Here is a 141,440-nt window from a genome sequence, read left to right on the forward strand (position 1 = left end):
TGCAGCTTTAGTAGATTTTGAATTCAGGTAAATTTTTCAATTTGTTCTTTTTTAAAAGGAAAAGGTATATATGCCCATTTATTTGTGTTTCCTTAACTTCTCTCAGCAGTGTTTAATACTTTTAGTGTGGAGGTCATTTATATTTGTGTTTAATTTATTTCTGAGAATGTTGATTTTTCTAATTGCTCTTGAAATGTTTTTTTTATTTTTTAATTATGCTTATTGCGGTAACATTAGTTTATAACACTTTTGGATATAACACTTTTGCATACTTTTGGAATATAGGCTCACACCTCTACAAATGCATACCAAACAACCAATACTCTTCCACCTAACCCTGTAAATGGTTTTCTAAGATTTCATTATAAGCAGTTGTTTTGCAGCTAGTACATAAAAGACCAACTGATCTTAGCATATGGTCATAATCCTGCAAATTTTCAAATATCTATATTATCTCTAGTAATTGCTTGTGAATTCCTTAGAATTTTCTATGCAGGTAATTATTATCCTCTTTACTTCATTTTCTTGCTCTATTCCATTGGTGAGGGACGCCACTTTAAGAGAGGTTATCTTGGCCCTGTACTCAATTTTAGAGGGAAAACTCTACTGTATCCTTGAGCATTATATCAACTGTAAGATTTTTATTAATACCCTTTATCAGATAGAGGAAATTCCTCTTTGATTCCTAGTTTTCTTAGAGGATTTTTTTTTTTGTCATGAATGGATTTTTACTTTTTTTTTTTTTAAAGATTTATTTATTTATACAAGCACTGGGTACAGTCAGAAGCACGGGAAGGTGAGAGAATTCATCAGAGCCAGAGTGGGGAACAGAACAGGCAGGCTGACGAAATAATGCTGAGGGGAGCAGTGGGCGAGATAGGTCTGTCACACCATGTGGGACCCTCCTTAGCGGCCAGGGATCGAACCGGTGTTCAACCGCAGCGCCACCAGGGGAGGCCCTGGATTTTTAATTTTGTGGTGTGCTTTTTTATTTATATTCTGAAAAGACCCTATGATTTTGTTTCTTTATTCTGTTAATATAATCACAAATATTGTTCAACTGCTGAATGCAAAACCAACCTTGCATTTCTGGGATAAACTCTGTTTTATCATGATATATCAGTCTGCAAATAAATTTTTGCATTGAATTTGCCTATATTTAACTAAGGATTTTTGTATCTATGATTATGAATAGTTATTTGTAATTTTCTTTTTAAAAAATTAAATTCACATTTTACTAGAGGAAATTAATTTTTCTCACCAAAATAACAGCTATAACTACCATAGTATTGCTATATAAACAGCAAAGTTCCTATCTTTCCCAGATAATTCTTATAAATCAAAACAAGGCAATAGATATAGATTCATTCAAATAGATGGTCAGTAGCCTTGGCTTCTGATTCTGTTTTGACCATGAAATATAAGTGTTCAATACACACCTGCTAGACGTGTATGGTTGGGTTAGGTGTGAATTCAGCAAGTGAATGTAAATAATAATCAGATATGGAACACTCGTGAATTGCTTTCTATTCAAACTTCAATTTTCTTTCTATATTTACTTAATGGAGACAAAATCGATACTGAAATCTCTTTTGTGAACTCACAGTTTCACAACATACAGAAACACCTTCTAGTCGGTGGTCTGTCCTGAACTTTATTGTAATATTTTAGAAGATATATTTATTCTCCCACACCTCCCCAACATTTACTTCTTCAAAGAACTAGTAATACCTGATAATTAGAATATTATGCAATAAGAATATTATGCTCAAAATGATATCTAAAAATCTCCAGAGTGCCACCCACAAAAATCCCATGGAAATGAAATGTTCTTTCAATACTGTCTTCAGAAAGGTAATGTCTTCAAAGAGAAAAATTCAGTGACCTTATAGTAGGTAGGTAAATCAAACATTTAATAGGTAGATTTTTCAATGTTAAATATATTAACTAGAATGAGCTAGTATTTGATGATTAGGTGGCCTATATCCATAGATATCTACAGTTTTCCCTCCAAATATCCAATAGAAGCATAAAAACTATTCCCAAACCTTCTCCTAAGTATTTTGGTTGTTTCTGAAGTACTTTTAAAAAATTCTGGCTTCAATGTATAGTTTGATATATGTATCAACCATTAAATTAAGATCATCTTTTTCATATATATTTATTTATATATATATATTGCATCAATGCTCTTTTTTGTACAATGTGTGCTTTCTCCTCTCAGGTGCAATCCCCGTAAAAATTCCCACCAATTCACCTGAGCACCATAGTCCCTGGTGTTAGTCCCTCCCTGTTTTGATCCTCTTCCTCCTGCACCCCTGCAGAATGTCTGTCATCTTTTATATCAAGATTTGTGTTAAGCAAAGTTATTTGACCTTTGGTCTCTTGAAATATTTCATAATTATACTTAAGATATTTTAATGCAATTTCAGAGCTTTCATCTGAAACAAGGAAGAACAAAACCTTTACTTGAAATGAAACAATCGAGCTGTGTTGGGAGGGGGGTCTTCTACATGCTGGAAGGGAACTCTATGTCTATTCCTTTGCATTCTGGCTTAAATTTCCAATAGCAAAGATTAGCAAAGAGTGTGTTGTGATTGGATAATTCTCTTTGGTCGATGTTAGCATGGTTTTACATGTCAGCTGTTCTATGACAGGGTACCAGAGATGAGCATTTCATTTTTTATTGCATATTTCAGAAACTTACTTTATTTAAGCATATTTAAATATTGTACATAAAAATTCAAAGTTAAACTAAAAATGATGCTCAGAAACATTTGAAAGGAATAAATTAATATTTTTAATTTAAATTTTATTTTTTATATTCCCCATACAATTGCAACCCCCTTATTTTGACCCCAAGTCCTCCTTTCCCCTCCCCCCTCCCCCCATTAGAGTGTCTCTGGTTCATAGTTGTTTGTTTATTTTGATTTTTTCTTTCTTATAGTTATTCTTTTTCCTGGTCCCTTATTTAAGTTTTCTAGATTCCTGCTATGAGTGAGACCATCTGGTATTTTTCTTTTTCTTTCTGGCTTATTTTGCTGAGCATGATCCCTTCCAGTGCCATCCATGTTGCTGCAAATTGCATGTGTTTATCTTTTTTGAATGCTGAGTAATATTCCATGGTACATATGTACCACATCTTCTTGATCCAGTCATCTATTTTTGGGCATTTGGGTTGTTTCCAAAGCTTAGCTATTGCAAATAGTGCTGCTATAAACGTAGGCGTGCATGTGCTCTTTGGAATTGATGTTTCTGTGTCCCTTGGGTAAATACCTAGGAGTAGAATTGCTGGATCATATGGTAGCTCTATGTTTAGTAGGTCAAGAAATCTCCACACAGCTCTCCACAATGGTTGGACCAGTTTGCACTCCCACCAACAGTGCAGGAGAGTTCCTTTTTCTCCACAACCTCGCCAACATTTGTTGTTGCTAGTTTTTTTAATATGTGCCGTTCTCACTGGTGTAAGATGGTATCTCATGGTGGTTTTGATTTGCATTTCCCTGATTACAAGTGATGTTGAACATTTTTTCATATGCCTGTTGGCCATTTGCATTTCCTCTTCAGTGAAGTTTCTTTTTAGCTCTTCTGCCCATTTTTGGACTGGATTATTTTCTTTGTTTTTGTTGAGTCTCATCAGCTCTTTGTAGATTTTTGTCATCAGTCCTTTATCATTAGTGTTGGGTGCAAAAATGTTCTCCCAGTCGGTGGGGTTTCTCTTTGTTTTTGTGATTGTCTCTTTTGCTGTGCAGAAGCTCTTTAATTTGATGTAGTCCCAGCTGTTGATCTTTGCCTTCACTATCACTGCTTTGGGTGATGTGTCTGTAAATATGTCTTTGATGTGCATATCATGGAGTGTTTCACCTATATTTCCTTCTATGTATTCTATGGTTTCAGGTCTTATGTCTAGTTCTTTAATCCATTTTGAGTTGGTTTTTGTGCGTGGTGTTAAGTAGTAGTCAAGCTTCATTCTTTTGCATGTAGCAACCCAGTTTTCTCAGCACCATTTATCTAACAAACTTTCTTTGCTCCAATGCATATTCTTTGCTCCTTTGTCGAAGATTAGTTGACCATAAATCTGTGGGTTTATTTCTGGATTTTCTATTTGATTCCATTGGTCTGTGTGTCTGTTCTTGTTCCAATACCATGCAGTTTTGATGATTATGGCTTTGTAGTATAGTTTGAAGTCTGGGAGTGTGATGCCTTCATTCCCTTCTTTTTTTTTTCAGTAGAGCTTTGGCTATTTGGGGTTTTTGGTGATTCCATATGAATTTCATCAATAATTGATCTATTTCTTTTAAGAATGACATTGCAATTTTGATTGGGATAGCATTGAATCTGTATATTGCTTTTGGTAGGATGGCCATTTTAATAATGTCTATTCTTCCAATCCATGAGCAGGGAATGTCTTTCCATTTCTTTGTGTCTTCTTCTATTTCTTTAACAGTGTTTTTAAGTTTTCTTTGTATAGGTCCTTTACCTCTTTTGTTAGATTTATTCCCAAGTATTTGATTTTTTTGTTTCAATAATAAAAGGGATTTTTTTTAAAAATTTCTTCTTCTTCAGATTTATTGTTTGTGTATAGGAAGGCTACTGACTTTTGCATGTTGATTTTGTATCCTGCCACGTTACTGAACTGATTGATTAGTTGAATTAGTTTTTCTGTGGTGTTTTTGGGGTTCTCTATGTATATTAAGAGATGAGCATTTTAGAACTGTGTGGTACTGTTCTGAGAAAATAGCCTTCAAGTCCTAAATAATGTGCTTCATCGCTGGAACACTAAGTATTCCTTTTTTTTTTTTTATTTATTTGTTTTTTTTTTTTTTTTTGTTTATACAAGCACTGGGTACAGTCAGAAGCGCGGGAGGGTGAGAGAATTCACCAGAGCCAGAGCGGGGAGCAGAGCAGGCAGAAGGACCGAAGTACACTGCTGAGGGGAGCAGCGGGCGGCAGGAGAGGTCTGCGCGCCATGTGGGACCCGCCTCCGGTGGCCGGGGAGCAGCTGGGGATCGAACCGGCGCCGTAGAGGCCGCGGGCAGCTTTGCAACCCAGCGCTCTACCGCTGCGCCACTGGGGAGGCCCACACTAAGTATTTCTTGATAGCAATTTGCAATGGTTAATTGAGTTTCTAGATTATCTATTGAGCCCTTGTGGAATGCCACAGGAAATGTCATTTAAATATCAAGTTTGCTTGCCAAATTCCTTGCTTCCTCAAGTAAATATTTATAATAAACATAAAATATTTTCCATCTTTTTATGTAACACAACTCTGCAGTTGTTAGCCTGTGATCAAGGGGCACCAGAGATCTGAACCCACAAGGGTGCACTCTCTAAAACAGGGTACTGCCATCCACCACCTAAAAAAGAAAGCAGATTCTTAGTGTGAAAGATCTTTAGTTAGTGTGCATAGAGAAAGAAGAGAGAAAAGGATATTGCTAATAAAAGTTTCCCAATTAAATACCCTGAAGTACCTATTTCCTCATGGGCAAATGCCCAACCAATAGGGTGGGCCTAAGTGGGGCTGCTGAAAGCTTGCCACAAGTCTATGGTACCTTTTGGCAAGGAATAGTAAGAAGGGGCAAATCGGCCAGGCCAGTCTGGGACAAAAGGAGAGGTATAAAAATATGAATCAAGGGCCTGCCTGGTGGCACAGCGGTTGAGCGCTAGGTTGCGAAGCTGCCCGCAGCCTCTGCAGCGCCTGTTCGATCCCCGGCTGCTCCCCGGCCACCAGAGGAGGGTCCCACATGGCGCGCAGTCCTCTCCTGCCGCCCGCTGCTCCCCTCAGCAGTGTGCTTCAGTCCTTCTGCCTGCTCTGCTCCCCGCTCTGGGTCTGGTGAATTCTCTCACCCTCCCGTGCCTCTGACTGTACCCAGTGCATGTATAAACAAAAAACAAACAAACAAACAAATAAATAAATAAAACATGCCTCTATAAAAAAAAAAATGAATCAAGATAATGGCTGCTATTGTCAACATACCCATGTTCTGTCATCCCTTTGTCTCTTCCAAGTGTCTCTAACATGTCTCTCCTCCACGCATCTTCCCCAAGTCACCCCAAGTCCTGGGTGCAAGTCAAAGCTGGAGAAGAAAGTATTCAACTTCCCTCTTCCCCCTGGTTGTCCGGGTTACATAGCTTCACATGACCTCAGCAACATACCTCGTTCCAGGTCCCTAGTCCAAGGTGGTATGTAAATGGGGCAGGGAATATACCTCCCCTAACACAGTCAGCTGACAGCTGCAAACATGCTGGAGATATTTTTTAAAGATTTATTTTTATATATTTATACATATAATTTATACATACAAGAGGATTCATCAGAGACAGAGTGGGGAGCAGAACAGGCAGATCTACTAAAACACTGTTGAGGGGAGCAGAGGGTAAGACAGAAGAGGTCTGCAGTGTGGGTTAGCTCCTTGGCTGGGGATCAAATGCAGGCCACAGTGGCTGGCAATAGCTTGAGAATGCTGAGACTTAACCCCTGCATCACCAGGGAGGCCCTGATGCTAGAGACTTTTTATAGAGTTTCTTTTTATAAAATGGACATCTTTATGAACAACGATGATAATAACGAAACAAAAATCTGTTAATGCACTACAGAGTACTAAAGCTCACCAAGTTAAAAGTGATTCCATCTAACATATCATTCTATCTAAACATTTTATAATGATATCTAAACATAAAGCAAATATTTGCAGGAATTCCACAAAAATTCTAGAAGCATCACATTTGCCTGCACATTGAGAAGCACACATGCTGGGCCAGCCAGAGGTTTCTAGCCAGCACATCTACAGAATGCCCCTCTCCCCACTCTGCCCAAAACTTTCCCTTCTCAGAATTTCCCTGTTCACATTGCAGCTGCGTGGTCTCCCTACACTGTATCCTATGACTCTCTGAACTAATAAGACTATATTCTATATAAAATTATATTCCATTAGAATTTTAATCACCAACAAATCTATGACTAGGGCCTAGAAGACTTTCAAACAGAAGACTTTATCAAAACAGGAAAACTACCTGGTGCCATTTACTTCTTTCAGATGTAAATTTATCTCCAGTTTCTTTTAATTCCTTTAGTGTGTGTAGGGTAAGGAAATGATATCAGGTTTTTCTGCCCTCCCGCCATTGGGATTGATGATGGATCCCTGAGGTCCTGAATGCATGTCTAATGGTGGGTACCTGGAGTGGGGTGCGGGCATACATAATTGGGTACACCTAGGCTGAGAGACTGAGCTTATAAGGGCGGTGTCATGGGGACGCCAGCAGAACTACGATGTAGTGGCAGGACAGGGCCACTGAGTGTCCGGAGCCGCATGGAGCATGCGCCGTGTTGCGCATGCTCCGAAGTTAGGTTTCGGTTTCGTTTTAGCCTTCGGAGAAACCACTGCGCTTCGAAAAAATCACGTGGGACTGAGAGGTACGAGAGAGGAGCGAGGGGGGATAAGAAGGGAACCTCGGGAGAGACTGTGTGGAGGAGAAGGAGGGAGACTGTGTGGAGGAGAAGGAGGGAGACTGCATGGAGGATGAGGCGAGGAGACCTGGAGAGGGAGACTGTGGAAAGGATACTGTGTAGAGACTTTGAGAGAGGAGACTGAGAAACGTACTGAGAGAGGAGCATAGAGAAGGCCAGGGAAGGTAGTAGGACAGGGAAAGGAAAAAACATGTAAAAGTGAAGGAAAAGGAAAAATAAAGAAGCAAACGCTAGCGTCAAGTTGTCAAGCCCCTCATTTCAATCCTCAGCCCTTCTCTTTTCGTGCCTCCGAATCCCGCGGGTCGGGACAACTGAGCAGGTTTCCTATGATCCGGCAGACAGGTAAAGGAGAGTCCTGGAGCCCTCAGTGGCTTTCTCAGGCTTTTATTGAGCTTCACATGCATCTCAGCAACCAGGTACATTGGCAGGCAGGAGTGCCAGGGGGCTAGGAGGCCGACAGGCTTCACTCTGGGTTTCTCTGGCCTCCTTTTCTCCCCTTATCTCTCCTGCCTCTCTTTTGCTTCTCCTTCTCTTGGTGACTCTCTCAATACCCCTCCCATTGCCCACAGAAGTAAACAACACAACAATGAAATAACTGCGGGTGCTCCATCAGGCTGGGCAATCCTAATGGTTGGAGGGGAGAAAAGTCTGAAAAACCATTTACCCTACAATGCACCCCCTCAGGGTTTTCTGCCATACAATCTACATATATACAATTTTCACTTAACAAATATATACACTGCAGCCATGGCCCACAATAGAAAATAAAAAATACAACAGAACACAAATAATTCCAGACAGGGTACCAACCTAGTGGCAAAAGACAATTGTTGGCACCAGCAGATGATCCACCATGTCTGCTGTGAAGGCACTGCTCATGCAAGGGAGGGACTATCTGGCTGTGGTCTCTGCCACAAGCCTCACACCGCATCTACCCCCAGGATGTACTCACTCTTGGATTGGCAATTCTGTACTTTGGGGGTAACTGCCCAATCCTCAGGGTTTTCTGTCTGCAGTCGCTCCAACACTCGGCTTTCATAGCCACCAATGTGACACGCAGGCCCTGCACTCAGATCAACCCATTGCACAAGCACATGGGTCGGGGATTCGTGGACACAAGCTCCACATGCCGACTCTCTTGGGTCCCCTCTTTGGCTGTGGGCTCCACCACAAGCCATGTTCCCCACCGTCCCCCAAGGACGGGCTGCTCAGCTCCTCACCCTCACGTAACAATGAGCAAGGCATCACCCACAGGTGATTTTAGGAGACTTACTGGCCTTTTTCAAAATACTTAGGCTGCTTAGCAGCCGCTCAGGGCTTCCCAATATCAGCACCAGCTTTTATCTTTCTAAATTGACTTTTTCCCTCTGCTTAGCTGCTGGGCAGTACACAGGCTGCTTTTTGCCATCAAGACCCACTGGCCTTGATGTACACCCCAGATTGGGGTGTACAAACCATACCATCCTCCCCCAGGGTGTCCCAAACAGATCATTACCCTGCCAAAGTTCCTCCACCTTCTGGAGGGATTGTCAGTCCAAGTCCATCAGTATTCTCCTGCATGAGCACTGGGCAAGCTTCTTCCCCGACGATTCTGCTGCCGCAGAGGTCGTGGGCTGATCCTTGCAGGCCGTCTCCTCTTCCACTTGAGGTCTTTGGGAGGACCTGACCCAGGACAAGGAGCTGATGGAGACCAGGCCTGGGGGATGGAACCTTCCAGAAGTGGGCGGCTGTGGAGGTGCGTTCTGGAGAGGAGCAGAGATACACATGCCATGTGCAGCATGAGGGGCTGCTGGAGCCCCAAGTCCTGACTTGGGGTAAGGAGGGAATGTGGGCACAGATCTGCCCATTCTGTTCCCCACTCTGTCTCCGGTGAATCCTCTCACTGGCCCCACCCCACACACACCTTTGTCCTATAACCCAGTTCTTATATGCATACATAAATAAAATTTTTTAAAAAAGTCAACTGATACTTGATAAATGATAATAATTAACTTCCTTGATAAAGTACAAGCGCCAAGTGAAAAGCAGACAATGACAAATTGTGTCCCATCGCTATAAACTTGACAATTTCCAGTAGCCATTTACTTTTCTTTGGGGATCTTTGGAATGTGAAACATGTATGATTTTCAAAATTTGATTGTAGAATAATTAACATAAAGATCATATAACCTGGTAAAACAATGCATCACTTTTTAAAATCATATATTAGTAAAAAAAAAATCATGTATTAGTTCAAGATTAATAATCAATAGAGGCCTATGGAATTAATGTAACAGAATAAAGAACATTCAATGATATTGTTCTACCACTCACTTTGCAAATAACATTTGAGAAACCACCACTTGTATAATTTCAATTTATTGTAGAAGTGGAACAAAGTTCAATATTCACAGTTATCTGAAAGGTACTTAAAATGCTATTCTCACATATTTCAGAGAGGCTGTATAGCTTTTCATTGACCAACCAAAACGAAGAGTAGATGCAGGAGAAAATATGACTATCCAACATTCCTCTAGTGAGACAGAGAAGAAAAATAATTGTAAAAATGTAAGCTGTAAAATATCCACGCATGACCCTGATTATTTTCATTAAATATCCATGTTTGTTTAAGACACTTTGAACGCACATTGGGTTATTAATATTATTCTAAATGAAACAAAAATATCTTTAAAGTGTTTTTATTCCTCATGTAGTAAATATTGAGAGCTATAACCTCCTAAAATTATACTGGGGTCCTCACTAATTTGTAAAAGTGTGCGGAGATCCTGAACGAAACGACAAAGTTTGAAAATCGCTGACCCAGTCCCTGGGCCTGTGTAAGGGACACAGTGTGACAAAGGTCTTGGAGCAGGAGAGGAGGGGGCGGGCGGCAAAGTCCCAGGTGTCGGGTGTGGGTCTCAGGGTCTCAGCACCCGGGGCTGTGTCTGGGGCAGGGAAGGTCACTGTTGGGGATTCCCCATCCCGCCAGCGTTTCTCTTCTCTCTCTCACAAGCTGTGTCGGGTCCTCCTGCCTGGATACTGGTGACTCACCCCAGTTCTCACTCCTCATTGCCTGGAGGTTTCCTGAGCAGCCAATCAGCATCACCCTGGCTCCCAGTTAAGAAAGTCTCCACTAGACCCGCGAAGATTCAAATGCTCAGCTCCCTCTAGGGCACAGGTGACGCCCCCAACTCTCCTGCTGCTGCTTTTACTGGCCCGGGCCCTGGCAGAGCCCTGGGCAGGTAAGTGCTGGCTTGGAAGGGAAAAGGCCACTGAGGAGGGGGGAACTAGAGGAACCCTGACGGGGGGCCCCAGGAATGGCGAGTCTCCCCCACTGCTGACCCTGCTGTCCCCCGTGACCCCCCCTGCCCTGACCCCTTTCTGTCCCTCCCCGCCTCCCTCCTCCTCTTGCCCCTCTGAGTCTCCAGCCTTCTCCTCCGATGCCCCATTTCAATCTCAGGAGCCCCCTCGCCCCCTCCCCTCCCGCCCCGTCTCCCCAGCCCGGGTCTCCCGCCCGCCCCCAGGCTCCCACTCCCTGAGGCTTTTCTCCACCGCGATGTCCCGGCCCGGCCCCGGGGAGCCCCGCTTCATCGCCGTGGGGTACGTGGACGACACGCAGTTCGTGCGGTTCGACAGCGACTCCCCGGGCCAGAGGATGGAGCCGCGGGCGCCCTGGATGGAGCAGGAGGGGCCGGAGTACTGGGAGGGGGAGATGCCGAGCGCGAAGGCCACCGCACAGACGTTCCGAGAGAACCTGCGCGCCCTGCGCCGCTACTACAACCAGAGCGCGGCGGGTGAGCGGGGCGGGCCCGGGGCGCTCACGACCCCACCCCCGCGGGCGGGCGGGGACCCCAGACCCCGGGCCCGAGCGTCCCCCGAGGCAGGGGGACCCGCCGGACCCTCGACCCGGGACGCGCCCCGGGACGTTCCCCGCGAGTTTCCCGCGTCAGTTTCGGTTGATTACCGGCGGGGGCGGGCGGGGTGACCGCGGGGTGACCGCGGGGTGACGGGGCGGGGAGCGGCTCTCACACCCTCCAGAACATGTACGGCTGCGACGTGGGGCCCGACGGGCGCCTCCTCAGCGCGTACCGTCAGTTCGCCTACGACGGCGCCAATTACCTGGCCCTGAACGGGGACCTGCGCTCCTGGACCGCGGCGGACACGGCCGCTCAGATCACCCGGCGCGAGTGGGAGGCGGCCGGAGTGACTGAGCACCATAGGAACTACCTGGAGGGCAGGTGTGTGCAGTGGCTGCGCAGGTACCTGGAGCGCGGGAAGGAGAAGCTGCAGCGCTCAGGTAAGAGGGCCGCGAGGTCTCCCCACCTCCTCAGGCAGGCGCCCACGGGGAGGGTGGAGTCAGGGTCACAGCAACGCCCCCTCTCTGGTCAGGGGAGGAGGAGGAGCCCCCTGGGTTTCCTGACTCCCCAGAGGACCCCACTTTTCCTCAGAGCAGTTAAGGAATCTAGTGTCTCCTGAGCCTGAGGGGAGACCAGCCCTGAAATCTCCCTTCACCAGATCCTTTTGACCTGGGACCCATCCTGGGAACCATCAGTTTCTCTTTCAAGGTCTAGTTTTTGGTCTCAGAACATTTTTGGAGACCTGACTCCTGCCTTTCTGTGTCATTCACCCTCCACCCAGGTCAGGAGCAAAAGTCTGTGTTCTCCTTAGAGACCTGCATCCTCCTACCCTGGACTCTCACCTGATTATCCCAGATTCTCCAGACAAGGCTGGTTTCTGGGTTTTGTGCTTCTTCCCTCCAAACCAATTGTCGTGTCCATTCTGGGGATGGTGAGTGAGGCTTCTTCAGTGTCCAGGAAGGAAAATCCCAAAGTGTGAATTTTTTGTCTCTTCTCTTCAGATCCCCAAAAACAAACATGACCCTCCACCTCACCTCTGACCATGAGGTCACCCTGAGGTGCTGGGCCCTGGACTTCTACCCTGCGGACATTACTCTGACCTGGCAGCGAGATGGGGAGAACCTGACCCAGGGCACAGAGCTGGTGGAGACCAGGCCTGGGGGGGACGGAACCTTCCAGAAGTGGGCAGCTGTGGAGGTACCTTCTGGAGAGGAGCAGAGATACACATGCCACGTGCAACATGAAGGGCTGCTGGAGCCCCAAGTTCTGAGATTGGGTGAGGAGGGGACATGGGGCACTGCGCTTCTGCTCAGAGCAATCAGGAGCCCTTCTGGAGATCTTCAGAGGGTCAGGATGAGGCCTGAGGCTCAGCATCTCCTCTTCCCTTCCAGTGCCCCCTCCTCATTCCTCCATTCCCACTGCGGGCATCATTGCTGGCCTGGTTCTCCTTGGAGCTGTGCTCACTGGAGCTGCGGTGGCTGCAGCTGTGATGTGGAGGAGGAAGTGCTCAGGTGGGGAAGGGAGTGGGGGATCTTGTCCACTGGGGGTTTTCATGTCCCAGGGAGAACTTGCCCTACCTGGTTAATGGGAAGTACCATCCACACACGTGTGTTGCCCAGAGGGCATTAGGCCCAGTTCCCCCTCATGTCCTTTCTTCATTTTCCCCAGTTCTGACCTGGGTCTTTACTCACAGTTCTGGAAACTTCCCTGTGCTATTGGATTAAAACATTCCTTTAGGTCTTCTGACCTGACTGCTCCCTGGCCTTACATGATGTGTCTTCCCACAGGTGGACAAGGACAAGCTACACTCTGGCTCCAGGTAAGTGTGGATCCCAAATTGGATCCCTGAGCCCCTGGGGACAGTGTAGCTGGAGCCCATCGGGGAGTCACCCTCATCAATTCCTCCTGTGGCCTCATCTCTGACCAAATTTTGTTGTGTTCGCCCCTGGGCAGCGGCAGTGCCCAGGGCTCTGAAGTGTAAGTAAGACCGTAAAGGTGAGACCCTGGAGGATGCAGTGGTTGCTGGGGTTTGAGGCAGAGAGGCTGGGACTAGGTGATGGAGATGCTTTCAGGAGGACATCTTGAGAATGCAGTGGACCATTGATAATGTTAACACTCAGGTAATTCACCTGAATTTCTTCATGATTATTTTCTTTCATGGTGTGAGATAGCCTTGTATTTGCCTGAGTGTTACAGGATTTCCTTTTGCCCACATTTTGTGGCTTTATGATGCTGATATAAATCATTTCACACCTGCGAGAATGGCCCATATCCAAAAGACCAGAAACTCAAGTGCTGGCAAGGATATGGAAAAAAGGGGACAGTCCTGCATTGCTTTTGGATATAGACTGAATTGGCCCTTATGGAAACAGTATTGAGGTTTCTTAAAAGAGTAAATGTGGAGCCTCCCCGGTGGTGCAGCAGGTTGAGCGCAGTGCTGTGAAGCTGTCAGCAGCCTCTGCAGTGCGGGTTTGATTCCTGGCCAGCCAGGGAGATACCCACATGGTACGACAGCCCTCTTCTCAGCAGTGCTTTCCATACATCTGCCTGTTCTGCTCCCTGCTCTGTCTCTGGTGAATCCTCTCACCCTCCCTCACCTCTGGCCTATACCCCAATCTTGTATAAATAAATAAATTTTTTTTAATAAAAGAGTAAATGTGGTTCTGCCATTGGACCCAGCAATTCCACAATGCGGTATCTACTCATGGGAAAAATACTGTACTTTGAATGGAAACCTGCACTCCCGTCACCACTGCAGCACTATTTACAGTAGCCAAGCTATGGAAACCACCTAAATGCCACAGACAGGTGACAAATCAAGTGGAAGCTGGGATTACATGTATACATATATGTACATATACAGGTGATGTATGTCCCTGTATAATGAAATAGCATCCACGGTCAGAAAACATAACTCATGCCACTGTGGCAACATGGATGGAAGAGGGATAAGTCAAAAGGAAAAAGAGAAATACTTATATATGCATGTACAGAAAGTAGATGAAGGGCCAGATTAAGCCAAACTTCAAAACTAAACCCTGAGCCCTAACAGGCTGTGCCTATTGCTGACCAGGGCTGCGAGCAGCCCAGGCTTCCTAGCCTGGCAGCAATGGATGGTGGGCTGACCCTCTCTAGTTTGGCATCAAACTCGTTTGATGACAAGGCCTGACTCTGCGGATTTCTGACCTGATTTCTCAGAGAGTCCCCCATTGTGTCTTCTGCACCTCCACCACCATTGGGTCCCCAACCTCTGCTGTTTGCTGGGTCTGAGATGGATCTTGTACTCGATGCTGCAGATTATTTTTTTACACCACTTATATATCCACCACATCCAAACTGTTATTCTCCTGATAGTAACAAATCTTGGTGCTTTTATCCTTTATTTTCTCTTTGCAACACTGAGTTGTTATTTATAACTCACTAATGAAATATCCACAATTTTTTAAAAGATTTTTTAAAAATTTTTGTGTAGAAGAACTGGGGTGAAAGCCAGAGGAGTGGGCCGGGGAGGGGGTGAGAGGATTCACCAGAGACAGTGGGGAGCAGAACAGGTGGATCTACTGAAATACAGTGCTAAAGGGAGTAGTAGGCGAGAAACAGGAATGGTCTGCTGCACCATGTGGGCTAGCTCCCTTGCTGGGGATCCACTCAGGCTTTGCAGCGGGTGTTCTCGGTGATAGTGCTGAGACTTAACCTCTAGGTCACCAGAGAGGCCCAAGACCCACGATTTTTATTTTTTTTATTTTATTTTTAAAAAGATTTATTTATTTATACAAGAACTGGGGTATAGGCTAGATGTGTCGGAGGGTGAGAGGACTCACCAGAGACAGAGCAGGGAACAGAACAGGCAGACTGATGAAATACACCGCTGAGGGGAGCAGCAGGCGAGACAGGAGAGGTCTCTGGCAATATGTGGGACCCTTGCTGGCAGGCCAGGATGGAATAGGTGCTGTGGAGGCTGAGGACAGCCTCACAGAGCTGCGCTTAACCGCCTGCGCCACCAGGGGAGGCCCTCCACAATTTTTAAAGAATCAAGCTTGCAAGAAATTGTTTACTGTTACGTCATTACCATGGATTAAGTATTCTTAACATTTCACTGTGCCTACTCGAGCTGGATCCAGCAAATTATATGACAACATGCGAGAATTTCCAAATGGCTGGATTCAACTCATTATTAGTGTATGGTCCACACACTGGCTTATTTAGGTTGTACGTCTTGGTCAATATCTGGACAGTTTCCATTCATGGTGGTGATTTTTGTATCTTTAAATCTTAAGGCCATTTATTAATGGCTCAGCTCACCATACACACCTTCACCTCTTTGACTACAACTGTGGACAATATTTTACATTGTGGAATAGAATTGGAGGCGCATTCAAAAATCCTTCTTCTAAGGGAAAGGTCCACAGTTATGTGAAGAAGGTGACAGAAGAAAGTGGTAAAAAATGAAATGTTATTCCATGGAGAGGCTACAAAGGCTGAGCAGATTGTTGCCCAATTATTAAATATTTTTAATGAGGGAAAATAAACTATATCCAGCAGGGAGACATAGCAATGGCAGCAATATAAACTCCCCATTGAGGGCCCTGCTGAGTGATGGTCATGGTGAGAGACCAAGACAAACCAATCTCCTGTGTAAATACCAGGGGTTGACCTATGAGGCAACTGTGTCTTTCCAGTCAGTGAACCTGTAACTTATATTGTCTCAACAATAATTTTTAAAAAGGTGGAGAGAAAGGAAATGATTGAGGGGACCAGGTTATATCCTTTTGCTTTAACCCACCACGTTCATTAAGAAAAACTTATTGTGGGCCTCCCCGGTGGTGCAGTGGTTGAGCACAGCACTGTGAGGCTGTCCTCAGCCTCTGCGGTGCCGATTTGATCCCCGACCGGTGAGAGAGGGTCCAACACGGTGCACAGACCTCTCCTGCTGCGTCTGCTGCTCCCCTCAGCAGTGTACTTCGTCAGTCTGCCTGTTCTGTTCCCCACTCTGTCTCTGGTGAATTCTCTCACCCTCCTGCACTTCTGACTGTACCCAGTGCTTGTATAAATAAATAAATAAATCTAAAAAAAAAAAAAAGAAAACTCATTGTGTTTAATAATACCAAGGCTCAGCACCATAACAAGGAAACACAAATACAGGATTCAGGTGGTGCCTGCTGTCAGGCGTGAGCTCCGTCTTCTGTACTGGTCTGGCAATGACCACTTCTCGTACTTTGTTCATGGGGAAGCCTCAGTATGACAGCAGGTCTGATATACTCTAGTAGTGACTATGCAAGTGACCCACTTCATAAAAGGTGTGATGACACTGTCATCTCCCTACACCCAGGAAGGTTATTCCCTGGGGACATTGTCAAATGTTACATGTTACAAATCAATAAATAAGCTGGAATTTCTTTTTTTTAAGTATTTATTAATTTATTGTAACTTATTTTTTAATAATAAATTTTATTTTTATATTCCCCATACAATTTCTTTTTTTTAAATAATAAATTTTATTTTTTATATTCCCCCATACAATTGCAAACCCCCCATTCTGACCCCAATCCCTCCCCTCCCCCCCCCACCCCACAAAAAGAATCTCTGGTTCATAGTTTTTTGTTGATTTTGATTTTCACTTTCTTATATTCACTTTCCTGGTCCCTTATTTAAGTTTTCTAGATTCCTGCTATGAGTGAGACCATCCGGTATTTTTCTTTTTCTTTTTGGCTTATTTCGCTGAGCATGATCCCTTCCAGCGTCATCCATGTTGCTGCAAATTGCATGTGTTTATCTTTTTTGAATGCTGAGTAATATTCCATGGTATTTATGTACCACATCTTCTTGATCCATTCATCTATTTTTGGGCATTTGGGCTGTTTCCAAAGCTTAGCTATTGTAAATAGTGCTGCTATAAACATAGGCGTGCAGGTGTTCTTTGGAATTGATGTTTCTGTGTCCTTTGGGTAAATACCTAGGAGTGGAATTGCTGGATCATATGGAAGCTCTATGTTTAGTAGGTCCAGAAATCTCCACACAGCTCTCCACAGTGGTTGTACCAGTTTGCACTCCCACCAACAGTGCAGAAGAGTTCCTTTTTCTCCACACCCTCGCCAACATTTGTTGTTGCTAGTTTTTTTAATATGTGCCATTCTCACTGGTGTAAGATGGTATCTCATGGTAGTTTTGATTTGCATTTCCCTGATTACAAGTGATGTTGAACATTTTTTCATATGTCTGTTGGCCATTTGCATTTCCTCTTCAAAGAAGTTTCTTTTTAGCTCTTCTGCCCATTTTTTGACTGGATTATTTTCATCAGCTCTTTGCAGATTTTTGTGATCAGTCCTTTATTATTAGTGTTGGGTGCAAAAATGTTCTCCCAGTTGGTGGGGTTTCTCTTTGTTTTTGTGATTGTCTCTTTTGCTGTGCAGAAGCTCTTTAATTTGATGTAGTCCCAGCTGTTTATCTTTGCCTTCACTATCACTGCTTTGGGTAGTGTGTCTGTAAAGATGTCTTTAATGTGCAAGTCCCGTAGTGTTTCGCCTATATTTCCTTCTATGTATTTTATGGTTTCAGGTCTTATGTCTAGTTCTTTAATCCATTTTGAGTTGATTTTTGTGTATGGTGTGAGGTAGTGGTCAAGCTTCATTCTTTTGCATGTAGCGACCCAGTTTTCCCAGCACCATTTATTGAACAAACTTTCTTTGCTCCAATGCATAGTCTTTGCTCCTTTGTCAAAGATTAGTTGACCATAAATCTGTGGGTTTATTTCTGGATTTTCTATTCGATTCCATTGGTCTGTATGTCTGTTCTTGTTCCAATACCATGCAGTTTTGATGATTAAGGCTTTGTAGTAGAGTTTGAAGTCTGGGAGTGTGATGCCTCCATTCCCTTCTTTTTTTTTCAGTAGAGCTTTGGCTATTCGGGGTTTTTTGTGATTCCATATGAATTTCATCAATAATTGTTCTATTTCTTTGAAGAATGACATTGCAATTTTGATAGGAATAGCATTGAATCTGTATATTCCTTTTGGTAGGATGGCCATTTTAATAATGTTTATTCTTCCAATCCATGAGGAGGGGATGTCTTTCCATTTCTTTGTGTCTTCTTCTATTTCTTTTAACAGTGTTTTATAGTTTTCTTTGTATAGGTCCTTTACCTCTTTTGTTAGATTTATTCCCAAATATTTGATTTTTTTGTTTCAATAAAAAAAGGGATGGTTTTTTTTGATTCTTCTTCTTCAGATTTATTGTTTGTGTATAGGAAGGCTACTGACTTTTGCGTGTTGATTTTGTATCCTGCCACTTTACTGAACTGATTGATGAGTTGAATTAGTTTTTCTGCGGACTTTTTGGGGTTCTCTATGTATATTATCATATCATCTGCAAATAGTGATAGTTTGACTTCTTCTTTTCTTTTCTTTTTTTTTTTATAAATTTTATTGTTATATTCCCCATACAATTGCAGCCTCCCCATTCTGACCCCAATCCCTCCCCTCCCGCCCCCGCCCCCTAAAAGTGTCTCTGGTTCATAGTTTTTTGTTGATTTTGATTTTCACTTTCTTATAGTTATTCATTTTCCTGGTCCCTTATTTAAGTTTTCTAGATTCCTGCTATGAGTGAGACCATCCGGTATTTTTCTTTTTCTTTTTGGCTTATTTCGCTGAGCATGATCCCTTCCAGCGCCATCCATGTTGCTGCAAATTGCATGTGTTTATCTTTTTTTTTTTGAATGCTGAGTAATATTCCATGGTATATATGTACCACATCTTCTTGATCCAGTCATCTATTTTTGGGCATTTGGGTTGTTTCCAAAGCTTAGCTATTGTAAACAGTGCTGCTATAAACATAGGGGTGCAGGTGTTCTTTGGAATTGATGTTTCTGTGTCCTTTGGGTAAATACCTAGGAGTGGAATTGCTGGATCATATGGAAGCTCTATGTTTAGTAGGTCCAGAAATCTCCACACAGCTCTCCACAGTGGTTGTACCAGTTTGCACTCCCACCAACAGTGCAGAAGAGTTCCTTTTTCTCCACACCCTCGCCAACATTTGTTGTTGCTAGTTTTTTAATATGTGCCATTCTCACTGGTGTAAGATGGTATCTCATGGTAGTTTTGATTTGCATTTCCCTGATGACAAGTGATGTTGAACATTTTTTCATATGCCTGTTGGCCATTTGCATTTCCTCTTCAGAGAAGTTTCTTTTTAGCTCTTCTGCCCATTTTTTGACTGGATTATTTTCTTTGTTGTTGTTGAGTCTCATCAGCTCTTTGCAGATTTTTGTGATCAGTCCTTTATCATTAGTGTTGGGTGCAAAAATGTTCTCCCAGTTGGTGGGGTTTCTCTTTGTTTTTGTTATTGTCTCTTTTGCTGTGCAGAAGCTCTTTAATTTGATGTAGTCCCAGCTGTTTATCTTTGCCTTCACTATCACTGCTTTGGGTGATGTGTCTGTAAAGATGTCTTTGATGTGCAGATCACGTAGTGTTTCGCCTATATTTCCTTCTATATATTTTATGGTTTCAGGTCTTATGTCTAGTTCTTTAATCCATTTTGAGTTGACTTTTGTGTATGGTGTGAGGTAGTGGTCAAGCTTCATTCTTTTGCATGTAGCAACCCAGTTTTCCCAGCACCATTTATTGAACAAACTTTCTTTGCTCCAATGCATAGTCTTTGCTCCTTTGTCAAAGATTAGTTGACCATAAATCTGTGGGTTTATTTCTGGATTTTCTATTCGATTCCATTGGTCTGTATGTCTGTTCTTGTTCCAATACCATGCAGTTTTGATGATTATGGCTTTATAGTATAGTTTGAAGTCTGGGAGTGTAATGCCTCCATTCCTTTCTTTCTTTTTCAGGAGAGCTTTGGCTATTCGGGGTTTTTTGTGATTCCATATGAATTTCATCAATAATTGTTCTATTTCTTTGAAGAATGACATTGCAATTTTGCTTGGAATAGCATTAAATCTGTATATTCCTTTTGGTAGGATGGCCATTTTAATAATGTTTATTCTTCCAATCCATGAGCAGGGGATGTCTTTCCATTTCTTTGTGTCTTCTTCTATTTCTTTTAACAGTGTTTTATAGTTTTCTTTGTATAGGTCCTTTACCTCTTTTGTTAGATTTATTCCCAAATATTTGATTTTTTTTGTTTCAATAAAAAAGGGATGGTTTTTTTGATTTCTTCTTCAGATTTATTGTTTGTGTATAGGAAGGCTACTGACTTTTGCGTGTTGATTTTGTATCCTGCCACTTTACTGAACTGATTGATGAGTTGAATTAGTTTTTCTGTGGACTTTTTGGGGTTCTCTATGTATATTATCATATCATCTGCAAATAGTGATAGTTTGACTTCTTCTTTTCCTATTTGGATTCCTTGTATGTCTTTCTCTTGTCTTATTGCTCTGGCTAGGACTTCCAGTATTATATTGAAAAGCAGTGGTGAGAGTGGACATCCTTGTCTTGTTCCAGATCTTAATGGAATTGCTTCAGCTTTTCACCATTGAGAATGATACTGGCTGTTGGCTTGTCATAGATGGCCTTTATGATGTTGAGGTATGTTCCTTGTATCCCAAGAATTTCAAGGGCTTTTATCATGAATGGGTGTTGCACTTTGTCGAAAGCTTTCTCAGCATCTATTGATATTATCATATGGTTTTTATATTTCTTTTTGTTGATGTGTTGGATAACGTTGATTGATTTTCGGATGTTAAACCATCCTTGTGTCCCTGGAATGAATCAACTTGGTTGTGGTGAATTATCTTATGGATACATTGTTGGATTCTGATAGCTAAAATTTTATTGAGGATTTTTGCATCAGTGTTCATTAGGGAGATTGGCCTGTAGTTTTCCTTTTTTGTGTTGTCCTTATTCGGTTTTGGTATTAGTGTAATGTTGGCTTCATAGAATGTGTTTGGTATTGTCCCTTCCTTCCCATTTTTTTGGAAGAGTTTGTGAAGGATAGGCACTAATTCGTCTCTGAATGTTTGGTAGAATTCATTTGTAAATCCATCAGGTCCTGGGCTTTTGTTTTTGGGGAGGTTTTTGATTACCATTTCAATTTCACTGCTTGTAATTGGTCTGTTTAGGTGTTCTATTTCTTCTTTATCTAGCTTTGGGTGATTGTAGAGTTGTAGGAATTTGTCCATCTCCTCTAGATTGTTGAACTTGTTTCCATATAACTGTTCATAGTAGTTATTAATAATTCTTTTGATTTCTGCTGTGTCCGTTGTGATTTCTCCTCGTTCATTGATAATCCTGTTTATTTGTGCTTTCTCCCTTTTTTCCTTTGTGAGCCTGGCCAGGGGTTTGTCTATTTTATTTATTTTTTCAAAGAACCAGCTCTTGGTTTCATTGATCTTTTGGATTGTTTTTTTAGTTTCAATTTCATTTATTTCTGCTTTGGTTTTTATTATTTCTTTTCTTCTACTGGTTTTGGGGTTTTTGTTGTTCTTTTTCTAGATCTTTGAGCTTCGAGATTAGGTTGTTTCTTTGAGTTCTTTCTTGTTTTTTGATGTGAGCTTCTATTGCTATATATTTTCATCTTATTACTGCTTTTGCTGCATCCCATACATTTAGGATATTGGTGTCCTCCTTGTCATTCAATTCAAAGAATTTTTTAATTTCTTCTTTGATCTCCTCGTTAGTCCAGTGGTCTTCCAGTAGTGTGGTTTTTAGTCTCCATGAGGTAGGATAGTTCCTTGCCTTCTTTTTATGGTTTATTTCTAGTTTGATGCCTTTGTGGTCAGAAAAGATGGTTGGTATGATTTCAATCTTGGTGTATCTGTTGATGTTTGTCTTGTGCCCCAGTATGTGATCGATCCTGGAGAATGATCCGTGTGCGCTTGAGAAAAATGTGTACTCTGTTTTTTTGGGTTTAGTGTTCTATAGATGTCTGTTAAGCCCAAATGCTCTAGGTCCTTATTTAGAGCTTTAGTTTCTTTACTTATTTTTTGTCTTGTTGATCTATCCATTGTTGATAGTGGTGTGTTGAAGTCTCCCACTACGTATGTGTTTTCTCTGATGTCTGTTTTCAGAGAGGACAACAGTTGTCTGATATATTTTGGTGCTCCTTCGTTTGGTGAGTATATGTTAATGAGTGTTATTTCTTCTTGAAGTATTGTCCCCTTGATCATAATGTAGTGACCATTGGGGTCTCTTTTTATTTTTTTGAGTTTGAAGTCTGTTTTATCTGATATAAGTATAGCTGTTCCTGCTTTCTTTTTTGGTCCATTTGTTGTAGGATTGTTTTCCATCCTTTAACTTTGAGCCTATTTTTATCTTTTGTAGCTAAATGTGTTTCCTGGAGACAGCAAAAGGTTGGGTTTTGTTTCTTAATCCAGGCTGCAACTCTGTGTCTTTTTATTGAAGAGTTTAGTCCATTTACATTTAGAGTTAATATTGATATGTTAGCATCTGTATTTGCCATTGTGTTTGTCTTTCCTTTGATTTTATTTATTTATTCTTTTAATAACTTTTTTTTGGTCTTCTTTCGTTGTTATTCGTCCCTCTGAGGTTCTGGCTTTAGGATTCCTTGTAGTATTTTTTGGAGTGGGGGTTTAGTCGTAATGAAATTCCGGAGTTTCTGTTTGTCTGGGAAGATCCTTATTCTTTCTTCATAGAGGAAGGAGAGCTTTGCGGGATAGAGTATTCTTGGTTGGCATCTGTTTTCTTGGAGTCTGTTGACTATGTCCCTCCACTCTCTCCTTGCCCGTAGTGTTTCTTCAGAGAAGTCTGATGTCAGCCTGATTGGTTTTCCTTTGAATGTTATCTGTTTCTTCCCTCTTGTCAGCTTCATTATTTTTTCCTTGTCCTGGATTCTTGGGAGTTTTACTATTATGTGTCTTGCTGTATTTTTCCTTTCGTCGTGGAAGTTTGGTGTTCTTCTTGCTTCTTGTATATCAATTTTCAGCTCCTTCTTCGCATTTGGGAAGTTCTCTTCAATTATCTCCTGGAATATTTTCTCTGTTCCTACATCTCTCTCCTCTCCTTCTGGAATTCCTATAACTCTTATATTTCCTTTCCTCATGGAGTCAGATAGTTCCTGAAGTCTTTCTTCATTCTTTTTCCTTCGTACTTCTCTTTCCTTTTCTGTTTTGGTTCTTTTTATTTCTGTGTCTTCAAGAGTACTTATTCGTTCTTCCATTTCATCTATTCTGCTTTAATTGCTTTTCCCAGAATTCTTTAGTTCCTCCATTAATTCTTTGATCTCCTGCATTTCTTTTACTTCCCTCTTTAGGGACTCAATTTCATTCTTCTGACCATTGTTTTCCCTCTTTAGGGACTCAATTTCCTTCTTCTGATCATTGTTTTCCTTTATGACTTCTGTCAGTTTTTTAATCATGGCAATTTTAAATTCTCTTTCTGGAAGGCTCAGAAGTTCTTCCAAGTTGCTGTCGTTGCAATCTGGGGAGTGGTTTTCTTTTTATGGTGTGCTTCTTTCCTGAGGAGTTGTTAGGTTGCGTGTGGTTCTTCTACTCCCTACTGTCTGTTTTCTAATTTGTCGTATGCATTGGGACACTGTGTTGCTCGGACTGGCCGGCATCTTGGGTGAACTTCTCCGCTCCCCTCTGGCTCCTCTAGGAGCCATCTCTGGCTTCTGGGGGAGCTTTCTGCTGGTTTTAGGCAGTCTTTACTGAAGAAATGTCCCTGTTCTAAAATGGCGAAGCGGGATGCAGTCCCTGCGCCTCCGGTTTCAGGCACACTCTTCTGCGCGCCCGGTCTGCCCCAGACGTGGGTGCCTGCTCCCTCTGTGGGCTCAGACTGCTGGTCGGGAGGGGCCTGGCATGGGCTAACTTCCCAGCTGGCCACTGGGTCCTCCAGAAGCCTTCTGCCCTTTTCAAGTCTTTTCTTAAGAAGTTTCCCTGTTCTATGGGGTGTTAGTGACTTTTTTTCTGGTCACTAGGTGGCGCCAGAGATCTCTCCTATTGTCCTTGGGGGGCTGTTTTTCGACCCCCCCCCGTGGGACAGGGAGCAGAGCGAGAATGGTAGGGTAAACCTCAACGGCTTTGGGGTGCTGTGTCTGCCTTGTGTCCCACCCGCGTGGAGAACCCACGCCCTGAATTTCGTGCCCCGTGTCTCAGTTCAAAGCCCTCAGTTCCAGGAGGCGGGCTGTAGCCCAGTTCAGTGGCGCGGGAATGGTGCCTTTTGCTCCCGCTCCTGTGCCTGGGCGCCTGGTTCCTGCTCACTCAGTGAGGGCCTCCGCGCGTCTCCCCGCAAGCCTAGGTCGCTGGCGCGGGGACCTGGGCAGCAGCGATCCCGATCCACGTTTGCTTTTCAAGCGCGCCAAGCGCGCCGCTTTTCCGCGCAAGCTTACCGGCAGCCTGGGCTGTGTGTGGGTCTCCCGGGGTCTTTGTTCTTCTCTCTAAGCTGGAATTTCTAAAAAACATCCATACTGCCATGATTTAATCCAGATGTGGAATTATTTAACTAAAGATTTTGATGGGTTTTATTTAAAACCATTATGAAATAAGCATAGAATTAGGTGAATGTAAATGTATTTACAAAGGGAAACTTTATGGCCAAGTAGCATATTTTGGGGGTGAATTTTTAACTAAACTGATACACTGGGCTTTTGCTGTTTCAAAGTGAAAAACCTATACTTTTCTATGAAAGGAAATAATTGCCATATATTTAGGTTTGTCACTGAAGATGGTTTGGAATTCATAATCTTTTCTCTGAGTAAGATGTGGGACTAACAGACCTTTCTGGACAGAGATTGACATGGTGCAACTTCTCTTTAGAAGCCTCAATCTGGCTGCTGTGAAGAATCAAGAGGTAATAGTGAGAGGTGGGAAGATACATGTAGGAAACTATCACAGATTCTAGAATGGAAAACTTGGTAGCTTTATGGGGTGTGATCAAGAAAATAGTAGGAAGTCATTGGAGCTGGATATATTTAGAAATGGACTTTACAGCATTTCCTAAATTGACATCTGGGTTGTGAGAAAGAAGGGTCATGATGCCACCCAACATTTCAGACTGTAAAGTAGCAATTTGGAGGGCCTGTCACTATCCCTGGATGGGTTTCTCATTCATTTGATACAAATTTACAATACAAATTTTTCAAGTAAAATTTACTAAAGGCATTAATAGATAACATGTGAATGTGTGTATGTTTGTATATAATAATATAGTGTTTAACACTGACTCAAGATCCCTGTGGCTTGCCCAGCTCTTTCCTGCCCCCTGAGTGGTGGGACACACGTTGGTGTGTTGGTGTGGCTGCCTCAGTGGGCACAGCCAGAGGCCAGTGGGAGCAGGAGTCTGAAAGCGCTGGCAGCAGCAGTGGTGGTTTCCTGCTCTGGCACTCTGCATGTGCAGGTGGGAGCTGGTGGGCATAGCTCTAGAGGTGTTGGCAGAGGAGGGTTTCCTGCCTAGTGGCAGACAGGCTTCAGAGGGCCCCTCTCCCAGAGCAAGCCAGATTTAAGCAAAGGAACCCCTAGGGCTTAGGCTCCCCATCCCCTGCCCCCCCCCAGAGGAGCTGCTTCTGGGTAGCACCAAGGTTGCCCTGCAGTGGGTGCCACAGGTCAGTTTCCTGAGGCCACCTCGTGGGCTAGGGATGATAGCTGTGGGGACCCAGCTGGGTTTGAATGGACCCCACCCACCCTGGTAGGCTCCAGGAGGCTGCTGCTTGAGGACAGGGTCCAGGCCACCCTGACAGCTGTACCCACTGCACCCAGCAGCGGGAGTAGCAGTGGGTGACAGTAGGTGGACACTTTACCACCAGTTACCGTCAGTGTCATCGACAAAGGCTGCAGCCAAACTGTAGCAGAGGCTCTCTGTACCCCCCACACCACCCCAGGGCATGCAGCCCACTGGGGCTACAGCAGCAAGGTCACCTTTGAGACCTGTCATGCTGCTGTCTGTCCGGCACTACCTGCCAATGCTGTTGCCTCCTTTCTGTCCAGCCTGGCATTCAGGCTGTGGCTGTGCCTGCTAGGGTGTCTCCTCAGAGGGGAGCACCCCCTGGGAGCATCTCCTGCTGCCACTGTGAGTTGGATCCTGGCCCAGTGTTTGCGGCTGTGCCACCAGCTCCAGGCCTTCCCTGATGGGACTGTACCACTTTACACAGGCAGCCTTTATTTGGCACTGTTGGACACTGTGGACACTATCTGGGGTGACACGGTTGGCTGCGGAGGCCTTAGAAACTCTTTATTTCCCTGCTCTCCTGTTTGTTAGAGAAACCTCATTGCTGTTCCCTGAGCCTGACTGGTTGCAACTGAGCACATGGTTGAGAAACACAGACAGTGCCCTGTCCTCTACCTCTGTCCTTTTGATAGGAGGCAAAGGAGGAAGGGCCCATACCTAGGACAGGAATCTGCACACACACAGGCTGCACGCACACGCTACATGACTATTGATCTGTTTTCTTTGAACTAAAGCTCCTGTTTTAACCTGAGATTCCTGCCCTGCTGATGCCCCAAAGAGTGCCGGACACTGACACCCTCTGATGTACCAGGGGCAGGATACCCGGGAGGCTGACGGCAAGTTCTGGGGCTGATCATGATGGACACCAGGAGTGTCAGCTGTGATGGGCTGTTTGATGGACAATTTGCTCAGAACATAAAGGTTTGTCAGCACAGAGAGCCCCGGGTGACACACACAAAAGAGAGACGTGTGGAGAAGCTGCCTTGCCTCTTGGCTTTGGCCTTGAACCAAGAACGTAGAGACAGGGAAGGAGACACCTGGAAGAGAGCCAGGGGGAGACCGACCTTTCCCTTGCCTTGCACTTTAATTTTGCTCCTTTTGGCCCAGACTTGCTGGCTCCTTTCATCCACTTCCCAGGTCCCCACCTGAAGGCGCCTTAGACTCCGGGTGGGGGTGGGGGGGCCTTTCAGGCCGCAGTGGCCTGCTTTGGGCCAGGGTTGTGTGGTTGGGTCTTCACCCACGAGGGGATGGGGAACTTTGGGTGTTTTATTTCCAGTGATCTTTCTTCTCTCTCTAATGTGCATATGCACATTAGTTCTTTTAAAGTTCTTTCACACCACGAATAAAGAAATATAGGTTTGTCATGAAACTAAAGGAAACTGTAAAACTTGACTATAAATCTTCCATCTTTTTAGTGTGCTGGAGCCCCTGCTTCACATTCCCTTTTGTTCTCCTGGCTGCAGGGGACGGGGCCACACAGATATCTCTGACGTGTGTCATGGAGCATTCTGTCCTTGTTTTCTTCCATGAATTTTATAGTTTCTTGACCTGTGGCCCAGTCTGTTATCCATTTTGAGTTGATTTGTGTGTGAGGCGTGAGACAGTGGTCTAGTTTCGTTCTTTTGCACAGTCCCCAGCACTGTTTTCCAAAGAGGCTTTCCTTGTGAACCCCTCATCTTAACTTTGCCTACACAAACTTTACTGGAAAGCAAGTGGGAGAAAGGGGTTTCTTCTTCCCGTCAGTAGTTGTATCTTAAATTCACAATTCATTTTACTTTCTCCTCTGTCTTTTGGCAACCTTAGGTATTTACCTGAAACTATTTCAAAAGCACTTGAAACGATTTAAAAAATTAGAGGTATATGTCCATTAAAGAGGAAAGGAAATGATTAACCCACCAGGATCAGGACAATTTGTATCTGACAAGACAGAACAGGGAACAGTGTGTGTTGACAAAGCAGCAAAAACAGACCCTGAAGAGATGGAGAGGCAGAGAGTGGGGTGAGTGTCCTTCCTGCAGGGTGTCCAGTGTCCCCCAGGGTTGTCCAGGGATACCTGCCCTGTGCTCTGTACCCTCCCTCTTTCTCCTCCCCACATGGACCCAAGGGTAGCATTGGGGGAGATGAGGTTTCTGGGTAAGTCCTCCTGAGGCATATTTGAGTCCAAATTTCCCCTTGGCTCCCCTCCCCCTGGGGTGGGTAGAGCTGGCTGTTGAGCTGGGTTGAGGTGAGGGTGGAGCTTGTCCTGCAGCTGCAGCCTCTCCCCCCACGAAGTCTGGTCATCTACTCTGGAGGGGGGGAGGGATTAACTTTCACTGATTTTTTTTGGGAAACTGTGATCCCATCTTCCCTTCTGCTCTGTGGACGCTACTCTGCTGTGGTCTTTCACACTCAGAGTGTGCTCTTTTATGCGGCAGATGGCAGAAGCCATTTAAAGCTTATAGGTTTTGGGGTTCTGGGATACCCCTCATTCTGCCTGCTCTCTGATTGAGGGTGTTTTCTCTGATCAGGACTCATTTCCCTTCTCTGCTGCTCTGTCTCCACTGGGTACCTCAGCCTGAGGCAGGAATCCCCCCCAGAGTTAGAGAAGAGGAGGATGAAGACCTCTGTGGGGATCTGACCCAGCACCTGCTGTGTTTGGGGCAGGACCTTGTCCTTGTCCCTGGCAGGTCAGGGCTGGAGAGTGACTGACCTTCAGGTGAGCTGAACAAGCAGATAGAGCAGGACAGGGGTCTGTGGGGGGACCCCTACACCATGTGTTAAAATGAAAGGATGTCCTGAGAAAACTTCATACAGGCTTTGTGGACTCCACCCCTACTCCTTCAAGACACTGGGAACTACAAATCCCATGATCACCAAAGGGAGGGTTGCAAGATCCTGAGGGAAAAGGTAAGCAGCCATGTTCTCTGTTTGAGAATATAACCAGCCATGTGAGTGGGGTGCGTGCGCTCGCTCTCTCTCTCTCTCTCTCTCTCTCTCTCTCTCTCTCTCTCTCTCTCAGCGCTTGGTCTCAGTGGGTCATTTGGAATTCCAGGTCAGTAAAACAGGATGCATTTAAGAATTTATCTCCCTCTTTTTTTCCCTGAGTTATTCATTTCCCCTTCCCTTGGAAATAAACCTTTGATTAACCTTTTTTGCATGCCTGCAGTTGAAGTCCCCTGAGAGCGCATGGGTAAGGACCCACAGTCAGGCAACCCATTTAGTATCGGGATTGCACTGTAACACTTGGGGACAATGTCCTGTGTCATGATGCTTTTCCGTGACACCTGCTCACACTGAGGGGCACAGTACCACAGCAGGCACTGGCCTGTCCTTCATGGGGGCTTGGATCCTGGGCCTCTGTCCTGGGGAGTCACTGGTGTGATATGGGGAGGGGTGGGAATTTGCATCCCAGGACCAGGGACTGGGAATGGAGGGGCCTGGTACTCTGAGCAGAGTGGGTCCAGGGTGTGGGTTCCACAGTGTGGGAATGGAAGGGAAGATGTTTTTCTCCAATAAACCTCATGGTCTCCAGCAGCACAGAGGCTCAGCAGCCCTGAGAGGAGCCAGATCTGTCCTTCTCTGCTTTTGGTATCAAGGGAATGTTGGCCTCGTGAGATGTGATGGCAGCATTCCCTCATCCTCTGTTTGCTTTTTTTTTTTTTTTGAAGAGTTGACAAGTCAGGTGTTAGTTCATCTTTAAAGATTTTGTAGAAGTCACTCAAAATGTCTGGTCCTGGGCTTTGTTGTTTGGGAAAGTTTTGATTACTGTCTTAGTGACTTTGCTTGTAGTTGCTTTGTTCTGGATCTTCCTGATTCAGTCTCAGAAGCTTGTATACTTCTGAGAAATTGTCAGTTTCTTCTAGGTTATTTGAGGTTATTCAATTTATCAACATATAGATATTTAGTATTGTCTTATGATCTCCTGTATTCCTAAAGTGTCGGTTGTAACTTCTCCACTTTTGATTTTTATTCTATTTATTAGGCATTTCCCCCCTTTTTACCTTCTTGAAAGTGTAGCAGACAAAAAGATTTGTCTTTTTTTTTTTCAGGAATCAGCTTTTGGTTTCATTGATTTTTTTGGTCTGTCTTTGATTTTGGTGTCATTCATTTCTGCTTTAATATTTTCCTTCTACTGTCTTTTGGTTCTTTTGTTCTTTCTAGCTATTTTAGGTGTAAGATTAGATTCTTTACTTGAGCTCTGTCTTGACTCTAGGTGTGGCCTGTATTGCTCTATAGTCCCCTCTTAGTGCTGCTTGTGCTGTGCCCACTGATAGGCTGTCATTTGTCTCAAGGTATTTTTAAATTTCTTGGTTGCTTTCTTCCTTAACCCAATAACCATTTGGTAGTGTGTTGTTCAATCTCCACATGTTATAGCCCCCCACCCCGGTTTCTTTTTATGGTTGATTCTAGTTTGATACCATTCTAATCAGAGAGATACTTACATGATTTCAGTCATCATGAATTTATGACACTTGTTATGTGACCCAACAAGTGGTGTATTCTGGAGACTGTTCCATCTGTACCTGACAAGAATATATATTCAGCTTTTTTGGAGTGTAGTGCCCTATAAATATCTATTCATCCCACTTGGTCTAATTCCTCACTTAAAGCTATAGTTTCCCTGTTTTCTGTCACATAGATATATCCTTGATGAAAGTGGGGTGTTAAATTTCTTTACCACTATTGTGTTGCCACCAATATCTGTTTTCAGATTTGTTAATAATTGCCATATATATTTTGCTCCTTTGTTTGGTGCATGTATATTGATGAATGTTATATCTTCCTGATGTTGAATTCCTTAATCCTATGATGTTCATCCCTGTCTCTTGTTACCTTTTTTAGCTGGAAGTTTATCTTATAGGACAGCCACTGTAATTTTTGGGGTGCCACAATTACTTGTGTTTTTTCCCAAGAACTTTTTCAATCCTGTTTGTTTATCTTAATAGCTCCAATGGGTCTCTGGGAGACAGCATAAAGTTGGGTTTTATTTTTTGGTGCAACCAGGCACTGTGCCTTTTTGTTTGATAAGTTCAATTCATTTCCATAAAGAGTGATGACATGATGAGTTACCACCACCCTTTTGTCTTTAGTCAAATCCAGCTAAGAAATGTGTGGTATCTGGAGAGGGTGGTGAGGGATCCAGGGTCACTGCCTCCTAGGTCCCCTGGTCAGTTTTCAGGATGCAGTTGGGCAGGAGTCCCAGACATTAGCCAGGTGGCTGGGGTTCATCCCTGAGCACTACCATAACCCCTCAGTTTCCATGTCCTTGTTTCTGAAAGGGAATGCGGGGGTATCAGGACAGTATCAAGTCCCAATTCACAGAATGCGGGGGAGGAATCTTTGAGGTCACACAGAGAAAGCAGCTGCTGAGGTCATGTAGTCGGCCTTCTATCAGCTCCCTGAGTCACTTCTGTTCCTGTGCCCACATCTGGCTTTCAAGACCCAGCTCCCATGACCCCTTCCTGCTGAGGGAGGACACTCCTCAGCTCCGCCCTTGGCTGCATCTGAGGCAGGTTACTGCAGCCCTTCTCTCCTCACACGCCCCAGGCTGCATGTCATCCAGGGTGGGGTCATGTGGTTCTCTGTGACCCCCAACACCCAGTGGAGTATGTTCCTAGGCAACAGCTTGCATTGGGCTAGGGACCCCAAATGCCCGGCTGTAGGTCTGTGTCAGCAGTCTCCTGGGGTGTGTTAGGGAGAAGTCCCCAGGCCTGTCCCCAGAGGCAGAGAGTGGGCTCCTGCTGCCCAGGGCTGGGGAGAGGAAGGTGGGGGTGGTGCCCATGGGCCCAGGCTCAGGAAACAAGCTTGTTGTGATGGAGATGTTCTCAAGATAACAGTATGGGATGGTTGCCCTGCTCTGTACTTACCAAAAGGACATGAGAGATGAGCCTTCAACAATTGACTTAATTAAGTTATATGTCAATAAATTTGCTTTCAAATTGCTTTATAGGGCCTCCCCGGTGGCGCAGCGGTTGAGCGCTGGGTTGCGAGGCTGCCCGCGGCTTCTGCAGCGCCGGTTCGATCCCCAGCTGCTCCCCGGCCACCGGAGGAGGGTCCCACATGGCGCGCAGACCTCTCCTGCCGCCTGCTGCTCCCCTCAGCAGTGTACTTCGATCCTTCTGCCTGCTCTGCTCCCCGCTCTGGCTCTGGTGAATTCTCTCACCCTCCCGCGCTTCTGACTGTACCCAGTGCATGTGTAAACAGAACAAACAAACAAATAAATAAATAAACATGCCTCTATTTAAAAAAAAAAAAAACTAGAGAATAAAAAAAAAATTGCTTTATATATTTAATATATTCTATATTAAAAAAATGGGTGTACAAGTTACCCTGTGTCTGTCCTCCACTGTATCCACATCCAGGGCTTGTGGGGCAGGAAACTGCCTGAGCCCACAAGGAGCTGAGCACAGACAGCTTCACTGCACAGATGCTCTCAAGGCGCCTCCTCTGCGTGGCCCTGAGTCACATGATGAGATGCTAACATCGCGCTGCTTCTGTGATGGAAGAGACTTTTAGGGGCCTTGGTGGGAGGGAGTTTATTTTGTTTATGGGAGGAATGGAAATAATTAGTATCCAGAAGGTGGACTGTGTTGATTTTCAATTTTCCACCAGTTCTGTGATACACAGGAGGGGAGACAGTTCCCCCTGTGAGTGTGTCTGACTTGCTGGCTCTTCCTCGTGAGGAGAATGAAGCAGAAGGGACGCGTCACGTCACAGAGTCAGGCTCACAGGGGCTGAGACTTCCGCCCAGGTTCCCCTCCTGGTACCTCTCTGGGGTGACTCCCTGCACATGGTGGACCCTCAGCTAAGGGGACGCCCACAGGACAAGAACCTGAGGGTTTTCTCCAGGAGCCACATGCATGAGCTCTGAGGCAGGTCCTTCCACGCTGATCACGGCCGTTCAGATCCGCCAACATCTCGTCCCCATCGCAGCCTCGTGGGACCCGGAGCTGGAGCCTCTGAGTGAAGCCCCTCCTCATCCCCTCCCCACCATGCCTCCCCCTCAGAGACTGTGCCAGATGCCAGATCTTTGATTTAGGTGCATAGTAGGAAGTTATTTGGTACAAACCAGTAAAAAATTAAGGCGATTGGGTATCAGTGGCTGTTTTCTCACAAAAAACATTGGAGGCCAGAGTAACTCACATGACAGTTAAGTCCTGATAGCAATGAGCTGTCAGACGAGAATTTACGTCCCCTGAAAGTATCCTTCAAAGTAAATGTGTTTTTAAAAAAATATTTCTACTGCTTTTAGATTCCATTTAATTTTGTTGTTCATTTATTTTTCACACTGTCTCCAGAGTGGTGTCTGCAGGGTCACGGCACAGAGGGGCTGTCAGCAGCCTGGAGCTGTGAGCAGGGCTGACTCTGACCCACCTGCAGGGAGTGGAGCCCTGGGGCCCCAGAATCAGCCCCCAGGGCTGGTCTTCCAGGGCGGCCCAGGCCTTGCTCTGCCCGTCTCTTGGCTCCCTGAATCTCCCTGAAACCCCAGCATTGGGGAACTGAGTTAAGGGGGGATGTTCTGGAACAGGAGGGGGACTCCCCTTAGCCGTCTGTCTCCCCTATCTCGCTGCCATCTGCCGCATCAAGACAAAACATGTAAGACCTTCAATGGAAAGGAACTTTAATACAGTTAGTGTGCAACAAAGAAGAGCAAAGAATAAAGTTTCCAAATCAAGCACCAAGTCACCATCCCCTTGTGGGTAAATGTTCAGCCAAACAGGGTTGGCCCAAGCAGGGCCTGAAAGCCTGTCACATTCTAAAGCGCCTCCTGGAGGGGACCCATAGAAAAGGGGGGACGGGGCTGACAAGTCTGGAAGGAAAAGAGCAAAATCACTACAGAAGCTGCCATTGTCACCTCCGCATGGATTTCTCACCCACGTCTGTGTCACCCAGTCCAAGGCCAAGAAGCAAGCGCAGTTTCTTCACGTATGTCGCTCCATGTGCCTCCCCCAGGTCTACTTCTGGCTCCATCCTGCTTCCTTCTTCCTCAGCCTTCTCTCCCTGCTCAGCTCTACCCTCCTTGGGTGGAGCAGGGAACCCGGACCCTCCCCTGGGGACCCCCCTGTTACAGTCCTCTCCATCAACAGCATGTGCGTGTGTGTGTGGGTGACACCAGCCCCGCAAGGATGGGCAAGGCCCTGGATGTGCGCAGTTCCCTGGGCAGTTACCGGCCAGCACTGCTGCATCCCCCAAGGTGAGACAGATGCTCCAGCCCCCCAGTGAGAGCTCGTGTCACCCACACAGACCTTCCCCCTCAGTGTCCCCTTTGCTGCCCCTTCCCTGCCCGGTCCTCTCTGGCTCCCCACTGCACCCCTTCCCACCTCTGTCCCTTAATGTCCCCATTTCCATCCTCTGCTCTATTTTCCAGGAGCCTCCCCATCTTCCTAGCCAGTGCCCTGGGGCTCTCCTAGGCCCCTCCCCTCCTCCAAGGATGGAGAATGTAAGGTGATTCCCAGGAGGAGGGGCTTTCGTCCTTGGAAGCAAAAGCAGAAACAAATTCAGGGACCCTGGAATCTAAGTTTCCATCCCAAGAGACTGAGGCAACCTATAAATTTGGGGATTTGCCCAGAACCTAAGGGCCAGTTGTTATGTCGTAGAGTCCTCCACAGGAGACTAAAAATTAAGGACACTTAAACTGAAGCAGGACTTGGGCGCCCCCTTGTGGGCAGATCCCTGTCCTGCCGCTGGGGGCGCAGGGAGCCTGGGGAGGGCCTGGCTGAGCAGGAGAAAGGGCGGCTCTGGTCGCCTGTGCTCAGCCCTGTGGCCACACGGGGGCGCTGCCGCGCTGCTCCGGATTCTGGTGGAGCCGCCAGGACGGGGCGGGGGCTGAGGTGGGCAGAGTTGGGGGTCCTGGAGGGCGGCGTCCTGGGGGTGAGATGCTCTGTGAGGAGTCAGAGAAGCAGGGCTCAGAGGAGAGGAGACTCCGGAGCCTGCCCTGGGTGTGAGGTTTCCAGCTTTTCTCCTCAGAACCCCTCTCTCCAGTCCCTGGATAACAAAACCTGGGGAAACAGGGAAGTAGATAATTTTTTCCTTCTACAACCTATATAGTATTGAGGACATTAAAAAAAATAACATTTTGGTCCTCCCCTGGTGGCGCAGCGGTTGAGCGCTGGGCTGCGAAGCTGCCCGCAGCCTCTGCAGCGCAGGTTAGATGCCCAGCCACCGGCAAGGGTCCCACATGGTGTGTAGACCCCTCCTGCCGCGCCCGCTGCTCCCCTCAGCAGTGTACTTTGGTCCTTCTGCCTGTTCTATTCCCTGCTCTGGCTCTGGTGAATTCTCTCACCCTCCCGTGCTTCTGACTGTACCCAGTGCTTGCATAAATAAATAAATAAATAAATTTTTTTTTAAAAATCACATTTTAAGAATACAGTTAAATTTACAGAAAAGTTGCAAAGGTAATACAGTTCTTGTTTATCCCACACTATTTCCACTTTGTTAACATCTTACATGACTAAAGTTGTCATTATTTTTTTCACAGCTAATGAAGCAATGTTGCAATCATTTATGTTTAATAACAGTTTAATAATATAATATAATAATATAATATAATAATAATATAATATAATATAATATAATATATAATAATATAATATAATAATATAATAATAATAACAGTTTAATAACAGTTTAATGAAGCAATCATCAAACTCCATGCTTAATTTCATTAGTTTTTCCTCGTGTCCATTTTATGTTCCATGATCCCATCTAGTTTGCCTCATTCAGTTCCAATCTGGTTTCCTTGATGTGCCTCTGGCTGAACGTTTCTCTGACTTTCCTTGTGTTTATAACATTGACATTGGTGAGGAGTGATGTTTTGGGTAGGTGCTGTTCACACCTGAGGGTTCACAGATTGGGGTTCCTGGATCACCTCTGAGAAAAGTTTCGCCACAGTCCCCCTTTTGCATACACAGTGAGTTTCCCCACAAGACAGAGACTTTTAGTCTCTGCAAAAGAGAAGGTTATTATATTTTTAAAAAAGCAGGGGTGGGGGAGAAGAAGGAGCTGCTTGCACAGACACCAACAGGCAGGAAGAGCTGCCCCTGGAGAGGGCGGGTGTGTGAAGAGAAGCCTGCAGGCCCCAGGCCGAGCTTTGGGAGCAGAGCTGTGTCTTCCCAGGGGGCAGAAAGGGCGCTGAGGTAGTGTTCTAGTTGGGAGGGCTCATTCCTTTGTGGAATTGTATCTATTGCTAAATTAATTACTTCTTCAATTGTAAGGTTCATTTGTAAGGATGGGTGATTCTCTGCAGTGGCTCCATCCCCATATTCCACCTCTGGGCTGTGCCTCTGGGTTCTTTCCAGAGCAGTTGGTGCTCCCTAGAGCAGCTGCTCTAAGCATCATTCATTTCTATAGCAGGTTTAATAACTATGATAATCACTTCTACCCCCACCTCCACTTTCTGGTCTTGTGACCCCTCCATACTCAATTTTCTACTCTTAGCCTCTATCAAGGAGTCCTGCTTTGAGTGGGACTGTGGCTCGGGAAAGCAGACCACAGAGATGCAGGCCATGTCCACTCAACGTCAGTCATGTCAGTCACCATGCAGTCACGCCCCCCAACTGATCACTGAGGGTGTTAACCTTCAGCACCAGGCTAAGGTAGAGTCTCCCAGCTTTCTTCCTGCAAGGGTGCTTTTTCTTTCATTTCTTTAGTTACTATTGTCTTTTGAGATTAGTCACTATGGGCAGCTCACACTTATGGGTGTTCTGCTATAAACATATACATGCATGCAGGGTTTTGTGCAAATATAAGTTTAAAATTAGTTGGGTAACTAGCGGGGCAGTGATCACTGGGTGTGTGGTCAGGATTTTTGGTTTTCAAAGAAACTGTCAAGTATCTTCCACAGTGACCAGTTGTTTTGCATTCCTGCCGGCAGTCATGAGGCTGCTGTTGCCCACATCCTGGGCAGCACCTGGTATTATGCAGGGTTTGCGTTTTCATCCTCTCTTCGGTGTGATAGCATCACTGTTGTTCTTAACTGTCTTTCCCTGGTGCCCTGTGATGCTGAGCATCTGCTCCTGTTCTTCCTTGTTGTCTGTGTCTCTTTTTGGTGACATGTCTGTTAAGGCCTTTTGTCCACATTTTTTACTGAGGAACCATTAATTACTGCACTGATTTTTCTTTTTTAAAATTGGCTTATTTCTTTCTGATATTGGGTTTTAAGTGTTATTTTGTAAATTCTACATATAGTCCTTTCTGAGATTCATGATTTGCAATGTTTTCTCCCACTTTGTGTCCTGAACTCTGGTAGTGATAGGAAAACAAACACTATTGCCTAGACAGAAGCATGGATATATATATATTTTTTTAAGAAGAGAAATAATAAATTGTGAACTGGTTTTGAGCAGATACTGGCTGATCGGGGTGCTGGGGAGTGAGGGGGAGTAACTCATCTCTGTGTATCCTTGAGTGTTACTTAAATGTTCTTGCATGCACTAGAAATAATGTTTTCAAAAGTAAATTACACTAAATTCCTCAACTTATAAAACACTTCAAAGATGATGCCCAAACCATGTGTTAACACCAGAGCAGCGCGTGTGTTACAAGTTAGGGGCCTGCATGTCATCTCCTCTCAGAGTCCATGGTTTCCCTTTGGGTTCACTCTGGTGTTGTCTGTTTTCAGGGTGTTGGGCAAACGTATAATGACCTGTGTCCATCATGAGAGCATCATGTGGAGTATTTTCACTGCCCATAATGTCTTCTGTGCTCCAAGGAAACAAAAGCCAAAAATAAAAATAAATTTAAAAATCACCAATGGAATCACATCAGACTAAAAAGCTTCTATATAGTGAAGGAAACTATCATTAAAATCAAAAGACAGTATCGAGGGGGTGAAAATATTTGTGCATCCTATATCCAATAAGGGGTTAATATCCGAGATCTACAAATGACTCCAAAACAAGAAAATAAACAAACCAATCAAAACAAGAGCTAAACAGGCACTTCTCTAAAGAAGACACACACTGTGGCCAATACGTACATGGATAAATGTTTGTCATCGTGTGCTGTCAGGAGAATGCCAATTAAAACAATAGTGAGTTACCACCTTACACCTGTGACAATGACCCATTGTAGGGTGGGGAGGAAAAGGAGCTCTGGCACATGGTGGGTGGGGATGGAGGCTGCTCCTGTTAGCGGGCAGAACAAGGGGTTCCCCAGATCCTCAAGCCTGATCAGTCTAAGGGGGTACTGTCATCAGTTGCATAAAGATAAAACAATCCGTAGTGTTTAAGAACTTTAATAGAAAAGTGATAATATAATCAGCGTGCAATAGAGAATTTGTGTGCAATAGAGAAAGAGAAGAGAAAGAATGTAGTTAAAATAGTTCCCAATGAAACACCCAGAGTTACCCGTCCCTTCGTGGGTAATGCCCAGCCAAACAGGGTTCGCCCAAAGCAGGAGTGCTGAGGCCCAAAAGCCTGCCACAGTCTAAGGCACCTCTGGTGGAGACTCCCAGGAAAGGGGCAGGAGGGGCCAGGCAAGTCTGGCAGGACAAGAGCAAAATCAAAGTCCACATCAAGATAAAGGCTGCCATTGTCACCCTCCCCTTGGATCTCTCACCCACATCTTTGTCTCTTTCACGTGTCTCTTTCCCTTTTTTATGAATTATTTTATTTTATATAATTTTTACATCATTTTTCATTTTTGCATGATGTATACATTTTCATTTTGGTTATATTCCCCACACAATTCCCACCCCCTTTTTCTGACCCTAATTCCTCTTCTCCTCCCCTCGCCCCCCACTGTAGTGTGTCTCTGGTCTATAGTTGCTTGTTGATTTTGATTTTTACTTTATTACAATTAGTCTTTTTCCTGGTCCCTTATTTAGGTTTTCTAAATTCCTGCTATGAAACCATCCGGTATTTTTCTTTTTCTTTCTGGCTTATTTCGCTGAGCATGATCCCTTCCAGCTCCATCCATGTTGCTGCAAATTGCATGAGTTTATCGTTTTTTATTGCTGAGTAATATTCCATTGTATATATATACCATGTCCCCCATGTCCCCAGCACCAGCCCAAAGCTGAGAAGCAAGCGTGGTTTCTTCTTTACATGTCTCTCTGCTCCATGCACCTCCTCCAGTCTCCTTTCCCCACCTTGTTATGTCTGCCTCCTCTTTAGCTTCTCATCCCTGGTGGGCTCAACCCTTGCTGGGATGGGGCAGGAAAACTGGAACCTTCCTTTTCTATGGATGCCACTCTGTTACAGGCCTGCACCTGTGGAGAACAGAATGAAGGTTCCTCAAAATATTCAAAATGCACCTTCCGCGTGGTCAAGCTTCCATCCCTTGGTATTTATCCAAAGGAGGTAAAAGCATTAATTCCAAAGGATATGTGCCTGCTATGTTCACTGTGCACAATAACCAACTGTGGAAACCACCTAAGTGCCCAACGACAGATGAATGGACAAAGAAGAGGCAGTAGATAGACACAATGGAATACTACTCAGCTGTGAAAAAGTTAAATCCTTGAATTTGCAAAACATGGCTAGATGTGGAGGGGATGATGCTAAGTGAAATACATTTGAAGGAGAAAGTCAAATACTAGATGATTTCATTCATATGTGGAATATGAAGAAACAAACATCTGGGACAGATGAAACTAAAGAAAAACAAACTCTAGAACTATGACTGGGGAATTGACCCTATGGGTGAGGGAGGGTGAGAGCAGGACACAAAGAGGGAAGCGGGCCTCATGGACCATGGTGGAGGACTGTGGTGCCGTAGGTGGGTGTGATGTGGGAACAAACATCTGAAGAGGGTGACCCTGTGCCTCTGAACACAACTGATGTTGCCTCAATAGAAATAATACTGTGACGAGGGGGAGGCAAATTGTCTCCTCCATCCATCACTGACCTCAGGACTTTGCTTTCGCCTCCTCACTGTCATGGAGGGTGAGGGGCTGGTTTGCGACCAGGTCAGAGGCAGGAGGTGCAGGGACTCCTGGGGCTGCTCAGACACCGCTGAGTAGAGACACTGCAGAGAAGGTGGCTCTGAGGGGAACCAGAGACAGAAGGTCAGAGTAACCCCAGTGCCGAGTAAGGATCTGGTTCCCAAGGAAAGGGGAGTGTGTGTGTGTGTGTGTGTGTGTGTGTGTGTGTGTGTGTGAGAGAGAGAGAGAGAGAGAGAGAGAGAGAGAGAGAGAGAGAGAGAGAGAGAGGAGAGACAGGGCACACAGCATAGACAATGGGAGAACAATTACACATCAAGCCCAGCATAAATGAATTCAAATCCCATACAGAGCAAAAAATGTCAGTTCAACGCCCCATAGGTACAGTTCAAAAAGAAGTAATTTTTGAGCAGCACTTGGAAAAGCAGGACTGGCGAAAAGGAGCAAGTTTATAACTGTTCTCTTGGTTAGAATGTAAGGAGGGACCCCTCTCAAGTCCTCCTGCTGGGTTGTGGTGGTGGCACCCCCACTCCTCATATCTCCCTCCCCCAGTCCCCAACATTCACTTCAAGCTCATCTCCTTTGGGATGAGAAAACCAGCCTGGCAGCCCCTCTGTTTCCCAGGGGTCACTTCTTCCATGGGCTGCAGCTACTTTCTCTCTAGACCAGAGCTGGAGGGAGTCCCACAGGGGGAGGAGGGAGTGTGTGCCCTGCTGACCTGGCCCAGGGTCAGGATTAGCCCAGGTCACCCCAGTTACTGAGCTGAGCCTTTGTCCACAGGCCAGGAAGGGAGGGAGAGATGGAGGAGGGGTTACCTCAGCTCCTGGAGGAAGGTGTAACATTAGAGGGGGTGAAATTATTGTTTCTTTCTCATTTCTGATCATCACAATCCTCTGGACAACATCCAGAGTGAAGGTTCGGTTCTCTTAGTGACGGGCGCCCACTACCTGCCCAGGCAGCCATATGTTATTAAGTTGAATTTAAAAATTCCTCCTGATGTTGCTTTTGTGGTGGGGAGAGATTCGTGGGAAGAGATGGGAGGTGATGACAGAGGCTGGGCCCCAAAACTTCTACAGAATGACCAATTTCTGACCTCTGCTCAAACAGAATAAGGACACTTTTTCACATTATAGACTTGAAATGTCTGAAATCTCTGTGTGCATAAGCAGGGAAAATCCCAACATAATACATGGTTGTTTTCAGTATGTTGGTTGGTGTGAAAGTCCTAACCCACCATTACCAGAAACAAGAGTCCTCCTGAGCTGCTTTTTGCATAACAGTATTAATTTCTTAGCTCACGTGACATATTGGGGTGCCACCCTCCAGGTACTGGGGTACAGAGTGAACTGTCCTGGGACTCTGTGTGTCTGTAACTCAGGATCCAGCTGGAGACGGGCCTGGGGAGCACAGAGCGAGGGGCCCCTGACCTGGGAGCCGCTGTGCCTCCTCCCTGAGGAGATGACAGGTGACCTGAACACCACAGGGAACAGGAGGTGACAGGGAGGTGAGTCACCCTGAGGAGACAAGGTGAGGGTCATAGGTGTTGGGGATGGGGCGGGTCCAGGGTGGGGCACAGGCTGGAGCAGCTGCAGTGAATGTAAGCTGTCCCTCTAAGAATATCAACAGAAATTGACAACTGATAGTAATTAACTGCCTTGATAAAGTACAAGCTCCAAGTGAAAACCAGATAGTGAAAAATTGTGTCCCATTGCTATAAACTTGACAACTTGCAGCAGCCATTTACTTTTCTTTGGGGATCTTTGGAACATAAAACATGTATGATTTTCAAAATTTGATTCTAGAATAATTAACATAAAGATCATATAACCTAGTAAAACAATGCATCATTATTTATTTATTTTTTTAAAAAACATTGATTAGAATTTTTGTTTTTTTAAGTTATTTATTTATTTATACAAGCACTGGGTACAGTCAGAAGCATGGGAGGGTGAGAGAATTCACCAGAGCCAGAGAGGGGAGCAGAACAGGCAGACTGACAAAACACACTGCTGAGGGGAGCAGCGGGCGCGGCAGGAGAGGTCTGTGTGCCATTTGGGACCCTCGCCTGGGGGTCAGGGATCCAACCAGCGCTGCGGAGGCTGCGGGCAGCTTCGCAACCCAGCCCTCAGCCGCTGCACCACCGGGGAGGCCCATGCATCACTTTTTAAAATCATGTATCAGTTCAAGAGTAATAATCAATAGAGGCCTATGGAATTAATGTAACAGGGTAGAAAACATTCAGTGACATTGTTCTACCACTCACTTTGCAAATAACATTTGAGAAACCACCACTTGTATAATTTCAATTTATTGTAGAAGTGGAACAAAGTTGCATATTCACAATTATCTGAAAGGTAGTTAAAATGCTATTTTCGCCTATTTCAGAGAGGCTGTATAGTCTTCCATTGGCCAACCAAAGCAAAAAGTAAATGCAGGAGAAAACATGACAACCCAACATTCCTCTAGTGAGACAGAGAAGAAAAAAAATTACACAAATGGAAGCTGTAAAAGATCCACTCATGACCCTGATTATTTTCATTAAATATCGGGCTGGAGACTAGGACAGCTAAGGCCAAAGCGCAGAAGTTCCGAGAGAACCTGAGTGCCCTGCGCGGCTCCTACAACCAGAGCGCGGCCGGTGAGCGGGGCGGGCCCGGGGCGCTCACGACCCCACCCCCGCGGGCGGGCGGGGACCCCAGACCCCGGCCCGAGCGTCCCCCGAGACAGGGGGACCCGCCGGACCCTCGACGCGGGACGAGCCCCGGGACGTTCCCCGCGAGGTTCCCGCGTCAGTTTCGGTTGATTACCGGCGGGGGCGGGCGGGGTGACCGCGGGGTGACCGCGGGGTGACGGGGCGGGGACAGGCTCTCACACCCTCCAGGAGATGTACGGCTGCGACGTGGGGCCCGACGGGCGCCTCCTCCGCGGGTACAGTCAGTGGGCCTATGATGGCGCCGATTACCTGGCCCTGAACGGGGACCTGCGCTCCTGGACTGCGGCGGACACGGCCGCTCAGATCTCCTGGCGCCAGTGGGAGGCGGCTGGAGCCACCAAGCGCTGGAGGATCTACCTGGAGGGCAGGTGCGTGGAGTGGCTGCACAGGTACCTGGAGCACGGGAAGGAGACGCTGCAGCGCTCAGGTAAGAGGGGCCGCGGGTCTCCCAACCCCCTCAGGCCAGCACCGCGGGGAGGGTGGCGTCAGGGTCACAGCAGCGCCCCCTCTCTGGTCAGGGGAGGAGGAGCCCCCGGGTTTCCTGACTCCCCACAGGACCCCACGTTTCCTCAGAGCAATTACGGAATCCAGTGTCTCCTGAGACTGAGGGGAGACCAGCCCTGACATCACCCTTCACTGGATCCTTGTGACCAGCAGCCCTCTTGGGAACCATCAGTTTTTCCCTCATCAGTTTTTCCATCAGTAATTGGTCTGAGGACATTTTTCTGATCTGACTCCTGCTTTTCTGAGTCCCCAGGTCAGGAGCAAAAGTCTGTGCTCTCCTCCTTAGAGAACTGTGCCCTCCTATCCGGAGTTTTCTCCCTGATTCTAGAACTTTCTAAGGAATGAGATTTTCCCAGAATCCCCAGACCAGGCTGGTTTCTAGATTTTGTGCTTCCTCTTTCCAAACCCATTGCCCTGTCCATTCTGAGGATGCGACATGAGGGTTTTCAGGGTCCATGAGAGAAAAACCCAGAGTGTGAAAGTCCTCACCCTTCATCTCAGAGGCCCCAAAGATGCACATGACCCACCACCACACCTCTGACCAGAAGGTCACCCTGAGGTGCTGGGCCCTGGGCTTCTACCCTGCGGACATCACCCTGACCTGGCAGCGAGATGGGGAGGACCTGACCCAGGAGATGGAGCTGGTGGACATCAGGCCTGAGGTGGACAGAACCTTCCAGAAGTGGGTGGCTGTGGAGGTGCTTTCTGGAAAGGAGTAGAGATACAGATGCCACATGCAGCATGAGGGGCTGTTGGAGCCCCAAGTCCTGACTTGGGGTAAGGAGGGAACGTGGGCACAGATCTTCTCAGGGGCATCAGGATCCCTTCTGCAGAGCTTCAGAGCATCAGATGGAGGCCTGGGCCTTAGGGTCTCCCCTTCCCTTCCCTTTCAGTGCCACCTCCTCAGCCCACCATCCCTACCGACTCCACCGACCCCTCCACGGGCATCACTGCTGTCCTGGTTCTCCTTGGAGCTGTGCTCACTGGAGCTGCAGTGGTGCAGCTGTGATGTGGAGGAAGAAGTGCTCAGGTAGGGAAGGAAGTGGGGGTATCATGTCCACTGAGGGCTTTCAGGCCACAGGTAGAACTTGCCCTACAATGGGAAATACCATTGTAAGGGCAGGATGAGCACAGGGCAGGATCTCTATGACCCGAGCAGACAGGTGAAGGAGGAGTCCTGATCCCTTAGTGGCTTTTTCAGGCTTTTATTGAGTTTACCAGGTACACAGCAGGCAGGGGCTTTGGGGGGCGGGAGGCTAGCAGGCCTCCCAGCCCCCAGCAAGCCTTCACTCTTTTTGGGCTGTCCGGCATTCTCTTGTGTTCTCTGCTTCTCTGCTGGTGCTCTTTCTTGTTTGTTCTCCTTCTGTTGGTTCTGCTGGTCCACTGGCATCTCCGTGACGCTGCCCTTATAAGCCCACTCTCAGCCCAGGTGAATCCCACCTACGCATGCCCACACCCTACTCTTGGTGCCCACTATCAGGCATGCATTTTATCAAATGGCGGGAGGTCAAAAAGCCTGACAGTTTTTACTTACCCTACAACCATCCACACACTTGTGTTGCCCAGTCTGGAGCTGATTGCTAACCCTCTTTTGTAAAGCATTTTTGAAAATGAATCACATTGTCCCCCTTGATAATTCTGGTGATGGGCCCTGCTTCCAGCAAATGGCAGAGGAGAAGGTCCCTGCTGAGGGCAGGCCCAGTTGGCTGGTGGTACAGTCTCCTCTCATCTCCTTTCTTCATATTTCCTGGGCTTGCCTAAGTGTCCAGTCACAGATCTGGAAACTTCCCTGTGGTCCAGACTTGGGGATTCCTTTAGGACTTCATAGTGTGACTTTTCCCTGGTCTCACATGAGGCTTCTTCCCACAGGAGGACAAGGAGGAAGCTACATTCAGGCTGCAGGTAAGTGTGTGTAGGGTAAATGATTGTCAGGCTTTTCTGCCCTCCTGCCATTAGGGTTGATGATCCTTATGGTCCTGAATGCATGCCTGATGGCAGGCATCTGGAGTAGGGTGTAGGCATGCGTAGGTGGGATTCACTTGGGCTGAGAAGGGGCTTATAGGACTGCATCTGGGAACAGAAGCACCAGAAGGAGAACAAGCAAGAGACTGGAATAGAACACCAGAGAGAGCCCAGTAAAGAGTGAATATTCTCCAGGGGCTGGGAGACCTGCCAGCCTCCTGCCCCCAGCACCCCTGCCTGCCATGTACCTGGTAAAATCCCGAATAAAGCCTGAAAAAGTCACCTGGACTCCAGGACTCCTCTCCTTTCCAGTTATGCTCGGGTCATAGAGATCCTGCACTGTGCCTTCCTGCAGCTACAGTGTGGATCAGGAGTTTCATCCCTGAGACCCTGGGGACAGTGTAGATGGAACCCATGGGGGAGTCACCCACATCAGTCCCTCCTGCGGTCTCATCTCTCTGTGGCTCTGACCAGGTTTTGTTTTGTTCTCCCTCAGGCTGCGACAGTGCCCAGGGCTCTGATGTGTCTCTCAGCTGCTAAAGGTGAGACCCTGGGGGCCTGTGGTGGGAAGGGCTGGGACAGAGAGGATGGGACCAAGTTGTGGGGAACCTGTAAGGGGGGCATTCTGAGGATGCAGTGGACTATGGAGAATGTGGGCACTTACATGTTTCTGTGAAATTTTTTATGATCCTTTTCCTTCACAGTGTGAGCCAGCTGCCTTGTGGGGGCTGAGTGATGCAGCATTTCTTCTCACCCCTTTGTAACTTCAAGATCCTCTGGTTTCCTTTGCTGCAAAAGACATCAGGATGTGTCTCTGTTCTTAGGAGGTGGGGAAACTGGCCCAGCCCTGCCCACCAGGCCCCTCCCCACACTGACCTGTCTCTCCGTGAAGACTTTCCTGTTCCTGCAGAGGCAGCTTAGTCTGCGTCTACCCCGTCTCTGTGTTTTCCTCAGGAATAGTAAATACTTCCCTCTTAAAATAATAATTGAATTCTGAAATTCTTTTTTTTTTTTTTAATGTTCTGTGTTGGGAGAGACCCTGTGCAGCGAGCAGAAAGGCCTTAACCTGAGTCCCAAAGGCATGTGAAAACACATGCATCTTGGAGGAAAACCTCTGAGTGACCAGACCTGGTGTTCAGTGCCCGGAATGTGACCTGCGTGGACTCAGGCCTTTCTGTCTCCACAATCTTAGAATAACAAGAAATAATGAGTGAAATTCCCATGCTCTAGCTAGGAGGTGATAAGATTATGTGCGTGAGAACTAACCACCTGGCACCCTACTGTCTGAAATAGATAATAGTAAGAAAGCAGAATAATCAGTCATATCTACTGTCATTACATGGTATGCTTTGATGTTACACTTGCTGCACTTAAAGTAGTATATGAAAGAGCACTAAGGAAATAAAGATTCACTGCTTGCTGGACATGACAGTCCCCCATGTCTGATTTCCTTCATGGTTGCGTCCCAGGTCCAGGACTCACTAGACGTCCACAGTTGTGGATTTATTTTTTTTAAGATTTATTTATTTATGCATACAAGAGCTGGGGTACAGGCCAGTGATGCAGGAGGTGAGAGGATTCACCAGAGACAGAGTGGGGAACAGAACAGGCAGACTGACTGAAATACACTGCTGAGGGGAGCAAGGGGTGAGACAGGAGAGGTCTGCTGTGCTATGTGGGTTTCTCCCTGGCTGGCCGGGCATCGAATTCATGCTGCAGAGGCCATGGATTGCTTCATAGTGTGGTACTTAACCCCTTGCACCACCAGGGAGGCCCTGAGTTCTGAAATTAATTTTTGTAAGCTTGCCTGATGGGTTTGGTGGGCTAATAAAAACGATTCCTAAAATTTGAGATGAAATAAATGGGAAACCTTCCAGAATCATATGTGTGCTGTGCTGAGTCTGTGCAGGTGGGGGTGGGAGAGGCTGTGAGGGGCTTAGGGGGACAGGCCTGTGTCCAGTCGGTGCTCAGTGTGTCATGGGCTTTGACGTAGTAACTCCTCAGGGTCATCTCTCTGCTCCTTTGTCCTTGTCCTTCAGGAGCACCTGTCACAGCAGGGCCTGTGATCACAGGGCCTCAGACCCCACCTGGGCCTGTCCTGTCTCCAGGATGTCAGTGGAGGCTGCATGTGGCTGGATCAGGGTTTGCTAAGGTCTTGTTGAGGATTTTGCATCTGTGTTCATCAGGGATTTTGGTCTGTAGCTTTCTTTTTTGTGCGAGATGTCCTTCTCTGCTTTTGGTGTCAAGGGAATGTTGGCATCATGAGATGTGATGGCAGCATTCCCTCTTCCTCTATATTTTTGAAGACTTGAGAAGTCAGGTGTTACTTCATCTTTAAAGATTTTGCAGAAGTCACTGAAAATGTCTGGTCTGGGGCTTTGTTGTTTGGGAAACTTTTGATTTGTGTTTCAATGTCTTTGCTTTTAGTTGCTTTGTTCTGAATCTTTCTGACTCAGTCTCAGAAGGTTGTACACTTCTAAGAATTTCTCAGTTTCTTCTAGGTTGAGGTTATTCAATTTATTGACATATAGGTATTTAGTATTGTCTTATGATCCTCTCTATTACTGAGATGTCTGTTGTGACGTCTCCCTTTCGTTTCTTATTCTCTTTGAGGTTTTTTTTTTTTCTTCCTTTTTTCCTCCTTGAAAGCCTATCAAGAGATTTGTCTATTTTGTTTATTTTTTTTTCCCAGATAACCAGTTTTTGGTTTCATTGCTTTTTTGGTCTGTCTTCAATTTCTGTGTCATCTATTTCTGCTTTTATTTCCTTCTACTGTCTCTTGGTATCATTTCTTTCTAACTCTTTTAGGTGTAAGGTTAGATTCTTTCCTTGAGCTCTGTCTTGACTATAGGTGTGGCCTGTATTGCTCTATATTCCCCTCTTAGTGCTGCTTGTGCTGTGCCCACTGATAGGTTGTCATTTGTCTCAAGGTATTTTTAAATTTCTTGGTTGTTTTTCTCCTTAACCCAATAGTCATTTGGTAGGGTGTTGTTCAATCTCCACATACTACTTTTTCCCTCTGGTTTCTTTTTATGGTTGATTCTAGTTTGATACCATTGTGATCAGAGAGATACTTATATGATTTCAATCATGATGAATTTAGGGACACTTGTGTGACCCAACAAGTGGTGTATTCTGGAGACTATTCCATGTGTACCTGACAAGAATATGCATTCAGCTTTTTTGGAATGTAGCACCCTATGAATATCTATTCAGCCCACATGGTCTAATTCATCACTTAAAGCTAGAGTTTCCCTGAGTTCTGTTAGGTGGGTGTGTCCTTGATGAAAGTGGGGTCTTGAATTTCTTTACCACTGTTGTGTTGCTGCCAATATCTGTTTTCAGATGTGATCATAGTTGCCTTATATATATTGCTGCTCCTTTGTTTGGTGCATGTGTATTGATGAGTGTTATGTCTTCCTGATGCAGGATCCTTAATCAGATGATGGTAATCCCTGTCTCTTGTTACCTTTATTAGCTGGAAGTTTATTTTATCTTTTATGACATTTTGGGGGTGACCCATTTTCTTGTGTTTTTTCCCAAGAACTGTTTTGATCCTCTCTCCTGGTGGCTGCATAAATTTGGGTTTTGTTTTTTGGTGCAACCAGTCACTCTGTGTCTTTCTTTGGTGATTTAATTCATTTCCATAAAGAGTGATGACATGATGAGTTACTACTGTGCTTTTTGTCTTTAGTCAAATCCAGCCAAGAAATGTGTGGTATCTGGAGAGGGAGGTGACGCTCCAACGTCACTGCCTCATAGGTCCCCGGGTCAGTTTGCAAGATGGAGTCGGGTGGGAGGCCCAGACATTAGCCAGGTGGCTGGGGTTCAGACATGGGCACTGTCATAACCCCCAATCTCCATATCTTTGTTTCATAAAGGGAATGGGGGAGGGGTGTCAGGACAGTATCAATTTCGAATTCACAGAGTGCTGGAGAGGGATCTCTGAGGTTGCACAGAGAAAGTAACTGCCGAGGTCACGTAGTCGGCCTTTCATCAGCTCCCTGGGCCACTTCTATTCCTGTGCCCACATCTGGCTTTCAAGACCCAGCTCCCATTCCCCTTCCTGCTGAGGAAGGAACCTCCCTGGCTCTGCCTTTGGGTCCCTCTGAGGCAGCTACTGCAGCCCTTCTCTCCTCACACACCCCAGGCTGCAGGGTCTCCTGGGTGGGGTCACGTGGTTCTCTGTGACCTCAGCACCCTGGACAACAGCATGCATTGGGGAACGGTACCCCAAATGCCTGCTGCAGGTCTGTGTCAGCAGAGTCATCTGGGCTGTGTTTAGAGAGAAGTTCCCCTGCCTGTCCCCAGAGGCAGAGAGTGGGCTCCTGCTGCCCAGGGCTGGGGAGGGGAAAGTGGGGGTTGTCCCCATGGGCCCAGGCCCAGAAAAGGTTGTTGTGGTGATGGAGATGTTCTCAAGGTAGATTATGGGATGGTTGCCCTGCAGTGTGCTTACCAAAATGACATGAGAAGTGAACCTTCAACAAGTGACTTAATGGTCATAAGTTATATCTGAATAAATTTGCTTTAAAAACAGGGCCTCCCCGGTGGCGCAGCGGTTGAGCGCTGGGTTGCGAAGCTGCCCGCAGCCTCTGCAGCGCCTGTTCGATCCCTGGCTGCTCCCCCGCCACCGGAGGAGGGTCCCACATGGCACGCAGACCTCTCCTGCCACCCGCTGCTCCCCTCACCACTGTATTTTCGTCCTTCTGCCTGCTCTGCTCCCTGCTCTGGCTCTGGTGAATTCTCTCACCCTCCCGCGCTTCTGACTGTACCCAGTGCTTGTATAAATAAATTAAATAAATAAACAAACAAATAAATAAATAAAAATAAAAAATAAATCTTAAAAACATTAAAAAATGGGTCGACAAGTTGCCCTGTGTCTGTCCTCCACTGTATCTACATCCAGGGCTTGCGGGGCAGGAAATTGCCTCAGCCCATGAAGTGCTGAGCACAGACGGCTTCACTGCACAGATGCTCTCAAGAAGCCTCCTCTGCGTGGCCCTGAGTCACATGATGAGATGCTGACGTCACGCTGCTTCTGTGATGGAAGATACCTTTAGGAGACTTGGGTGTGAGGCAGCTTATTTTTCAATGGAAATAATGAGCGTCCAGAAGGTCTTCTGTGTTGGCTTTCAATTTTCCAATTCTCTGATACACAGGAGGGGAGACAGTTCCCCCCGTGAGTGTGTCTGACTTGCTGGCTCTTCCTCGTGAGGAGAATGAAGCAGAAGGGACGCGCCACGTCACAGAGTCAGGCTCACAGGGGCTGAGACTTCTCTCCCGGGCTCCCCCTCCCGGTCCCTCTCTGGGGTGACTCCCTGCACACAGTGGCCGCTCAGCTAAGGGGACGCCCACAGGACAAGGAACTGAGGGTTTTCTCCAGGAGCCACATGCATGAGCTCTGAGGCAGGTCCTTCCACGCTGATCATGGCCGTTCAGATCCGCCAACATCTCATCCCGATCGCAGCCTCGTGGGACCCAGAGCTGGAGCCTCTGAGTGAGGCCCCTCTTCATGCCTCCCCCTCAGAGACTGTGCCAGATGCCAGATCTTTGTTTTAGGTGCAAAGGATGAAGTGATTTGGTACAAAACATTAAAGAAATTAAGGCGATAAAGTCATCAGTGGCTGTTATCTCACAAGAAACACTGACCAGAGTAGCTCACGTGACAGTCAAGTCTTGATAGCAATGAGATGTCAGATGAGAATTCCACATCCCCTGAAGTGTCCTTCAAAATAAACGTTATTTAGAAAATTATTTCTACTGTTTTCAGATTCCATTTAATTTTGCTGTTCATTTATTTTTCACACTGTCTCCAGAGCAGCGTCTTCAGGATCACAGCACAGAGGGACTGTCTGGCACCCTGGAGCTGTGTTCAGGGCTGACTCTGACCCACCTGCAGGGAGTGGGGCCCTGGAACCCCAGAAACAGCCCCCAGGGCTGGTCCGCCAGGGCAGCACAGGCCTTGCTCTGCCCTCCTCTTGGCTCCCTGAATCTCCCTGACACCCCAGCATTCGGGAGCTGAGGGAGGAAGTTCTCGATAAGGACAGGGACTCCCCTGAACTATCTATCTCCCCCATCTCTCTGCCATCCCCTGCATCAAGACAAAACATGTAAGACACTTAATGGAAAGGAACTTAAATACAGTTAGTGTGCAACAAAGAAAAGGAAAGAATAAAGTTTCCAAACCAAGCACCAAAGTCACCATCCCCTCGTGGGTAAATGTTCAGCCAAACAGGGTTGGCCCAAGCAGGGTCTGAAAGCCCGTCACAGTCTAAAGCCCCTCCTGGCGGGACCCATAGAAAAGGGTGGACGGGGCTGACAAGTCTGAAAGGAAAAGAGCAAAATCAAGATAGAAGCTGCCATTTTCACCTCCACATGGATTTCTCACCCACGTCTGTGTCACCAGTCCAAGGCCAGGAAGCAAGCGCAGTTTCTTCACGTGTCTCTACCCCATGTGCCTCCCCCAGGTCTCCTTCTGGCTCCATCCTGCTTCCTTCCTCCTCAGCCTCCTCTCCAGCTGCTTCTCCCTGCTCAGCTCCACCCTCTTTAGGTGGGACAGGGAACCCGGATCCTCCCCTGGGGACCCCCCTGTTACAGTCCTCTCTTCACCAGCATGTGAGTGTGTGTGGGTGACACCAGCCCTGCAAGGACGGGCCAGGCCCCAGATGTGCGCAGTTCCCTAGGCAATTACAGGCCAGCACTGCTGCATCGCCCCAGGTGAGACAGATGCTCCCAGCTCCCCAGTGAGAGCCCGTGTCACCCACACAGACCTTCCCCCCACAGTGTCCCCTATGCTGCCCCTTCCCTGCTCCATCCTCTCTGGCTCCCCCTCACCCCTTTCCACCTCTGTCCCCTAAAGTCCCATTTCCATCCTCTGCTCTTTTCCAGGAGCCTCCCCATCTTCCTAGCCAGTGCCCTGGGGGCTCTCCTAGACCCCTCCCCTCATCCAAGGATGGAGAATGTAAGGTGATTCCCAGGAGGAGGGGCTTTCGTCCTTGGAAGCAGAAGCAGAAACAAATTCAGGGACCCTGGAATCTAAGTTTCCATCCCAAAATTCTGAGGGGACCTATATATTTAGGGATTTGCCCAGAACCTAGGAACCAGTTGTCATGTCCACTGGAGACTAAAAATAAGGACACTTAAACTGACCCTTGTCCTGGGCGGCCCCTAGTGTGCAGATCCCTGTCCTGCCGCTGGGAGCCCAGGGAGCCTGGGGAGGGCCTGGCTGAGCAGGAGAAAGGGCAGCTCTGGTCTCCTGTGCTCAGCCCTGTGGCCACACGGGGGCGCTGCCGCGCTGCTCCGGATTCTGGCGGAGCCGCCAGGACGGGGCGGGGTCTGAGTTGGGCAGAGTTGGGGGTCCTGGAGGGCAGCGTCTTTGGGGTGAGATGCTCTGTGAGGAGTCAGAGAAGCCCGGCTCAGAGGAGAGGAGACTATGGGGAATGCCCCGGGTGTGAGGTTTCCAGCTTTTCTCCTCAGAACCCCTCTCTCCAGTCCCTGGATAACAAAACCTGGGGAAACAGGAAAGTAGATAATTTTTTCCTTCTACAACCTATATAGTATTGAGGACATTAAAAAAAAATAACATTTTAAGAATACAGTTAAATTTACAGAAAAGTTGCAAAGGTAGTACAGTTCTTGTTCATCCCACACCATCTCCACTTTGTTAACATCTTACATGACTAAAGTTGTCAATATTTTTTTTACAGCTAATGAAACAATGTTGACACAATCACCAAACTCCATGCTTAATTTCATTAGTTTTTCCTAATGTACATTTTATGTTCCATGATCCTCATTCAGTTCCAACCGGGTCTCCTTGATGTGCCTCTGGCTGACAGTTTCTCTGACTTTCCTTGTTTTTATAACACTGACATTGGTGAGGAGTGATGTTTTGGAGAGGTACTGAGTTCACAGATGTTGTGCCCAAGGTCAGCAGACTAAGCAGACTCGGCGAGCATAGCCTCCAAGAACCCAAAGACAGCTGACACAAACACAAAAGGGTGTTTATTTCAGACTCGAGTCCGGGTTCACGGCATCTACCAACGCAGTGCAGTGGCAGATACCGAGAGCCCCGAACAAAGGAAGCAGGGGTCTTTTAATAAGGTTAAATTATGCTGGCAATTACTCATTGGCTACAAGGATGCGTTCTCCAACTTTGCTGGCTATCATTCTAAGCTGACTGGCCAGGCCAAGATGCAGCTCCAACCTGCAGCTCCAATTACAGCAAGTTCACCCTCATTGGTGACCAGAGAGTAAGGGTGGAGTGAGGGTCCAAACTATCTCTGGAATGCAGTCTTTTCCCAGCAAAACCTAAAATTCTAAAATGGCAGTTACACAAAGCAATGGCTAAGAATACTTATGCTTGGTTCCACAACAGATAGGGGTTCTTGGGTCACCTCTGAGAAGTTTCACCAGAGTCGCCCTTACACATACACAGTGAGTATCCTACAAGACAGAGACCTTTAGTCTCTGCCAAAGAGAAGGTTTATATTTTAAAAAAGGAGTGGGGGTGAACAAGAAGATGCTTGCACAGGCACAAGCAGGCAGGAGGAGCTGCCCCTGGAGAGGGCGGGTGTGTTAAGAGAAGCCTGCAGGCCCCAGGTGGCAGCCTTGGGACTAGAGCTGCGTCTTTCAGGGGCAGAAAGGGCACTGAGGTAGTGCTCTAGTTGGGAGGGGCTCATCTTTTGTCGGATTGTTATCTATCATTAAATGAATTACTTGTATATTGTGACAAGTTTCATTTGTAAGGACAGGTGATTCTCTGCAGTGGCTCCATCCCCATATCCCACCTCTGGTCTGTGCCTCTGGGTCCTTTCTAGAGTAGTTGGTGCTCCCTATAGCGGTTGGCCCTAAGCATTTTTCATTTCTATAGCAGGGTTAATAATTCTACTACCACCTCCACTTTCTGGTCTTGTGACCCCTCCATCCTAAATTTTCTACTCTCAACCTTTATCAAGGAGTACTGCTCAGGAATATACTCCCTCAATTTAGTGGTTTCTTTTTTCTTTGAGTGGGGCTGTGGTTTGGGAAAGCAGACCACAGATGTGCAGGCCATTGTCCACTCAATACGTCAAGTGCACATCAATCAACACTCAATCATGCCTACATGACAGATCACAGATAGTGTTAACCTTCAACACCAGACTAAGGTAGAGTTTCCCAGTTTTCTTCACACTTACTGGTGTTCTGCTACAAACACTTAACATGCATGCAGGGTTTTTGTGCAAATATAAGTTTAAAATTAGTTGGGTAACTAGCAGGGCAGTGATCACTGGGTTTATGGTCAGTGTCTTTTCAGCTTTCAAAGAAACTGTCAAAGATCTCCCACAGTGACCGCACCATTTTGCATTCCTGCCAGCAGCGATGAGGCTCCTATTGTCCACATCCTGGGCAGCACCTGGTATTGCACAGGGTTTGCGTTATAAGCCTCCTCCTTGGTGTGATGGCGTCAGTGTTGTTCTTAACTGTCTTTCCCTCGTGCCCTGTGATGCTGAGCATCTGTTCATGTTCTTCCTTGTCATCTGTATCTCTTCTTGGTGAAATCTCTATTAAGGCTTTCATCCACATTTTTACTGAAGTACCATTGATTTAATTCACTGTTTTTGTCTTTTCTTAAAATTGGGTTCATTTCTTTCTGATACTGAGTTTTAATGGCTATTTTGTAAATTTGAGATACAGTCCTTTATCAGATTCATGATGTGTAATGTTTCTCCCACTTTGTGTCCTGAACTCCAGTAGTGACAGGAAAACAAACACTATTGTCCAGACAGAAGTGTGGATTATTTTTTTTTAAAGATTTATTTATTTATTTATTTATACAAGCACTGGGTACAGTCAGAAGCACGGGAGGGTGAGAGAATTCACCAGAGCCAGAGCGGGGAACAGAACAGGCAGACTGATGTAATACCCTGCTGAGGGGGGAGCAGTGGGCACTGCAAGAGAGGTCTGTGCTCCATGTGGAACCCTTGCTGGCGGCTGGGGATTGAAACGGCACTATAGAGACTGCGGGCAGCTTCGCAGCCCAGGGCTCAACCACTGTGCCACCAGGGTAGGCCCCATGGATTTTTTTTTTGAGAAGAAAAATGATAAAGTGAACTAGTTTTGAGAAGATATTGGCTGATTGGGGTGCTGGGGGGTGAGGGAGAATGACTCATCTCTGTGCATCCTTGAGTGTTATTTAAATGTTCTTGCATGCACTACAAAGAATGATTTCAAAAGTAAATTATGCTAAATTTCTCAACTTATAAAACACATCACAGATCACGTCCAAAACATGTGTTAACACCTTGGGAAGTTTTCTTCAGTTAGCTCCTTGAATAATTTCTCAGTTCCTTTGTCTCACTCCCCACCTTGTGGAATGCCTATAACTCTTAAATTTCCTCTCTTCATGGAGTCTGATAATTGTGGGAGAGATCCTCATACCTCTTCCATTGCACTTCTCTCTCCTTTTCTCTTTTGGCTCTTTTAATTTCTGTATCTTCGAGAGTACTAATCTGTTCTTCCATTTCATTGATTCTGTTTTCATTGCTTTTCCCAGAGTTCTTTATCTCTAGTAATCTTTTAATCTCCTGCATTTCTTTTATTTCCTTTCCTAAGGTCTCAACTTCATTCTTCAGTTCATTGACTATTTGTCTCAAATCATTTTTTTCCTTTGTTTTCTTTCTACTTTTTAATCATTATGATCATTAATTCTCTGTCTGACAGGCCGAGTTCTTCCATGTTATTGTTGAGCTCTGGTGACTTTTTCTTTTTGTGGTGTGTCCTTCTCCTGTGGGCTTGCTTTCTTGGAATTCTCAGGATAGAAGGAATGTACCTTAACATGATAAAAGCCATATATGACAAACCCACTGCATTATTATTCTCAATGGGGAAAAGCTGAAGGCCTTTCCTTTAAGATCAGGAACAAGACAAGGATGGCCCCTCTCACCACTGCTCTACCATTTAATACTGGAGGTCCTAGCCAGGGCAATAAGACAAGAGAAAGACATAAAAGGAATCCAAATAAGGAAAGAAGAAGTAAAACTATCACTATTTGCCGACAATATGATAATATACATAGAGAACCCTAAAAACTCCATAGAAAAATTACTCAAAATAATTAACCAGTATAGTAAAGTAGCAGGATACAAAATCAACACACAAAAGCCAGTAGCCTTCCTATACACAATCAATCTTAAGAAGAAGAAATCAAGAAAACCATCCCTTTTATGATTGAAACAAAAAATATCAAATACATGGGAATAAACCCAACAAAAGAAGTGAAGGACCTATACAAAGAAAATTATAAAATACTGTTAAAAGAAACAGAAGACACAAAGAAATGGAAAGACATGCCTGCTCATGGATTGGAAGCATTAACATCATTAATATGCCCATCCTACCAAAAGCAATATACAGATTCAACACTATTCCAATAAAAATCTCGGTGACATTCTTCAAAGAAATAGAACAAATGCTGATGAAATTCATATGGAACCACAAAAAAACATGAATAACCAAAGACCTACTGAAGAAAACAAAGGAGAGAGGAGGTATCACACTTCCAAACTTCAAGCTATACTACAAAGCCATAATAATTAAAACAGTTTGATAGTGGAACAAAAACAGACACACAGACCAATGGAACCGAATAGAAAGCCCAGAAATAAAACCACATGTATATAGACAACTGATCTTTGACAAACGAGCAAAGAATATGCAATGGAACAAGGACATTTGTTCAATAAATGGTGCTGGGAAACCTGGACCACCACATGTAAAAAAATAAAACTAGACCACTACCTCTCACCATGCACAAAAATCAACTCAAAATGGATAAAAGAACTGAAGCCATAAAATACATAGAAGAAAATATACGTAAAACACTATGAGACGCACATCTCAGAAACATCTTTAAAGACTCATCACTCAAAGCAAAGAAAGTCAAGGAAAAGATAAACACCTGGGATTACATCATACTGAAAAGCTTCTGTATAGCAAAAGAGACATTAACCAACACAGATATACACTCCACTGATTGGTAAAAAATCTTTGCACTCCTTTCAACTGATAAGGGACTGATCACAAAGATATACAAAGAACTCACACAACTCAACAAAAACAAAATAAACAATCCAGTTAAGAAATGGGCAGAACTTAAAAGACACTTCTCCAAAGAAGAAATGCAAATGGCCAACAGGCACATGAAAAAATGTTTGATATCCCTTATAATCAGAGAAATGCAAATCAAAACCACATTGCGATACCACCTTACACCAGTAAGAATTGCACATATTAAAAAAAAAACAAAAAACAAGCAACAACTTCATAGGTTGCATCTTACCCCAATAAATGTTGGCGAGGATGTGGTGAAAAAGGAACTCTCCTACATTGCTGGTGGGAGTGCAAACTGGTTCAACCACTATGGAAAACTGTCTGGAGGTTTCTCAGTCTACTAAAAATGGAGCTACTATATGACCTGGCAATTCCACTCCCAGGTATCTACCCAAAGGACACAAAAACATTGATGCAAAAGAACACCTGTACTCCTGTTTACTGCAGCACTATTTACAATAAGTAAAACCTGGAAACAACCCAAATGCCCAAAAATAGATGATTGGATCAAGAAGATGTGGTATGGAATATTATTCAACAATCAAAAAAGACAAACGCATGCCTTTAACAGCAATGTGGATGGAGCTAGAAGGAATTATGCTCAGTGAAATAAGCCAGAAGGAAAAAGAAAAATATCGGATGGTTTCACTTACAGCAGGAATATAGGGGAACCAAATAAGACATCAGTGTAAAAAAATAATAACAGTACAAAACACAACAAAGCAAAAACAGACAATTGTAAATGAGAGACATCCTGCAGGGGATGAGGGAGAGGGAACAGAGGGAGGGAGGGAAGAGCACAGGGGAATGAGGTGATGGTGCACAGGTGAATTGATGAAGGAAACTCTATGGGGACTATGCCTGAGGGGGTAGGGGGAAGCAAATATTGTTTAAATATTGTTTAAAAATGAACAATGATGTAAAAAAATAAAAAAAAAATTAAAAAAAGACAGTATCGAGGGGAGAAATATTTGTACATCCTATATTCAACTAGAGGTTAATATCCAAGATCTACAAATGACTCCAAAACAAGAAAACAACCCAAAACAAGAGCTAAATAGGCACTTCTCTAAAGAAGACATGCGTGTGGCCAATACCTACATGGATAAATGTTTGTCATCATTTGCTGTCAGGAAAATGCCAATTATTATTATTATTTTTTAAAGATTTATTTATTTATGCATACCAGAACTAGATTACAGGCCAGAGGTGTGGGGGATGAGAGGACTCACCAGAGACAGAGTGCGGAACGGAACAGGCAGACTGACCAAAGCACACTACTGAGGGGAGCAGCAGGGAGACAGGAGAGGTCTGCTGCACCATGTTGCTAGCTCCCTGGCTGGGGATCGAACTTGTGCTGCAGCGGCTGCAGATAGCGTCATAGGTTGCATCTTAACCCCTTGTGCCACCATGGAGGCCTGGAAAATGTCAATTAAAACCACAATGAGATACCACCTCATACCTGTAACAATGACTCACTGCAGAGCGAGGAGGAAAAGGAACTCACTTACATTATGGGTGGGAATGGAGACTGCTCCTGTTGGCAGGCTGAGAGGATTCCATGGATGCTCAAATCTGATCAATCTAAGTGGGTTCTGTCATAAGCTGCATAAAGACAAAAACATACTATAGTATGTAAGACCTTTAATAGAAAAGAATGATAATAGAATTAGTGTGCAATAAAGAATTAGTGTGCAATAGAGAAAGAGAAGAGAAGGAATATAGTTAAAATAGTTCCCAAACAAAACACCCAAAGTTACCCGTCCCCTCATGGGTAAAGCCCAGCCAAACAGAGCTGGCCCAAAGCAGGAGTGCTGAGGCCCAAAATCCTGCCACAGTCTAAGGCACCTTTGGTGGGGACTCCCAGGAAAGGGGCAGGAGGGGCCAGGAATTATGCTCAGTGAAATAAGTGAGAAGGAAAAAGAAAAATATCGGATGCTTTCACTTATAGGAGGAATACAGGAGACCCCGGGGGATAAAATAATAACAATACAAAACACAACAAAGCAAAACAAAACAGAAACAGACAGTTATAAACCAGAGACATCCTGCAAGGGAGGAGAAGGGAGAGGAATCAAAGGGAGGGATGGAGGAGCCCAGGGGACTGGTGCAGGGGTGCATTCGCGAAGGAAATTCTATGGGGACTACACCTGGGGGAGGGGAATAAAAAAAAGCAAACATTGTTTAAAAATGAACAATGATGTAAAAATATATGACAAGTTGTAAAAAAAATTTAATATAAAGTCACAATAATCAAGACAGTATAACCTCGGTGAAAGAACAGACGAATAGGTTAATGGACCAGAGAGCTGATAAACAGGCCCACACAAATGGAGTCAACTCATCACTGGCAAACAGCAAGGACAACACAATGAAGAAAAGAGCCTTCTGAATAAATGGTTCTGGAACAACTGGATGCTCACATGCAAAACTTTGAATCTATCTAGACACAGACTTTACACTCTTGACAAAAAAATCACTCAAAATGGATCTAAGTTAAAATGCAAGCTATAAAACTCCTAGAAGATAACATAAGCTAAATGACCTTGGGTGTGGTGATGTCTTTAGCTGCAACACCAAGGGCACAATGCATGGAAGAAAGAATTGATATGCTGTTCACTAAAATTAAAATTTTCTGCTCTGTTAAAGAAACTGTCAAGAGAATGAAAAGATAAGTCACAGACTGGGAGAAGATACGTGTGATCAAGAACTGTTATCCAAAATCTACAAGGAACTCTTAAAGCGCAATAAGAAGAAGACAATCAGTTTAAAAACTGTAACAAACAACTGCCAACAGGTTCATGAGAAGATGCTCCTCATCACTAATCATCAGGGAAATGCAGATCAAAACCTCAATGAGATGTTACTTCCTACCTGTTACTATGGCTACTCTCAAAAAGACAAGAGATAGCAAGTGTCAGGTAGAATGTGGAGAAAAGAAAAGGAATACCACTGTACTGCTGATGGGAATGTAAACTTGTAGCTACTCTGGAAAACAGTATGGAGACCCTGCAAAAAATTGAAAATAGTTGCCATGTGATCCAGCAATCCCACTTCTGGGTTAATATTGGAAGGAAATGAAATCACTCTCTTGATAGTTTCCTCCCTATGTTCACTGCAGCATTATTATTTGTAATAGCCAAGACACGGAAACAACCCAACTTCCATCAACAGATGAATGGATACAGATGTGTTTCATACACTGGAATGTTACTCAGCCATAAAAAGGGGGAAAGCCTGCCATTTTCAACAACACAGATTGATGGACCTTTGAGAGCATTATGCCATGTGACATAAGTCAGACAAATGCTGTATGCTCTCATAACTGGAATCTTTAAAAAAAAAAAAAGCCACACTCGCAGAAACAGGGAATAGAATGATGGTTGCCATGGGCTGGGAGTGGGGAGGAAGATATTGCTCAAAGGTTATGAGCTTCCAGTTATGAGTAAATTTTGGGTCTAGTATTTATCATGGTAACTATATTTAACACTACTGTATTATACACTTGCTAGTTGTTAAGAGAGTAAATCTTAAATGTTCTCAACATACATACACACAAATTGTAATTATGTGGGGTGATGGCTGTGTTAACTAGCCTTATTGTAGTAATTCTTTCACAATATATACATGTTTCAAATCATCATATTGTATACCTTAAACTTAATATGCCAATTATGTCTCAATAAAGTTGGAAAATAAATATAACAAAACAAAACAAAACAAAATGAGCTTTGAAAGACACGGACGACAAAATCAGTCAACTCTATGAGCTTATTGATCAGGAAGCTGCCTTAATAGGCTCAAGGTCACTGAAGGCAGGTTTCTGTCCCTTCTCCCTCTTCTGGTGGTGAATCTCCCTCCGTGGTAACCAACCTCCATTTCATCTTCCGGAGGTCACAGCCGTTGACTGGGAACAACACCTGGAAAATCTGGAACAGTTTCAGCAGCAGGAACAAGCACCAGGACCCTGAGGTGAAGCCTCTGGTGGAGCCAAAGAGCGTGAGTCACACCTGGGCCATAATCTGAGGTGGCTTCTCCTCCCCCTGAGTGAGGAGCCCTCATTAGCTTGTCAGCACCTCCCTCCCCACTCTGTGGACAGTTCCTGGTCCTAGGAACCCCACAGGCCCAAGAGAGAGGAGCCTCCAGAGGTCCTGAGTGTCCCTGAGGGTCATTCTTAGATTCTACAGGATATTCAACTTGCAGTAACGTGCTGACCTTGAGGAAAAGACATCTTCATTACTTCTGTGGGTTTTGATTATCTAGGTTTTTAACTTCAGTAGGATTAGAGAATTTCAAGTTTGTCACCTCACTAAACTCAGTCTCGACATGAAATAGTACCTAGAATCTCCAAGTATAACATGTGGAATTCCCACCTGGCAAAACAATTAAGGAGTACTTACAAATAAGCCAGCCTAGGAAATTTCTAAGTATAATAAATGACACCAAGATCAAATTAAGGGAATCAAAAAAAGAAGAACTTCAAGGAGAAAATTTGAATTTCATGGGGGATCATAAATGTGCTGAATTAAATAGTCCTTCATGGGTCCCAGGCGGTGATTATAATGCACTGGAACCTTCTGTGGGTCAGGTCCTTTCAGTCATAATTTCACTGCTCCCCGGGCACTTCTGTCCTTGATAAAGCAGATGATGCTCAGGGAAACACCCCATGTCCCATCCTCCGGCCTGGAGTCTGCTGAGCCAGAAGCTCCCTGGCCCCGGCTCCCCTTTGGTTTGAGTCTGTGCCCCCAGCCCCGGGGGGCTGCCTCTCCAACCCCACAGCCCAGGGCCCCGGAGACACATGAGCCAGACAGACTCAGAGCAGAACTGGCTCCCCAAGGCCTGGGGCAGGGAGGGGACCCCCAAGTTCAGCCCACTGTTTTCTCCCTCCCAGGGGGACCTTCACAAGGTCACAGAGCAGAGGAAAAGGCACCGCCATGTGAGTATTCTGTGGGGGCCAGGCAGGGCCTAATACCCACACCTCAGTGGCCCAATTGAATTCCTGGTGATGGAGCCTGCGTCCTGCTCCCAGGGCTGGTGAAAATACCATGCAGAGCTGCTCTGTGCGCACAGGCTAAAGGGAGTGGCCAGCAGAGGAGCTTATAGAATGACCTTGGCGAGACTCTGGCTCCACATCCAGCTACTGGAGGGACAATGAGGCATGGTGGCTTCTCCCTAAGCCTGAGGTAGGATCCTCATCAGCCCCCCAGAGGGGCAGCCCTGACCCTTCCCCCACGCCACCCCCCCAGACTCTGGGCCAGTGGGCATTTTCCTGCAGCCACATGACCTGAGGCTGGAAGTGGTGACTGTCCCTGGAGGGCATGTGCTGACACCTGGCACCTCCCTTCAAGGAGTGACCTCCTTGAGCTGGAAAGACCTTCACAGTCATTCTCACTCTAGCCGTGAGGGTGATCAATGGAAAGACCATCAGGCCAGTGATGGCAGAACCTGGACACAGCAGGGACCCTGACTCCCAGTCCCTGCTCATCCCCTGACGCCTGAGGGAGGAGAGGTTGAGGGTCCCCAGAGAGGAGCTGGACACTCCCCTCCTCCTGCTCTTCCCTCATGGAAAATATAGGAAACAAATGGAGAAATAATTTAGGCCACAGGAAAATATCTATCTATGAGTATATTTGTTATTCTGGGTTGAATAAAATTTATGATATTTGACCATAAGCTTTAAACCCGGATGAATATTTCAATCTAAGTGCCAAGTAGCAGAAGACATCTGTTTTGTCTAGAAGCACCTCAAATCTCCTCACTAAAATGTTGTTAATACAGAGGGGAAAAGAGGAAACAATGTTTGATATCAAAAGGACACCAACTTGTAGGTGTCCTGAGTGCTGAGTTGAAGTAACACACTGTTGTTATGGGGTGGGGAGGATTTCAGGACAGACGTCCTGTGGACACGCACAGGAGCAGGAGGAAGCTCTCCAGGGTGAGGCCTGTGAGCACAGGTGTGAGGAGCCTGCTTAGGGTCCACAGTCAATGCACACGCTCCTGGTTTCTCCCAGGGGATCTGCAGAAGATTGATAAATATTGGTGAATGAAACCATGAAAGATACTCAAACACCTGTTTGGGGGGAGCAGCTGGGCTTAAAACAACGTCAGGGGAACAATTTGAGTTTCTCTAGTGAAGCCAATAACTTATACTTTTAAAAGAAATGATGATTTCATTTTGACCAACAGTCATGGCTGTCAGCCCAGAGACCTAAAGACAAGCAGGATCTGTGAGCTGCAGGGTGAGCGTCCACATCAGGCAGAAACGGCCTCTGCAGCACAGACAGTGAGGATGGACGTCAAGGGCAGAGATGCCTAGAGACCCCTCTCCCCACCTGGACACTGCAGACACAGGGTAAGGTCACCTCCAGGGCCCCATGAGAGCTGCTCTTCTACCCGAGGGAGCAAGTGATCCACAGACCCCCCTCCTGAGACCTGCTTCTCTACTGGGAAGGAGAAGCCACACTTTCCCCTTTGCCTCCAGAGTCACGTAAAGGTGCTCTGTGTGCGTTGTAGGAGGAGAATGAATTCAAGCTTTTCAGTAATAGTCATTACTAATAATGACATTTCTCAGCTTCCAGAGGAGAAAACTGAACAACAGGTCACTTCTGTGATCTACTCGGGGTCTGCCCAGGGGCAGGACACGGGGCGCCCACACCCATCATCGCTCTGACCCTCAGTCTCTTTCTCTCACAGCGCTGTTGGTCCTGGACGGGACGCTGCTCACCCGAAGCTCCTGGTCTCCGAGGACAGGGTGCCTGTCACTCTGTGAGCCTCTCTGCCAGGGCCGTGTGCTTGTCCAAGTGTTCTGGCCACCGACCCCTATGTGCTGGGTCAGAGGGTCCCCCTCTGGCACCCCCCACTCTGGGTGACACTGTCCTATGGGGAGCTGCAGCCTGGGTGTCTGGAGCATCATGAGAATGAAGGGAAGAATCTCTCTCTATGAAAGATGGGGAGCTGGGCTGTGAGGGTCACCAGGGGACAGTTCTGGGTGCTCAGACCACAGAAACCAAACTGACCCTGGATAAAAGTCCCCAATGATAGAGGTGACCTTGGATTTAAAAAGGGAGAGTGACCATCACTAATATAGAAAAATAGGCTCTGATTTTTGCTTTGCAGTATATTTTTATAGGAAAAAGTTCTCATTCCTTAGTCTCTGTTGGCCCAGCACAGCTGACCCTGTGAGCCTGACAGGACATGATTTCCCTTGACCTCTCATGAGAACCTGCTCAGAAGTGGGTTTATTTCCAGAGGCGTTAGTGAAGTGCTGCAGGAGGCCTTGATGCCCCAGCCAGATAAGACACTGGCAAGCAGCGAAGCTCAAAGGGCCTCACACCGTGGGGCTGAAGATTCCTTGTGCTTCACACCGTGGGGCTGAAGATCTACTATTCCTTCATTTTTTGTTCTTGGTCATAAAAAGAGAAAAATTTCCCAAAAGTACATTAGGCTATAAATTATATGTATCAGCAGACTGCAAGCAATTGGCACGGAAAATTACCTGTTTAGAAATTAGTTACTACACAACTCAGCCCAATTAACAATGGAAGACAATTTATTGTATATATCTGACAAGCAATCCAGCATAACAATTATAGTATATCCTTGTTTTGTTTTTTAGAAGTTTCCTTTTCAGATAAACAGCTGGGACTACATCAAATTAAAGAGCTTCTGCACAGCAAAAGAGACAATAACAAAAACAAAGAGAAACCCCACCAACTGGGAGAACATTTTTGCACCCAACACTAATGATAAAGGACTGATCACAAAAATCTGCAAAGAGCTGATGAGACTCAACAACAACAAAGAAAATAATCCAGTCCAAAAATGGGCAGAAGAGCTAAAAAGAAACTTCTGGCAAGCTGACCTGGTCTGCTGCTCACCAGGCATCAACTCAGACACTCACCCGTTTCCTTGGGGTTCTGAGTTCCACACAGGAAGGTACTTAAGACAAGACACTGGCTTCTCAGTGCCCTTTTGTTCATGAGCACACAGGCTGCAGCAGCTTTGGCAGCCTGGGGTGTCAGCCACAACCTTCTTCATCCCTAATCAGTGAAACCTGCAAGGTTTCATTACAGACATTGAAGTGAACATACACGATGAGCACTCGTTCTAACCCTTGATGATCTTCCTGCAATCCTAACTAAGGTACCATCTACAGATTCTTTAATATCGGTGGTTCACACAGGGCCACATGAGACTTACTCATTTCAGCAGAAACACCCAGATACACTGCGAACAGAAAAGACTATCTTCCCTGAACATGGATGTACCATTTGTATGTTAGGGATGCTCAGACCTCAGCCTGCTTAGCTTGTATAAAAATTCTTGATCCAAAAACTATAATCTTTGAATTGTAAAGATTCTTCTTGTTCTCTTCCAGGACTTAAGGAAAAACAGGCACCTGCCACTGCAAATGTCACCATTTTTCCATGTACACTAATGATGAATAAGCACCCTACAAGTTGTTCTATAAAATTCATTACCTGCAGACCCAAGTGAAAGGCTACTTTTAGTGTTGTTACATGTATGACCTTAGCTCATTTTCCACAATATGGAAACCATGAAAACTCAACACCAAATATTGGGAACAAACAGCAGAGGAGGTTCACTCGAAACCCACCAAAACAAAGTGGCCACTGCGGATTTCCAAGCAATAGCACATACATTATCCTGGACTCAGAGAGAAAATAATGCCACAGTCACCCACACAGACTCAGCTCTCCAATTATTCCAGATGATTCCGAATATTAGCTATTATAATATTCTAAATTATTTAATGTAAAATTAAATGATCACTACATCTTCCATTCTATCAAAGATGCCAATTTTTCTGGGCAGAAGAGCTAAAAAGAAACTTCTCTGAAGAGGAAATGCAAATGGCCAACAGGCATATGAAAAAATGTTCAACATCACTTGTAATCAGGGAAATGCAAATCAAAACTACCATGAGATACCATCTTACACCAGTGAGAATGGCACATATTAAAAAAACTAGCAACAACAAATGTTGGCGAGGGTGTGGAGAAAAAGGAACTCTCCTGCACTGTTGGTGGGAGTGCAAACTGGTCCAACCACTATGGAGAGCTGTGTGGAGATTTCTGGACCTACTAAACATAGAGCTTCCATATGATCCAGCAATTCCACTCCTAGGTATTTTCCCAAAGGACACAGAAACATCAATTCCAAAGAGCACCTGCACCCCTATGTTTATAGCAGCACTGTTTACAATAGCTAAGCTTTGGAAACAACCCAAATGCCCAAAAATAGATGACTGGATCAAGAAGATGTGGTACATATACACCATGGAATATTACTCAGCATTCAAAAAAGATAAACACATGCAATTTGCAGCAACATGGATGGCGCTGGAAGGGATCATGCTCAGCGAAATAAGCCAGAAAGAAAAAGAAAAACACCGGATGGTCTCACTCATAGCAGGAATCTAGAAAACTTAAATAAGGGACCAGGAAAATGAATAACTATAAGAAAGTGAAAATCAAAATCAACAAAAACTCTCTAAGGGGGGTAGGGGGTGGGAGGGGAGGGATTGGGGTCAAAATAAGGGGGTTGCAATTGTATGGGGAATATAAAAATAAAAAATTTTAAAAAAATGCCAATTTTTCAATTGGCCTCAAATAGTAAAGTCTGCATCTAAAGAATATGACCAATTCCACAGTTCTCAGAGATAACATTTACAAGCCCCTGAGACAATACCCACCATCAGATCCATAATGAAAATATTTTTTGTGCACCTTCAAAACTAACTTTTGAACATCTATATTAGTATTCTGTAACATTAAATGAGCTCAACAAATAATTATGCTTATTCAACATCAAAACAAACTTTGAGGGCCTCGCTGGTAGACCAGGGCTTAAGTCTCACCACTATCACCACAATGGCCCACAATATGGCCTAAGTTTGATCCCCAGTCAGGGAGCTGACCCACAGAGTACAGCAGACCTCTCCTGTATTACCCGCTGCTCCCCTGAGCAGTGTATTTCAGTAGATCCATCTGTTCTGCTCCCCACTCTGTCCCTGGTAAATCCTCTTATCACCCGACACTGCTGGCCTGCACCCCAGGTCTTCTACACAAAAATAAATCTTTAAACAAAAAGAAAAACAAACTTTGAATTAGAAATTGGTAGAGTTCTTGTATGCATAAATAAATAAAAATGCATAAATAAATAAAAATAGGAATGTTGTAAGAATTATATAAAATAAAATATTAAAAAAATAAATCTAGGGCCACCCTGGTGGCACAGGGGGTTGAGCACCGCACTATGAGGAGGTCCGCAGCCTCCACAGCGTGAGTTTGATCCCCGGCCAGCGGGTGGCCCACCTGGCGAGGCAGACCTCTCGTCTCACCTGCTGCTACCTTCAGCTGTGTACTTCAACTGGTCTGCCTGTGCTGTTCCCTGCTCTGTCTCTCGTGAGTCCTCCCACCCCCAGCTTCTCTGGCCTGTGCCCTAGATCTTTTGTGCATAAATAAATAAGTGTCTTTAAAAAATAAATAACAAAACACCAATGATTCAAAGCAATAAAGCACAGCAATGGTACCATGATCCCAAATGTCAACAGTAATGTCCAGTTTGGGGAGCAAAAGGATCAGAGTGTGGTGGCAGGGAGTACTGGCTACCTCACTGCAGACGTCTACATGGATTTACAGCCTGGGGAAGAACTTAGGCAGAAGCCAAGTCATATGTGCTTCTTCTGTAGCTGTTCAATAGCATAATAAAAACTAAACTCCTTATTTTCTACTTACCACTGAGATTCAACCAATGATAGCTATAAGTTTTTGACATTTTTAAAAGACCACAATAAATTCTAAAGAGACTATGTGTATAGCCCAGTCCCTGGCAGACTGCAGGCATTTAGCTAACCCTTGTTCACTATCTTGAGTGTTCAGAGTACTTTCTATCATGGAAAAGAATACACACCCTCCTGTGCTGACAAAACTGCTGGAAAAAATAGTTACATATAAACATCATCATTAAATTGAAGTCCACTTATCCAGATGTGTATACTTTATTAAAATCCAAAGGATTGTTCTCAGAAGTGTCTATAAAGGCACACCCCATCCTGCTTGCTTTGCTTTATCAGATACTGCTTTTCACAAATTGAAGGTGTGTGGCAACCTGGACTGGGCTAAGTCCAGCAGCGCCATTTCCCAAACAACATATGTTCACCTCATGTCTTGGTGATATCTAATTAGGCTATTTTCTCGTTAGGCAAAATACTACTGCATACTTAATATATGACACTATAGAGTAAACAATTTTCATTCACACCAGGAAATCAACAAAAAAGTAATGACTTTATTTATGCAATATTAGGGTTGTTGTGGTATTCTGGAAATGAACCAACAATATCTTCAAGGTGTGCCTGCACCACCTTTTATTTGGTGCAATGTAAGTACGCCTATTAAAGCAAAGAAATTTATTTTGCTAAGGCTGCTGTTTGGAGCTGGCCTTACCCCCACTATGGCAAACCTAATGAAGATAGGAGATGATCACAGCTGGTGCTGGGATAGAGAAATGCTTGTCACAATATGTTTAAGAACATGTATCACGATGAAATAGGCCTATTTTTATCTCCAGAGAATTGTTTTGTATTTTGTTTATATCCAAAGGAAAATTTAAAAGCGAAGGTAAGTACAGGATACCAGCAGGCAGAGAGATACCAGCAGGCACAGATACCAGCAGGCAGAGAGAGCTGCAAACGCAAAAGGTCTGTGAAAAGAAACACCTGCACAGTCACAGGCAGGCGGGAGCGCTGCCTCGCTTTCCAGGGCATTTTGTTAGAGTAGGACATACATCTTCACACTCAACTTCACATTCGGTTCATCGGAATGACAAACATAATCGAGATCATTTCAGAGAATGGATGTGTGCTCTTTAATACTGAAAATTACTAAGAGCAATGTGCAAGAATCTAAACTTTAGAACTACGTAAATAACCTTTTTAAAATCTAATCACAAAATGACACAAGTTCACTGAAAAACTTGTCAACAGAGGAAACATGAATAATAAAACAATCACCATGAAAACCAACATCCTGAGGACACCAGTCACTGCTTCTACTATGTTTCCCTCTTGTATAGATGAGATAGATCAAATCATTAACAATCAAAGGGGGGGGGTCTTATCCTGAATAATACTGCAGGCACTGCTGAGGCATTGCTTTCTTATCAATTGTTCTAGATCTCCAGGAATTCCCTCTGGTAGGTACAGCAGCTAAGCCTCCTATAAGGGAATAATTACAGAAAACACTATTTTGAAATGCAGTCTCCTATGAGTAGCAATCACATTTGGGATTAGAGCTATTTCTAAAGCTATTAAGGAAATCATGTGCAACATTAAAGACAGCATCTGCATGTAACGCAATGATACATTAAACTTTTATTTTAACCTGAGGCTCTTTCCTTATGAAGGAGGAAGCCCAACACCCACGGAGCTGCTCTGAGGATGGACAGGGTTGCCCACACTCCTCCCCTCCTGCTGGCCTTCAGGGGGTTTATAGTTTAGTCTCATTTGACAATCTCTGATTTAGCCAAAAATATGTAGTCCAAAAATCCCCGACTTTTGTCCTTATTTATATGATCTTAACACAAGTTCCTTGTCTCCTTTGGACCTTCAGATTGTCAACTACGGAGTAGGAATAATGTCTGTACAGTGCCATCAGTGAGATCACATAACTTAAGTAATGAACTTGTTGCACAGGGTCAGGTAATCTCCAGCAGGTGCTCAATAAACATCGATTTCTTTCCCCTTCCCTGACCTGTTCAACTCTCTCCAAAGCAAGCATAAAACGATTTATGATGGAGGAGGTAATATCAGTTTAACAGATTATAAATATTAAAAAGTAGATTATCGACAAAATTATCCACAAAATTATCCACTTCCCAGGTGAATGAGTGATTGTGGCTTATTCACGCTCTAATACAGAAGGGATCCTCTTAGGGCCAGGTATCAGTAGAGAAAAGACCTCAAGAGCTTAGGAATGGGCCCTTCAGTGTCTCAGATGATTTCCCATGAAGGACCTTCCATCCCCATTGGTGACAGCATCCAGCTATCCCTGCTGTGGGAATCTCGGGGCTGTCCTTTAGTGATAAAGAGATGGTCACAGGTTTCAATACACTGAAATGGTGACTACAAACCCATTTTCGAAAAGCAGACATTGTAGCCAGAGTGTGGCAGCCGTGTGGCTCTTGGTCACTCAAGGCTCAGGAAAGCCTGGTTCTATTCAAGGGCAGTCTGAAGTCGCCTCATGAGGCAGTTTCTAGGTGTCAAAGTTCCCTCTTCCAGGCTCTGAATGGCCACATCAGCTGCACAACAGGTAAGTGATGCCTCACCCTTCAGACGTGGGCCCAGGCCCAGCACGGGCAGCATCTCAGACCCCGTGAGAAATGCAGAGCCCCAGGCACCACGCAACCTACTGGGTAAGAACCTGCACCCCGGGAGACTGGGACTCGGCTCTGCCCTCCTGCCTGCTGGACCTGGCGTGGGGAGGGGGGTGTCAGCCCCAGAAAAGTCTACAATACAGTCTCCAAATTATATCCTAAGTCCACAGAGATAAAACACACAGATCAATGGAACAGAACGGCGATCCCAGAAAACCCATCCGGGGGTTGATCAGTGCGGCAAGGAGGCGCTGGGAGCAAACACGGGGAATGCGCTTTCATTCAGGGGCGCCGCGCACCCTCAGGGTCACACTCGGGAATGTCCTGACCCCCATGTTCCCCCAGGACCCAAATGACCCGCGCAGAGCTCTCCACAGCCCGCCCGCCCCGCCCCGGGTCCCCTGACTCACCGCTCGGCCGTCAGCCGCGGGCAGGGAGGCGTCCTCACCCTCCCCTGACCTGTTCAGCGTCTCCCCGCACTTCCCCGCCTCCCGTGCTCTGCCCCCGGGGCGTCTCCTTCCTCGGCCAGCGGGCCCGCTCCGCCGGGGTGGGCGCTCCTGGAGGCCACGGCTCCGCCATTCCGCTCCCGCCGCCGTTCCCGCGTCAGCGCGCAGGGACGGGACGTCACGCGCAGGGGGCGGGGCAAGGCCGAGAAGGAGAGGCTCGCTGGGGGCCAGGGGCGGGGCAGCGGCGCGCGCGGCCGAGGCGGGACACTGGCGGGCGGAGGCGCCAGGGCCGGCGGGAGGGGCAGGGGGACCGAGGGGCGGTCAGCCGGGCGAGGGGCGGCTGCCGAGGGGCGGGTCAGCCGGGCGAGGAGGGAACGCAGCCCGGAGAGCCGTGGGGGATCGCTCAGAGGGGGAGCAGGAAGCGGGAGTGTGTGACGTCAGAGCCCTGAAGATGGGGAGAGAGAATGACGTGGAGGCAAAAACCCGCTGAAAGAGGGATTCTCGCTCATTCGGAGAAGAGAACAAGTCGGTATCGCCCTTCTGCGGGGACTCTGGATTTAGATATTAGCATTTGGGATATTACAGATATGTGTGTGTCTGTATTAAAAGAAATAGTTGAATTTTTAAAAAAGATTTATTTATACAAGCACTGGGTACAGTCAGAAGCGGGGGAGGGCGAGAGTATTCACCAGAGCCAGAGCGGGGAGTAGAACAGGCAGACCGATGTAATACACTGCTGAGGGGCGCAGCGGGCGGCAGGAGAGGTCTGGGCGCCATGTGGGACCCTCGCCCGGTGGCCAGGGATCCAACCCGCGCTGCAGAGGCTGCGGGCAGCCTCGCAGCCCAGCGCTCAACCAACTGCTGCGCCACCAGGGCGGCCCACCATAGAATTTTTTTAAAGAAAGCCTTAAAAATTCTGTTGCAGTTATAGAAAAATTTCTAAGGGTGAAAATATTGTCTTCCTGATAGTAAAGCAGGTGTGGGAAGAGCAGCGGCATATCAGTTAATGTCAAGTTCACCTTGTTGTTTTTTGTTTTTACTGAGGGAGGTATCATAAGGGCAATCTATATAAATCTTTATTAACCCACCTGTGGAAGGTTCCAGCAATCTAAGGTGGGGTCAGAAAAGATGACCAGCCAGAGGTGGGGGCAGAGAGGATTATCAAACTTAGAAGACCCACCCATTCTGACCCCAAGGCAATGATTTCCACACTCATTCCATCACAGAACATTATGAAAGAACACGTCTTACCCTGGCAAAATGCAGCTTTTGTTCTTTCAGAGCCTATCTGACTATGCAGACTTCTCTCTCTCCTGCTCTTTTTTCCTCAATTACCTTGCCATGTGCTAATGAAAGGGAACATTACTGAATGATTTGTCAGAGGATCCAAGAATCCCCCCACACTGAACCCCATCACCTGAATTCCATCAATAGTTTTTCAATTTTTAGCTTGAACTAATTTGTCAGTCCAAATGAGCACATTTTACCCTTTTTCAATTTTTACAATATTTATTGTTTTAATCAACAAGTTTAATCTAGTTATACGTAAAAATAAAAAAAAAACAGTGAAAATAATAAGGCACTGATTCAAAGCCCAGACCCTTCCAGCCTCAAATACAAGAGGTCTGGGGTCTCCCTCCGGGTGCAAGGGGTTAAGCATGTAATCAACATAAAAAGCTTACAAGCAATATAAATACATAGGCTAAGAGTGAAACTAAGAGTATGCTAAGGTGTCTGTGAGCGCCGTGAGTGCATGGGGCTGCCTCCACATCCTGAATGTTAAAGATGATAAAAACAGATGGTGCCTGAGCCTGAACCTGATAAGGATGCATAAAAGGAGTGGATTCATGAAGCAGTCTCCGAGCAGTCCCAAACCTGGCTCTGAGCTAAGGACTTTCCAGAAGCTCCTCTTCTGAGTCCAGCTTGCTGCTCCTCTTTGGACTCAGACTGATCTCCAGCCAGAACCTCTCCTCATTCCTCAGTTTGGCACACCATGAACCAAGCCTCACTCCCCGGTTCTTCCTCCCACAAACCGGCAGCCTGCTCTCTGACAGCAGCACATGCTGCAGACCGGCTCAACATCCTAGGCACCATCTGGACTTCGGGCCCTCAAGCCTAGAGACTTCCACGGCCGGAGGACTTTCCCCTGGGTGGAAGGCCCAGCTAAGACACGTCGTGGCTACTGTCTTCAGTCAGAGCTACTCTGGGAACTTCGGGTTGCCTTGCCTATGTGAATGTGTGTGTATGTGAACAATACAGTAATAAAATTCTCTTTGAGAGCCAACTTCTGACTGAAGCCAATTAATCCCACTCGTGATAAGTCTCAGCACTATCAAGCTACTGGCAGCCACTGTGGTACAGGTTCCATCCCCAGCCTGGGAGCTGGCCCACATGGTGCAGCAGACCTCTCCTGTCTCGCCTGCTGCTCCCCTCAGAAGAGTTTCACTGCATCTCTGGCCTACAACCCCAGTCTTGTATGCATAAATAAATAAAAATTTTACAAAATAAATACAAGAGGACTGAAAGTTGTGCATAACTATGGGAAGAAAAAGACAAAATTTTGAATGGAGCAATGACATTCCATAAAACAAAATTTGAAATAACTGATAAAACCTTCCTGTGATTATTTCATTGCCTTTGCAAAAAGAAATATAGAACATAATAGAATGAAAATCCTGTATTCCAAGTCAACTTGTCACAGATCAATATAAATCTAGTGTCCTGCCTAACAGAACACTTTTATTTTCTGTCTCATCCTACAAGTGAAAACATGGTTATTTCAGCAGAGGTTCCATCATTGACAGGAAAGCCGGCAGTATCAAGATTTTTATCTATTCACTTGTGGTAGTTCAGCAGTGGTTTTGTTGTAGAGCAACCCCGATACAAAACGGGGTGCCTGACTGTGGGTCCTCACCCGCGCGCTTAAAAGGACTTATCAATGCTCTACTGCAGGCACACGTGAAAGGTTAATAAAAGGTTTATTTACAAAGGGAAGGGGAAATGAGGAAATGTACAGCTCTGGGAGAAAAGTGGGAGACAAAGTTTTAAATGAGTCCTACCCGATCCGCCGATTAGGAATCCCAAAATGGCGCTCTCAGAGTTGGCCGCCAGCCAGGAGCGGTGAAGCCAGGAGGCGAGCGATCGCGAGCCAGAGAGAGCCCAAGGCCCACGTGTTTGGTTTTTTATATCCAACCTGGCTGCCCAACTCCACCCTCAGGTCCCAGCCATCCTCCCTTGGTGGTGATGGGATTTGTCTTTCCCAGAGTCTTGATGGCTTTAGTCTGGAGTGGGGGTGGAGTCCACAAAGTTAATCCTGTATGGGATTAACTCAGGACATCACTTCCCCCTAACAATTCCCCCCTTTCACTTTTTGCCACCATTTCCATGGTGATGAAGATCAAACATATGGATGCTGGGATACAGTCTCAGATGAAAGTTTTCCAGGGTTCCAGTCTGAAAGAAAACGAATCCCTCCAGGTATTGTCCATTGTGGAAAGCAAAAGTCCTCCATTCCTGGAAAAACAGTTCATCAGTCCCAGCCGAAAGAAAACATCTGGAGGCATTAGCCAGAACAAGACAGCAGATATGTCAAAATCACAGGAAAAAAATGTTAAAATGGTTCAACTTATGCAAAAATGAATTCTCTCAACCTTGATCCCAAACTTTAACAGCATAGCAAAACTTTGCAAATTAAGTCTACTTTTAAACCATTTGCCTATTTTTGCATAAAATCACAGGGCAGAATAACTAAGCAGCAATTTTAGCTGGCTTTGTTGAAATACTCCATATAGGATCAGAGCAAACCATTGGCATCCGGTCGATGTAGGCTTCAGGTACAAAGTTAGTCTCATCAGACTCCACCTGGGCTTTCCTCTTCTCGAGGGTACCAGGGCATTTTCGTTGGCCGGGTTGTCCAGTCCTGCCAATGGAGGCAAGCTTCCTCACCTTCTTTGGAGGTCTCTGGAACCCTACAAACAAGGCAAACAGGTTCTCCTCTTCTTGGTTCAGCTCTGTTTCAACTTTCTGGAAGAGCTCCACACAAAGCCACACTATGAAACTTATGTCCAAATTTTTTCAGTTTAAACAAAATCCCTATGGAAGTTATGCAAAAACAGACTCTGAGATAAGTAGTAAAAGATTACTACCGCTATTTTTATGCTGTGTTGGTATCAAGGGGAGAGAAAATGCAAACACAAGTTAGCTTTGTTGGGAAAAAAAAATTACAACCTTGCTGCAGATCCTGGTCACCAAAACAAGAAAACTTTGTGGATTTAGAACAAAATGCAAAAAATCATGAGTATTATGTCAAGGAAAACTTAGTAAATATGAGGTGTATTTCCAAGTCTATTCAGTCCTTAGTAGAAAAGTTTTACTCTCAACAGTTCCATCAATAGGAATCTGTTGAGACCTTTTCTCCCTATATTTTCAGAAACAATTCCTGTAGATATTAAACAATTGAAGTATACAATATTACAAGGTGACAATCATCATTGACAATTTACATCCATATCAGGTCAAGGTGTTATTACCCGTTTTCCCAAGTGACAATGCTTCCCTTCTAGTTTTACTCTACTAGGTGAGCCAAATAGAACAAATTCATCTAATGCCTTTCCCAGGAGGAAAGGGAGAAACTTTGTGGAGTGTCTCAGGAGCTCTACTGAGGTTCCACAAAATTTCCTTGCATCAGCCAAATGACAGGCTATCAAATTTGTACTTGAATTTAGATTTCTGGGAAGCTTTGCCATAAATATCAGAAAAATAACAGAAACAACAATGTTCAATCTCTATGAAGGCACCGGCTTAGTTCAGTAGCACAATGTTGACAATGAAACCATAACCTTTAGTTTTTCTCATAACTGGAGACTCTTTTTTGCAATGTCTATGGGCACCATGTATACCAATTTGTCAATCACTGGAGGTCAAGACAAGGACACAAGGAAAGGACATACAGACATACAACATATAGACACAAAGAGCTCTTTAGTTACCATTTATCACGCGTGGGATATCTCATGCAACTGCAGTTTCACTCATTGGCCAAAGTAACAAAAAGAAAGCAGAGAAAAAAATCTCAAAGGTAAAAAAAAGCAAAAAGTTAAAAAAAAATAACAAAATCAAAATCAAGATTGAAAACCTTTCTGTGTAAATAAAAATAGTGGCAGCATATGCATGATCCTAGATGTTATTTCACGTCTCCTAAACTTTGAAAGGAAGAAGATTGGTTAGAGCATGTTAGTTTTCTCAGGGTTTCTTCAGGAAAAAAAAATGAGTCCTTGGGTATCCTGTAACAATAACTGGAAAAGAAGTCAGTAACATTCAAGTTTTTGTCTGTTTCTTAAATATCTCAAGTCCTCAATGGGTTCACAAGACCAATGGGACTTCGTCTCTGGGTCAGTTCCTCCTGGGGCTTTCTTAACTCTGGAATGATGTACCCAGGGTTTTATGCCTGCAAGTTTCAGAGAAGTATGTGTGCTCAACAAGACATCATAGGGACCAGTCCATTTTTCTGACAGCTGGTTTTGAGCATCCCCGCTCTGCCAAGTCTTCAGTAAGATCTGATCTCCAGGTTTGAAGGGATGCAATGGTTGATCAGGAGGCATAGAGATCCTTGAGGTTGCAAAGTTATGAATTACTGCCAGAACCTCCTGGATGTGTTTCACATATTGCGTGATCCGGGAATCTTGTGTTATTTCCGGACTGGCTTTCAGAACTGAGGCCTGAAAAGGTCTTCCAAACACAATCTCAAAGGGGCTTAATTGTAGCCCACTTCTACGTGCCACTCTTATGCGAAGTTGTGTTTCTTGGCACAGTTTTGCCAAGGTTTTCTTCAAGGTGTGGTTCATCTTTTCTGTTTGCCCGGAAGACTGCGGTCTCCATGCAGCATGCAATTTCCAGTTTATCTGTAACGCACTGCTTACTGCATGGGTGACGTCAGAGACAAATGCCGGCCCATTATCACTCTGGATAGAGTCCGGCAACCCAAAGCGAGGGATTATCTCTTTCAGTAGCTGTTTGGCAACCTCGGAAGCTTTTTCCGTCTTTGTGGGAAATGCTTCCACCCATCCCGAGAACGTGTCGACAAAAACCAAGAGGTATTTGAAATTGCCTGTTGTTCTAGGCATTTGTGTGAAGTCCACCTGCCAGTCCTCAAAAGGACACTTGCCCCGATATTGAACCCCAATGGCTTTAGGGTGGGAGTCAGTCTTGGGGTTATTCCTGGCACATAATTCACAACCTCTGGTGATCCGTTGTGCTATTTGGTGTAAATACGGGCCCTTCAAATATGGGCACACTGTTTCTAATAAGGCATCTCTCCCATAGTGAGATCCCTCGTGAAGATGTTTTAGCACTGGATATACCAGGGCCTCCGGGAGGAGTATCATCCTCCAATGCACGGGTCAGAGAGTTCCAAGGCACGGGTCAGGGCTATTAATTCAGCTTTTTGCGCTGATGTACCTGCCGGAAGAGCCTTGGCCTCCACGGTGTTCTGGAGCGTCATCACTGCATATCCAGCACATCGACAGCCTTGGTCCATGAAGCTGCTGCCATCTGTAAATAGCTCCTACTCTGGGTCTGGCAGAGGCTGGTCAGTTAGATCTGGTCGGCTGGCATACACTGTGTCTATGGTTTCTAAACAATTGTGGATTAAAGTGTCATCCTCAGGTCCATCTGCATTGCTTGGAAGCAGTGTGGCGGGATACAGGGAGTTAGAAACCTGCAGCTTCACATTAGGATTGTCCAACAGAGCTGCTTGATATTTTCCCATTCGCCCGGCAGTCAACCAAAGTCCACCCTTCTGCTCCAGCAGTGTCAAGACCTGATGTGGCACACACACAGTGATGGGCTGACCCAATGTAAACTTCTCCGCCTCGTGTAGGAGGTCACAAGTGGCAGCTACAGCACGCAAACATGGAGGCCATCCCTTAGTGGTGTGGTCCAACTGTTTGGAGAGATATGCAACGGGCTGCATTTCTGGTCCCAACAATTGGATTAGTACTCCAAGGCCAACACCCTGTCTCTCATGTACATAAAGTTTGAATGGCTTCCTAAGATCTGGAACACCTAATGCTGGTGCTGAAATCAACTTTACTTTTATTTCTTCAAAGGCCTTTTGACATTCTGAGGTCCAAGACAAAGGTTCAGAATCCAGGCCTTTGAGAGCATCATACAAGGGTTTTGCTATTAATCCAAAGTTAGGAATCCAAATCCTGCAAAACCCAGCCATACCCAAAAATCCACGCAACTGTCACCGGTTGCTGGGGACTTTAAGGGCTGAAATTACTTGTTTCCTTTCTGTCATCAAGCTCCGTCTGCCTTTCCTAATTTCAAACCCCAAATACGTCACTGTTTGTTTACAGATCTGTGCCTTTTGGGGTGACACCTTATAGCCACATTCTGCCAGGTGGTTCAGTACCACTATGGTATTTTCCAGACAAGATTTGTAGTCTGGACTTGCAATCAATAAATCATCTACGTATTGCAACAAGATGCCCTGGTTTAATTGAACCTTCCTGAGATCCGTGGCCAGTATTTCCCCAAAAATAGTTGGGGAGTTCTTAAACCCCTGTGGAAGCACAGTCCAGCAATACTGGAGAGTGCTCTTGGACTTAGGGTCTTGCCACTCGAAGGCAAAAAGCGGTTGATCCTGGACATCTATTGGGATACAGAAAAAGGCATCCTTCAGGTCTAATACCGAAAACCACCCAAAGTCACCAGGTATGGCAGTTAATAAAGTGTAGGGATTAGGCACAGTGGGATGTAAATCCCGAACAATGTCATTAATGGCCCTTAAATCTTGGACAAAACGGTACTCGCCTGTATGGGGTTTCTTCACTGGCAGAATCGGAGTGTTTTACGGTGAGCGACAGGGCCGAATGAGTCCAGATTGAAGGAACCTTTTTAATACTGGCTCAATTCCCCTCAAGGCTTCCTCATTTAAGGGGTATTGCTTCCTCCTCGGGGTTCTGCTCCCCTCTATCACTTCTATTTTTACAGGCTCAGCATTTTTCGCACGTCCTGGGGTTCCATCAGCCCATACCCATTTACTTACTCTTTCAACAATTTCTGGAGGTAAAATTTCACCTTTCGGTGGAACATCTTGAGTAAGTAACATCTGGAACCGCAGAGCATGCTTTGGAGGCATCTGTAGGTGAAGCCTCTGATGTTTTGGTGAGAATATAATTCGTGCATTGAGCTTACTTAAAAGGTCACGACCAAGGAGAGGGATTGGACACTCTTCCATGTATAGGAAGCTGTGCTGGAGCTGTGTGGTGCCTAGCCGGCACTCCAAAGGTTGCAGGAAGGGTGTCTGTTGTGACTTCCCTGTAACTCCAATGACTGCTGCAGTCTTTTTGCTCATTTTAGTTAATTTCGAATTCAAAACTGAGTATGTTGCTCCAGTGTCCACCAAGAAATCAATCAGACGATCCCCCACAGCGAGGGTTACCCGGGGCTCTGAGGGGGTTATTCTAATGGGCTTCTCTAGATCTAGTGGAGCCCCCGGGCACCCCTATTCTGCATCTGAACTTTCTCCATGAACTATCATCTGTCTCCTCTCCTCTGCACTTGGTTCTAGATTCCTTCTACTCTGTCTGTATTCCCTCCTATCTTCACCTGAGGCTCTACCCTGTGCTGTCATTTGTCTCCTGTCCTCTGTACTGGGCTCTCGATTCCTTCTCTGTCTGTATTCCCTGTCATCATCTGAGCCTCCACTCTGTGCTAACATTTGTCTTCTTTCCTCTCTCCTTGGTTCCTGGTTCTGTGTGCTCCTTCTATATTCCCTCCTGTAACCCCTACGTGAATCATCATGTCTTGGGGTTCTCTGTCTTCTATCCTGCCTTCTATAATTATTGCGTCTGCCGCTTCCCTGTAACCTGGGACAACTGTACTTCCAATGTCCCTCTTCCCTACAGAAAGCACACTGATTTCTTCCTAGGGGTTCACGTCTCTGTCCATTATTGTTTCCCTGAAACCTTGTTCTGTGTTCTCTTTGTACAAAAACAGTCGCAGGTTTCGGTCTCCTGTCCTCTCTATTATTATAAACCCTGAATGCCAGGTCCACTACCTGGGATGGACTCATCTCAGTGACGCCGTCCACCTTAGCTAACTTTTTCTTTATGTCTGGGGCACTATGGGTAATGAAAGCCATAGTGATCAGACGAGCATTTTCTGGGGCATCTGGGTTTATATCCGTGTGGTTAGTGTAAGTTTGAATAATCCTCTCAAGGAACTCTGACGGATCCTCATTAGCTCCTTGCTCGAGTTGCAATATTTTGTTAAAGTTTTTTGTTTGGGGATCCCCTGCTTCAGTCCTACCAATAAGCATTTTTTTATACAGATCCAACATCGTTGTTCCTCCATTGTTAGGGTCCCATCCAGGATCTCTCTCTGGGACAACAACCTCCGGCTCTGGGGACTGCCTATCCTGTTGGTGGAGATGGTCAGCCTCCTCCCTGGCTTTTCTGAATACCATCCTCTGCTCATCCAGCTTTAATAAAGTATGCAGCATGGACTGTATATCTGCCCAGTTAGGGCGGTGGGAGACAAAGATAGAGGCAAACAAGTTCGCCATCCTCTGAGGAGCCTGCCGGTACGAGGGAACAGAGCTCCTCCAATTTAGGAGGTCCGCAGTACTGAACGGATGGTGCGACCAAAAGTACCCAGCAGGTTTCCCATGTTCATTTAAGCCACCCATTGGCATCTGGCGAAGGGGAAACTGCCCTGCCTCAGGTTGATCCTTCCTGCCAAAATGGGTGCCGAGTCTAGTGTGGGGAGGAGACGCCATTTTAGTGTCCTCCCCAGAGGGCAGTGGAGGCTGTGCAGCCTCAGGGGTCTGCACAGGAGGGGCTTTGTCATGTGGAAGAGGATTTTGTCCTGGTGTATTTAAAGTATTTAAAATATGATGCTCCTCCTCTTCTAACTCTGCTCGCTGGCTGTCCTCATGGAAAGGGGAAGGTCTATCCTTTCTCTGCACCATTAGCCTAGCCTTCGCCTCCGCCATATCTAATTTATGGAGGGCGGCCTGCATCTGGTCCTGCATACCTTTAAAAGCTGACTCAAAAGTCCGATTTTGTTGTTGCACTTGATACATCATGCTTTGATAAGCTGACTCAAAAACGTTACGATTTTCATCCCTTATACTCTTAATCGTTAAATCAAAAACCTGATTTTGTTGTTGTATGGCCACGTTAAAAGCCTGAATTTGTTGTTGCATGGCTATGTTAAGAGCCTGAATGTGTTGTTGCACATTCTCAGTATGTGAAGTAGAACTTCTACCTCTCACAGAAACAAGAATGTAGCAAATTGCGCTTACACATATTACCAAAAACCCACCCAGAAGCACAGTCTGTAAAGGGATGGCTTGTAAACCACCCATGTATGTACACAATAGTAAAATCACATGCCATACACCAGGCTTCATCAAATTATTTACATTAATGAAACTGGTGGTGATATTTAATGGAAGAAGACTACTCAAATTCAAGGCCGGAAGGAAACTGAAAGAACTCAGGCTAGGGATGAAACTGTATAGGCTCATGGTTGAGGCCATATTTGAGTCAAAACGCACCCACAAGGGCTGTACGCACAGGGAAAAAACAGACTTTTCAGGACTAGAGACAAATATTATACTGCTAGTCCTGCAGAACTAGTGCGCTTATGGTGACCAACGCAAGGAATGTTACTTTGGGCTGGTCAACCGCGGGTGTAACTTGGAAACCACGCTGGGCACCAAACTGTTGTAGAGCAACCCCGATACAAAACGGGGTGCCTGACTGTGGGTCCTCACCCGCGCGCTTAAAAGGACTTATCAATGCTCTACTGCAGGCACACGTGAAAGGTTAATAAAAGGTTTATTTACAAAGGGAAGGGGAAATGAGGAAATGTACAGCTCTGGGAGAAAAGTGGGAGACAAAGTTTTAAATGAGTCCTACCCGATCCGCCGATTAGGAATCCCAAAATGGCGCTCTCAGAGTTGGCCGCCAGCCAGGAGCGGTGAAGCCAGGAGGCGAGCGATCGCGAGCCAGAGAGAGCCCAAGGCCCACGTGTTTGGTTTTTTATATCCAACCTGGCTGCCCAACTCCACCCTCAGGTCCCAGCCATCCTCCCTTGGTGGTGATGGGATTTGTCTTTCCCAGAGTCTTGATGGCTTTAGTCTGGAGTGGGGGTGGAGTCCACAAAGTTAATCCTGTATGGGATTAACTCAGGACATCACTTCCCCCTAACAGTTTTGATACCGGAATTGTCAGGCCTAGTCTCCCAGCCAGGAATAGATCCCAGGCTGCAGGGGCAGCGCTGAGTCTCAGCCACTAGACCACCATGGGTTGGTGTCTAACGAAGCCGCAGCAGGAACTTTGCAGACTCTCAGGCAAGCAAGCGAGAAGAGGCAGGTTTGTTTAGAGAAAGAAAAAGTTTATTAAGGAGAAAAGGAACAGAAATAAAGTGGGACTCCCAGGCCAGGAAACCAGGCCAGGGAGGGGCAAGGAAGCCCAAGTGGAGTCGTGTCTCAGGGAATATATACCTTCTTTCCCCTAATTATTCTAAAGCTCCACCAGTCTCTTTGTGATTGGTTAGTTCTTGGCTGTCTCACTTAATTTGCTACTTAGCAGGGGATCTTCACATTCCTTATCTGACAGGTTTGTCTTTCCCCATTTGTTGTATCTTTATCTTTATGGCCCAGTCCTCCAGATGGACATCCCTGCATTGAAGTTAAACAGCTGCCCTTCTAATTTGTCCATAAATTAAACCACTCTCCATTTCCCCAATCTCTGCCTCCCTTTATCACTTGAAGGAAACCAAGGCCAGCATTAACAATGTTGTCCTTGATCCTGGGATGTTTGTTTTTCCAGGTGGAATTAGTTACATTCCTCTTGCTGCCCTTATCTCTGAAGCCTTCCTCAACTCTCCAAGGCCCCCTCCTGCAGTGTCCCTAAAACTGCCTAATTACCCTAACTTGCCCTGTGTCTCAGTTTTATTTCTGGGTGCTGCATCTCCCCCCGCAGTGATCTTTAGGAATGGCTTTCGCCACGGTCCCTAGATCCGGCTGGGCAACCAGCGCGCGATGGGAGAACAGCCTGAAGCAGAGGAAGTTCAGTGGAAGTTCCCTGAAAAGGCAGAAACTTATCAAAAGATAACGACCACCAAGAACCACTACAAGAATGCTAAAAATCTTATCCCTCTTCCTAGAACTACAAACTTTAATCCCTTATTTGTCTTTCTAAACTTCCTTCTTTCTTCTATAATGGTCATTGCTTGTTATGTAGATCACCTCCCTGATAGTGATAGACTGAGCCCATGAGCAAGCTAATTTCTTTGATATTCATTCCTGTGCTTTTGGAAAACATACATATACTGGTTACAAACTCAAAGAAAATTACACTCAGATTTTCACTCTTGAAGTGTGTCTGTTTGTCATTTCTTTTGCCGACTCCGTGACCACCCTGCACGCTTCTCTCAACCCTGAGGTGGCCTCATCGTCTACTGCTGTGCTGGTCTGCGGCATCTGGGTAAACTTGTAAACCATACAAGTGTTACAGGACAGAGAGAGGGGCAGCCCAAACCCTGCAAACCTGCCTATTCTATATAGGGTTCTGCCATCCACCACATTAACACAAAACATGAGACTTTAATGGGAAGGAACTTTAATACAATTAGGAAACAATACAGGAAAGGCAAAGAATCTGGTTTCTAAATCAAGCACCCAAAGTTACCTGTTCCCTCGTGGGTAAAACTCCATTCAAATGGGATTGGCCCAGAGTAAGGCCCCAAAGCCTGCCACAAGTCTAAAGCATCTTCCTGGGGGACCCACAGAAAAGGGTCAGAAACAACCAGACAAGCCCGGAAGGAAAAGAGCAAAATCAAAATCAAGATAAAAGCTGCCATTGTCACCTCCCTACGGGTCTCACCCACATCTGTGTCACCCCGTCCACGACCAAAAGACAAGCACAGTTTCTTCACGTGTCTCTAGGCTCCATGTGCCTCCTCCAGGTCTCCTTCTGGCTCCATCCTTCTTCCTTCCTCAGTCTCCTCTGCAGCTTCTTTTCTCCGCTCAGCTCCACCCTCCCTTGGGTGGGCCAGGAAACCTGGAACTGCCCCCTTTCCTGGGGACCACCCTGTTACACAAGGTCAGAAGTATCACAAATGAAGAGGGTGCAAAGAAAAGGAAGAAAGAAAGAAAAAAAAAACCACTGGGAATAGCAAGAGGCATTCAAGGAACCAAAGAATGCCAACAATATTTAACTCCCATTTTTTAAAAAGGGGATTTTATGTTTGGCTAAAACCGTACCCTTTAAATGAATTTTGTCCACTGTCAATGAAAGGAAGTCACTGACACAGAGCAGACTGCTATTGCTATGTCTATCAATGACCTTTATTGTTTGTGACATGGTGACTTTCAAGGTAGCAAAAATGGCAACAAATGTTCTAGTATCAACCCATTTGAGCAATGTTAAAATGGAACTGCACACAGGCCCAACAAAATGGATATCCTCACCAACATTTCCACCCCAGAAAATAACACCTTTTTAGACATTACAGAAAATAACACATACATTTTTTTAAAGATTTATTTATTTATACAAGCACTTGATACAGTCAGAAGTGCGGGAGGGTGAGAGAATTCACCAGAGCCAGAGCGGGGAGCAGAGCAGGCAGAAGGATCGAAGTACACTGCTGAGGGGAGCAGTGGGCGGCAGGAGAGGTCTGCGCGCCATGTGGGCCACTCCTCTGGTGGCCCGGGAGCAGCGGGGGATCGAACTGGTGCTGCAGAGGCTGCGGGCAGCTTCACAACCCAGTGCTCAACCGCAGCGCCACTGGGGAGGCCCAACACATACATTTTTTATTAACACTCTGTTTTATGAATGTTCCATAACTGGAAAAAAGTAACAAACCTAGATGGGACTTCCTATTTGTAAGCAATTTACAGATTCAGTGCAATTTCAATGGAATTTTCAATGGTGTTCTTCAACAAAATGGAACCAATACTGTTCAAATTCATATGGAATCACAAAACCTCGAGCAGCGAAAGTTGTGACTAAAAGGGAGGAACAATGGAGGTCTGACACTCCCAGACATTCAACAATATGACAAAGCTGTTATAATAAAAACTGTGTTGGGACAAAAACAGACACAGAGACCAATGGAATCAAAGTTAAGCCCAGAAATAAAAACACACACATATGGTGAGCTAACCTATGACAAAGGAGCAAAGAATATACATTGGAAAAATATCGCCTCTTCCATAAATGGTGCTGGGGAAACTGGATTGCAACATGCAAAAGAATGAACTAGACCACTATCTCACACAATACACAAACCAACTCAAGTGGATGAAAGACTTGCATGTGAAACCTGGCACCATCGAATATACAGAAGGAAACACAGGACAACGCTCAATGACATGATCCTCAGAAACATCTTTGAGGATTCTTCTCCAGAAGCAAGGAAAACCAGGGAGAATGTAAACAGTTGGGGCTACACTAAAAGACAATGATCAAAGCAAAGAGACACCCCGCTGAATGGGAGAAAATATCAGCACACCACATGACAGCTAAGGGACTGATATCAAAGATCTACCAAGAGCTTACACGACTCCACAAAAACAAAAAACCCAGTCCAAAAAAAATGGGCAGAAGTAAAAAGACACTTCTCCGAAGAAGAAATGCAAATGGCCAACAGGCATAGAAAAAATGTTCAGCATCACTAATATCAGGGAAATGCAAATCAAAACCACAATGAGGGACCACCTCACTCCAGTGAGAATGCTCCTCATTAAAAAAACAAAACAAAACTGGCAATAACAAATGCTGGAAAAGCAGAGGAGACAAAGGAGGCTCTGACGCTGCTGGTGGGAGCGCAAACTGGTCCAGCCACTATGGGCAGCTGTGTGGAGGTTGCTCAGAACACTTAAAACGGGTCTACACATGATCCAGAGTTCCACTCCTAGGAATCTACCCAAGGGACAAAAAAACAAAACAAAACAGGAAACCTGAACTCCTGTGCTTATTGCAGCACTGTTTACAGTAGCCATGACATGGAAACAACTCAAATGCCACAAAACAGATGAATGGATCAAAAAGTTGTGGTACAGTTACACCGCGGAGTATTGCTCAAAATCAAAAAAGACAAATTCACGCTGTTTGTGGTGATACGGATGGAGCTGGAAGGGATGATGCTAGCCACAGTAAGGCAGGAGAAAGAGAAATATTAGGTGGTTTCTTACGTAGGAAATATAGAGAAACTGAACAAAAGGTAGAGAAAAAGACAACCCCAGCAGGCTGACCAAGAGCTGAGCCCCCAGCGTGGAGGGGGGAGGGGCGGACAGAGGGGAGGGAAGAGCACAAGGGATTATGGGGATGGGTCACGGGTGCTATTCTGGGGGGAGCACTATGGGGACCACCCCTGAAGGGGGAATCCAATACCTAAAAAAAAATGAACAACGATGCAAGAAAAGAAAAAAAAGAGATGAGCTTGAGGAAAGGAAGACCCTAAGACAATATAAATAAATAAATGGTCCTAAAGGCGGGTCTCACCTGAACAATGCTGCAGGCACTGCCGAGGCATCCTCTCCTCACCAGTTGTTCTAGATCTCCAGGAATTTTCTCTGGTAAGTACAGCAGTTAAGCCTGCTGCCTGGGAATCATTAGAAAAAGGCTAATTTTAAAAAAGATTTATTTATTTATACAAGAACCGGGGTGCAGGCCAGATGCGCCAACCAGACCTCTAGCGCCTTCCCTCCCTGGGCCTCACCTGTCTGCTCCCCGCCGCCGGCTCCCAGGTCAAGGGCAGCGGCGCCCCTACGGGGTTCCTGAAGGACCAGGCTCACCCCAGTCCAACCTCACCCCGAGTCAGGGGCCAGCAGGGCCTGAACGAGCATGCATGTGCGGTAGTGCTAGGTGCAGCCAGTGCGCTGGGCAGGGCTGGGCGTGCAGGGGCTCCCAGAGGCAACTCCTCCCCCGCCCCTCGCAGGCCCTGGAGGGATGGCTCCCAAATAAACACTGAGATGCAGACAAATGCCTCCTCCTCGCCCAAAATACTGTGACCCTACATTATCCGCTAGTCATTAAAAGGGCAAACAAAGTGCCTTGAATTTCTGGGAAAGATTATTTTTTAAACCATTCTTAAAAATCCCCTTACCTGAAGCTGACATAAAAGCATGACTAAGGGCCACCCTGGTGGGGAAGGGGTTAAGCACCACACTGTGAAGCCATCCACAGCCTCTGGAGCCCCAGTTCCATCCCCAGCCAGGAAGGTGACCCACGGGGAGCCATAGACCTCTCCTGTCTCCCCGCTGCTCCCCTCAGCAGTGGATTCCAGTCAGTCCACCTGTTCTGTTCCCCGCGCTGTCTCTGGTGAACTCCCTTACCCCACCCACGCATCTCTGCCCTGCCCCTGAGCTCTTGTATTCATAAGTAAATAAATCTGCAAAAAATAAAATAAATAAAATAAAGCATAACACGTCTCCCGACTTACACATCCGGGAACGCCCTGGCGGAGGACCGATGTATTGACAAGGACCCAGAAGCTGATCAGTGGAAAGCCTTGTTGATAAGATTAGAACAATGGCTGGGGATTAGGGTGTGTCATGAAGTAGCTAAGAAGTGCCTGGAGGGCAGACTCACAATCCCTAATCTTCTACACCCTTCCCCTTTCTATCATCTCCATGCCTTTAATCTCCTTTTGCTCTCCCCCTCACAACCAATACCGTGGGTCAATAAAAGGGCCAGGATCTTACTCTTCAGCAATATCCTGCATTATGTAGCCTGCTCCAGGACTCCCATTTCTTTATCAGTGTGATGTTGCCTGATGCAACAAATGGCTCCCAAACAGGGACCCCATACCCTGCTTCTCAAGCCGGGAGACGGGAATTGGACATCCTCTCAAGTCTGGCCAAAAGGCTTCACAGACCCAGAGTCTGCAACGAAGCGGTAAGAAGGTGTTTTCAGTTGTGTCTTTCCTATCTTTTTCTTCCAAATGAGCCTGGTAAAAGGCCCACAGACAGAGTCTGTGATGTACTTTCTTCCAAATCAGCCAGGTAAAAGGCCCACAGAGCCGGACTCTGTGATGATAATAAACCTGGTGAAAGGCCCACAGACACTGAGTCTGTGATGTTAACTTTCTTCAGTGAGTTTTTCAGTTAAATCTTTACTCTCTCTCTTAGAAACATGAGTGATAATCTCACACCCCTTCAGATCAAAGATCTTAACCTCTCTTCTCCTGTTTACCCCATGCATGGATACAGTCAGAAGTGCGGGATGGTGAAAGAATTCACCAGAAACAAAGCGGGGACAATAGCAAGCAAAGGATCTTAAGTACAACTGCTGAGGGGAGCAGTGGGCGGCAGTAAGCTGCCGTCATGTGGGCCACTCCTCTGGGGCCTCGGGAGCAATGGGGGATTAAACTGGTGCTGCAGAGGCTGCGGGCAGCTTCACAACCCAGTGCTCAACCGCAGCGCCACTGGGGAGGCCCAACACATACATTTTTTATTAACACTCTGTTTTATGAATGTTCCATAACTGGAAAAAAGTAACAAACCTAGATGGGACTTCCTATTTGTAAGCAATTTACAGATTCAGTGCAATTTCAATGGAATTTTCAATGGTGTTCTTCAACAAAATGGAACCAATACTGTTCAAATTCATATGGAATCACAAAACCTCGAGCAGCGAAAGTTGTGACTAAAAGGGAGGAACAATGGAGGTCTGACACTCCCAGACATTCAACAATATGACAAAGCTGTTATAATAAAAACTGTGTTGGGACAAAAACAGACACAGAGACCAATGGAATCAAAGTTAAGCCCAGAAATAAAAACACACACATATGGTGAGCTAACCTATGACAAAGGAGCAAAGAATATACATTGGAAAAATATCGCCTCTTCCATAAATGGTGCTGGGGAAACTGGATTGCAACATGCAAAAGAATGAACTAGACCACTATCTCACACAATACACAAACCAACTCAAGTGGATGAAAGACTTGCATGTGAAACCTGGCACCATCGAATATACAGAAGGAAACACAGGACAACGCTCAATGACATGATCCTCAGAAAAACATCTTTGAGGATTCTTCTCCAGAAGCAAGGAAAACAGGGAGAATGTAAACAGTTGGGGCTACACTAAAAGACAATGATCAAAGCAAAGAGACACCCCGCTGAATGGGAGAAAATATCAGCACACCACATGACAGCTAAGGGACTGATATCAAAGATCTACCAGAGCTTACACGACTCCACAAAAACAAAAAACCCAGTCCAAAAAAAATGGGCAGAAGTAAAAAGACACTTCTCCGAAGAAGAAATGCAAATGGCCAACAGGCATAGAAAAAATGTTCAGCATCACTAATATCAGGGAAATGCAAATCAAAACCACAATGAGGGACCACCTCACTCCAGTGAGAATGCTCCTCATTAAAAAAACAAAACAAAACTGGCAATAACAAATGCTGGAAAAGCAGAGGAGACAAAGGAGGCTCTGACGCTGCTGGTGGGAGCGCAAACTGGTCCAGCCACTATGGGCAGCTGTGTGGAGGTTGCTCAGAACACTTAAAACGGGTCTACACATGATCCAGAGTTCCACTCCTAGGAATCTACCCAAGGGACAAAAAAACAAAACAAAACAGGAAACCTGAACTCCTGTGCTTATTGCAGCACTGTTTACAGTAGCCATGACATGGAAACAACTCAAATGCCACAAAACAGATGAATGGATCAAAAAGTTGTGGTACAGTTACACCGCGGAGTATTGCTCAAAATCAAAAAAGACAAATTCACGCTGTTTGTGGTGATACGGATGGAGCTGGAAGGGATGATGCTAGCCACAGTAAGGCAGGAGAAAGAGAAATATTAGGTGGTTTCTTACGTAGGAAATATAGAGAAACTGAACAAAAGGTAGAGAAAAAGACAACCCCAGCAGGCTGACCAAGAGCTGAGCCCCCAGCGTGGAGGGGGGAGGGGCGGACAGAGGGGAGGGAAGAGCACAAGGGATTATGGGGATGGGTCACGGGTGCTATTCTGGGGGGAGCACTATGGGGACCACCCCTGAAGGGGGAATCCAATACCTAAAAAAAAATGAACAACGATGCAAGAAAAGAAAAAAAAGAGATGAGCTTGAGGAAAGGGAAGACCCTAAGACAATATAAATAAATAAATGGTCCTAAAGGCGGGTCTCACCTGAACAATGCTGCAGGCACTGCCGAGGCATCCTCTCCTCACCAGTTGTTCTAGATCTCCAGGAATTTTCTCTGGTAAGTACAGCAGTTAAGCCTGCTGCCTGGGAATCATTAGAAAAAGGCTAATTTTAAAAAAGATTTATTTATTTATACAAGAACCGGGGTGCAGGCCAGATGCGCCAACCAGACCTCTAGCGCCTTCCCTCCCTGGGCCTCACCTGTCTGCTCCCCGCCGCCGGCTCCCCAGGTCAAGGGGCAGCGGCGCCCCTACGGGGTTCCTGAAGGACCAGGCTCACCCCAGTCCAACCTCACCCCGAGTCAGGGGCCAGCAGGGCCTGAACGAGCATGCATGTGCGGTAGTGCTAGGTGCAGCCAGTGCGCTGGGCAGGGCTGGGCGTGCAGGGGCTCCCAGAGGCAACTCCTCCCCCGCCCCTCGCAGGCCCTGGAGGGATGGCTCCCAAATAAACACTGAGATGCAGACAAATGCCTCCTCCTCGCCCAAAATACTGTGACCCTACATTATCCGCTAGTCATTAAAAGGGCAAACAAAGTGCCTTGAATTTCTGGGAAAGATTATTTTTTTAAACCATTCTTAAAAATCCCCTTACCTGAAGCTGACATAAAAGCATGACTAAGGGCCACCCTGGTGGGGAAGGGGTTAAGCACCACACTGTGAAGCCATCCACAGCCTCTGGAGCCCCAGTTCCATCCCCAGCCAGGAAGGTGACCCACGGGGAGCCATAGACCTCTCCTGTCTCCCCGCTGCTCCCCTCAGCAGTGGATTCCAGTCAGTCCACCTGTTCTGTTCCCCGCGCTGTCTCTGGTGAACTCCCTTACCCCACCCACGCATCTCTGCCCTGCCCCTGAGCTCTTGTATTCATAAGTAAATAAATCTGCAAAAAATAAAATAAAATAAAATAAAGCATAACACGTCTCCCGACTTACACATCCGGGAACGCCCTGGCGGAGGACCGATGTATTGACAAGGGACCCCAGAAGCTGATCAGTGGAAAGCCTTGTTGATAAGATTAGAACAATGGCTGGGGATTAGGGTGTGTCATGAAGTAGCTAAGAAGTGTCTGGAGGGCAGACTCACAATCCCTAATCTTCTACACCCTTCCCCTTTCTATCATCTCCATGCCTTTAATCTCCTTTTGCTCTTCCCCCTCACAACCAATACCGTGGGTCAATAAAAGGGCCAGGATCTTACTCTTCAGCAATATCCTGCATTATGTAGCCTGCTCCAGGACTCCCATTTCTTTATCAGTGTGATGTTGCCTGATGCAACAAATGGCTCCCAAACAGGGACCCCATACCCTGCTTCTCAAGCCGGGAGACGGGAATTGGACATCCTCTCAAGTCTGGCCAAAAGGCTTCACAGACCCAGAGTCTGCAACGAAGCGGTAAGAAGGTGTTTTCAGTTGTGTCTTTCCTATCTTTTTCTTCCAAATGAGCCTGGTAAAAGGCCCACAGACAGAGTCTGTGATGTTACTTTCTTCCAAATCAGCCAGGTAAAAGGCCCACAGAGCCGGACTCTGTGATGATAATAAACCTGGTGAAAGGCCCACAGACACTGAGTCTGTGATGTTAACTTTCTTCAGTGAGTTTTTCAGTTAAATCTTTACTCTCTCTCTTAGAAACATGAGTGATAATCTCACACCCCTTCAGATCAAAGATCTTAACCTCTCTTCTCCTGTTTTCCCCATGCATGGTCCATAAAAAATGTTCCATTATGTTAAAAATGTTTGGTCTCAATAAAATAAAGCAAAAACAATATAAAGCCAAAGGATTATTTCTTAAAAATACAAACTCTAAAATATTTTAGCATCTCAAACTTAGTAACAACTGCCTGTCTTTAAAATTTTGGTGACCGTGGGCCCTCAGTCTTAAGTAATGGTTAAAATTAAACACTTTATCTATATAAGGATTTTAACTTCTATCTCATTAAAAAATCTTGATAAATGGGGCCTTCCTGGTAATACAGGGGTTGAAGTCTCAACACTGTTGAGCTATCTCAGGCCAGTACAGCAAGGGTTAGATCCTGGCTGGGGATTTGGCCCACATTACACAGCCAGCCTCTCCTGTCTCAGCCGTCTTCTCCCCTCAACAGCATGTTTCGGTAGATTGTCTGTTCTCACCACTCTCAGGTTGGTCTTTTCAACCCCACACATCTGGCTTACACCCTAGTTCTTATGTATATAAATAGATAAAAAACCTTTAAAAATAAATAATTTGACTTCTTAAAATTAACACATGGCCAAAATTTTATTTTTATTTATTTTATTTTTTTTAAAGATTTATTTATTGATTGATTGATACAAGCACTGGGTACAGTCAGAAGCGTGGGAGGGTGAGAGAATTCACCAGAGCCAGAGCGGGGAGCAGAACAGGCAGATTGATGAAATACACTGCTGAGGGGAGCAGCGGGCAGCAGGAGAGGTCTGCACGCTTTGTGGGACCCTCCTTCTGTGGCTGGGGAGCAGCCAGGGATTGAACCTGCACCACAGAGGCTGCGGGCAGCTTTGCAACCCAGCACTCAACCGCTGGGCCACTGGGGAGGCCCTGGCCAAAATTTTAAATAAAAATCAAGAGATCTCTGTTTATCCTTGTCTCCTACCTCCGAGGATTAACTATAAATGGCACATATACAAAACCCCCAATTTTGATCGTGATCTAAATTTGGTAAACTAGTGTAAATTCAATGGTTTAATTTAAAAGATACAAGTCTTTAGGTTTTAAGATTGGGTATTAATATTGAATGTTTAAATGTGTTTTCTTCAAAGGTAAAAATTGTGTTGTTCAACAAACACCGGTAATTAACTAAATTTCCTTTACAGAAAGAGGAACCCACTCTTAAAAATCTTTGTTAGTATAAATAAGTAATTATGTTATAAAGGTCTGTAAGTTTGTTAATCCTGTAAAAAGCTTTTTCTAAAACAATAAGTTCTTCATCCTGTGGGTAATAATCCTACCGCCCCTCAAAACAATTATAAAGAACAACTTAGCGCTCCCTTTACATGAGGGTGTTAAAAAACATTTACTGGACTCTTCTGAGTCTGACCCTGATCACAAGGCCTCTTCAGAGGCTAGTGATGGGAATTTTTTAATCAAGTAGAGGATGCTACAGCACCCTCCACCTGAACTCTCTAATAAGCTTCAAGAAATTCTTAGAGCATTTCAGTCTCTTGCCACTCATTCTAATTTGCCAATGTCTCAAGATTCTTGTCAGCAAAACTTAGTTAAAAAAATGCTTAAAGAAGGGCCTCCTTGGTAGTGCAGGGGGTTGAGTGCAGCAATGTGAGTCTGTCCGCAGACTCTGTATCTTTGGTTTGATCACGACCGGCGGGGGAGGATATAAACTGCTGCTCCCCTCAGCAGTGTTTATTGTCAGTCTGCCTGTTCTGTTCCCCACTCTGTCTCTGGTGAATCCTCACACCATCCTGCACATCTGGCCTACACCCCGGTTCTTCCATAAATAAATAAATATTTAAAAAATGCTTAAAGAATGCCGTAAACGAGAGGGACATTTTACATTTCCTGTTAGTACAAAAAGGAGTTGTGTAACCCATGATAATATCCCCTTTCCAATTTTTTAATTTAAATTTTATTTTTATATTCCCAGTGACACCGGAATTGTCAGGCCTAGTCTCCCAGCCAGGAATGGATCCCAGGCTGCAGGGCAGCGCTGAGCCCCAGCCACTAGACCCCCAGGAGTTGGTGTCTCATGAAGCCGCAGCAGGAACTTCACAGACGCTCAGGCAAGTAAGCGAGAAGAGGCAGGTTCGTTTATAGAAAGAAAAAGTTTATTGAGGAGAAAAAGAGCAGAAATAAAGTGGGACTCCAGGCCAGGGAACCAGGCCAGGGAGGGGCAAGGAAGCCCAAGTGGAGTCGTGTCTCAGGGAATATATACCTTTTTCCCCTCATTATTCTAAAGCTCCACCAGTCTCTCTGTGATTGGTTAGTTCTCGGCTGTCTCACTTCATTTGCTACTGAGTGGGGGATCTTTACATTCCTTATCTAACAGTTTTCTCTTTCCCCATTTGTTGCATCTTTAAATTTATGGCCCAGTCCTCTGGATGGGCATCCCTGCATTGAAGTTAAACAGCTGCCCTTCTAATGTGTCCATAAATTAAACCACTCTCCATTTCCCCAATCTCCGCCTCCCTTTACCACCTGAAGGAAACCAGGACCAGCATTAACAATGTTGTCCTTTGTCCTGGGATGTTTGTTTTTCCTAGTGGAATGGGTTACTTTCCCTTGGTTGTCCTTATCTCTGAAGCCTCCCTAAATTCTTCAGAGGTCCCCTCCTGCACTGTCCCTAAAACTGCCTAATTTCTAGCTTGCCCTGTGTCTCACCAGTACAATTACAACCCCCTTATTTTGACCCCAAGCCCTCCTTTCCCTGCCCCCCGCCCCCCATAGAGTGTCTCTGTTTCATAGTTGTTTGCTGATTTGAATATTTTCTTTCTTATAGTTATTCTTTTTCTGGGTTCCTTACTTAAGATTTCTAGATTCCTGCTATGAGTGAGACCATCTGGTGTTTTTCTTTTTCTTTCTGGATTATTTTGCTAAGCATGATCCCTTCCAGATCCATCCATGTTGCTGCAAATTGCATGTGTTTATCTTTTTTGAATGCTGAGTAATATTCCATGGTGTATATGTACCACATCTTCGTGATCCAGTCATCTATTTTTGGGCTTTTGGGTTGTTTCCAAAGCTTAGCTATTGTAAATAGTGCTGCTATAAACATAGGGGTGCAGGTGCTCTTTGGAATTGCTGTTTCTGTGTTCTTTGGGTAAATACCTAGGAGTGAAATTGCTGGATCATATGGATGCTCTATGTTTAGTAGGTCCAGAAATCTCCACACAGCTCTCCATAGTGGTTGGACCAGTTTGCACTCCCACCAACAGTGCAGGAGAGTTCCTTTTTCTCCACACCCTCGCCAACATTTGTTGTTGCTAGTTTTCTTAATATGTGCCATTCTCACTGGTGTAAGATGGTATCTCATGGTAGTTTTGATTTGCATTTCCCTGATTACAAGTGATGTTGAACATTTTTTCATATGCCTGTTGGCCATTTGCATTTCCTCTTCAGAGAAGTTTCTGTTTAGCTCTTCTGCCCATTTTTTGACTGGATTATTTCCTTTGTTTTTGTTGAGTCTCATCAGCTCTTTGTAGATTTTTGTCATCAGTCCTTTATCATTAGTGTTTGCAAAAATGTTCTCCCAGTCGGTGGGGTTTCTCTTTGTTTTTGTGATTGTCTCTTTTGCTGTCAGAAGCTCTTTAATTTGATGTAGTCCCAGCTGTTTATCTTTGCCTTCACTATCACTGCTTTGGGTGAAGTGTCTGTAAAGATGACTTTGATGTGCATATCATAGAGTGTTTCACCTATATTTCCCTTCTATGTATTTTATGGTTTCAGGTATTATGTCTAGTTCTTTAATCCATTTTGAGTTGGTTTTTGTGCATGGTGTTAGGTAGTAGTCAAGCTTCATTCTTTTGCATGTAGCGACCCAGTTTTCCCAGCACCATTTATTGAACAAACTTGCTTTGCTCCAATGCATATTCTTTGCTCCTTTGTCAAAGATTAGTTGACCATAAATCTGTGGGTTTATTTCTGGATTTTCTATTCAATTCCATTGGTCTGTGTGTCTGTTCTTGCTCCAGTACCATGCAGTTTTGATGATTATGGCTTTGTAGCATAGTTTGAAGTCTGGGAGTGTGATGTCTCCATTCCCTTCTTTATTTTTCAGGAGAGCTTTGTCTATTCGGGGTTTTTGGTGATTCCATATGAATTTCATCAATAATTGTTCTATTTCTTTGAAGAATAACATTGCAATTTTTATTGGAATAGCATTGAATCTGTATATTGCTTTTGGTAGGATGGCCATTTTAATAATGTTTATTTTTCCAATCAATGAGCAGGAGATGTCTTTCCATTTCTTTGTGTCCTCTTCTATTTAACAGTGTTTTATAGTTTTCTTTGTATAGGTCCTTCACCTCTTTTGTTAAATTTATTCTCAAGTATTTGATTTTTTTTGTTTTGATAACAAAAGGGATGGTTCTTTTGATTTCTTCTTCTTCAGATTTATTGTTTGTGTATAGGAAGGCTGCTGACTTTTGTGTGTTGATTTTGTATCCTGCCACTTTACTGAACTGATTGATGAGTTGAATTAGTTTTTCTGTGGAGTTTTTGGGGTTCTCTATGTATATTATCATATCATCTGCAAATAGCGAGAGTTTGACTTCTTCTTTTCCTATTTGGATTCCTTGTATGTCTTTCTCTTGTCTTATTGCTCTGGCTAGGACTTCGAGTATTATATTGAAAAGCAGTGGTGAGAGTGGACATCCTTGTCTTGTTCCAGATCTTAATGGGAATGCTTTCAGCTTTTCACCATTGAGAATGATACTGGCTGTTGGCTTGTCATAGATGGCCTTTATGATGTTGAGGTATGTTCCTTGTATCCCAAGAATTTCAAGGGCTTTTATCATGAATGGGTGTTGCACTTTGTCGAAAGCTTTCTCGGCATCTTTTGATATTATCATGTGGTTTTTATATTTGTTTTTATTGATGTGTTGGATAACGTTGATTGATTTTCGGATGTTGAACCATCCTTGTGTCCCTGGCATGAATCCTACTTGGTCATGGTGAATTATCTTATGGATACATTGTTGGATTCTGATAGCGAAAATTTTATTAAGGATTTTTGCATCAGCATTCATTAGTGAGATTGGCCTGTACTTTTCTTTTTTTGTGTTGTCCTTGTTCAGTTTTGGTATTAGTGTAATGTTGGCTTCATAGAACGTGTTTGGTATTATCCCTTCCTTCTCAATATTTTGGAAGAGTTTGTGAAGGATAGGCACTAATTCATTTCTGAACATTTGGTAGATTTCATTTGTAAATCCATCAGGTCCTGGGCTTTTGTTTTTGGGAAGGTTTTTGATTACCATTTCAATTTTGCTGCTTGTAATTGGTTAGTTTAGGTGTTCAATTTTTTTTTAAAGATTTATTTATTTATTTATACAAGCACTGGGCACAGTCAGAAGCGCGGGAGGGTGAGAGAATTCACCAGAGCCAGAGCGGGGAGCAGAGCAGGCAGAAGGACCGAGGTACACTGCTGAGGGGAGCAGCGGGCGGCAGGAGAGGTCTGCGCGCCATGTGGGACCCTCCTCTGGTGGCCGGGGAGCAGCCGGGGATCGAACCGGCGCTGCAGAGGCGGGCAGCTTCGCAACCCAGCGCTCAACCGCTGCGCCACCGGGGAGGCCCTCAATTTTTTCTTTATCTAGCTTTGGGTGATTGTAGAGTTGTAGGAATTTGTCCATCTTCTCTAGATTGTTGAACTTGTTTCCATATAACTGTTCATAGTAGTTTCTGATTATGCTTTTGATTTCTGCTGTGTATGTTGTGATTTCTCCTCTTTCATTTGTGATCCTGTTTATTTGTGCTTTCTCCCTTTTTTCTTTTGTGAGCCTGGCTAGGGGTTTGTCTATTTTATTTGTTTTTTTGAAGAACCAGCTCTTGGTTTCATTGATCTTTTGGAATTTTGGTTTTTTTTTTATTTAGTTTTGATTTCATTTATTTCTGCTTTGGTTTTTATTATTTCTTTTCTTCTACTAGTTTTGGGTTTTTTTGTTGTTCTTTTTCTAGTTCTTTGAGCTTTGAGATTAGGTTGTTTCTTTGAGTTCTTTCTTGTTTCTTGATGTGAGCCTCTATTGCTATATATTTTCCTCTTATTACTGCTTTTGCTGCATCCCATACATTTAGGAAATTGGTGTCCTCCTTGTCATTCAATTCAAAGAATTTTTTAATTTCTTCTTTAATCTCCTCATTAGTCCAGTGGTCTTCTAATAGTGTGGGTTTCAATCTCCATGAGGTAGGAGAGTGCCTTGCCTTCTTTTTTATGGTTTATTTCTAGTTTGATGCCTTCATGGTCAGAAAAGATGCTTGGTATGATTTCAATCTTGGTGTATCTGTTGATGTTTGTCTTGGGTCTCAGTATGTGATCGATCCTGGAGAATGATCCGTGTGTGCTTGAGAAAAATGTTTACTTAGATTTTTTTGGGTTTAGTGTTCTATAGATGTCTGTTAAGCCCAAGCGCTCTAGAACCTTATTTAGAGCTTTAGTGTCTTTACTTATCTTTTGTCTCCTTGATCTATCCATTGTTGATAGTGGTGTGTTGAAGTCTCCCACTACGTATGTGTTTTCTCTGATGTCTGTTTTCAAAGATGACAATAGTTGTCTGATATATTGTGGTGCTCCTTCGTTTGGTGAATATATTTAATGAGTGTTATTTCTTCTTGAAGTATTTTCCTCTTGATCATAATGTAGTGACCATTGGGGTCTCTTTTTACCTTGTTGAGTTTGAAATGTTTTACCTGATATAAGTATAGCTGTTCCTGCTTTCTTTTTTGGTCCATTTGCTTGTAGGATTGTTTTCCATCCTTTAACTTTGAGCCTATTTTTATCTTTTGTAGCTAAATGTGTTTCCTGGAGAAAGCAAAAGGTTGGGTTTTATTTCTTAATCCAGCCTGCAACTCTGTGTCTTTTTATTGAAGAGTTTAGTCCATTTACATTTAGAGTTAATATTGATATGTTAGCATCTGTATTTGCCATTGTGTTTGTCTTTCCTTTGATTTTTATTTATTTATTCTTTTAATAACTTTTTTTTTGGCCTTCTTTCATTGTTATTCGTCCCTCTGAGGTTCTGGCTTTAGGACTCCTTGTAGTATTTTTTGGAGTGGGGGTTTAGTCGTAATGAAATAACAGAGTTTCTGTTTGTCTGGGAAGGTCCTTATTTTTATTTCATAGAGGAAGGAGAGCTTTGTGGGATAGAGTATTCTTGGTTGGCATCTGTTTTCTTGGAGTCTGTTGACTATGTCCCTCCACTCTCTCCTTGCCCATAGTATTTCTTCGAAGAAGTCTGATGTCAGTCTGATTGGTTTTCCTTTGAATGTTATTTGTTTCTTCCCTCTTGTCAGCTTCATTATTTTTTCCTTGTCTTAGATTCTTGGGAGCTTTACTATTATGTGTCTTGCTGTATTTTCCCTTTTGTCGTGGAAGTTTGGTGTTCTTCTTGCTTCTTGTATATCAATTTTCATCTCCTTCTTCATGTTTGGGAAGTTTTCTTCAATTATACCCTTGAATATTTTCTCTGTTCCTACATCTCTCTCTCTCCTTCTGGGATTCCTATAACTCTTATGTTTCCTTTCCTCATGGAGTCAGATAGTTCCCAAAGTCTTTCTTTAGTCTTTGTCCTTCGTACTTCCCTTTCCTTTTCTGTTTTGGTTTTTTTTATTTCTGTGTCTTCAAGAGTACTTATTTGTTCTTCCATTTCATCTATTCTGCTTTCATTGCTTTTCCCAGAGTTCTTTAGTGCCTCCATTAATTCTTTGATCTCCTGCATTTCTTTTACTTCCCTCTTTAGGGACTCAATTTCATTTTTTTTTAAAAAGAGGCATGTATTTTTATTTATTTATTTGTTTGTTTATTTATACATGCGCTGTATAAATAATATGTCAGAAGCGCAGGAGGGTGAGAGAATTCACCAGAGCCAGAGCGGGGAGAAGAGCAGGCAGAAGGACCAAAGTACAATGCTCAGGGGAGCAGCGGGCGGCAGGAGAGGTTTGCGCGCCATGTGGGAACCTCCTCCTGTGGCCGGGGAGCAGCCGGGTAACGAACTGGCTCAGCAGAGGCTGTGGGCAGCTTTGCAACCCAGTGCTCAACTGCTGCGCCACCGGGGACGCCCTCAATTTCATTCTTCTGAGTGTTGTTTTCCTTAATTACTTCCATCAGTTTTTTCATTACGGTAGTTTTAACTTCTTTTTCTGGAAGGCTCAGAAGTTCTTCCAATTCACCATAGTTGCTAGCTGGTGGGTGGTTTTTTTTTTTATTGTGCTGTGTATTTTTTCTGAGGCGATGTTACTTTGCTTGTAGTTTTTCTTTTCCCTGCTGCCTGTCTTCTAATTTGCCTTATGCATTGGGACACTGTGCTGCTGGTACTAGCTGGCATCTGTTTGGTGTGTTCGTTCTTTCGAGAGTTTCAGAAACTGGCAATCCAAACGAGTCAAAATATGTTATGCCAGAAGTCTAGTGAGGCAGTGGTACTTTGAGTATGTTAATGATCACTGTCACAGAATCTCCCCTCCTTCTGTGTTTACTTACAAAAGTGCATCTTGAAGTCCCACAGACTTCCCTGGAGGTGGGGCACCTGGATTGCACTCTGAGTTCCAAATCTCTGTATCCTCCTCTGGGCGCCGACTTCCTGCCAGGTGGGACCGTGCTTGTGGGGGCCTTCAGCTCTCCTCTCACTGCACAGGGAACCTGCTCCCTCTGGCTCCACGGGGAGTTTTCTGCCAGATTCAAGCAGTCTTTATTGAAGAAAGGTCCCTGTTCTAAAATGGCGCTTTGGAGACAGGCACACTCTTCTGCATGCCCAGTCTGCCCTGGCCGTGGGTGTCTGCTCCCATTCTGGGTTTGGACTGCTGGCCTGAAGGGGCCTGGTGTGGGCAAACTTCCCAGCTCCCCTCTGGCTCCTCTGGGAGACTTCTGCCGGTTTCAAGCAGTCTTTACTGAAGAAAGGTCCCTATTCTAAAATGGCGATTCGGATACAGGCACACTCTTCCAGGCGCCCAGTCTGCCCCGGCCCTGGGTGCCCGCTCCCCCTCTGGGTTCAGACTGCTGGCCAGAAGGGGTCTGGCCTGGGCGAACTTCCAAGCTCACGTCTGGCTCCTTTGGGAGTCTTCTGCTGGCCTCAAGCAGTCTTTACCGAAGAAAAGTCCCTATTCTACAATGGCAACTCGGAGAGAGACACACTCTCCCACGCACCGGGTTGGCCCCATCAGTGGGTGCCCGCTCCTTCCCTGGGCTCGGACTGCTGGCCAGAAGGGGCCTGGCCTGGGCCAACTTCCCAGCTCACCTCTGGGTCCTTATGGAGCCTTTTGCTGGTTTCAAGCAGTCCTTATTGAAGAAAGGTCCCTATTCTAAAACGGCAATTCAGAGATAGGCACACTCTTCAGTGCGCCTGGTCTGCCCCAGCTGTGGGTGCCCGCTCCCATATCTGGGCTCGGACTGCTGGTCAGAAGGGGCCTGGCTTGGGCGAACTTCCCAGCTCACTTCTGACTCCTCTGGGAGCCTTCTGCCCCATTCAAGTAGTCTTTACTGAAGAAAGGTCCCTATTCTATGGGATGTTGGTGATTTTTTTCTGGTCTCTAGGTGGCACCAGAGATCTCTCCTAGTGTCCTTGGGGAGCTGTTTTTTTACTCCGTGGGACAGGGGAACAGAGTGGGAGTGGTGGGGAAAGCCTCAATGGCTTTGGGGTGCTGTGTCTACCTTGTGCCCCACCATCGTGGGGATCCAACACCCCAAATTTCGTGCCCTGGGTCTCAGTTCCAGAGACCTCAGGTCCAGGACGTGGCCTGTAGCCCAGTGCAGTATCCACAGAAATGGAGTCTTTTGCACCCCGCTCCCTTTGCGGGCGCCTGGTTTCTGATTACTCAGTGAGGGACGTTCACCTTAGAGGGCGCCTGTGCGTCTCCGTGCAAGCCTAGGTCACAGGCATGGGGACCTGGGCAGCCGAGATCTGCGTATCATTTTCAAGGGCACCGCTTTTCCAAAGAAGCTTACCGGCTGGCCTGGGGCTGTTTGTAGGTCTCCGGGAATCTTTGTTTTTTTCTATTGGCTACTGGAGCCAATCGCTTACCTCCATAGTGAATTTTGCAGGGTTCTCCACAGCTCCAGTTCACAGGGTGTGGTGGCTGAAATAGTTACTTTCCACTCAAAGTCCCTCTTGATGAATAGTTTGCTCTTCTTGGTTGTTTTTATTCTCATTTCTGTGGATCGGAGAGTGCTGACTTTGAGGGTAGGGGAGGGTAGCAGGGTTCTGAGCTATCCACCCCTTCTAGTTCTCTTTTATGGTAACATTCTTCTTCAGGCAGTTTGCTGGAGTCACCCGTTTATCTTCTGTTTACCAGTTCTTACTGGGCCCAGCTGCTTTTCCTCCCCATTAACTTTTCTTTAATGGGAGATCTAACTTGCAGCGTTTCCTCGCGGCCATGTAGATCTGCCCACAGAAAAACAGGATTTAAGCCTCCTTCCATATTTTTTAATATTTAATTTTTTTTATTTATACAAGCACTGCGTACAGTCAGCAGTGCGGGAGGGTGAGACAAGTCACAATAGACAGAGGTGGGAGCAGTATAGGCAGACTGACAAACACACTGCTGAGGTGAACACAGGGAGAGGCAGGAGAGATCTGCCCACCATATGGGAACCTCAGTGGTGGCCAGGGATCCAAACGGTGCTGCAGAGACTCCAGGAAGCGTCAAGCCCAGCACTCGACCACAAAGCCACTAGGGAAGCCCTCAAAGTTTCTATTTTTAAGGAATTAAGTTGTAGCATCTGTGGTAGGAGGGTACAGGACCGTCTTCCCCCATGTGGGAACAGAGCGGGCTTCCCCCTCCGGGGAAGCCCAAATCATCCTCCTGGGGCACACCTGCATTCACCTCTCGCACTCACAGCCCCAGCGGCGGGGCCGTGCGCCCGCAGACGCCCTAGACGGAGGGCCGGGGTCCCGGTCAGGGGAGGGCACCCCGGGAAGCCAGGGACAAGCGGCGACCGCGGCCTCTTCCAAAAGTGCAGGCACACAGGCCGCCGCCGAAAAAAGCCCCGGGCAAGCCAGCAGCACTCAAAGGGGAAGAGTCCGCACCTGGCCCAGCAGCGCTGATGAGCCCCAGGCTCCGCCCCTGGCCAGAGCCTGACCCCGCCCACCCGACTCTGGCTGCGCAAAGGTGCACTTCCTCGGGCCGCCGCTCGGGGCCGCTGGTGAGGGGGTTCGGGGACCCTCAGCCCCACCGGGCTGGGGCCACCCCTGCACCCATGGGGGTACGGGATTGTCCTCCCCCATGGGGGAACGGGGCCCTCTTCCCCTTCGCGGAAGCCCAAACCTTCCTCCCGGGGCACGCCTGCACCCTGCTCTCGCACTCAGAGCCCCAGCGGCGGGGCCGTGCGCCCGCAGACGCCCTAGACGGAGGGCCGGGGTCCCGGTCCCTGGAGGGCAACCCCGGGAAGCCAGGGACAAGCGGCGACCGCGGCCTCTTCCAAAAGTGCAGGCACACAGGCCGCCGCCGAAAAAAGCCCCGGGCAAGCCAGCAGCACTCAAAGGGGAAGAGTCCGCACCTGGCCCAGCAGCGCTGATGAGCCCCAGGCTCCGCCCCTGGCCGGAGCCTGACCCCGCCCACCCGACTCTGGCTGCGCAAAGGTGCACTTCCTCGGGCCGCCGCTCGGGGCCGCTGGTGAGGGGGGTTCGGGGACCCTCAGTCCCACCGGGCTGGGGCCACCCCTGCACCCATGGGGGTCCGGGATTGTCCTCCCCCATGGGGGAACGGGGCCCTCTTCCCCTTCGCGGAAGCCCAAACCTTCCTCCCGGGGCACGCCTGCACCCTGCTCTCGCACTCAGAGCCCCAGCGGCGGGGCCGTGCGCCCGCAGACGCCCTAGACGGAGGGCCGGGGTCCCGGTCCCTGGAGGGCAACCCCGGAAGCCAGGGACAAGCGGCGACCGCGGCCTCTTCCAAAAGTGCAGGCACACAGGCCGCCGCCGAAAAAAGCCCCGGGCAAGCCAGCAGCACTCAAAGGGGAAGAGTCCGCACCTGGCCCAGCAGCGCTGATGAGCCCCAGGCTCCGCCCCTGGCCAGAGCCTGACCCCGCCCACCCGACTCTGGCTGCGCAAAGGTGCACTTCCTCGGGCCGCCGCTCGGGGCCGCTGGTGAGGGGGTTCGGGGACCCTCAGTCCCACCGGGCTGGGGCCACCCCTGCACCCATGGGGGTCCGGGATTGTCCTCCCCCATGGGGGAACGGGGCCCTCTTCCCCTTCGCGGAAGCCCAAACCTTCCTCCCGGGGCACCCCTGCACCCTGCTCTCGCACTCAGAGCCCCAGCGGCGGGGCCGTGCGCCCGCAGACGCCCTAGACGGAGGGCCGGGGTCCCGGTCCCTGGAGGGCAACCCCGGGAAGCCAGGGACAAGCGGCGACCGCGGCCTCTTCCAAAAGTGCAGGCACACAGGCCGCCGCCGAAAAAAGCCCCGGCAAGCCAGCAGCACTCAAAGGGGAAGAGTCCGCACCTGGCCCAGCAGCGCTGATGAGCCCCAGGCTCCGCCCCTGGCCGGAGCCTGACCCCGCCCACCCGACTCTGGCTGCGCACAGGTGCACTTCCTCGGGCCGCCGCTAGGGGGCGCTGGTGAGGGGTTTCGGGGACCCTCAGCCCCACCGGGCTGGGGCCACCCCTGCACCATTGGGGGTCCGGGATTGTCCTCCCCCATGGGGGAACGGGGCCCTCTTCCCCTTCGCGGAAGCCCAAACCTTCCTCCCGGGGCACGCCTGCACCTTCCTCTCGCACTCAGAGCCCCAGGGGCGGGGCCGTGCGCCCGCAGACGCCCTAGACGGAGGGCCGGGGTCCCGGTCCCTGGAGGGCAACCCCGGAAGCCAGGGACAAGCGGCGACCGCGGCCTCTTCCAAAAGTGCAGGCACACAGGCCGGCGCCGAAAAAAGCCCCGGGCAAGCCAGCAGCACTCAAAGGGGAAGAGTCCGCACCTGGCCCAGCCGCGCTGATGAGCCCCAGGCTCCGCCCCTGGCCGGAGCCTGACCCCGCCCACCCGACTCTGGCTGCGCAAAGGTGCACTTCCTCGGGCCGCCGCTCGGGGCCGCTGGTGAGGGGGTTCGGGGACCCTCAGTCCCACCGGGCTGGGGCCACCCCTGCACCCATGGGGGTCCGGGATTGTCCTCCCCCATGGGGGAACGGGGCCCTCTTACCCTTCGCGGAAGCCCAAACCTTCCTCCCGGGGCACGCCTGCACCCTGCTCTCGCACTCAGAGACCCAGCGGCGGGGCCGTGCGCCCGCAGACGCCCTAGACGGAGGGCCGGGGTCCCGGTCAGGGGAGGGCACCCCCGGGAAGCCAGGGACAAGCGGCGACCGCGGCCTCTTCCAAAAGTGCAGGCACACAGGCCGCCGCCGAAAAAAGCCCCGGGCAAGCCAGCAGCACTCAAAGGGGAAGAGTCCGCACCTGGCCCAGCAGCGCTGATGAGCCCCAGGCTCCGCCCCTGGCCGGAGCCTGACCCCGCCCACCCGACTCTGGCTGCGCAAAGGTGCACTTCCTCGGGCCGCCGCTCGGGGCCGCTGGTGAGGGGGGTTCGGGGACCCTCAGTCCCACCGGGCTGGGGCCACCCCTGCACCCATGGGGATCCGGGATTGTCCTCCCCCATGGGGGAACGGGGCCCTCTTCCCCTTCGCGGAAGCCCAAACCTTCCTCCCGGGGCACCCCTGCACCCTGCTCTCGCACTCAGAGCCCCAGCGGCGGGGCCGTGCGCCCGCAGACGCCCTAGACGGAGGGCCGGGGTCCCGGTCCCTGGAGGGCAACCCCGGAAGCCAGGGACAAGCGGCGACCGCGGCCTCTTCCAAAAGTGCAGGCACACAGGCCGCCGCCGAAAAAAGCCCCGGGCAAGCCAGCAGCACTCAAAGGGGAAGAGTCCGCACCTGGCCCAGCAGCGCTGATGAGCCCCAGGCTCCGCCCCTGGCCGGAGCCTGACCCCGCCCACCCGACTCTGGCTGCGCAAAGGTGCACTTCCTCGGGCCGCCGCTCGGGGCCGCTGGTGAGGGGGGTTCGGGGACCCTCAGTCCCACCGGGCTGGGGCCACCCCTGCACCCATGGGGGTCCGGGATTGTCCTCCCCCATGGGGGAACGGGGCCCTCTTCCCCTTCGCGGAAGCCCAAACCTTCCTCCCGGGGCACGCCTGCACCCTGCTCTCGCACTCAGAGCCCCAGCGGCGGGGCCGTGCGCCCGCAGACGCCCTAGACGGAGGGCCGGGGTCCCGGTCCCTGGAGGGCAACCCCGGGAAGCCAGGGACAAGCGGCGACCGCGGCCTCTTCCAAAAGTGCAGGCACACAGGCCGCCGCCGAAAAAAGCCCCGGGCAAGCCAGCAGCACTCAAAGGGGAAGAGTCCGCACCTGGCCCAGCAGCGCTGATGAGCCCCAGGCTCCGCCCCTGGCCGGAGCCTGACCCCGCCCACCCGACTCTGGCTGCGCAAAGGTGCACTTCCTCGGGCCGCCGCTCGGGGCCGCTGGTGAGGGGGGTTCGGGGACCCTCAGTCCCACCGGGCTGGGGCCACCCCTGCACCCATGGGGGTCCGGGATTGTCCTCCCCCATGGGGGAACGGGGCCCTCTTCCCCTTCGCGGAAGCCCAAACCTTCCTCCCGGGGCACGCCTGCACCCTGCTCTCGCACTCAGAGCCCCAGCGGCGGGGCCGTGCGCCCGCAGACGCCCTAGACGGAGGGCCGGGGTCCCGGTCCCTGGAGGGCAACCCCGGGAAGCCAGGGACAAGCGGCGACCGCGGCCTCTTCCAAAAGTGCAGGCACACAGGCCGCCGCCGAAAAAAGCCCCGGGCAAGCCAGCAGCACTCAAAGGGGAAGAGTCCGCACCTGGCCCAGCAGCGCTGATGAGCCCCAGGCTCCGCCCCTGGCCGGAGCCTGACCCCGCCCACCCGACTCTGGCTGCGCAAAGGTGCACTTCCTCGGGCCGCCGCTCGGGGCCGCTGGTGAGGGGGGTTCGGGGACCCTCAGTCCCACCGGGCTGGGGCCACCCCTGCACCCATGGGGGTCCGGGATTGTCCTCCCCCATGGGGGAACGGGGCCCTCTTCCCCTTCGCGGAAGCCCAAACCTTCCTCCCGGGGCACGCCTGCACCCTGCTCTCGCACTCAGAGCCCCAGCGGCGGGGCCGTGCGCCCGCAGACGCCCTAGACGGAGGGCCGGGGTCCCGGTCCCTGGAGGGCAACCCCGGGAAGCCAGGGACAAGCGGCGACCGCGGCCTCTTCCAAAAGTGCAGGCACACAGGCCGCCGCCGAAAAAAGCCCCGGGCAAGCCAGCAGCACTCAAAGGGGAAGAGTCCGCACCTGGCCCAGCAGCGCTGATGAGCCCCAGGCTCCGCCCCTGGCCGGAGCCTGACCCCGCCCACCCGACTCTGGCTGCGCAAAGGTGCACTTCCTCGGGCCGCCGCTCGGGGCCGCTGGTGAGGGGTTCGGGGACCCTCAGTCCCACCGGGCTGGGGCCACCCCTGCACCCATGGGGGTCCGGGATTGTCCTCCCCCATGGGGGAACGGGGCCCTCTTCCCCTTCGCGGAAGCCCAAACCTTCCTCCCGGGGCACGCCTGCACCCTGCTCTCGCACTCAGAGCCCCAGCGGCGGGGCCGTGCGCCCGCAGACGCCCTAGACGGAGGGCCGGGGTCCCGGTCCCTGGAGGGCAACCCCGGGAAGCCAGGGACAAGCGGCGACCGCGGCCTCTTCCAAAAGTGCAGGCACACAGGCCGCCGCCGAAAAAAGCCCCGGGCAAGCCAGCAGCACTCAAAGGGGAAGAGTCCGCACCTGGCCCAGCAGCGCTGATGAGCCCCAGGCTCCGCCCCTGGCCGGAGCCTGACCCCGCCCACCCGACTCTGGCTGCGCAAAGGTGCACTTCCTCGGGCCGCCGCTCGGGGCCGCTGGTGAGGGGGTTCGGGGACCCTCAGTCCCACCGGGCTGGGGCCACCCCTGCACCCATGGGGGTCCGGGATTGTCCTCCCCCATGGGGGAACGGGGCCCTCTTCCCCTTCGCGGAAGCCCAAACCTTCCTCCCGGGGCACGCCTGCACCCTGCTCTCGCACTCAGAGCCCCAGCGGCGGGGCCGTGCGCCCGCAGACGCCCTAGACGGAGGGCCGGGGTCCCGGTCCCTGGAGGGCAACCCCGGGAAGCCAGGGACAAGCGGCGACCGCGGCCTCTTCCAAAAGTGCAGGCACACAGGCCGCCGCCGAAAAAAGCCCCGGGCAAGCCAGCAGCACTCAAAGGGGAAGAGTCCGCACCTGGCCCAGCAGCGCTGATGAGCCCCAGGCTCCGCCCCTGGCCGGAGCCTGACCCCGCCCACCCGACTCTGGCTGCGCAAAGGTGCACTTCCTCGGGCCGCCGCTCGGGGCCGCTGGTGAGGGGGGTTCGGGGACCCTCAGTCCCACCGGGCTGGGGCCACCCCTGCACCCATGGGGGTCCGGGATTGTCCTCCCCCATGGGGGAACGGGGCCCTCTTCCCCTTCGCGGAAGCCCAAACCTTCCTCCCGGGGCACGCCTGCACCCTGCTCTCGCACTCAGAGCCCCAGCGGCGGGGCCGTGCGCCCGCAGACGCCCTAGACGGAGGGCCGGGGTCCCGGTCCCTGGAGGGCAACCCCGGGAAGCCAGGGACAAGCGGCGACCGCGGCCTCTTCCAAAAGTGCAGGCACACAGGCCGCCGCCGAAAAAAGCCCCGGGCAAGCCAGCAGCACTCAAAGGGGAAGAGTCCGCACCTGGCCCAGCAGCGCTGATGAGCCCCAGGCTCCGCCCCTGGCCGGAGCCTGACCCCGCCCACCCGACTCTGGCTGCGCAAAGGTGCACTTCCTCGGGCCGCCGCTCGGGGGCGCTGGTGAGGGGTTCGGGGACCCTCAGCCCCACCGGGCTGGGGCCACCCCTGCACCCATGGGGGTCCGGGATTGTCCTCCCCCATGGGGGAACGGGGCCCTCTTCCCCTTCGCGGAAGCCCAAACCTTCCTCCCGGGGCACGCCTGCACCCTGCTCTCGCACTCAGAGCCCCAGCGGCGGGGCCGTGCGCCCGCAGACGCCCTAGACGGAGGGCCGGGGTCCCGGTCCCTGGAGGGCAACCCCGGAAGCCAGGGACAAGCGGCGACCGCGGCCTCTTCCAAAAGTGCAGGCACACAGGCCGCCGCCGAAAAAAGCCCCGGGCAAGCCAGCAGCACTCAAAGGGGAAGAGTCCGCACCTGGCCCAGCAGCGCTGATGAGCCCCAGGCTCCGCCCCTGGCCGGAGCCTGACCCCGCCCACCCGACTCTGGCTGCGCAAAGGTGCACTTCCTCGGGCCGCCGCTCGGGGCCGCTGGTGAGGGGGGTTCGGGGACCCTCAGTCCCACCGGGCTGGGGCCACCCCTGCACCCATGGGGGTCCGGGATTGTCCTCCCCCATGGGGGAACGGGGCCCTCTTCCCTTCGCGGAAGCCCAAACCTTCCTCCCGGGGCACGCCTGCACCCTGCTCTCGCACTCAGAGCCCCAGCGGCGGGGCCGTGCGCCCGCAGACGCCCTAGACGGAGGGCCGGGGTCCCGGTCAGGGAGGGCACCCCCGGGAAGCCAGGGACAAGCGGCGACCGCGGCCTCTTCCAAAAGTGCAGGCACACAGGCCGCCGCCGAAAAAAGCCCCGGGCAAGCCAGCAGCACTCAAAGGGGAAGAGTCCGCACCTGGCCCAGCAGCGCTGATGAGCCCCAGGCTCCGCCCCTGGCCAGAGCCTGACCCCGCCCACCCGACTCTGGCTGCGCAAAGGTGCACTTCCTCGGGCCGCCGCTCGGGGCCGCTGGTGAGGGGGGTTCGGGGACCCTCAGTCCCACCGGGCTGGGGCCACCCCTGCACCCATGGGGATCCGGGATTGTCCTCCCCCATGGGGGAACGGGGCCCTCTTCCCCTTCGCGGAAGCCCAAACCTTCCTCCCGGGGCACCCCTGCACCCTGCTCTCGCACTCAGAGCCCCAGCGGCGGGGCCGTGCGCCCGCAGACGCCCTAGACGGAGGGCCGGGGTCCCGGTCCCTGGAGGGCAACCCCGGGAAGCCAGGGACAAGCGGCGACCGCGGCCTCTTCCAAAAGTGCAGGCACACAGGCCGCCGCCGAAAAAAGCCCCGGGCAAGCCAGCAGCACTCAAAGGGGAAGAGTCCGCACCTGGCCCAGCAGCGCTGATGAGCCCCAGGCTCCGCCCCTGGCCAGAGCCTGACCCCGCCCACCCGACTCTGGCTGCGCAAAGGTGCACTTCCTCGGGCCGCCGCTAGGGGGCGCTGGTGAGGGGTTTCGGGGACCCTCAGCCCCACCGGGCTGGGGCCACCCCTGCACCCATGGGGATCCGGGATTGTCCTCCCCCATGGGGGAACGGGGCCCTCTTCCCCTTCGCGGAAGCCCAAACCTTCCTCCCGGGGCACGCCTGCACCCTCTCTCGCACTCAGAGCCCCAGGGCGGGGCCGTGCGCCCGCAGACGCCCTAGACGGAGGGCCGGGGTCCCGGTCCCTGGAGGGCAACCCCGGAAGCCAGGGACAAGCGGCGACCGCGGCCTCTTCCAAAAGTGCAGGCACACAGGCCGGCGCGGAAAAAAGCCCCGGGCAAGCCAGCAGCACTCAAAGGGGAAGAGTCCGCACCTGGCCCAGCCGCGCTGATGAGCCCCAGGCTCCGCCCCTGGCCGGAGCCTGACCCCGCCCACCCGACTCTGGCTGCGCAAAGGTGCACTTCCTCGGGCCGCCGCTCGGGGCGCTGGTGAGGGGGTTCGGGGACCCTCAGTCCCACCGGGCTGGGGCCACCCCTGCACCCATGGGGGTCCGGGATTGTCCTCCCCCATGGGGGAACGGGGCCCTCTTACCCTTCGCGGAAGCCCAAACCTTCCTCCCGGGGCACGCCTGCACCCTGCTCTCGCACTCAGAGACCCAGCGGCGGGGCCGTGCGCCCGCAGACGCCCTAGACGGAGGGCCGGGGTCCCGGTCAGGGGAGGGCAACCCCGGAAGCCAGGGACAAGCGGCGACCGCGGCCTCTTCCAAAAGTGCAGGCACACAGGCCGCCGCCGAAAAAAGCCCCGGGCAAGCCAGCAGCACTCAAAGGGGAAGAGTCCGCACCTGGCCCAGCAGCGCTGATGAGCCCCAGGCTCCGCCCCTGGCCAGAGCCTGACCCCGCCCACCCGACTCTGGCTGCGCAAAGGTGCACTTCCTCGGGCCGCCGCTCGGGGCCGCTGGTGAGGGGGGTTCGGGGACCCTCAGTCCCACCGGGCTGGGGCCACCCCTGCACCCATGGGGATCCGGGATTGTCCTCCCCCATGGGGGAACGGGGCCCTCTTCCCCTTCGCGGAAGCCCAAACCTTCCTCCCGGGGCACCCTGCACCCTGCTCTCGCACTCAGAGCCCCAGCGGCGGGGCCGTGCGCCCGCAGACGCCCTAGACGGAGGGCCGGGGTCCCGGTCCCTGGAGGGCAACCCCGGGAAGCCAGGGACAAGCGGCGACCGCGGCCTCTTCCAAAAGTGCAGGCACACAGGCCGCCGCCGAAAAAAGCCCCGGGCAAGCCAGCAGCACTCAAAGGGGAAGAGTCCGCACCTGGCCCAGCAGCGCTGATGAGCCCCAGGCTCCGCCCCTGGCCGGAGCCTGACCCCGCCCACCCGACTCTGGCTGCGCAGGGGTGCACTTCCCGGGCCGCCGCTAGGGGGCGCTGGTGAGGGGTTTCGGGGACCCTCAGCCCCACCGGGCTGGGGCCACCCCTGCACCATTGGGGATCCGGGATTGTCCTCCCCCATGGGGGAACGGGGCCCTCTTCCCCTTCGCGGAAGCCCAAACCTTCCTCCCGGGGCACGCCTGCACCTTCCTCTCGCACTCAGAGCCCCAGGGCGGGGCCGTGCGCCCGCAGACGCCCTAGACGGAGGGCCGGGGTCCCGGTCCCTGGAGGGCAACCCCGGAAGCCAGGGACAAGCGGCGACCGCGGCCTCTTCCAAAAGTGCAGGCACACAGGCCGCGCGGAAAAAAGCCCCGGGCAAGCCAGCAGCACTCAAAGGGGAAGAGTCCGCACCTGGCCCAGCCGCGCTGATGAGCCCCAGGCTCCGCCCCTGGCCGGAGCCTGACCCCGCCCACCCGACTCTGGCTGCGCAAAGGTGCACTTCCTCGGGCCGCCGCTCGGGGCGCTGGTGAGGGGGGTTCGGGGACCCTCAGTCCCACCGGGCTGGGGCCACCCCTGCACCCATGGGGGTCCGGGATTGTCCTCCCCCATGGGGGAACGGGGCCCACTTACCCTTCGCGGAAGCCCAAACCTTCCTCCCGGGGCACGCCTGCACCCTGCTCTCGCACTCAGAGACCCAGCGGCGGGGCCGTGCGCCCGCAGACGGCCTAGACGGAGGGCCGGGGTCCCGGTCAGGGGAGGGCAACCCCGGGAAGCCAGGGACAAGCGGCGACCGCGGCCTCTTCCAAAACTGCAGGCACACAGGCCGCCGCCGAAAAAAGCCCCGGGCAAGCCAGCAGCACTCAAAGGGGAAGAGTCCGCACCTGGCCCAGCAGCGCTGATGAGCCCCAGGCTCCGCCCCTGGCCAGAGCCTGACCCCGCCCACCCGACTCTGGCTGCGCAAAGGTGCACTTCCTCGGGCCGCCGCTCGGGGCCGCTGGTGAGGGGGGTTCGGGGACCCTCAGTCCCACCGGGCTGGGGCCACCCCTGCACCCATGGGGATCCGGGATTGTCCTCCCCCATGGGGGAACGGGGCCCTCTTCCCCTTCGCGGAAGCCCAAACCTTCCTCCCGGGGCACCCTGCACCCTGCTCTCGCACTCAGAGCCCCAGCGGCGGGGCCGTGCGCCCGCAGACGCCCTAGACGGAGGGCCGGGGTCCCGGTCCCTGGAGGGCAACCCCGGGAAGCCAGGGACAAGCGGCGACCGCGGCCTCTTCCAAAAGTGCAGGCACACAGGCCGCCGCCGAAAAAAGCCCCGGGCAAGCCAGCAGCACTCAAAGGGGAAGAGTCCGCACCTGGCCCAGCAGCGCTGATGAGCCCCAGGCTCCGCCCCTGGCCGGAGCCTGACCCCGCCCACCCGACTCTGGCTGCGCAGGGGTGCACTTCCTCGGGCCGCCGCTAGGGGGCGCTGGTGAGGGGTTTCGGGGACCCTCAGCCCCACCGGGCTGGGGCCACCCCTGCACCCATGGGGGTCCGGGATTGTCCTCCCCCATGGGGGAACGGGGCCCTCTTCCCCTTCGCGGAAGCCCAAACCTTCCTCCCGGGGCACGCCTGCACCTTCCTCTCGCACTCACAGCCCCAGGGGCGGGGCCGTGCGCCCGCAGACGCCCTAGACGGAGGGCCGGGGTCCCGGTCCCTGGAGGGCAACCCCGGAAGCCAGGGACAAGCGGCGACCGCGGCCTCTTCCAAAAGTGCAGGCACACAGGCCGGCGCGAAAAAAGCCCCGGGCAAGCCAGCAGCACTCAAAGGGGAAGAGTCCGCACCTGGCCCAGCCGCGCTGATGAGCCCCAGGCTCCGCCCCTGGCCGGAGCCTGACCCCGCCCACCCGACTCTGGCTGCGCAAAGGTGCACTTCCTCGGGCCGCCGCTCGGGGCCGCTGGTGAGGGGGTTCGGGGACCCTCAGTCCCACCGGGCTGGGGCCACCCCTGCACCCATGGGGGTCCGGGATTGTCCTCCCCCATGGGGGAACGGGGCCCTCTTACCCTTCGCGGAAGCCCAAACCTTCCTCCCGGGGCACGCCTGCACCCTGCTCTCGCACTCAGAGCCCCAGCGGCGGGGCCGTGCGCCCGCAGACGCCCTAGACGGAGGGCCGGGGTCCCGGTCCCTGGAGGGCAACCCCGGGAAGCCTGGGACAAGCGGCGACCGCGGCCTCTTCCAAAAGTGCAGGCACACAGGCCGCCGCCGAAAAAAGCCCCGGGCAAGCCAGCAGCACTCAAAGGGGAAGAGTCCGCACCTGGCCCAGCAGCGCTGATGAGCCCCAGGCTCCGCCCCTGGCCAGAGCCTGACCCCGCCCACCCGACTCTGGCTGCGCAAAGGTGCACTTCCTCGGGCCGCCGCTCGGGGCCGCTGGTGAGGGGGGTTCGGGGACCCTCAGTCCCACCGGGCTGGGGCCACCCCTGCACCCATGGGGATCCGGGATTGTCCTCCCCCATGGGGGAACGGGGCCCTCTTCCCCTTCGCGGAAGCCCAAACCTTCCTCCCGGGGCACGCCTGCACCCTGCTCTCGCACTCAGAGCCCCAGCGGCGGGGCCGTGCGCCCGCAGACGCCCTAGACGGAGGGCCGGGGTCCCGGTCCCTGGAGGGCAACCCCGGGAAGCCAGGGACAAGCGGCGACCGCGGCCTCTTCCAAAAGTGCAGGCACACAGGCCGCCGCCGAAAAAAGCCCCGGGCAAGCCAGCAGCACTCAAAGGGGAAGAGTCCGCACCTGGCCCAGCAGCGCTGATGAGCCCCAGGCTCCGCCCCTGGCCGGAGCATGACCCCGCCCACCCGACTCTGGCTGCGCATAGGTGCACTTCCTCGGGCCGCCGCTAGGGGGCGCTGGTGAGGGGGACCGGGGACCCTCAGCCCCACCGGGCTGGGGCCACCCTGCACCCATGGGGGTCCGGGATTGTCCTCCCCCATGGGGGAACGGGGCCCTCTTCCCTTCGCGGAAGCCCAAACCTTCCTCCCGGGGCACGCCTGCACCCTGCTCTCGCACTCAGAGCCCCAGCGGCGGGGCCGTGCGCCCGCAGACGCCCTAGACGGAGGGCCGGGGTCCCGGTCCCTGGAGGGCAACCCCGGAAGCCAGGGACAAGCGGCGACCGCGGCCTCTTCCAAAAGTGCAGGCACACAGGCCGCCGCCGAAAAAAGCCCCGGGCAAGCCAGCAGCACTCAAAGGGGAAGAGTCCGCACCTGGCCCAGCAGCGCTGATGAGCCCCAGGCTCCGCCCCTGGCCGGAGCCTGACCCCGCCCACCCGACTCTGGCTGCGCAAAGGTGCACTTCCTCGGGCCGCCGCTCGGGGCCGCTGGTGAGGGGGGTTCGGGGACCCTCAGTCCCACCGGGCTGGGGCCACCCCTGCACCCATGGGGATCCGGGATTGTCCTCCCCCATGGGGGAACGGGGCCCTCTTCCCCTTCGCGGAAGCCCAAACCTTCCTCCCGGGGCACGCCTGCACCCTGCTCTCGCACTCAGAGCCCCAGCGGCGGGGCCGTGCGCCCGCAGACGCCCTAGACGGAGGGCCGGGGTCCCGGTCCCTGGAGGGCAACCCCGGGAAGCCAGGGACAAGCGGCGACCGCGGCCTCTTCCAAAAGTGCAGGCACACAGGCCGCCGCCGAAAAAAGCCCCGGGCAAGCCAGCAGCACTCAAAGGGGAAGAGTCCGCACCTGGCCCAGCAGCGCTGATGAGCCCCAGGCTCCGCCCCTGGCCAGAGCCTGACCCCGCCCACCCGACTCTGGCTGCGCAGGGGTGCACTTCCCGGGCCGCCGCTAGGGGGCGCTGGTGAGGGGTTTCGGGGACCCTCAGCCCCACCGGGCTGGGGCCACCCCTGCACCATGGGGGTACGGGATTGTCCTCCCACATGGGGGAACGGGGCCCTCTTCCCCTTCGCGGAAGCCCAAACCTTCCTCCCGGGGCACGCCTGCACCTTCCTCTCGCACTCACAGCCCCAGGGGCGGGGCCGTGCGCCCGCAGACGCCCTAGACGGAGGGCCGGGGTCCCGGTCCCTGGAGGGCAACCCCGGAAGCCAGGGACAAGCGGCGACCGCGGCCTCTTCCAAAAGTGCAGGCACACAGGCCGGCGCGGAAAAAAGCCCCGGGCAAGCCAGCAGCACTCAAAGGGGAAGAGTCCGCACCTGGCCCAGCCGCGCTGATGAGCCCCAGGCTCCGCCCCTGGCCGGAGCCTGACCCCGCCCACCCGACTCTGGCTGCGCAAAGGTGCACTTCCTCGGGCCGCCGCTCGGGGCCGCTGGTGAGGGGGGTTCGGGGACCCTCAGTCCCACCGGGCTGGGGCCACCCCTGCACCCATGGGGGTCCGGGATTGTCCTCCCCCATGGGGGAACGGGGCCCACTTACCCTTCGCGGAAGCCCAAACCTTCCTCCCGGGGCACGCCTGCACCCTGCTCTCGCACTCAGAGACCCAGCGGCGGGGCCGTGCGCCCGCAGACGGCCTAGACGGAGGGCCGGGGTCCCGGTCAGGGGAGGGCACCCCCGGAAGCCAGGGACAAGCGGCGACCGCGGCCTCTTCCAAAACTGCAGACACACAGGCCGCCGCCGAAAAAAGCCCCGGGCAAGCCAGCAGCACTCAAAGGGGAAGAGTCCGCACCTGGCCCAGCAGCGCTGATGAGCCCCAGGCTCCGCCCCTGGCCAGAGCCTGACCCCGCCCACCCGACTCTGGCTGCGCAAAGGTGCACTTCCTCGGGCCGCCGCTCGGGGCCGCTGGTGAGGGGGGTTCGGGGACCCTCAGTCCCACCGGGCTGGGGCCACCCCTGCACCCATGGGGATCCGGGATTGTCCTCCCCCATGGGGGAACGGGGCCCTCTTCCCCTTCGCGGAAGCCCAAACCTTCCTCCCGGGGCACCCCTGCACCCTGCTCTCGCACTCAGAGCCCCAGCGGCGGGGCCGTGCGCCCGCAGACGCCCTAGACGGAGGGCCGGGGTCCCGGTCCCTGGAGGGCAACCCCGGGAAGCCTGGGACAAGCGGCGACCGCGGCCTCTTCCAAAAGTGCAGGCACACAGGCCGCCGCCGAAAAAAGCCCCGGCAAGCCAGCAGCACTCAAAGGGGAAGAGTCCGCACCTGGCCCAGCAGCGCTGATGAGCCCCAGGCTCCGCCCCTGGCCAGAGCCTGACCCCGCCCACCCGACTCTGGCTGCGCAGGGGTGCGCTTCCCAGGGCCGCCGCTAGGGGGCGCTGGTGAGGGGTTTCGGGGACCCTCAGCCCCCACCGGGCTGGGGCCACCCCTGCACCATTGGGGTACGGGATTGTCCACCCACATGGGGGAACGGGGCCCTCTTCCCCTTCGCGGAAGCCCAAACCTTCCTCCCGGGGCACGCCTGCACCTTCCTCTCGCACTCACAGCCCCAGGGGCGGGGCCGTGCGCCCGCAGACGCCCTAGACGGAGGGCCGGGGTCCCGGTCCCTGGAGGGCAACCCCGGAAGCCAGGGACAAGCGGCGACCGCGGCCTCTTCCAAAAGTGCAGGCACACAGGCCGGCGCGGAAAAAAGCCCCGGGCAAGCCAGCAGCACTCAAAGGGGAAGAGTCCGCACCTGGCCCAGCCGCGCTGATGAGCCCCAGGCTCCGCCCCTGGCCGGAGCCTGACCCCGCCCACCCGACTCTGGCTGCGCAAAGGTGCACTTCCTCGGGCCGCCGCTCGGGGCGCTGGTGAGGGGGGTTCGGGGACCCTCAGTCCCACCGGGCTGGGGCCACCCCTGCACCCATGGGGGTCCGGGATTGTCCTCCCCCATGGGGGAACGGGGCCCACTTACCCTTCGCGGAAGCCCAAACCTTCCTCCCGGGGCACGCCTGCACCCTGCTCTCGCACTCAGAGACCCAGCGGCGGGGCCGTGCGCCCGCAGACGGCCTAGACGGAGGGCCGGGGTCCCGGTCAGGGGAGGGCACCCCCGGGAAGCCAGGGACAAGCGGCGACCGCGGCCTCTTCCAAAACTGCAGACACACAGGCCGCCGCCGAAAAAAGCCCCGGGCAAGCCAGCAGCACTCAAAGGGGAAGAGTCCGCACCTGGCCCAGCAGCGCTGATGAGCCCCAGGCTCCGCCCCTGGCCAGAGCCTGACCCCGCCCACCCGACTCTGGCTGCGCAAAGGTGCACTTCCTCGGGCCGCCGCTCGGGGCCGCTGGTGAGGGGGGTTCGGGGACCCTCAGTCCCACCGGGCTGGGGCCACCCCTGCACCCATGGGGATCCGGGATTGTCCTCCCCCATGGGGGAACGGGGCCCTCTTCCCCTTCGCGGAAGCCCAAACCTTCCTCCCGGGGCACCCCTGCACCCTGCTCTCGCACTCAGAGCCCCAGCGGCGGGGCCGTGCGCCCGCAGACGCCCTAGACGGAGGGCCGGGGTCCCGGTCCCTGGAGGGCAACCCCGGGAAGCCTGGGACAAGCGGCGACCGCGGCCTCTTCCAAAAGTGCAGGCACACAGGCCGCCGCCGAAAAAAGCCCCGGCAAGCCAGCAGCACTCAAAGGGGAAGAGTCCGCACCTGGCCCAGCAGCGCTGATGAGCCCCAGGCTCCGCCCCTGGCCAGAGCCTGACCCCGCCCACCCGACTCTGGCTGCGCAGGGGTGCGCTTCCCAGGGCCGCCGCTAGGGGGCGCTGGTGAGGGGTTTCGGGGACCCTCAGCCCCCACCGGGCTGGGGCCACCCCTGCACCATTGGGGGTACGGGATTGTCCACCCACATGGGGGAACGGGGCCCTCTTCCCCTTCGCGGAAGCCCAAACCTTCCTCCCGGGGCACGCCTGCACCTTCCTCTCGCACTCACAGCCCCAGGGGCGGGGCCGTGCGCCCGCAGACGCCCTAGACGGAGGGCCGGGGTCCCGGTCCCTGGAGGGCAACCCCGGAAGCCAGGGACAAGCGGCGACCGCGGCCTCTTCCAAAAGTGCAGGCACACAGGCCGGCGCGGAAAAAAGCCCCGGGCAAGCCAGCAGCACTCAAAGGGGAAGAGTCCGCACCTGGCCCAGCCGCGCTGATGAGCCCCAGGCTCCGCCCCTGGCCGGAGCCTGACCCCGCCCACCCGACTCTGGCTGCGCAAAGGTGCACTTCCTCGGGCCGCCGCTCGGGGCCGCTGGTGAGGGGGGTTCGGGGACCCTCAGCCCCACCGGGCTGGGGCCACCCCTGCACCCATGGGGGTCCGGGATTGTCCTCCCCCATGGGGGAACGGGGCCCACTTACCCTTCGCGGAAGCCCAAACCTTCCTCCCGGGGCACGCCTGCACCCTGCTCTCGCACTCAGAGACCCAGCGGCGGGGCCGTGCGCCCGCAGACGGCCTAGACGGAGGGCCGGGGTCCCGGTCAGGGGAGGGCACCCCCGGGAAGCCAGGGACAAGCGGCGACCGCGGCCTCTTCCAAAACTGCAGACACACAGGCCGCCGCCGAAAAAAGCCCCGGGCAAGCCAGCAGCACTCAAAGGGGAAGAGTCCGCACCTGGCCCAGCAGCGCTGATGAGCCCCAGGCTCCGCCCCTGGCCAGAGCCTGACCCCGCCCACCCGACTCTGGCTGCGCAAAGGTGCACTTCCTCGGGCCGCCGCTCGGGGCCGCTGGTGAGGGGGGTTCGGGGACCCTCAGTCCCACCGGGCTGGGGCCACCCCTGCACCCATGGGGATCCGGGATTGTCCTCCCCCATGGGGGAACGGGGCCCTCTTCCCCTTCGCGGAAGCCCAAACCTTCCTCCCGGGGCACCCCTGCACCCTGCTCTCGCACTCAGAGCCCCAGCGGCGGGGCCGTGCGCCCGCAGACGCCCTAGACGGAGGGCCGGGGTCCCGGTCCCTGGAGGGCAACCCCGGGAAGCCTGGGACAAGCGGCGACCGCGGCCTCTTCCAAAAGTGCAGGCACACAGGCCGCCGCCGAAAAAAGCCCCGGCAAGCCAGCAGCACTCAAAGGGGAAGAGTCCGCACCTGGCCCAGCACCGCTGATGAGCCCCAGGCTCCGCCCCTGGCCAGAGCCTGACCCCGCCCACCCGACTCTGGCTGCGCAGGGTGCGCTTCCCAGGGCCGCCGCTAGGGGGCGCTGGTGAGGGGTTCGGGGACCCTCAGTCCCACCGGGCTGGGGCCACCCCTGCACCATTGGGGGTACGGGATTGTCCACCCACATGGGGGAACGGGGCCCTCTTCCCCTTCGCGGAAGCCCAAACCTTCCTCCCGGGGCACGCCTGCACCTTCCTCTCGCACTCACAGCCCCAGGGGCGGGGCCGTGCGCCCGCAGACGCCCTAGACGGAGGGCCGGGGTCCCGGTCCCTGGAGGGCAACCCCGGAAGCCAGGGACAAGCGGCGACCGCGGCCTCTTCCAAAAGTGCAGGCACACAGGCCGGCGCGGAAAAAAGCCCCGGGCAAGCCAGCAGCACTCAAAGGGGAAGAGTCCGCACCTGGCCCAGCCGCGCTGATGAGCCCCAGGCTCCGCCCCTGGCCGGAGCCTGACCCCGCCCACCCGACTCTGGCTGCGCACAGGTGCACTTCCTCGGGCCGCCGCTCGGGGGCGCTGGTGAGGGGGTTCGGGGACCCTCAGTCCCACCGGGCTGGGGCCACCCCTGCACCCATGGGGGTCCGGGATTGTCCTCCCCCATGGGGGAACGGGGCCCACTTACCCTTCGCGGAAGCCCAAACCTTCCTCCCGGGGCACGCCTGCACCCTGCTCTCGCACTCAGAGACCCAGCGGCGGGGCCGTGCGCCCGCAGACGGCCTAGACGGAGGGCCGGGGTCCCGGTCAGGGGAGGGCACCCCCGGGAAGCCAGGGACAAGCGGCGACCGCGGCCTCTTCCAAAACTGCAGACACACAGGCCGCCGCCGAAAAAAGCCCCGGGCAAGCCAGCAGCACTCAAAGGGGAAGAGTCCGCACCTGGCCCAGCAGCGCTGATGAGCCCCAGGCTCCGCCCCTGGCCAGAGCCTGACCCCGCCCACCCGACTCTGGCTGCGCAAAGGTGCACTTCCTCGGGCCGCCGCTCGGGGCCGCTGGTGAGGGGGGTTCGGGGACCCTCAGTCCCACCGGGCTGGGGCCACCCCTGCACCCATGGGGATCCGGGATTGTCCTCCCCCATGGGGGAACGGGGCCCTCTTCCCCTTCGCGGAAGCCCAAACCTTCCTCCCGGGGCACCCCTGCACCCTGCTCTCGCACTCAGAGCCCCAGCGGCGGGGCCGTGCGCCCGCAGACGCCCTAGACGGAGGGCCGGGGTCCCGGTCCCTGGAGGGCAACCCCGGGAAGCCTGGGACAAGCGGCGACCGCGGCCTCTTCCAAAAGTGCAGGCACACAGGCCGCCGCCGAAAAAAGCCCCGGCAAGCCAGCAGCACTCAAAGGGGAAGAGTCCGCACCTGGCCCAGCAGCGCTGATGAGCCCCAGGCTCCGCCCCTGGCCAGAGCCTGACCCAGCCCACCCGACTCTGGCTGCGCAGGGGTGCGCTTCCCAGGGCCGCCGCTAGGGGGCGCTGGTGAGGGGTTTCGGGGACCCTCAGCCCCACCGGGCTGGGGCCACCCCTGCACCATTGGGGTACGGGATTGTCCACCCCCATGGGGGAACGGGGCCCTCTTCCCCTTCGCGGAAGCCCAAACCTTCCTCCCGGGGCACGCCTGCACCTTCCTCTCGCACTCACAGCCCCAGGGGCGGGCCGTGCGCCCGCAGACGCCCTAGACGGAGGGCCGGGGTCCCGGTCCCTGGAGGGCAACCCCGGAAGCCAGGGACAAGCGGCGACCGCGGCCTCTTCCAAAAGTGCAGGCACACAGGCCGGCGCGGAAAAAAGCCCCGGGCAAGCCAGCAGCACTCAAAGGGGAAGAGTCCGCACCTGGCCCAGCCGCGCTGATGAGCCCCAGGCTCCGCCCCTGGCCGGAGCCTGACCCCGCCCACCCGACTCTGGCTGCGCATAGGTGCACTTCCTCGGGCCGCCGCTAGGGGGCGCTGGTGAGGGGGGCGGGGACCCTCAGCCCCACCGGGCTGGGGCCACCCCTGCACCCATGGGGGTCCGGGATTGTCCTCCCCCATGGGGGAACGGGGCCCACTTACCCTTCGCGGAAGCCCAAACCTTCCTCCCGGGGCACGCCTGCACCCTGCTCTCGCACTCAGAGACCCAGCGGCGGGGCCGTGCGCCCGCAGACGGCCTAGACGGAGGGCCGGGGTCCCGGTCAGGGGAGGGCACCCCCGGGAAGCCAGGGACAAGCGGCGACCGCGGCCTCTTCCAAAACTGCAGGCACACAGGCCGCCGCCGAAAAAAGCCCCGGGCAAGCCAGCAGCACTCAAAGGGGAAGAGTCCGCACCTGGCCCAGCAGCGCTGATGAGCCCCAGGCTCCGCCCCTGGCCAGAGCCTGACCCCGCCCACCCGACTCTGGCTGCGCAAAGGTGCACTTCCTCGGGCCGCCGCTCGGGGCCGCTGGTGAGGGGGGTTCGGGGACCCTCAGTCCCACCGGGCTGGGGCCACCCCTGCACCCATGGGGATCCGGGATTGTCCTCCCCCATGGGGGAACGGGGCCCTCTTCCCCTTCGCGGAAGCCCAAACCTTCCTCCCGGGGCACCCCTGCACCCTGCTCTCGCACTCAGAGCCCCAGCGGCGGGGCCGTGCGCCCGCAGACGCCCTAGACGGAGGGCCGGGGTCCCGGTCCCTGGAGGGCAACCCCGGGAAGCCTGGGACAAGCGGCGACCGCGGCCTCTTCCAAAAGTGCAGGCACACAGGCCGCCGCCGAAAAAAGCCCCGGCAAGCCAGCAGCACTCAAAGGGGAAGAGTCCGCACCTGGCCCAGCAGCGCTGATGAGCCCCAGGCTCCGCCCCTGGCCAGAGCCTGACCCCGCCCACCCGACTCTGGCTGCGCAGGGTGCGCTTCCCAGGGCCGCCGCTAGGGGGCGCTGGTGAGGGGTTTCGGGGACCCTCAGCCCCACCGGGCTGGGGCCACCCCTGCACCATTGGGGTACGGGATTGTGCTCCCCATGGGGGAACGGGGCCCTCTTCCCCTTCGCGGAAGCCCAAACCTTCCTCCCGGGGCACGCCTGCACCTTCCTCTCGCACTCACAGCCCCAGGGGCGGGGCCGTGCGCCCGCAGACGCCCTAGACGGAGGGCCGGGGTCCCGGTCCCTGGAGGGCAACCCCGGAAGCCAGGGACAAGCGGCGACCGCGGCCTCTTCCAAAAGTGCAGGCACACAGGCCGGCGCGGAAAAAAGCCCCGGGCAAGCCAGCAGCACTCAAAGGGGAAGAGTCCGCACCTGGCCCAGCCGCGCTGATGAGCCCCAGGCTCCGCCCCTGGCCGGAGCCTGACCCCGCCCACCCGACTCTGGCTGCGCATAGGTGCACTTCCTCGGGCCGCCGCTAGGGGGCGCTGGTGAGGGGGTTCGGGGACCCTCAGCCCCACCGGGCTGGGGCCACCCCTGCACCCATGGGGGTCCGGGATTGTCCTCCCCCATGGGGGAACGGGGCCCACTTACCCTTCGCGGAAGCCCAAACCTTCCTCCCGGGGCACGCCTGCACCCTGCTCTCGCACTCAGAGACCCAGCGGCGGGGCCGTGCGCCCGCAGACGGCCTAGACGGAGGGCCGGGGTCCCGGTCAGGGGAGGGCACCCCGGGAAGCCAGGGACAAGCGGCGACCGCGGCCTCTTCCAAAACTGCAGGCACACAGGCCGCCGCCGAAAAAAGCCCCGGGCAAGCCAGCAGCACTCAAAGGGGAAGAGTCCGCACCTGGCCCAGCAGCGCTGATGAGCCCCAGGCTCCGCCCCTGGCCAGAGCCTGACCCCGCCCACCCGACTCTGGCTGCGCAAAGGTGCACTTCCTCGGGCCGCCGCTCGGGGCCGCTGGTGAGGGGGGTTCGGGGACCCTCAGTCCCACCGGGCTGGGGCCACCCCTGCACCCATGGGGATCCGGGATTGTCCTCCCCCATGGGGGAACGGGGCCCTCTTCCCCTTCGCGGAAGCCCAAACCTTCCTCCCGGGGCACCCCTGCACCCTGCTCTCGCACTCAGAGCCCCAGCGGCGGGGCCGTGCGCCCGCAGACGCCCTAGACGGAGGGCCGGGGTCCCGGTCCCTGGAGGGCAACCCCGGGAAGCCAGGGACAAGCGGCGACCGCGGCCTCTTCCAAAAGTGCAGGCACACAGGCCGCCGCCGAAAAAAGCCCCGGCAAGCCAGCAGCACTCAAAGGGGAAGAGTCCGCACCTGGCCCAGCAGCGCTGATGAGCCCCAGGCTCCGCCCCTGGCCAGAGCCTGACCCCGCCCACCCGACTCTGGCTGCGCAGGGGTGCGCTTCCCAGGGCCGCCGCTAGGGGGCGCTGGTGAGGGGTTCGGGGACCCTCAGCCCCCACCGGGCTGGGGCCACCCCTGCACCATGGGGGTACGGGATTGTCCTCCCCATGGGGGAACGGGGCCCTCTTCCCCTTCGCGGAAGCCCAAACCTTCCTCCCGGGGCACGCCTGCACCTTCCTCTCGCACTCACAGCCCCAGGGGCGGGGCCGTGCGCCCGCAGACGCCCTAGACGGAGGGCCGGGGTCCCGGTCCCTGGAGGGCAACCCCGGAAGCCAGGGACAAGCGGCGACCGCGGCCTCTTCCAAAAGTGCAGGCACACAGGCCGGCGCGGAAAAAAGCCCCGGGCAAGCCAGCAGCACTCAAAGGGGAAGAGTCCGCACCTGGCCCAGCCGCGCTGATGAGCCCCAGGCTCCGCCCCTGGCCGGAGCCTGACCCCGCCCACCCGACTCTGGCTGCGCACAGGTGCACTTCCTCGGGCCGCCGCTAGGGGGCGCTGGTGAGGGGGTTCGGGGACCCTCAGCCCCACCGGGCTGGGGCCACCCCTGCACCCATGGGGGTCCGGGATTGTCCTCCCCCATGGGGGAACGGGGCCCACTTACCCTTCGCGGAAGCCCAAACCTTCCTCCCGGGGCACGCCTGCACCCTGCTCTCGCACTCAGAGACCCAGCGGCGGGGCCGTGCGCCCGCAGACGGCCTAGACGGAGGGCCGGGGTCCCGGTCAGGGGAGGGCACCCCCGGGAAGCCAGGGACAAGCGGCGACCGCGGCCTCTTCCAAAACTGCAGGCACACAGGCCGCCGCCGAAAAAAGCCCCGGGCAAGCCAGCAGCACTCAAAGGGGAAGAGTCCGCACCTGGCCCAGCAGCGCTGATGAGCCCCAGGCTCCGCCCCTGGCCAGAGCCTGACCCCGCCCACCCGACTCTGGCTGCGCAAAGGTGCACTTCCTCGGGCCGCCGCTCGGGGCCGCTGGTGAGGGGGGTTCGGGGACCCTCAGTCCCACCGGGCTGGGGCCACCCCTGCACCCATGGGGATCCGGGATTGTCCTCCCCCATGGGGGAACGGGGCCCTCTTCCCCTTCGCGGAAGCCCAAACCTTCCTCCCGGGGCACCCCTGCACCCTGCTCTCGCACTCAGAGCCCCAGCGGCGGGGCCGTGCGCCCGCAGACGCCCTAGACGGAGGGCCGGGGTCCCGGTCCCTGGAGGGCAACCCCGGGAAGCCAGGGACAAGCGGCGACCGCGGCCTCTTCCAAAAGTGCAGGCACACAGGCCGCCGCCGAAAAAAGCCCCGGCAAGCCAGCAGCACTCAAAGGGGAAGAGTCCGCACCTGGCCCAGCAGCGCTGATGAGCCCCAGGCTCCGCCCCTGGCCAGAGCCTGACCCCGCCCACCCGACTCTGGCTGCGCAGGGGTGCGCTTCCCAGGGCCGCCGCTAGGGGGCGCTGGTGAGGGGTTTCGGGGACCCTCAGCCCCACCGGGCTGGGGCCACCCCTGCACCATTGGGGATACGGGATTGTCCTCCCACATGGGGGAACGGGGCCCTCTTCCCCTTCGCGGAAGCCCAAACCTTCCTCCCGGGGCACGCCTGCACCTTCCTCTCGCACTCACAGCCCCAGGGCGGGGCCGTGCGCCCGCAGACGCCCTAGACGGAGGGCCGGGGTCCCGGTCCCTGGAGGGCAACCCCGGAAGCCAGGGACAAGCGGCGACCGCGGCCTCTTCCAAAAGTGCAGGCACACAGGCCGGCGCGGAAAAAAGCCCCGGGCAAGCCAGCAGCACTCAAAGGGGAAGAGTCCGCACCTGGCCCAGCCGCGCTGATGAGCCCCAGGCTCCGCCCCTGGCCGGAGCCTGACCCCGCCCACCCGACTCTGGCTGCGCAAAGGTGCACTTCCTCGGGCCGCCGCTAGGGTCGCTGGTGAGGGGGTTCGGGGACCCTCAGCCCCACCGGGCTGGGGCCACCCCTGCACCCATGGGGGTCCGGGATTGTCCTCCCCCATGGGGGAACGGGGCCCACTTACCCTTCGCGGAAGCCCAAACCTTCCTCCCGGGGCACGCCTGCACCCTGCTCTCGCACTCAGAGACCCAGCGGCGGGGCCGTGCGCCCGCAGACGCCCTAGACGGAGGGCCGGGGTCCCGGTCAGGGAGGGCACCCCCGGAAGCCAGGGACAAGCGGCGACCGCGGCCTCTTCCAAAAGTGCAGGCACACAGGCCGCCGCCGAAAAAAGCCCCGGGCAAGCCAGCAGCACTCAAAGGGGAAGAGTCCGCACCTGGCCCAGCAGCGCTGATGAGCCCCAGGCTCCGCCCCTGGCCAGAGCCTGACCCCGCCCACCCGACTCTGGCTGCGCAAAGGTGCACTTCCTCGGGCCGCCGCTCGGGGCCGCTGGTGAGGGGGGTCGGGGACCCTCAGTCCCACCGGGCTGGGGCCACCCCTGCACCCATGGGGGTCCGGGATTGTCCTCCCCCATGGGGGAACGGGGCCCTCTTCCCCTTCGCGGAAGCCCAAACCTTCCTCCCGGGGCACCCCTGCACCCTGCTCTCGCACTCAGAGCCCCAGCGGCGGGGCCGTGCGCCCGCAGACGCCCTAGACGGAGGGCCGGGGTCCCGGTCCCTGGAGGGCAACCCCGGGAAGCCAGGGACAAGCGGCGACCGCGGCCTCTTCCAAAAGTGCAGGCACACAGGCCGCCGCCGAAAAAAGCCCCGGCAAGCCAGCAGCACTCAAAGGGGAAGAGTCCGCACCTGGCCCAGCAGCGCTGATGAGCCCCAGGCTCCGCCCCTGGCCAGAGCCTGACCCCGCCCACCCGACTCTGGCTGCGCAGGGGTGCACTTCCTCGGGCCGCCGCTAGGGGGCGCTGGTGAGGGGTTTCGGGGACCCTCAGCCCCACCGGGCTGGGGCCACCCCTGCACCCATGGGGATCCGGGATTGTCCTCCCCCATGGGGGAACGGGGCCCTCTTCCCCTTCGCGGAAGCCCAAACCTTCCTCCCGGGGCACGCCTGCACCCTGCTCTCGCACTCAGAGCCCCAGCGGCGGGGCCGTGCGCCCGCAGACGCCCTAGACGGAGGGCCGGGGTCCCGGTCCCTGGAGGGCAACCCCGGAAGCCAGGGACAAGCGGCGACCGCGGCCTCTTCCAAAAGTGCAGGCACACAGGCCGCCGCCGAAAAAAGCCCCGGGCAAGCCAGCAGCACTCAAAGGGGAAGAGTCCGCACCTGGCCCAGCAGCGCTGATGAGCCCCAGGCTCCGCCCCTGGCCGGAGCCTGACCCCGCCCACCCGACTCTGGCTGCGCAAAGGTGCACTTCCTCGGGCCGCCGCTAGGGGCGCTGGTGAGGGGGTTCGGGGACCCTCAGCCCCACCGGGCTGGGGCCACCCCTGCACCCATGGGGGTCCGGGATTGTCCTCCCCCATGGGGGAACGGGGCCCTCTTCCCCTTCGCGGAAGCCCAAACCTTCCTCCCGGGGCACGCCTGCACCCTGCTCTCGCACTCAGAGCCCCAGCGGCGGGGCCGTGCGCCCGCAGACGCCCTAGACGGAGGGCCGGGGTCCCGGTCCCTGGAGGGCAACCCCGGGAAGCCAGGGACAAGCGGCGACCGCGGCCTCTTCCAAAAGTGCAGGCACACAGGCCGCCGCCGAAAAAAGCCCCGGGCAAGCCAGCAGCACTCAAAGGGGAAGAGTCCGCACCTGGCCCAGCAGCGCTGATGAGCCCCAGGCTCCGCCCCTGGCCAGAGCCTGACCCCGCCCACCCGACTCTGGCTGCGCAAAGGTGCACTTCCTCGGGCCGCCGCTCGGGGCCGCTGGTGAGGGGGTTCGGGGACCCTCAGTCCCACCGGGCTGGGGCCACCCCTGCACCCATGGGGGTCCGGGATTGTCCTCCCCCATGGGGGAACGGGGCCCTCTTCCCCTTCGCGGAAGCCCAAACCTTCCTCCCGGGGCACGCCTGCACCCTGCTCTCGCACTCAGAGCCCCAGCGGCGGGGCCGTGCGCCCGCAGACGCCCTAGACGGAGGGCCGGGGTCCCGGTCCCTGGAGGGCAACCCCGGGAAGCCAGGGACAAGCGGCGACCGCGGCCTCTTCCAAAAGTGCAGGCACACAGGCCGCCGCCGAAAAAAGCCCCGGGCAAGCCAGCAGCACTCAAAGGGGAAGAGTCCGCACCTGGCCCAGCAGCGCTGATGAGCCCCAGGCTCCGCCCCTGGCCAGAGCCTGACCCCGCCCACCCGACTCTGGCTGCGCACAGGTGCACTTCCTCGGGCCGCCGCTAGGGGGCGCTGGTGAGGGGGTTCGGGGACCCTCAGCCCCACCGGGCTGGGGCCACCCCTGCACCCATGGGGGTCCGGGATTGTCCTCCCCCATGGGGGAACGGGGCCCTCTTCCCCTTCGCGGAAGCCCAAACCTTCCTCCCGGGGCACGCCTGCACCCTGCTCTCGCACTCAGAGCCCCAGCGGCGGGGCCGTGCGCCCGCAGACGCCCTAGACGGAGGGCCGGGGTCCCGGTCCCTGGAGGGCAACCCCGGAAGCCAGGGACAAGCGGCGACCGCGGCCTCTTCCAAAAGTGCAGGCACACAGGCCGCCGCCGAAAAAAGCCCCGGGCAAGCCAGCAGCACTCAAAGGGGAAGAGTCCGCACCTGGCCCAGCAGCGCTGATGAGCCCCAGGCTCCGCCCCTGGCCGGAGCCTGACCCCGCCCACCCGACTCTGGCTGCGCACAGGTGCACTTCCTCGGGCCGCCGCTAGGGGGCGCTGGTGAGGGGGTTCGGGGACCCTCAGCCCCACCGGGCTGGGGCCACCCCTGCACCCATGGGGGTCCGGGATTGTCCTCCCCCATGGGGGAACGGGGCCCTCTTCCCCTTCGCGGAAGCCCAAACCTTCCTCCCGGGGCACGCCTGCACCCTGCTCTCGCACTCAGAGCCCCAGCGGCGGGGCCGTGCGCCCGCAGACGCCCTAGACGGAGGGCCGGGGTCCCGGTCCCTGGAGGGCAACCCCGGGAAGCCAGGGACAAGCGGCGACCGCGGCCTCTTCCAAAAGTGCAGGCACACAGGCCGCCGCCGAAAAAAGCCCCGGGCAAGCCAGCAGCACTCAAAGGGGAAGAGTCCGCACCTGGCCCAGCAGCGCTGATGAGCCCCAGGCTCCGCCCCTGGCCAGAGCCTGACCCCGCCCACCCGACTCTGGCTGCGCAAAGGTGCACTTCCTCGGGCCGCCGCTCGGGGCGCTGGTGAGGGGGTTCGGGGACCCTCAGTCCCACCGGGCTGGGGCCACCCCTGCACCCATGGGGGTCCGGGATTGTCCTCCCCCATGGGGGAACGGGGCCCTCTTCCCCTTCGCGGAAGCCCAAACCTTCCTCCCGGGGCACGCCTGCACCCTGCTCTCGCACTCAGAGCCCCAGCGGCGGGGCCGTGCGCCCGCAGACGCCCTAGACGGAGGGCCGGGGTCCCGGTCCCTGGAGGGCAACCCCGGGAAGCCAGGGACAAGCGGCGACCGCGGCCTCTTCCAAAAGTGCAGGCACACAGGCCGCCGCCGAAAAAAGCCCCGGGCAAGCCAGCAGCACTCAAAGGGGAAGAGTCCGCACCTGGCCCAGCAGCGCTGATGAGCCCCAGGCTCCGCCCCTGGCCAGAGCCTGACCCCGCCCACCCGACTCTGGCTGCGCAAAGGTGCACTTCCTCGGGCCGCCGCTCGGGGCCGCTGGTGAGGGGGTTCGGGGACCCTCAGTCCCACCGGGCTGGGGCCACCCCTGCACCCATGGGGGTCCGGGATTGTCCTCCCCCATGGGGGAACGGGGCCCTCTTCCCCTTCGCGGAAGCCCAAACCTTCCTCCCGGGGCACGCCTGCACCCTGCTCTCGCACTCAGAGCCCCAGCGGCGGGGCCGTGCGCCCGCAGACGCCCTAGACGGAGGGCCGGGGTCCCGGTCCCTGGAGGGCAACCCCGGGAAGCCAGGGACAAGCGGCGACCGCGGCCTCTTCCAAAAGTGCAGGCACACAGGCCGCCGCCGAAAAAAGCCCCGGGCAAGCCAGCAGCACTCAAAGGGGAAGAGTCCGCACCTGGCCCAGCAGCGCTGATGAGCCCCAGGCTCCGCCCCTGGCCGGAGCCTGACCCCGCCCACCCGACTCTGGCTGCGCAAAGGTGCACTTCCTCGGGCCGCCGCTCGGGGCCGCTGGTGAGGGGGTTCGGGGACCCTCAGCCCCACCGGGCTGGGGCCACCCCTGCACCCATGGGGGTCCGGGATTGTCCTCCCCCATGGGGGAACGGGGCCCTCTTCCCCTTCGCGGAAGCCCAAACCTTCCTCCCGGGGCACGCCTGCACCCTGCTCTCGCACTCAGAGCCCCAGCGGCGGGGCCGTGCGCCCGCAGACGCCCTAGACGGAGGGCCGGGGTCCCGGTCCCTGGAGGGCAACCCCGGGAAGCCAGGGACAAGCGGCGACCGCGGCCTCTTCCAAAAGTGCAGGCACACAGGCCGCCGCCGAAAAAAGCCCCGGGCAAGCCAGCAGCACTCAAAGGGGAAGAGTCCGCACCTGGCCCAGCAGCGCTGATGAGCCCCAGGCTCCGCCCCTGGCCAGAGCCTGACCCCGCCCACCCGACTCTGGCTGCGCAAAGGTGCACTTCCTCGGGCCGCCGCTCGGGGCGCTGGTGAGGGGGGTTCGGGGACCCTCAGTCCCACCGGGCTGGGGCCACCCCTGCACCCATGGGGTTCCGGGATTGTCCTCCCCCATGGGGGAACGGGGCCCTCTTCCCCTTCGCGGAAGCCCAAACCTTCCTCCCGGGGCACGCCTGCACCCTGCTCTCGCACTCAGAGCCCCAGCGGCGGGGCCGTGCGCCCGCAGACGCCCTAGACGGAGGGCCGGGGTCCCGGTCCCTGGAGGGCAACCCCGGGAAGCCTGGGACAAGCGGCGACCGCGGCCTCTTCCAAAAGTGCAGGCACACAGGCCGCCGCCGAAAAAAGCCCCGGGCAAGCCAGCAGCACTCAAAGGGGAAGAGTCCGCACCTGGCCCAGCAGCGCTGATGAGCCCCAGGCTCCGCCCCTGGCCAGAGCCTGACCCCGCCCACCCGACTCTGGCTGCGCAAAGGTGCACTTCCTCGGGCCGCCGCTCGGGGCCGCTGGTGAGGGGGGTTCGGGGACCCTCAGTCCCACCGGGCTGGGGCCACCCCTGCACCCATGGGGGTCCGGGATTGTCCTCCCCCATGGGGGAACGGGGCCCTCTTCCCCTTCGCGGAAGCCCAAACCTTCCTCCCGGGGCACCCCTGCACCCTGCTCTCGCACTCAGAGCCCCAGCGGCGGGGCCGTGCGCCCGCAGACGCCCTAGACGGAGGGCCGGGGTCCCGGTCCCTGGAGGGCAACCCCGGGAAGCCTGGGACAAGCGGCGACCGCGGCCTCTTCCAAAAGTGCAGGCACACAGGCCGCCGCCGAAAAAAGCCCCGGCAAGCCAGCAGCACTCAAAGGGGAAGAGTCCGCACCTGGCCCAGCAGCGCTGATGAGCCCCAGGCTCCGCCCCTGGCCGGAGCCTGACCCCGCCCACCCGACTCTGGCTGCGCAGGGGTGCACTTCCCGGGCCGCCGCTAGGGGGCGCTGGTGAGGGGTTTCGGGGACCCTCAGCCCCACCGGGCTGGGGCCACCCCTGCACCATGGGGGTCCGGGATTGTCCTCCCCATGGGGGAACGGGGCCCTCTTCCCCTTCGCGGAAGCCCAAACCTTCCTCCCGGGGCACGCCTGCACCTTCCTCTCGCACTCACAGCCCCAGCGGCGGGGCCGTGCGCCCGCAGACGCCCTAGACGGAGGGCCGGGGTCCCGGTCCCTGGAGGGCAACCCCGGAAGCCAGGGACAAGCGGCGACCGCGGCCTCTTCCAAAAGTGCAGGCACACAGGCCGCGCGGAAAAAAGCCCCGGGCAAGCCAGCAGCACTCAAAGGGGAAGAGTCCGCACCTGGCCCAGCCGCGCTGATGAGCCCCAGGCTCCGCCCCTGGCCGGAGCCTGACCCCGCCCACCCGACTCTGGCTGCGCAAAGGTGCACTTCCTCGGGCCGCCGCTCGGGGGCGCTGGTGAGGGGGGTTCGGGGACCCTCAGCCCCACCGGGCTGGGGCCACCCCTGCACCCATGGGGGTCCGGGATTGTCCTCCCCCATGGGGGAACGGGGCCCACTTACCCTTCGCGGAAGCCCAAACCTTCCTCCCGGGGCACGCCTGCACCCTGCTCTCGCACTCAGAGACCCAGCGGCGGGGCCGTGCGCCCGCAGACGGCCTAGACGGAGGGCCGGGGTCCCGGTCAGGGGAGGGCACCCCCGGGAAGCCAGGGACAAGCGGCGACCGCGGCCTCTTCCAAAACTGCAGGCACACAGGCCGCCGCCGAAAAAAGCCCCGGGCAAGCCAGCAGCACTCAAAGGGGAAGAGTCCGCACCTGGCCCAGCAGCGCTGATGAGCCCCAGGCTCCGCCCCTGGCCAGAGCCTGACCCCGCCCACCCGACTCTGGCTGCGCAAAGGTGCACTTCCTCGGGCCGCCGCTCGGGGCCGCTGGTGAGGGGGGTTCGGGGACCCTCAGTCCCACCGGGCTGGGGCCACCCCTGCACCCATGGGGATCCGGGATTGTCCTCCCCCATGGGGGAACGGGGCCCTCTTCCCCTTCGCGGAAGCCCAAACCTTCCTCCCGGGGCACCCCTGCACCCTGCTCTCGCACTCAGAGCCCCAGCGGCGGGGCCGTGCGCCCGCAGACGCCCTAGACGGAGGGCCGGGGTCCCGGTCCCTGGAGGGCAACCCCGGGAAGCCTGGGACAAGCGGCGACCGCGGCCTCTTCCAAAAGTGCAGGCACACAGGCCGCCGCCGAAAAAAGCCCCGGGCAAGCCAGCAGCACTCAAAGGGGAAGAGTCCGCACCTGGCCCAGCAGCGCTGATGAGCCCCAGGCTCCGCCCCTGGCCAGAGCCTGACCCAGCCCACCCGACTCTGGCTGCGCAGGGGTGCGCTTCCCAGGGCCGCCGCTAGGGGGCGCTGGTGAGGGGGTTCGGGGACCCTCAGCCCCCACCGGGCTGGGGCCACCCCTGCACCATTGGGGGTACGGGATTGTCCTCCCCCATGGGGGAACGGGGCCCTCTTCCCCTTCGCGGAAGCCCAAACCTTCCTCCCGGGGCACGCCTGCACCTTCCTCTCGCACTCACAGCCCCAGGGGCGGGGCCGTGCGCCCGCAGACGCCCTAGACGGAGGGCCGGGGTCCCGGTCCCTGGAGGGCAACCCCGGAAGCCAGGGACAAGCGGCGACCGCGGCCTCTTCCAAAAGTGCAGGCACACAGGCCGGCGCGAAAAAAGCCCCGGGCAAGCCAGCAGCACTCAAAGGGGAAGAGTCCGCACCTGGCCCAGCCGCGCTGATGAGCCCCAGGCTCCGCCCCTGGCCGGAGCCTGACCCCGCCCACCCGACTCTGGCTGCGCAAAGGTGCACTTCCTCGGGCCGCCGCTCGGGGCCGCTGGTGAGGGGGTTCGGGGACCCTCAGTCCCACCGGGCTGGGGCCACCCCTGCACCCATGGGGGTCCGGGATTGTCCTCCCCCATGGGGGAACGGGGCCCACTTACCCTTCGCGGAAGCCCAAACCTTCCTCCCGGGGCACGCCTGCACCCTGCTCTCGCACTCAGAGACCCAGCGGCGGGGCCGTGCGCCCGCAGACGGCCTAGACGGAGGGCCGGGGTCCCGGTCAGGGGAGGGCACCCCGGGAAGCCAGGGACAAGCGGCGACCGCGGCCTCTTCCAAAAGTGCAGACACACAGGCCGCCGCCGAAAAAAGCCCCGGGCAAGCCAGCAGCACTCAAAGGGGAAGAGTCCGCACCTGGCCCAGCAGCGCTGATGAGCCCCAGGCTCCGCCCCTGGCCAGAGCCTGACCCCGCCCACCCGACTCTGGCTGCGCAAAGGTGCACTTCCTCGGGCCGCCGCTCGGGGCCGCTGGTGAGGGGGGTTCGGGGACCCTCAGTCCCACCGGGCTGGGGCCACCCCTGCACCCATGGGGATCCGGGATTGTCCTCCCCCATGGGGGAACGGGGCCCTCTTCCCCTTCGCGGAAGCCCAAACCTTCCTCCCGGGGCACCCCTGCACCCTGCTCTCGCACTCAGAGCCCCAGCGGCGGGGCCGTGCGCCCGCAGACGCCCTAGACGGAGGGCCGGGGTCCCGGTCCCTGGAGGGCAACCCCGGGAAGCCAGGGACAAGCGGCGACCGCGGCCTCTTCCAAAAGTGCAGGCACACAGGCCGCCGCCGAAAAAAGCCCCGGCAAGCCAGCAGCACTCAAAGGGGAAGAGTCCGCACCTGGCCCAGCAGCGCTGATGAGCCCCAGGCTCCGCCCCTGGCCAGAGCCTGACCCCGCCCACCCGACTCTGGCTGCGCAGGGGTGCGCTTCCCAGGGCCGCCGCTAGGGGGCGCTGGTGAGGGGTTCGGGGACCCTCAGCCCCACCGGGCTGGGGCCACCCCTGCACCATGGGGGTACGGGATTGTCCACCCACATGGGGGAACGGGGCCCTCTTCCCCTTCGCGGAAGCCCAAACCTTCCTCCCGGGGCACGCCTGCACCTTCCTCTCGCACTCACAGCCCCAGGGGCGGGGCCGTGCGCCCGCAGACGCCCTAGACGGAGGGCCGGGGTCCCGGTCCCTGGAGGGCAACCCCGGAAGCCAGGGACAAGCGGCGACCGCGGCCTCTTCCAAAAGTGCAGGCACACAGGCCGGCGCGGAAAAAAGCCCCGGGCAAGCCAGCAGCACTCAAAGGGGAAGAGTCCGCACCTGGCCCAGCAGCGCTGATGAGCCCCAGGCTCCGCCCCTGGCCGGAGCCTGACCCCGCCCACCCGACTCTGGCTGCGCATAGGTGCACTTCCTCGGGCCGCCGCTAGGGGGCGCTGGTGAGGGGGACCGGGGACCCTCAGCCCCACCGGGCTGGGGCCACCCTGCACCCATGGGGGTCCGGGATTGTCCTCCCCCATGGGGGAACGGGGCCCACTTACCCTTCGCGGAAGCCCAAACCTTCCTCCCGGGGCACGCCTGCACCCTGCTCTCGCACTCAGAGCCCCAGCGGCGGGGCCGTGCGCCCGCAGACGGCCTAGACGGAGGGCCGGGGTCCCGGTCAGGGGAGGGCACCCCCGGGAAGCCAGGGACAAGCGGCGACCGCGGCCTCTTCCAAAACTGCAGGCACACAGGCCGCCGCCGAAAAAAGCCCCGGGCAAGCCAGCAGCACTCAAAGGGGAAGAGTCCGCACCTGGCCCAGCAGCGCTGATGAGCCCCAGGCTCCGCCCCTGGCCAGAGCCTGACCCCGCCCACCCGACTCTGGCTGCGCAAAGGTGCACTTCCTCGGGCCGCCGCTCGGGGCCGCTGGTGAGGGGGGTTCGGGGACCCTCAGTCCCACCGGGCTGGGGCCACCCCTGCACCCATGGGGATCCGGGATTGTCCTCCCCCATGGGGGAACGGGGCCCTCTTCCCCTTCGCGGAAGCCCAAACCTTCCTCCCGGGGCACCCCTGCACCCTGCTCTCGCACTCAGAGCCCCAGCGGCGGGGCCGTGCGCCCGCAGACGCCCTAGACGGAGGGCCGGGGTCCCGGTCCCTGGAGGGCAACCCCGGGAAGCCAGGGACAAGCGGCGACCGCGGCCTCTTCCAAAAGTGCAGGCACACAGGCCGCCGCCGAAAAAAGCCCCGGCAAGCCAGCAGCACTCAAAGGGGAAGAGTCCGCACCTGGCCCAGCACCGCTGATGAGCCCCAGGCTCCGCCCCTGGCCAGAGCCTGACCCCGCCCACCCGACTCTGGCTGCGCAGGGGTGCGCTTCCCAGGGCCGCCGCTAGGGGGCGCTGGTGAGGGGTTTCGGGGACCCTCAGCCCCCACCGGGCTGGGGCCACCCCTGCACCATTGGGGGTACGGGATTGTCCACCCCCATGGGGGAACGGGGCCCTCTTCCCCTTCGCGGAAGCCCAAACCTTCCTCCCGGGGCACGCCTGCACCTTCCTCTCGCACTCACAGCCCCAGGGGCGGGGCCGTGCGCCCGCAGACGCCCTAGACGGAGGGCCGGGGTCCCGGTCCCTGGAGGGCAACCCCGGAAGCCAGGGACAAGCGGCGACCGCGGCCTCTTCCAAAAGTGCAGGCACACAGGCCGGCGCGGAAAAAAAGCCCCGGGCAAGCCAGCAGCACTCAAAGGGGAAGAGTCCGCACCTGGCCCAGCCGCGCTGATGAGCCCCAGGCTCCGCCCCTGGCCGGAACATGACCCCGCCCACCCGACTCTGGCTGCGCATAGGTGCACTTCCTCGGGCCGCCGCTAGGGGGCGCTGGTGAGGGGGATCGGGGACCCTCAGCCCCACCGGGCTGGGGCCACCCTGCACCCATGGGGGTCCGGGATTGTCCTCCCCCATGGGGGAACGGGGCCCACTTACCCTTCGCGGAAGCCCAAACCTTCCTCCCGGGGCACGCCTGCACCCTGCTCTCGCACTCAGAGACCCAGCGGCGGGGCCGTGCGCCCGCAGACGCCCTAGACGGAGGGCCGGGGTCCCGGTCAGGGGAGGGCAACCCCGGAAGCCAGGGACAAGCGGCGACCGCGGCCTCTTCCAAAACTGCAGACACACAGGCCGCCGCCGAAAAAAGCCCCGGGCAAGCCAGCAGCACTCAAAGGGGAAGAGTCCGCACCTGGCCCAGCAGCGCTGATGAGCCCCAGGCTCCGCCCCTGGCCAGAGCCTGACCCCGCCCACCCGACTCTGGCTGCGCAAAGGTGCACTTCCTCGGGCCGCCGCTCGGGGCCGCTGGTGAGGGGGTTCGGGGACCCTCAGTCCCACCGGGCTGGGGCCACCCCTGCACCCATGGGGATCCGGGATTGTCCTCCCCCATGGGGGAACGGGGCCCTCTTCCCCTTCGCGGAAGCCCAAACCTTCCTCCCGGGGCACCCCTGCACCCTGCTCTCGCACTCAGAGCCCCAGCGGCGGGGCCGTGCGCCCGCAGACGCCCTAGACGGAGGGCCGGGGTCCCGGTCCCTGGAGGGCAACCCCGGGAAGCCTGGGACAAGCGGCGACCGCGGCCTCTTCCAAAAGTGCAGGCACACAGGCCGCCGCCGAAAAAAGCCCCGGCAAGCCAGCAGCACTCAAAGGGGAAGAGTCCGCACCTGGCCCAGCAGCGCTGATGAGCCCCAGGCTCCGCCCCTGGCCAGAGCCTGACCCAGCCCACCCGACTCTGGCTGCGCAGGGGTGCGCTTCCCAGGGCCGCCGCTAGGGGCCGCTGGTGAGGGGGGTTCGGGGACCCTCAGCCCCACCGGGCTGGGGCCACCCCTGCACCATGGGGGTACCGGGATTGTCCTCCCCCATGGGGGAACGGGGCCCTCTTCCCCTTCGCGGAAGCCCAAACCTTCCTCCCGGGGCACGCCTGCACCTGCTCTCGCACTCAGAGCCCCAGGGCGGGGCCGTGCGCCCGCAGACGCCCTAGACGGAGGGCCGGGGTCCCGGTCCCTGGAGGGCAACCCGGGAAGCCAGGGACAAGCGGCGACCGCGGCCTCTTCCAAAAGTGCAGGCACACAGGCCGCCGCCGAAAAAAGCCCCGGGCAAGCCAGCAGCACTCAAAGGGGAAGAGTCCGCACCTGGCCCAGCAGCGCTGATGAGCCCCAGGCTCCGCCCCTGGCCGGAGCCTGACCCCGCCCACCCGACTCTGGCTGCGCAAAGGTGCACTTCCTCGGGCCGCCGCTAGGGGGCGCTGGTGAGGGGTTTCGGGGACCCTCAGCCCCACCGGGCTGGGGCCACCCCTGCACCCATGGGGGTCCGGGATTGTCCTCCCCCATGGGGGAACGGGGCCCTCTTCCCCTTCGCGGAAGCCCAAACCTTCCTCCCGGGGCACGCCTGCACCTTCCTCTCGCACTCAGAGCCCCAGCGGCGGGGCCGTGCGCCCGCAGACGCCCTAGACGGAGGGCCGGGGTCCCGGTCCCTGGAGGGCAACCCCGGAAGCCAGGGACAAGCGGCGACCGCGGCCTCTTCCAAAAGTGCAGGCACACAGGCCGCCGCCGAAAAAAGCCCCGGGCAAGCCAGCAGCACTCAAAGGGGAAGAGTCCGCACCTGGCCCAGCCGCGCTGATGAGCCCCAGGCTCCGCCCCTGGCCGGAGCCTGACCCCGCCCACCCGACTCTGGCTGCGCACAGGTGCACTTCCTCGGGCCGCCGCTAGGGGGCGCTGGTGAGGGGGTTCGGGGACCCTCAGTCCCACCGGGCTGGGGCCACCCCTGCACCCATGGGGGTCCGGGATTGTCCTCCCCCATGGGGGAACGGGGCCCTCTTACCCTTCGCGGAAGCCCAAACCTTCCTCCCGGGGCACGCCTGCACCCTGCTCTCGCACTCAGAGACCCAGCGGCGGGGCCGTGCGCCCGCAGACGCCTAGACGGAGGGCCGGGGTCCCGGTCCTGGAGGGCAACCCCCGGGAAGCCAGGGACAAGCGGCGACCGCGGCCTCTTCCAAAAGTGCAGGCACACAGGCCGCCGCCGAAAAAAGCCCCGGGCAAGCCAGCAGCACTCAAAGGGGAAGAGTCCGCACCTGGCCCAGCAGCGCTGATGAGCCCCAGGCTCCGCCCCTGGCCAGAGCCTGACCCCGCCCACCCGACTCTGGCTGCGCAAAGGTGCACTTCCTCGGGCCGCCGCTCGGGGCGCTGGTGAGGGGGTTCGGGGACCCTCAGTCCCACCGGGCTGGGGCCACCCCTGCACCCATGGGGGTCGGGATTGTCCTCCCCCATGGGGGACGGGGCCCTCTTCCCCTTCGCGGAAGCCCAAACCTTCCTCCCGGGGCACCCCTGCACCCTGCTCTCGCACTCAGAGCCCCAGCGGCGGGGCCGTGCGCCCGCAGACGCCCTAGACGGAGGGCCGGGGTCCCGGTCCCTGGAGGGCAACCCCGGGAAGCCTGGACAAGCGGCGACCGCGGCCTCTTCCAAAAGTGCAGGCACACAGGCCGCCGCCGAAAAAAGCCCCGGCAAGCCAGCAGCACTCAAAGGGGAAGAGTCCGCACCTGGCCCAGCACCGCTGATGAGCCCCAGGCTCCGCCCCTGGCCAGAGCCTGACCCCAGCCCACCCGACTCTGGCTGCGCAGGGGTGCGCTTCCCAGGGCCGCCGCTAGGGGGCGCTGGTGAGGGGTTTCGGGGACCCTCAGTCCCACCGGGCTGGGGCCACCCCTGCACCATGGGGGACGGGATTGTCCTCCCCCATGGGGGAACGGGGCCCTCTTCCCCTTCGCGGAAGCCCAAACCTTCCTCCCGGGGCACGCCTGCACCTTCCTCTCGCACTCACAGCCCCAGGGGCGGGGCCGTGCGCCCGCAGACGCCCTAGACGGAGGGCCGGGGTCCCGGTCAGGGGAGGGCAACCCCGGAAGCCAGGGACAAGCGGCGACCGCGGCCTCTTCCAAAAGTGCAGGCACACAGGCCGGCGCGGAAAAAAGCCCCGGGCAAGCCAGCAGCACTCAAAGGGGAAGAGTCCGCACCTGGCCCAGCCGCGCTGATGAGCCCCAGGCTCCGCCCCTGGCCGGAACATGACCCCGCCCACCCGACTCTGGCTGCGCATAGGTGCACTTCCTCGGGCCGCCGCTAGGGGGCGCTGGTGAGGGGTTCGGGGACCCTCAGCCCCACCGGGCTGGGGCCACCCTGCACCCATGGGGGTCCGGGATTGTCCTCCCCCATGGGGGAACGGGGCCCACTTACCCTTCGCGGAAGCCCAAACCTTCCTCCCGGGGCACGCCTGCACCCTGCTCTCGCACTCAGAGACCCAGCGGCGGGCCGTGCGCCCGCAGACGGCCTAGACGGAGGGCCGGGGTCCCGGTCAGGGGAGGGCACCCCCGGGAAGCCAGGGACAAGCGGCGACCGCGGCCTCTTCCAAAACTGCAGGCACACAGGCCGCCGCCAAAAAGCCCCGGGCAAGCCAGCAGCACTCAAAGGGGAAGAGTCCGCACCTGGCCCAGCAGCGCTGATGAGCCCCAGGCTCCGCCCCTGGCCAGAGCCTGACCCCGCCCACCCGACTCTGGCTGCGCAAAGGTGCACTTCCTCGGGCCGCCGCTCGGGGCCGCTGGTGAGGGGGGTTCGGGGACCCTCAGTCCCACCGGGCTGGGGCCACCCCTGCACCCTTGGGGGTACGGGATTGTCCTCCCCCATGGGGGAACGGGGCCCTCTTCCCCTTCGCGGAAGCCCAAACCTTCCTCCCGGGGCACCCCTGCACCCTGCTCTCGCACTCAGAGCCCCAGCGGCGGGGCCGTGCGCCCGCAGACGCCCTAGACGGAGGGCCGGGGTCCCGGTCCCTGGAGGGCAACCCCGGGAAGCCTGGGACAAGCGGCGACCGCGGCCTCTTCCAAAAGTGCAGGCACACAGGCCGCCGCCGAAAAAAGCCCCGGCAAGCCAGCAGCACTCAAAGGGGAAGAGTCCGCACCTGGCCCAGCACCGCTGATGAGCCCCAGGCTCCGCCCCTGGCCAGAGCCTGACCCAGCCCACCCGACTCTGGCTGCGCAGGGGTGCGCTTCCCAGGGCCGCCGCTAGGGGGCGCTGGTGAGGGGTTTCGGGGACCCTCAGCCCCCACCGGGCTGGGGCCACCCCTGCACCATTGGGGTACGGGATTGTCCACCCACATGGGGGAACGGGGCCCTCTTCCCCTTCGCGGAAGCCCAAACCTTCCTCCCGGGGCACGCCTGCACCTTCCTCTCGCACTCACAGCCCCAGGGGCGGGGCCGTGCGCCCGCAGACGCCCTAGACGGAGGGCGGGGGTCCGGTCCTGGAGGGCAACCCCGGAAGCCAGGGACAAGCGGCGACCGCGGCCTCTTCCAAAAGTGCAGGCACACAGGCCGGCGCGGAAAAAAGCCCCGGGCAAGCCAGCAGCACTCAAAGGGGAAGAGTCCGCACCTGGCCCAGCCGCGCTGATGAGCCCCAGGCTCCGCCCCTGGCCGGAACATGACCCCGCCCACCCGACTCTGGCTGCGCATAGGTGCACTTCCTCGGGCCGCCGCTAGGGGGCGCTGGTGAGGGGGACCGGGGACCCTCAGCCCCACCGGGCTGGGGCCACCCTGCACCCATGGGGGTCCGGGATTGTCCTCCCCCATGGGGGAACGGGGCCCACTTACCCTTCGCGGAAGCCCAAACCTTCCTCCCGGGGCACGCCTGCACCCTGCTCTCGCACTCAGAGACCCAGCGGCGGGGCCGTGCGCCCGCAGACGCCCTAGACGGAGGGCCGGGGTCCCGGTCAGGGGAGGGCACCCCCGGGAAGCCAGGGACAAGCGGCGACCGCGGCCTCTTCCAAAACTGCAGACACACAGGCCGCCGCCGAAAAAAGCCCCGGGCAAGCCAGCAGCACTCAAAGGGGAAGAGTCCGCACCTGGCCCAGCAGCGCTGATGAGCCCCAGGCTCCGCCCCTGGCCAGAGCCTGACCCCGCCCACCCGACTCTGGCTGCGCAAAGGTGCACTTCCTCGGGCCGCCGCTCGGGGCGCTGGTGAGGGGGTTCGGGGACCCTCAGTCCCACCGGGCTGGGGCCACCCCTGCACCCATGGGGTCCGGGATTGTCCTCCCCCATGGGGGAACGGGGCCCTCTTCCCCTTCGCGGAAGCCCAAACCTTCCTCCCGGGGCACCCCTGCACCCTGCTCTCGCACTCAGAGCCCCAGCGGCGGGGCCGTGCGCCCGCAGACGCCCTAGACGGAGGGCCGGGGTCCCGGTCCCTGGAGGGCAACCCCGGGAAGCCTGGGACAAGCGGCGACCGCGGCCTCTTCCAAAAGTGCAGGCACACAGGCCGCCGCCGAAAAAAAGCCCCGGCAAGCCAGCAGCACTCAAAGGGGAAGAGTCCGCACCTGGCCCAGCACCGCTGATGAGCCCCAGGCTCCGCCCCTGGCCAGAGCCTGACCCAGCCCACCCGACTCTGGCTGCGCAGGGGTGCGCTTCCCAGGGCCGCCGCTAGGGGGCGCTGGTGAGGGGTTTCGGGGACCCTCAGCCCCACCGGGCTGGGGCCACCCCTGCACCATTGGGGGTACGGGATTGTCCTCCCAC

General features: G+C 52.7%; 1 protein-coding gene, 3 long non-coding RNA genes and 1 pseudogene across 6 annotated transcripts; 3 read left to right on the top strand and 2 right to left on the bottom strand.

Annotated features, from left to right (window-relative positions):
• The first annotated feature begins 8,700 nt into the window (after nucleotides 1-8,700).
• LOC119251067 (HLA class I histocompatibility antigen, alpha chain G-like) lies at nucleotides 8,701-25,182 on the top strand. Its single transcript, XM_054698074.1, has 8 exons — nucleotides 8,701-8,722; nucleotides 10,537-10,689; nucleotides 10,972-11,245; nucleotides 11,467-11,760; nucleotides 12,306-12,580; nucleotides 12,696-12,815; nucleotides 13,092-13,123; nucleotides 25,021-25,182. The coding sequence occupies exons 1-8, from the start codon at nucleotides 8,701-8,703 to the stop codon at nucleotides 25,120-25,122; spliced, it is 1,272 nt and encodes a 423-aa protein (XP_054554049.1). The 3' UTR covers nucleotides 25,123-25,182.
• A 16,155-nt stretch (nucleotides 25,183-41,337) lies between these two features.
• Nucleotides 41,338-44,094, top strand: LOC119251068 (saoe class I histocompatibility antigen, A alpha chain-like; annotated as a pseudogene).
• Nucleotides 44,095-44,107: 13 nt separating this feature from the next.
• On the bottom strand, nucleotides 44,108-70,999 carry LOC119251943 (uncharacterized). Of its 3 annotated transcripts, none has more exons than XR_008553044.1 (4): nucleotides 70,869-70,999; nucleotides 58,572-58,665; nucleotides 58,293-58,478; nucleotides 44,108-45,756 (listed from the first exon to the last, which is right to left on the bottom strand). It is a non-coding gene; the product is annotated as an uncharacterized LOC119251943 (long non-coding RNA). The 3 variants fall into 3 exon arrangements; XR_005126665.2 differs by lacking the exon at nucleotides 44,108-45,756 and adding an exon at nucleotides 51,776-52,475; XR_008553045.1 differs by lacking the exon at nucleotides 44,108-45,756 and adding an exon at nucleotides 52,482-55,780.
• On the top strand, nucleotides 44,845-46,743 carry LOC129144639 (uncharacterized). Its single transcript, XR_008553046.1, has 3 exons — nucleotides 44,845-44,907; nucleotides 45,464-45,509; nucleotides 45,672-46,743. It is a non-coding gene; the product is annotated as an uncharacterized LOC129144639 (long non-coding RNA).
• Nucleotides 71,000-83,536: 12,537 nt separating the features above from the next.
• LOC129146322 (uncharacterized) lies at nucleotides 83,537-87,174 on the bottom strand. Its single transcript, XR_008552887.1, has 3 exons — nucleotides 87,036-87,174; nucleotides 86,432-86,531; nucleotides 83,537-84,013 (listed from the first exon to the last, which is right to left on the bottom strand). It is a non-coding gene; the product is annotated as an uncharacterized LOC129146322 (long non-coding RNA).
• Nucleotides 87,175-141,440: the final 54,266 nt, after the last annotated feature.

Source organism: Talpa occidentalis, unplaced genomic scaffold (assembly GCF_014898055.3).
Source record: "Talpa occidentalis isolate TD23 unplaced genomic scaffold, MPIMG_talOcc4v2.1 talOcc4.2, whole genome shotgun sequence".
Classification (NCBI taxonomy): domain Eukaryota; kingdom Metazoa; phylum Chordata; class Mammalia; order Eulipotyphla; family Talpidae; genus Talpa; species Talpa occidentalis.

Excerpts from the sequence above, each read along its gene's own strand:
- LOC119251067 (XM_054698074.1), top strand. The coding sequence starts at position 8,701 with ATGAGCAAGGCATCACCCACAG. Across the intron at positions 8,723-10,536 it reads GAGCAAGGCATCACCCACAG|CAGCCAATCAGCATCACCCT; the intron begins GTGATTTTAGGA and ends AGGTTTCCTGAG. Across the intron at positions 11,761-12,305 it reads TCAGGTAAGAGGGCCGCGAG|ATCCCCAAAAACAAACATGA; the intron begins GTCTCCCCACCT and ends TCTTCTCTTCAG.